This window comes from Diospyros lotus, chromosome 9 (genome assembly GCF_014633365.1).
Source record: "Diospyros lotus cultivar Yz01 chromosome 9, ASM1463336v1, whole genome shotgun sequence".
NCBI classification, from domain to species: Eukaryota; Viridiplantae; Streptophyta; class Magnoliopsida; order Ericales; family Ebenaceae; genus Diospyros; species Diospyros lotus.
In genome coordinates this window covers 827,073-936,096 of record NC_068346.1, presented here as the reverse complement: position 1 = coordinate 936,096, position 109,024 = coordinate 827,073, and the positions used below count along the sequence as shown (strand labels likewise).

The 109,024-nt window shown below is 36.5% G+C and overlaps 11 protein-coding genes across 12 annotated transcripts; 7 read left to right on the top strand and 4 right to left on the bottom strand.

Moving 5' to 3' along the window:
- Positions 1–7,714: 7,714 nt before the first annotated feature.
- LOC127809977 (cinnamyl alcohol dehydrogenase 1-like) lies at positions 7,715–9,692 on the bottom strand. Its single transcript, XM_052349188.1, is given in 7 exon segments — positions 7,715–8,154; positions 8,273–8,715; positions 8,864–8,931; positions 8,934–9,017; positions 9,019–9,100; positions 9,397–9,510; positions 9,576–9,692. Coding segments are annotated over 7 exon segments (1,104 nt in total). The 5' UTR covers positions 9,659–9,692; the 3' UTR covers positions 7,715–7,924.
- A 5,499-nt stretch (positions 9,693–15,191) lies between these two features.
- On the top strand, positions 15,192–17,486 carry LOC127809698 (microtubule-associated protein RP/EB family member 1C-like). The gene is made up of 6 exons (XM_052348711.1): positions 15,192–15,392; positions 15,493–15,648; positions 15,745–15,851; positions 16,369–16,579; positions 16,650–16,763; positions 16,869–17,486. The coding sequence occupies exons 1-6, from the start codon at positions 15,285–15,287 to the stop codon at positions 17,145–17,147; spliced, it is 975 nt and encodes a 324-aa protein (XP_052204671.1). The 5' UTR covers positions 15,192–15,284; the 3' UTR covers positions 17,148–17,486.
- Positions 17,487–25,387: 7,901 nt separating this feature from the next.
- On the top strand, positions 25,388–27,581 carry LOC127809696 (F-box protein At1g47056-like). The gene has a single exon (XM_052348708.1). The coding sequence runs from the start codon at positions 25,550–25,552 to the stop codon at positions 27,170–27,172; it is 1,623 nt and encodes a 540-aa protein (XP_052204668.1). The 5' UTR covers positions 25,388–25,549; the 3' UTR covers positions 27,173–27,581.
- Positions 27,582–29,038: 1,457 nt separating this feature from the next.
- Positions 29,039–34,705, bottom strand: LOC127809695 (beta-1,4-xylosyltransferase IRX14-like). The gene is made up of 3 exons (XM_052348707.1): positions 33,667–34,705; positions 32,996–33,550; positions 29,039–29,819 (listed from the first exon to the last, which is right to left on the bottom strand). The coding sequence occupies exons 1-3, from the start codon at positions 34,386–34,388 to the stop codon at positions 29,582–29,584; spliced, it is 1,515 nt and encodes a 504-aa protein (XP_052204667.1). The 5' UTR covers positions 34,389–34,705; the 3' UTR covers positions 29,039–29,581.
- Positions 34,706–38,578: 3,873 nt separating this feature from the next.
- LOC127809697 (uncharacterized protein At4g06744-like) lies at positions 38,579–40,436 on the top strand. The gene has a single exon (XM_052348710.1). It carries the CDS (start codon positions 38,689–38,691, stop codon positions 40,273–40,275), a length of 1,587 nt encoding a protein of 528 aa, XP_052204670.1. The 5' UTR covers positions 38,579–38,688; the 3' UTR covers positions 40,276–40,436.
- Positions 40,437–48,981: 8,545 nt separating this feature from the next.
- On the bottom strand, positions 48,982–65,773 carry LOC127809965 (probable 2-oxoglutarate-dependent dioxygenase At3g50210). 2 transcript variants are annotated; one of them, XM_052349170.1, is made up of 12 exons: positions 65,642–65,773; positions 65,354–65,469; positions 64,968–65,086; positions 64,802–64,865; positions 63,942–64,009; positions 50,699–50,757; positions 50,390–50,555; positions 50,252–50,271; positions 50,127–50,173; positions 49,512–49,592; positions 49,332–49,421; positions 48,982–49,238 (listed from the first exon to the last, which is right to left on the bottom strand). In XM_052349170.1, exons 1-12 carry the CDS (start codon positions 65,673–65,675, stop codon positions 49,095–49,097), a joined length of 1,008 nt encoding a protein of 335 aa, XP_052205130.1. In that variant the 5' UTR covers positions 65,676–65,773; the 3' UTR covers positions 48,982–49,094. The 2 variants fall into 2 exon arrangements, with proteins under 2 accessions (XP_052205130.1, XP_052205131.1); XM_052349171.1 differs by having other exon boundaries at positions 65,646–65,763.
- Positions 65,774–66,194: 421 nt separating this feature from the next.
- On the bottom strand, positions 66,195–67,563 carry LOC127810065 (protein IRX15-LIKE-like). Its single transcript, XM_052349294.1, has 2 exons — positions 67,028–67,563; positions 66,195–66,935 (listed from the first exon to the last, which is right to left on the bottom strand). Exons 1-2 carry the CDS (start codon positions 67,461–67,463, stop codon positions 66,412–66,414), a joined length of 960 nt encoding a protein of 319 aa, XP_052205254.1. The 5' UTR covers positions 67,464–67,563; the 3' UTR covers positions 66,195–66,411.
- Positions 67,564–71,131: 3,568 nt separating this feature from the next.
- Positions 71,132–77,746, top strand: LOC127809883 (probable inactive receptor kinase At5g67200). The gene is given in 3 exon segments (XM_052349038.1): positions 71,132–71,734; positions 71,736–72,612; positions 76,664–77,746. Coding segments are annotated over 3 exon segments (1,968 nt in total). The 5' UTR covers positions 71,132–71,203; the 3' UTR covers positions 77,224–77,746.
- A 139-nt stretch (positions 77,747–77,885) lies between these two features.
- LOC127809884 (SUMO-conjugating enzyme SCE1-like) lies at positions 77,886–82,472 on the top strand. Its single transcript, XM_052349039.1, has 5 exons — positions 77,886–78,051; positions 78,127–78,210; positions 81,259–81,411; positions 81,634–81,747; positions 82,121–82,472. Exons 1-5 carry the CDS (start codon positions 77,983–77,985, stop codon positions 82,181–82,183), a joined length of 483 nt encoding a protein of 160 aa, XP_052204999.1. The 5' UTR covers positions 77,886–77,982; the 3' UTR covers positions 82,184–82,472.
- Positions 82,473–88,573: 6,101 nt separating this feature from the next.
- LOC127809221 (ethylene-responsive transcription factor ERF008-like) lies at positions 88,574–89,690 on the top strand. Its single transcript, XM_052347984.1, has one exon. It carries the CDS (start codon positions 89,170–89,172, stop codon positions 89,611–89,613), a length of 444 nt encoding a protein of 147 aa, XP_052203944.1. The 5' UTR covers positions 88,574–89,169; the 3' UTR covers positions 89,614–89,690.
- A 15,247-nt stretch (positions 89,691–104,937) lies between these two features.
- Positions 104,938–108,138, top strand: LOC127810501 (floral homeotic protein APETALA 2-like). Its single transcript, XM_052350019.1, has 11 exons — positions 104,938–105,430; positions 105,536–106,128; positions 106,207–106,232; positions 106,392–106,422; positions 106,502–106,589; positions 106,712–106,857; positions 106,955–106,999; positions 107,078–107,166; positions 107,255–107,409; positions 107,510–107,656; positions 107,799–108,138. Exons 2-11 carry the CDS (start codon positions 105,611–105,613, stop codon positions 108,030–108,032), a joined length of 1,479 nt encoding a protein of 492 aa, XP_052205979.1. The 5' UTR covers positions 104,938–105,430; positions 105,536–105,610; the 3' UTR covers positions 108,033–108,138.
- The last annotated feature ends 886 nt before the right edge of the window (positions 108,139–109,024 follow it).

The following is a 109,024-nucleotide window of genomic DNA, read 5'->3' as shown; positions in this document are numbered from 1 at the left end:
TCATCTTCGTCTTTGTCATCGTTTGGCATTCCAGCTTTGTCACGTTAGTAATTTTTTCATATAAAAAAATTATTGTGTAGTCCAACTTTGTCACGTTAGTTGGTCAACGGCTGACTATTTTAGAAAAGGAAAACAGACGTCATGTAGAAACTTACGCAGCAAGTGAGATTTTGTATTTTCTTTTCAATTTTTATTTTTATATATAAATACATACAATTCCAATAATCCGACTATATCTCTCAAACTAATAAAATCGATATATGTCAATCTTCACGTCAAATGATGGTTTGAGATATGAGTATGTTTTGTACTCTAAGATATTATTTAAAAAAATAATTGAATGTCTTCGCCATAAAATGTTGACATTCGCATTAAATACTTAATAATATCTAGAGAGGTGTAAATGTGATGATCTTTGTCCTTATATAAGCAATTGCAACTATATGGCGCTTACCTCCGACAAGTTTTTTTTTTGTTGCAAGGCTCACCTCTTTTTGTTTTAATTGTTGAGCTCGTGGAGTTTGTACTTGAGATTATTTGTTTGTTTGTGAAGGTTGAAATATGTCATATCTTCTATTGTAATGCCTTATCATAGTTTTTTTTCTTATCTTATATGATTGCTCGGGGTATATCCTAATATTGGCTGCTGTATCCTCTTTCTTTTCGTTCAATAAAAATTTTATTAAAAAAAAAGGGACATATTTCAGTCTAAACCTATGTTCTAACAACCTTGGGTTTCTCTGTATATAAAGTATAATTAAGTAATATTTGATTAATCACTTAAGACCGTTCAAAAGATATGAAACTATTTCAAAGCTTTGGTCCAATTCAAATTCAACCTCTTAAGGGTCGTTGGTCCCCCAACTCCCAAGTCTTCACATCGCAACCTTTTTTCCCATGGCGATGGCTGCCCATAGGTCTGGAATCAACGCAACACATATATTATTCAAATTGGTTTTGCTATTTGATTGCGAAATTGTTACATTTTATTGGATGTTGGGCAATAATTTTATGTAAAATTATTTACTTTTGTGTAACATATATCGGTTTCCAGTGTTACGTAAAATAAATAAACACTAGTGTTAGGTAACATATCGGTTTCGAGTATGTAATAAATTCGTGTTTGAATCGGGTTTTTGGATTAAAATTCAAATCCTATATCTCTAAATTGCAGCTTACCATTCAACAATTAAGACTCCCAAAGTCCCTCTCCTCAGTCTTGTCTCCGCCCAGAACCTCCCCAGTTGCTTCCTAATCCTAACCATCTATCCATGACTCAAATAAACCCACGTGTCTTTTGAACACCGTCGACGTGACTATCTATATATATATACGTGCTCCTTCCAACAACGTTGTATCCCCAGCCATCATCACTAGAGTTTTAGTTACGAAACCTTAACCATCTCTCCTGCTCCGGCCGTAACATATTCAATGGCTGCCAACGCCAATTCGTCTTTCTTCCGCTTCTGTTTCATCGCCTTGCTGCTCGTCGTCTCCGTTTCCCGTCCGACCCAAGCCGGCCGCCCTTTGAACGTGCTGGAGATTGCCATCGATGGGTTGGCTCTCGGTGCGATTAAGGACTCGGGGCCTAGCCCCGGCACCGGACATTCATTTGCCGCCGGCAGCCAAACACTCGGCGGAGTCAAGGATTCCGGTCCCAGCCCCGGCGAGGGCCACAAATACGTCACCGGCACGCAGCATTAACTCCGCCACCTCAACTCAATTCTTTGCTCATCGGCTACCAATATTATATGTTTGATCTCATACATATATACGTATCTATATATGTATTTAAGGTTGCGTCCATTGGTTCCTTTTTTTTTTTATATATGTTGGTTCTTTCATTCTTATTGGGCATAATAATTCATGTACTGTTAAGCAAATCCTTGAAAGCTGTTCTCTTTGTAGGCTTGTCATTTACTCATGTTGTAATTAATATATGCTTAATTTCATAATATTTATGAAATTATGTTTATTCATAAATTTATTCTTTAAGATTCTTTTCAACAAGAGTCCATCACGACTTGTTACCTATCTCACTAGTTAAAGTCTAATATGTACACCGTTAAATAAATCATGACACGTATTTTGTTAGATTCTCTATTAATTGGTGAAAAATCTCTTAACTAAAAGATATTAAAAGTTTAAAGATCTTGATTGAAGATGTCGTAAAAAAATCTCATCAAGTCATTATACACTTGACTTATAAAAAATAAGGTGTCCATAAATAAATATATCTATCATTTAGAAACTTAATATTATTTATTTTATTTAATCTCTAATGCTAACTTCATACCATACGAGAAGACGTACAGAATCTGACCTTTACAAGAGCATTCATACTTGAATGTATTTGGTGATGTTTCTAGGCATCATCACTTCTCTTTCGGTACCTCAAAAAAAATAATATATCATATTCATTACATTGTGAGTCAATAATTAATAAAGATTTAAAAGAAATTAAAGTCGCACTAATTTTAGTACCCGTGCAGCTTACTTTGAAAATTATACGAAATGAAATACAAGCTGTCATTATAAAAATATTAATTAATTAATTAAATTGTTTAAATATTAAAGATAAAATATAACAAATATATTTTATTTAAAAATAATATATATTTATTATTACTTAACTATTATTTTTAGAACAATAATTAAATAATCATATGACAAAGTCAAGATATACTATTTTGGCAACTATGAAATGATCATGTCTTATCAAAATCCTAAGATAACTAACAAACCTCTCTAGAGAAAAATGGATGTTTTTTTTTGTCAATTCCATGATACTTATAGACAGTCCACTGACAAATGTCGCGAGTTAATAAACCAAATAGAGGCTTTGATTAGGAAGAGAAAATTGAGAAAATTTGTTGACATCGAGGCTTAGACAGATTAACCCAAGGACAAGGGGATAATCAAATCCAAAAAGAATGTCCCGACAAGCAAGGGCTAAGGAGCACAATTCACTATTCAAATGACTAGGCCCTCCAAGAGCCAACCATTCTCCAATTAAGGTCCATGAAAGAATTCATGAAAAACACTTGCATAATATAGATGCTCCATAGAAGTAAAATAGACAAGAGATTGAATGCAAACCATTTAAAATTATATTAGGCTGTATTTCATTGCATTATTTAAAATTTAATTTTAGGTAATGATTGTCTAGAAAACAAAAATCACCCCACCCCCTTAGAAAATGAATTCTATGGAAAGAAATTTTAAATAGTTGTACTATACACATTTTTTTATAGAAAAATTAAAAATGTTTAATTGCTTCCATAGAAAATATGTGTACTAATTATATATTTTCTATGATAAATATGTGCAATCTTATAGTAAATGATGTCTACTTTAAGAACTTTTACCCTGTTACAATTTTTTATTTGTGCATTTTTTTTTTCAGGACAGTGGATGCTTGAAAAGGACAAAAATCTTAGTAAACAAGCAAACTTGCATTCAGAAACAAAAAACTAAGAATTATTAGTGTTGTGTACCATAATGTTAGATTTGGATGACATCTAGCGATTTTTTTTTAATGCATTAATTGTATTTTTGTATAAATCTATAAAATATAAAGTTTTCTTCATTCATATTTTCTTCAATTATTTATATGAATGAGTTCCTAAATCTTTTGTGTAAGAATCTTATTCTCAAGATATTGAGACTATTTGACATGATTCTCTGGTAACATAAATTTTTAAATGATACCTAGTCTTTAGATTCTTTGAAATGGGACTCCGATTAATTGAACATGGACTAGCACTGGGGTTACGACCTCGTTCAGTATGGGGATACTGATGGGAAGATGGTGTGTTATGTGCTATATGACATGATATGTTATTAATAGACCTGTGGGTGGTCATTGAGAAACGATCGGCCAAATGTGACGCTGATGACTGACCACATGGTATGATGGATAGTGGTCAAGTCATCAGGTTGCGATTGTGTGTTGATTCTTAAACTTGAACCAACGCGTTGTTTTGTGTATTGGTGTTCGAGATTTGATAATGAGTCGAGCCATTTAATTGGGAGGTGAGAACGTTCATCTATGTGGTTTCGTATTGCTAGTATATGGAGACATATGTTGGGAATAAGATCCGTTGCTCTCGTCAATATTTGATGGGATAAACATCTTATGTGATATACTATTAATGTGACGGAATAATCCCTGACTAGGACGCAAATTGAAAGCCAAAAAAGTGTTTTATGAGGTATCATTTGGTCACATTAATTAATGAGGTCTAACACATAGTTACTGAGTTTGTGAGTTTTTCACTCCAGGATTCTTGCTTAGTCTGGACGTTAGGTGATGGAAGGATTATAGCATACGATAATTGTCAACTATAATAAGTTCATTTGAAGTGAGACTTCATTGCCACCTATATTGTCCTGAACCACTACTATGCTCTATTTAGGAACTCTCAAAATGTCGTCGGGATTTGAAAAAGTTTTATTGATAGGTCAAAGAGTTGACCGATATTGAAAAAGTTTTCGATATTATTTGATTGCTAACAGGTAGTGAATCTAAAAAATTACACATAATATAATGTTGCGTTTGATATCGACATCATGTGCCCAAAATGTCCCTAAAAATGATTGGTCAAAAATTGACCATGGGCTCTCTTGTCAATAGTGCATAGTGTAGAGTAATAATGCATAGTGCATAGTAAATTGAATTATTATTTTGCAACTATTAGGGGGGCGGATTTAAGAAGGGAATTAGAATTGGAACATTGAGGAGATGGAAAAAAATTATAAGGGAAGCAAATTTCTTTGTTTCCCACGTAACTTTTCTTTTTTTTTTCTTTATCTGAAAAATATTCTATTTCCACATAAATATTTTACATGTGAAGGTCAAGTGTAAAATTTTGAGACACGAGCATACATGATACGCAGATCCTTTATGTCTAGCACGAAAAGAGGTGACCAGAATGATACCTTACTGCATACTAGATGTAGACAAACTAGGATCACCACAAATTGAATTATTGATTTGCAACTATTAAGGAGGATGGCGAATTTAAGAAAGGAATTGGAATTTGAACATTGGGGAAAGAGAGAAAAATTATAAGAAAAGCAGATTTCTCTATTTTCCACGTAGTTTTTCTTCTTCTTCTTCTTCTTCTTCTTCTTCTTTCTTTTTCTTTCTTCTTCATCTAAAAAATATTTTGTTGCCACATAAATATTTTAAGTGTGTAGGTCACGCATAAAATTTTGAGACATAGGTATCGGTGATACGCAGATGCATGGGAAGAGGTGACCGGAATGGTACCTTACTGCATACTAGGTGTAGACAGACTAGAACTACCATAAATTGAATTATTGTTTTGCAACCATTAGGAAGGGAGGCAGATTTAAGAAAGGAATTGGAATTGGTACATTGGGGAGGAGGAGAAAAATTATAAGGGAAGCAAATTTCTATGCTTCTCACGTAGCTTTTCTTCTTTTTCTTCTTTCGTTTTCTTTCTTCTTTATTTGAAAAATATTTTGTTGCCACATAAATATTTTAAGTGCGAAGGTCACGCGTAAAATTTTGAAACACGGACTTCGATGATACACATATCCTTTGTATCTAGCACAGGAAGATATAATCGGAACGTTACCTTACTGCATACTAGATGTAGACAGACTAGGACCACAATGTGAGGTGGATATGGTCTCAGTACAAAAATAATTTTTGTACCACAATCTTACATCAAACAATAGGTATGCATTTATTTATATATTTAATTATTGAATATGCGTGTTGATTAAATACTCAAACTATGTATAGTGTGTATATTATATTTCACTGCGTGTATTTGATACACGATAATTTTTTTTTTTCTTATCTATATCGTCATATTAGTGATTCTCTTCAAGAACAACCGAGGGTTCACTAAGAAGAATAATAAATAATGGATGGACAAACCTAGAATTAGAAGCTCAAAATGCATGCGAACGACATACAATCGAAGTACAAAAGGCATTACAATGATCTAGGGTCCATCATTCACGAAGACCTAGAATTAAAAATGCAAGAAAGGTATAAGAATATGATAAAGAGAAAACCTAGAATTTGAAGAGCAAAGTGTCTGAGAATGGTATAAAAATCGAAACATAAAAGCACAAAAATAATCTAAGATAACCCATAATCAAAAACGATAAATGTGTTGGAATGATTTAGGATTAACTTTGAATTAGAAGTGTAAAAAGCGTGAAAATAATCTAGGATATATCTAGAATTATAAACGCAAAAAGCGTGAGAATGAACTATGATAGACTTAATCATAAACGCAAAATGTGTGAGAATGAATTAAAATTAGAAATGCAAAAAACGTAAGAATGATTTGGGGTTTATCATCGAAGAAGACAAAGGCCATTAAGAGATGCAATGAGCTAAAAGACTCATTGTGATGCACACAATCTCAAGATAAAGACTATTAAGACATGTAATGAGTTAAAACACTCATTGTTATGCACACAATTTGAAGACAAAGGTTGTTAAGACATGCAATGAACTAGAAGACTCATGGGAATGCATGAAATAACAAGGATTGAAGGGTCAAGCTTGAAAAACCTTGAAGTGAGTGACTTAAGATCGCTTCAATCTTAGTTTGAAGAATAAGTCCAATCTCCATCTGAAAAACAAGTACGAAGATTTGCCAAAATATACTTGGGTTAGGACAATTAATTATTAAACCAACAAGTTATAAAAAACAAAGACCCACTATGGATACACATTATCCAACAAACAGATGATAAGAAAAACTAGTCTTCCCTCCAAGAACCTAGCAGTAAAGAATGGAGAGTAATTGATATGTAGATGGACCCAACCTTAGTTAAATAAACTCAGTAGGAAACCTAAAGCCTAATTAAGGAAAACCCACAATGAGACTTTAAGGGAAAAAGACTCAGGGCAAAAGAATCCACCCAATGAATATATATCAACCCAATCACAAAACCCACAAAAGGACAAAGCTAAAAATTGAAGATAAAGCACAAGGGATAAAATATAGAAGAAAGCTACAAAAGGTCTCCAAGAGACCCCCTTGTCAAACTCTTGACAAAAGGAAGGTTTAGATGACCTAGCAAGGTCTCTTAGAAACTCCCTCGCGATACATTTTTAGAATAGAAAAAACACTAATATATAGATCAATAATTTTGAAATCCTATCCAAAAACTTTGTAACAAATAAAGATAAACTAAATTATAATTGATTTTGAAATATCATAAATTCTTTAAACTCCTCCATAAATACATGAACCCTTAATTCTCAAAGTTAAATCATTGAAATTTAAAAAAAAAAAGCTCTATCATATCTTCTAACTATGAGAATTCAACTTCAATATCAAAGTATTTGAATATAACATCAAAACATTTGTGTAAGAAATGCGTTTCACCCACTAATCACTTTTTTCTATACAAAATTTCAACAACTTGAACATAAATTCTTTAACATAAATTTTATTATTATATTGGGAGGAGAACAATATCAAACTATCTTTGAGAAAATGATATCACACTAGAAATGAGTTGTGATATAAACTATATAAATTTTATTATTATGAATTTGGCCGAGAGAAAGAGGAGTGACGGCTAAATTATATAAATTAATCAAAGATATAAATTTAGAAATGAGTTGTGATATAAAAATTAGGGACCATTTTAGTGATCACCCTGTCATTTGTCGGCATAGTATAATAAAACTTAAACCCAAAAAGAAAATCAACTATATATAATAACTCAATCAAACATAGCATTTTTTTTAACTTTTATTTTCATTATTATATAAAAGCAAAGCACATTTTGACATCAAGATAAAACGGCCCCTAATACGGGTACCAAACTGTAGTCGTTTTATTGAAACTTATCCCTGCCAAGAGCTGAAAGAAATGAACAATTGCGAGCCGCCGAGCCCAATGCCATGCCAGTGTCTTCTTCAATGAAGAGATCGAGATGATGAATTCAATGGAGGTTGCTGCCAGCCACATGCATCCACCACAAACCTGAACTTAACATCATTCCTTTCCATTCTTTCAAATGCCTTGTTCACATAATCCAGTTTCACAACCTCCACCTTTGATTCCAAACCCTTCTCGGCCCAAAAGTCTAGCAGTTCCTGCATCTCTTCCATGCTCCCAATGAAGCTTCCAGTTATCGTCTTCTTCCCTGCAAATTTAACCCGAATTCTATATCGTAACTGCAAGTATAAGAATGCATACAAAAATGACTGTCTCTCTTTCAACTCTCACTAATTAAACAGGGTCTCGTGTACAGTGTACTGTACCGAGAATTAGGCCGTTCGCCTCGAATTGCAGGGGCTTGGGGGCAGCTCCTACAACGATCAGCTTGGCATCAACTTTGAGCTGTGGAAGGTAGGCTTGCAAAGTGTGGGGAGCTGGAACAGTGTCCAGAATATAGTCGAGGGTACCCATGGCTCGTCGCATTTCATCTGCATCGGAACTCACCAAAAAGGCATCAGCTCCCAGATGCTCCAAAGTCTCCTCTCTTTTACTCTCCGAAGAGCTTATCACAGTCACATGATGCCCCATTGCCTTGGCTATAATCACACCCAGATGCCCAACCCCTCCCAGCCCCAATATCCCCGCCTTTATCAGCCCTTTGCCGGAACCCATGAACTGTCTCAAGGGACTGTAAGCCGTCACGCCGGCGCACAAGAGCGGCGCCACCTGCTCCGGCGCCAGCTTTCCTGGTATCTTGACTACAAACCTGCATCAAGAATACCATTAATTTTCCTGTGTATATATTATGCGCTTGATAAGCTTCCCTGGTAAATGTCCAAAAGATAATAATTGTGGGTTTTTATGGATAAACAGAAACGGGCATAAGCGAGGGTTCGGGATGCAAATTTGCTTACTTTTGATGAACGACCATGGCAGAGGAGAACCCTCCCCGAGTTGGCATTCCATCCTTGTTGGTGTCATGTCATTATATGTGAAGATTCTGCTTTGGCAATACTGCTCCATACCAGACTGGCATAATGAACATTCTCCACAAGATCCAATTATAAATGCAGCCAACTCCGACTATGTCCCCCACTTTGAACTTGGTCCCTTCTGAGCCTTGCTCCCCCACTTCTCCCACCACTTCATGCCTTCAAAATCCATCAAAAACCCACCCCATTAATCAGAACCCCAGAAAATGGAATCCATTACATTAAAAGGGTATGTACCTTGAGTGACAATTCGTGTTAATGGTCGTGTCGACACATGTACGAATGTGACAGAAAACAAGTCAACCAAACATGACACCACACAAACACGCACACATCATCGAATCATTAATCATATTCATATAATCGAAAACCTAACACGACACCGATTTAAACCAAATTCAAATTGTTCCAATTATCGTGTACCTATTTAACACGTACTAACTAAATGGGCGTACACTAGGACCAAAGGGTAGCGGGTGCTGAGAATCTCATTCCTCATGTGATGAAGATCCGTGTGGTCCATTCCACAGTATAATACCTTTATCAGCACATCCTCCTTTCCTGTTTTCCTGTAAATGGAGTATTCATTCAAGCGTGAATCAGAAAATTAACACTTTGAGAGAGAGAGAGAGACCTCATGAGGTGGAAAGAGTAAGGAGAGAGAATCCCAGATGCATCTCTCGCTGCCCAACCAGTGACTAATTTCCTTCCTTCCATCAATTATTTTGACAACCTTCAATCTCACTGCAAACTTGACAAATTTGGAACTAATTTAGAGACCATATATACTACGGTTTTCGGGCCTTATATATATAGGAATCATGAACACACTGTATATGCCTTTATAATATAATCTTTTTTTATGTATAAATTATATATGTTCAATCAAACATTGCCATCTCATTGTGATGGGACTTGTTACAGACAAATCAAATGAACGTAAATGCTAGAGGTGTCAAAAGGGCCGGGCGGCCCGCGGGCCGCCCGGCCCAGCCCGTGACGGGCCGGGCTTTGGCCCGGCCCGTTACTGTTCATACGGGCCGGGCCTGGCCCGGCCCCCATTGGGGGGCCGGGCTGGGCCAAAGAAATTGGGCCCACGGCCCGGCCCGGCCCGGCCCGTTTAAGGGCCCGGCCCGGCCCGGCCCGTGGCCCGTTGGGCCCTTATGGGCCGGGCCCATGAGGCCCTTATGGGCCAGTAAGGCCCTTACTCATTTTTTTTTTAATTTTGTTATTATTTAGTAATTATTGATATTGGATATTAAAAAATTTAATTTCGCAATATATATAAATAATAACCATCAATTAATTTATTTAAAATTTTTAAGTTAAATTTTTTATATATTTAAATTATAAATAAACATTCTCCTTTTTATATGTACATTATTTTTCATATCAATTCACAAAAAAAATTATAAGGAATATAAATTAATGAAATAATATTTAAAACTTAAGAATTAAGATAGAAAATATTTTAAAAAGAAACAAATTAATTTTTATATATGTATATATTATGTGTATTATTTTTAAAAAAATTATTTAAAAAAAAAAGAAAAAAAAGGGCCGGGCCCATCGGGCCCGGCCCGTTAGGCCCGTGGGCTAAGGGCCCGGCCCGGCCCTCTAGCCCACGGGCTGGCCCGGCCCGGCCCGGCCCAGCCCCTTTGTAGGGGGGCCGTGGGCCGGGCCGGGCCCTATCAATGATAAAAGGGCTCGGGCCCGGCCCGGCCCTTTTAGTAAAAGGGCCGGCCCGGCCCGTTTAAAAAGCCCGTGGGCCGACTCGGGCCGGACCGGGCCGGGCCGGGCCGGCCCTTTTGACACCTATAGTAAATGCCCACTGCGCAATCAGCATCTTAATTTCATCTCCAACCCCCTTTCTTATCTCACTCCTTATTATAACATAAATAATAAATAATTCTCAATCTATTTTAATTTTAATTCCAAAATTATACTTGCTCTAACACACTCTCTATTCTTCTCTCTATTTCACTCCCTATCCCACTTATTTATTGATAAATTTTAATTCTATTTATTTTACCTCATTTATAATTTTTATTACTATAATCAAATACATACAAAATAAATAATTAAATATACAAAATAATCAAATACACATAAAATGAATAATCAAATATACAAAATAATAAAATACATGTACACACAAAATATATAATCAACTACACAAAATAATTAAATATTAGCATACCAAAAAATATATAATTAAATACATAAAATATTAATAAACAGCATACAAAAAATAATATTCACCCAATGCTTCAACACATACAAAATATATACATCCACAAGCGGCAAAGCTATTTGAAGAAGGGAGTCACCGCTGTTGGAGGAGGGAGTTGTTGCCGTCACTGCTCCTCGCCGCAATAGCTGCTCGCTGGATTTGGTGTTTACAAGTTGGAGAAACTCAAAGAAGATGACGTTCTACTTGTCATTGACACTAGATCCGGCTGTCGTTCTTCTCGTCGTCGTCGCTGTCACCGCTGGTAGCCACCGTTGCTGCTCGTCGTCGGCTACTTCTTCAAATTCCAAATCTGGTACAGAGAGCTGTTGGGACAAGAACGAGCAAATTTTAGCTTATCATCTCTAGGGAGCCATTTGAACCTTAGCCAAATTTTGGCAAGTGACAAAACAGATAGAGAGCTGGGATGGAGATGAAATTCAACACTTTTCTCCTCATATTTTGACTTGGCGAGAATTTTGGGCATGCGTTGTAGATGATCTTAAGTAATAGAAGTGATTTGTTACCGAGCATACAAGGGGTGAGGGCAACGCCCTCCTGTTGAATTTATTTGCGTCGATCAAATATTATATTATTTGACATGAACAACATAACATTTCACTCTTAAGTAATACTCAAAAATAATTAAAGGACACACGATAATTTTTATACAAACACTCTAATATTTAAGTTAGATATTAAACTTCAATGAATACTTAAATGCAAAAATGAGATCAATATTAAAAGCATACTCTTTTTGAAATGATAATTCATTTATTTATAAAGGAACATGGAGTTTTATAATAAGTACCCATGTGGTATTTTGAGATTTATTAAAATTAAAATTCTTATGCATAATATTTGTTATGATATTTTAAAATTCACTAAAATTAAGATTTTTATAAATAATATCTATTATTTTTACAAAACTCTCAAAAAAATATTCGACCATCAAAATTTATTGCAGTCTCTCGATTTTTTTGATCTCTAGAGACCTTGGAAATGATAATGATTTATCATTTTTAATTTAAAAAATTATTTTACGTTTTTAAATTTTTTTTAGTTTTAGTCAACTTTTACCTGGCACATCATTATTTATAATTTATTTTTGTAATTTAAGTCAGCGTCGAAGAAGGCTCGGGGACACATAGGCTGGCGGCATTTGCAGTGGTCATTGCGTGCGTAAATTAAATTAATCTGGATTTTTGTGGGATCTGTTGCCGTGGTCATAGCGGGCCTTCCTTCCTTGACAAGAAAAATTAATTAATTTTAAAGAATTATTTGTGGTTCAAAGCTTCGGCGTGCATGCACAGGAGTGCAAGACACGGACTTTAGTTTAAAGTTGGTCCAACCAAACCCATATTTGAATAAGTGAAGTCGTATCATTTTCTTTAATGTGATTCTATTCCATGGCTATCCCCAATTCATTTTTTTCAAAGAAAAACAAAAGTTTTCTACTTTAATGTTGATTTATGATTGATGGTTGATGTTGATTATCACCAAATTTTTCTATTTGATGATGAGTGCATTTGGCAATTATTCTTGATCTTAAATTTATCTAAAATTTATTCAATTTATAAAGCTATGACTCGATCTCTTAATATAATATTTGACAATTAAGACACATTTAGTATCATAAATAGAATAACATATGATACGTAATAAATGAGAACTCTATTTCTTGAAATTTGTCGACATGTAATTTTGTCGATCGTGATTCGTTAAGTTGAAATGAATCTGTAAAAATCAGATACAAGAAGAAAGAATAAAATAGGAAGAACACAAAGAAATTTTACGTAGTTCAATTAGAACGATATCTACTCTACGACTGTACCTTGATTATTTTTTTAAAGTGACAATATTTGATCATTCTCCTCTCCTTTTGATGATGTTTCCGTCCCCTATTCATAACGAGAGGCCTTTACAATTTGCATAAAATATAAAAATATAAAGATGACATAATGTGAGATAAATAATCCTTATCATCTGCATAAAATCGTAAGTGGGATCCTCCTCATTACGAGGGATATGGCTCGCCTTAGATAAAGTGAGCGAATCCCATGCATCCAGTTGTCTAGCAGCTTTGCTATTTATGCAAACTGAGGGATTTTGGACCAGCGAGCTTAATGATTAAGCCAATGAACTATGTGTATCATTGAAAACTCGTTAGATATATTGCGGGAGCTCGTTATAAGTTTTGTTGGGAACTCGCTTGATTCGTGATATGAGCTCAAGCTTCAGCAGTATGTGAGCTCACTCTAGCAAGCTCGCTCGATTTCTTCGAGCTTTAGGCAATTGGATCGGTCTATTAAACCGCCCATAAAAGATGGTGCAAGAAATATGTATAACAAAATTCATATATTTATATAAATATGCCGTGAGACAAAAGAAATGTCCTGGTTGATTAAATCCTGACCCATAGGCCAGTCTAGAAGTAAAGATTTGGATATAGATAAAAAAAAAATCTCTGATTAAAACTTTAGAAATTTATAAGATGAATAAGATTATTAAATGAATAAACTAATTTTTATTTAGATATGTCTTAATCGCTAGTGATTTAGGTAATTTGGAATTTATGATTTTAAAAATATATTTGAAGGTATTTGTAATTTTTGTTCCACTTTTAGTATGTAAGACATACCTCTTTCAATAAATCATAAACCCTTGTTGAGTTCATATAGTTTTATTTTAAATTTCACCTGAGCTCGTGCGATTTTGACAATTTTCTTTCGAATCGTCATAAGTTACTTTAATTTTTTATAATTTAAATCCAACATTAAAGACTAACTAAATTGTAAAAAAATGAAAAAAAGGATATCATATAAAATAAAAATGAGAAAATGATATTTTAAAAAAAAATTCAGAAATGAAAATACAGGGGAAGCATGTAAATAAAAAAATATAAGGGTATTTTTTAAATATAATTTTTACATTATATATTATAATATAAACAATTCTCTTATATTTTTATATTATATAATATAAGAATTTTTTTTTTATTTCTGTCGACGTTCATAATTGATCAACCGTGATTCGTCGACCCACACTGATATATTAATCACAAATACGAAAGAAAGAAACAAATACCATCAATAACAAACAATACGTGATGAAATTTTTACGTGATTCGACTAGAATGATACCTAGTTCACGACTGCTCTTTGGTCATTTCAGTAAGGTAACAGTATGTATTTTTCCCCTCTCATACAATGATTTTTGACCCCTTATTTATAGCGTGAGGTGTTTACAATTTGTTCTCGATGACTCCCAATCATAGAAGGGTAATTATTATAGGGACAATATGTCCTTATCATCCCCACAAAATCGGGGGAAAATGTTTCGCACCATCAAGGATTCGGTTTGCTACAAATAAGACAGGTGGACAATATCTTCAGTTATCCTACTTTGTTGGTTTGTTTTGCAAGCTGATCGAGTCAGTCAGCGAGCTAGAGGCATTGCTGAAAACTCGCTTACTCTTGCGGTCGGAGCTCGTGCTTTAGCAATTATGCGATCTCGCTGAGATGTCTTCGATTGTAGGTCTATTGGGTTTCGAGAGATTGAGCCAAATCACTAAATTATTTCTAGCCCAAAACAGTCTAAATAATAGTCTAAAACGGTCTAGAAAATGCTTGTAACAATTTTTAACCTCTTTATAAATGAAAATGCGTTTTCAAATCAGAAACGCGTTTTTAATATTATAAAATGACTCTAAAACATTTTCAAGATTATAAAAATACTCAAAAATATTTTTTTAATATTTCTCAATATTTTAATATAAAAAATATTTCGAAAACGTTAAAATGACATCCCAAAACATTTTCATATATCATAGACGACCAACCCCTCAAAAAAGTCTAATATCAAAAACAATCTATTTATTTTTTTAATTTAAGGGAGGAAGGCCCATTAAAAATAAGTAAATTATTAATAATCTTTTTAAATTATGAATTTTAAAATAAGTAAATTGAGTATTTATTCTTAAAAGAATGGGCTTTTTGGTCTGAGGCCCAAATCCAAATTTTGAATTGAAAAAGGAGGAAACCATCCCGCTCTCTCATTTCAAATCCAACCAGGCAGGTACCGTCTCTCCCTGTAAGAAGCGAAGAGAGAGAGATGGCGGCGAACATCGGAACGATGGACTCGGCATATTTTGTTGGAAGATCGGAGATCTTGGCGTGGATCAACTCCGCTCTCCAACTCAATCTCTCCAAAGTCGAAGAGGTTTCTCCCGATTCGTTGTTTTTCTCATTTGCTCAAATCTGTTTTCATCTACCCTCTGTTCGATTTTTGTGTGCCAACGGTTTGGATCTGTCGATTGCAGGCGTGTTCTGGAGCCGTTCACTGCCAGCTGATGGACGCCCTCCACCCGGGAATGGTGCCGATGCACAAGGTCAATTTCGATGCCAAGAACGAGTACGAGATGATACAGAACTACAAGGTTCTTCAGGACGTCTTTAACAAACTCAAGATCAACAAGGTCTTGTTGATTTCGTTCAGGCTCTGCTTGGTTTTACTGTTCAATTTTGATTATTTGTGAGTCATTAATTGATTTGGGGATTTTGTGTGGGGACAGCACATTGAGGTGAGCAAGCTAGTGAAAGGGAGGCCCCTGGATAATCTGGAGTTGATGCAATGGATGAAGCGGTACTTTGATTCAGTTAATGGAGGCAATCTACATGGGTACATTTTCATACTTCTGTTTTCTGCTTCTTTTGACTGGGTAATTGAAGTAGGTGTTTCATCATAGAAATTTCTGATTTTTATGCTTGGTTTCCGTGCCTAAAAACTCTGAATTCAGTTCCTATGTCCTTGTGCGATGTTTGATTTACACGCAACTGAATGATCAAAATGGCGGTCAGGTTGTGCGGTTGTTTGATTGTTATTTTCGTATTTGAATAACCAATTATCGTTTTGAGCATTGATTGTTCTATTCAATTGTTGTCATGTCTGAACTCACCTGTTAAATTGAGTTTATGCATTGTCCTTGTTAGTTTCCAAACCTCCCAACTTTGACACTGGATAATCTAAAATTGGTATGGAGCATCTGATGCTTGCAAGAACATATATGTTCTTCTCATTAATTGCCTTATTTTGTGATGCCAATGGTGAAAAGCTATTGATCTCTATTGCTAGATGAAAGTACTAAAAAGCAGCCGTGTGCATGTTGATAAATGGCTTGATTTTCTGTATATGCTAGTTACAAGCCTTTGGAAAGGAGAGAGACTTCAAAAGGGGGAAAAGAAGTGAGCAAGAAGTCTGCACCATCACAGACCTCTAACAAGTCTTCCACAGCTGCTGCCAAGGCACAGGCCTCCCATAATCCTCGGAAGAATGATGTCAACTCTGTTCATCAGTCTGCTAAGAGCTCTAGACCTTCTTCCAGTGGAGGGCCAGCTTATGATGAACAGGTATCTGGAGTTAGTACCAACTGGGAACTTCTCTAAACAATTTTAGAATCTAATGCTTCTGTTGACGCAGATCACAGAGTTGAAGTTATCAGTGGACAGTCTAGAGAAAGAAAGGGACTTCTACTTTGCAAAGTTGAGGGATATTGAGATCTTGTGCCAGTGTCCAGAGATTGAAAATTTGCCTGTAACTATCTTAAGTCATCTGATCCGGGAAACTAGTTACTGAATCAGTAGTAAAACCAACCATACTTAATGTTGCACTGATTAAGTACTTCTGCATTTTACACAGGTAGTTGACGCAATAAAAAGAATTTTGTATGCAACAGATGATAGTGCAGCTTTGGTGGCTGAAGCTCAAGCCTTGATATCCCAGCACCAGAAGGAGACTCAACTATTGAGTCCCATTTATGAAGTGCCTGAAGCTGGGCTAAACACAGATACCCAGAAGAGGAAAAATATCATCAATTCTGAGGTTGATGATGCTGCTACAATTGTGTTGTCTCCAAGGCAAAGGATTTCTGATGCTTCTGATGTCCATTGCAGTGGATCACCACTTGTGACTTACTGAGCCTCTCTCACCATCCTGCCATTTTGTTGCTCTTTTTAGTTGGTTTGTCAAAAGTCATCTAGTTCAAGGGTTCTGGATTTCACAGTTCACAATCTACAGTATTTCATAGTCTCTTCCCTCCTTGTGTTGTCTGTATTCATAAAAATAATCTCTCCCCTTTGCTTCAAGTTTTTACTTGGACTTATTCTCTGAATTGGACCAAATGTTTACTGGTCTTCGACCTTGATTCTTATTTTTGCCTGCCATTATTCATGTTGAATGACGCTGAAATCCAAAATTTTTTCTGATGTAACTGTTGCCACCAGTCTTGTTCTTGGAGTGTGACACATGTACATATACATACTGAACTTGTGTACAGAAAACCAGTTGAGAATTAACATTAATGGTAAGTGGTAACCACAAATAGTAATTAGCCATATTGTTTGGTGATTTAGACCTACAAAGCCGGTGGGCTAAGCTTTTCTCTGGCTGATAATTATAGTTGAAGAAGAAATCTTCAACTGAGAATTGGAAGCCCAACCTTTTCCACAACTCTTAACGAGCCAGTAGCCTGTTTGACACTTGGCAGTGCTTCGAAATAGAGACTATAAATGCAAGCCCGCTGCTATAAATCTTCCAAGTTTCAAGTTCAAATCCCATAACGTTGCCAATCATGGCCACCATGCAGAAATCAGCTTCAGATGTACGTATGTTGTTACGTTTGACAGTATATGTGTATGGATGTGTCTTGTATGATCTTGTTTGGCCAAATACATATTTTAGCCTTACATTTGTCTCTTTTTTCCATTTAAATATTTAAATTTTTTATTATTTCAATTACACTTTTAAATTATGTCATTTCGAGTTAATTGCACACCTCATCACAATTAAATACCCAAATCACCTCTCATGTGCGTGCAAACTGACAACCATGTCTACCACAATTTTTTCTTTTAGTGGTGGGCAACGAGGCATGTGTAGGCTGTTGGGAGGCGATAGGCAAAGGCAACAAATGTAGGTAGTTATCGGTTGGAAAAAACGAAAGGCGAAGAGGTGAGTCAGCTTCGTCTATTGGCCATGGTAGATTAGGGAAGACAAAAAACGAAGAGATGAGTCAACTTCATTTATTGGCCATCGTCAATCAGGGAAGGCAAAAGGCAAAGAGGCAACTTTGTCGACGACTTCACCTCCTCGCCTTCCTCTTTTCTCGATTGACTATGGCCTACACCTTGTTGGATTTGCTTGTCACCTCTCAATGGTCTGCACTTGTCTTGTCTCATACCATTAAAAAAAAAGGTTATAGTGGAGATGGTGGTCAGTATGCATGCACATGAAGGGTAATTTTGGTATTTTAGAGAGCATGCATTGCACAAGTTAGATCAATTGTGTGAAAATATATAATTAACTCAAAATTATATATTTAAAGAATATAATTGAAATAATCAAAAGTTTCGCAGTCTAAACAAAAATAACATGTAAGCAGAGCAACTAAATTATGCAGCGAGTCGATGAGAGTTATAAGCTTTAGCGATGTCCTTTCTAGGAGTCAGAGACAGCGAATCCACAGGATCAAAGGGAGAAGGCGGTGATCACGGTAGATTACCGGGCGTCGGCCGGTCAGGGCCAAGAGAAGAGGACGGTGCACGTGGTTCACCAGGTGCATTCACCGCCGGCTGACATTGCCTCCGGCGCCACCCTGGCTGATGCTGCCACCGCCGTGGCTTCCGTCCTGCAGTCTGCCAAGGAGGTCCTCTCCGCCGAACCGCCGAAGCGATCCTGAACAACAACTGATCTCTTACTTTTTCCTTTTTCTCCGCTTCTGTGTGTTCGAAAACAAGGTTTCTATCTGAAATTCTATTTTGTTCGAGATTTGTGGGTGTTATGGCATTTAATTTCTCCGTCGCCATTGGATCAGCAGAAGTTAAACAACAAAATCTCCTTTTAATTATTCATAAGCGGAATTAGCCTTTTTCCCGGGAAACAAACAGAATCCCACCAGTGGAAGTCAAGAAACAACATTTCTACACCTGAGAATTCTCGCAGCAACATCACCCAATGATTCCCAATTCAACAAAACCTTAAATCATGCGTGGATACGATTCCACACAGCAGAATCCAACACTTTCTACGATCGACTTGGCACTTGCACATAAATTTTCGTGTGGTTGTAAGTGTTCGAATTTGCTATTAAATGGTCAATTGTTTCAAAAAGAAAAGGCCGTCAATAAGAGGATAAGAATCTAATTCTCTGATGATATCCATTATAATTTCCTCAAAGCTAAGCGATTATTGGATAAGAATTGGCTTTATACCTTCTCTTGTTTGAATTGAATTTATGGCCTCAGCTTTTATTTTCTTCTGGAGGATATTTCAGTTTCCAATCTTCTCCTTAAATTGGAAATAATTGAAATTTGTTTATTGGGTAGCTCGGCAAGAAAGTCTGTAGGGTCAGGCAAGAGTACAGGCCCTGTCTAAGAGAATGGCTAGATGGAAGCAATCCGGAAGAAGGTTGTCTGAGTGAAGTTTACAGGTATGAATTGGTCGGGGGATGGCTCAATCCACTGTCCGACAAAAGACGCCCCAAGAAAGTAATCTTGGAGGAAGTGGCACCGAGAGAAGAAGTTCTCCAAGTGAAAGCTTGATTCTCTGTCCGAAAAGCTATAAGGTGTCTAGAGGAGTTGCTCGGAGATGCAGAAGAAGTCTCCTGTGATGGTCTTCGCTGTCCGAGAGAGTTATAGGACCCGAAAGAGCTGTCATCTGCAGGACAGGAAATAGTTAGAAGGCATGAGGGAATTTCTCCTCGGGTCCTCCAAGCTTTAAGTCAAATATTGTGTGATGAAGCAGGAAACGCACATGAGTGTTTGTCATTTTTTTTCTTTTCGTATATAAACTCAATGGGTTTTTCCTTATTTGAAATATCGTTGGAATATTTATTTATTTCTCTTCACATTTACATGCATATGTTTGTGTTTTCCCTTACAGGGACAGTGTCACAAGATTAGCCTCGGATTCTAGCCGATAACCTTGTGATGACTCTAAGTTTGTCTACTTAGATCAGCCAACAACTTCCGAGATTAATACACCAAACAAATGGAAGCACACACAAAGAATACAAAAAAATCCTGACCTTTTATTCAATGTGAGAATATAAAGAAAAATAGTTTGGGCTAAACTCTCTAAAAGCTATCAAAATTGTCCACAAAATCACATATATATATATAGGCTACAGAAAATACAAGTGGTTATGCCTCATAACCATCGTTACTGAATCATAGGATCACATGCATCACGTGCAGTAATCGTCTGTGGGTCACATGGCTCGCTTGACTGACACCTGTCGTTACTGCCTCAACCCCCTGCACGCGCATGGTCCTCATGGGTGCGCTTGTGCGGACGTGCTCCACATATTGCTTGAGTGCGCGATTCGTGCCCACTCAGTGCTGCAATCGTTCACGCCTGTTGGTCTTGCCTCTCACCAACGCACGCAGATTACCCTTATGTCCCGCACATCTCAGCCAGCTTAGCCCATCAGCGTGCCCGCATCTCTCGGCCTGCGTGGTTGCCCCGTGGCATCTGCCCCACACAATTGGGTCCAGCTCCATCCATGCGCACTAGCCATGCCGATCGTCGTACCAAATGCAGGCGCCTCGGGCATCGAGGCTCATTCTCCCCCACATTGCTGTATTTTCTCGCATGCTTGTTACCACCTTGGCACGGTAGCCCTGTGTCATCCAAGACTTGAGCCTGTCATCCGCCCATAACTCGCCATAACACGCTACTCTCGTGCCACATTACTTCACCGGAGGCGGGCAACTTCAGGTGAGCTTGTCGAAGACATTACAGATAGTCTAAGTTGCTGCTGGATTTCTGGAATCCCTCTATGGGCTGCTGTGCCTGGAGTCCAATGGGCTTAGCCCAAGTTTCTTATTTTAGGCATTCTTGTTCCGTAGCTTGTAATTCTAATTTAGTTATAGCTTGAATTACTCTGACATAAATAAACTTGTGATCTTTAGTGGCATCTTTAAATGCTAAACTAATATTATTAATTTTTAAATATTAACATAAAATTTTAATTGAAATAAATTACAAAAAAATGAGACTTTTTAAAATCAGGAGAAATCTTGATTATTTGGTAATACCGTCGAATACCGACTGCCAAGTAATTTTTTTTATTTTTATTTATATATAGTTTAATTATTTTAAATTTATTTTTTTATAATTTTAAATGTTATAATTTTATATATAACTTAAATATTATAATTTTATTTTTTTTATTATTTTTTAAAAATATGACCTGTCTTAAATGTGATAATTGATTACTAGGAGGAATATGTAAAGTCATGTATGGATAATCAATTTTAAAATTTTAATTATTATTATTTATATAATTAATTATTTATTTAAATTATCTTTATTTTATATATAGTTTCATTATTTTAAATTTATTTTTTATAATTTTAAATGTTATAATTTTAAATGTTATAATTTTATATAAAACTTAAATGTTATAATTTTATTTTTTAACTCTATTTTTGTTTGTTGTTTTTTAAAAATGTGACATGTCTTAAATGTGGTAATTGATTGTCAGGAGAAATATGTAAAGTCATGTGTGTATAATTAATTTTAAAAATTTGATTATTATTATTTATATAATTAATTAATTATTTAAATTATCTTTATTTTATATAGTTTAATTAATTTAGATTTATTTTATTATAATTTTAAATGTTATAATTTTATATATAACTTAAATGTTAAAATTTTATTTTTTAACTTTATTTTTTTTGTTGCTTTCTTAAAAATTTGATCCGTCTTAAATATGGTAATTGATTGTTAGGAGAAATATGTAAAGTCGTGTATGAATAATCAAATTTAAAATTTTAATTATTATCATTTATATAATTAATTAATTATTTAAATTATTCTTATTTTATATATAGTTTAATTAATTTAAATATTATAATTTTATTTTGTAACTTCTTTTTTTTTGTTACTTTCTTAAAAATTTGACCTGTCTTAAATGTGGTTATTGATTGCGAGGAGAAATATGTAAAGTCATGGATAATCAATTTTGAAAATTTGATTATTATCATTTATATAATTAATTGATTATTTAAATTATCTTTATTTTATATATAGTTTAATTAATTTAAATTAATTTTTTTATAATTTTAAATATTATAATTTTATATATAACTTAAATGTTATAATTTTATTTTTTAACTTTTTTTTTCTTTTTGTTCCTTAAAAATTTGACCAGTCTTAAACGTAATAATTAATTGTTAGAAGAAATATGTAAAGTCATGTATGGATAATCAATTTTGAAAATTTGATTATTATTATTTATATAATTAATTGATTATTTAAATTATCTTTATTTTACATACAATTTAATTAATTTAAATTTATTTTTTATAATTTTAAATGTCATAATTTTATTTTTCAACTTAATTGATTATTGTCATTTATTTAATTCTCATTTTTCCCCATAGTCTACTCCGAAGATATGCTATATGTTGGACTTATAGAAATTAAATGTAAATTAAATATGTGTTTTAAAAATTATGTTAAGTGAGTAAGATTCGAATTGTATGGCAAAGCGTGGAAAAAAAGAGAAACTTAATGGTGGCATCTAATTTGATAAATTAAGAAAAATAGGAGAATTTGAAGAAAGATAAATTAATAAAAGAAAGCAAATATCTCTCTATTCTTCTTCTCCATTCCTGTTCAACCCTTCCATTTACTCTCTTCTCCTTTCTCGATTCTTCTTCTCAAATTTTTTCTTATTCTTTACTTTTATTTAGTAAAATTTAACCGTATTTGTTTATTCAGTTTGGTCTTCTGGTGTAACATAGCACCACTATTCTGTCAAATGAGTGATATGAATGCAATTAAGAAAAATTAGGCATTGAGGGTTTGTATGGTAAGCACATAAGAGACAAATACACATGAAAATTCAAAAAAAAAAAAAATCTATCCTTGAATGCATATTTCAGAATAAAGAGGTTGGTTATTGTTTATTTCTTTTTTTTTCCTGTTATTGTGTAATTTTTTTATTTTTTACACATTATTTATTGTATTACATGTTAATTTAAGTTTATTTTTTACATGATTTCAAGATAGAGTTATGTGTTTTTAATTGTTCGTTTACCCTTAAATGCATATAAGGAAATCTTTTAAAATATGTAATCTTTTTATTGTATTTTCACGATTGTAACACGATTATTTTATTTATTTTTTATTTCTTTATTGTGATTTTCATTTATTGTAACTACTAAATTATATAACTTTCACTTTAACAATTATTTTTTTTTTTTACGATATCCATGCATCGCATGGGTGAACCACTAGTTATATCTTTATATTATAACTTTATGAGGAATATTTGAGAGAAGATTTATAAAAAAAAATTAAACTAAAGATATTCATGTTATAATCACACTCGCACATATATATATATATATTCTCAACTAAATAAATTAAGGTAAAAAATGATTGAAATTAACGAGCTATCTAATGGTATCTAATTTTGATTAGGTAAGATTGTTTGGATCAATTTTATAATTAGGTCTATTTTAAGTAAAAAATTATTAATTTATCATAATTGTGCTCGTTGTTGTTGAGAGACCAATAAATTTATAATTACGGGGTAGAGTCGTCTTTAAATCTTCGGGAGAGATGTATGTTGCACTAGTCCTCTAATATCTAAATCAATCTTAGCTAAAAATTAAAAAAATATTCTAAGAAATTGTACCTAGTTTTTAAGAACGAGGGCTCACCTCTATTTATATAGAGGATGAAGTTGACTAAAGGGAGAGTAACTGCATCTTCTAGAATCATTTGTTTCAAGTTTCAAAGGTATTAGTTTTAAAAGTTAATTGGCATACTTTGATCAGACTCCATTTGAAAAGGATCTTATGCTCTTTTGTGGTCATTTTTTTTTTATCTTTTGGGCTTCTTTCGACTCATTTATTCTTGAACATAATCTTTTTACAAGTAAGTCGTGATTCAAGATACATCAATGTTGAATATCAATTTATGAAAACCAAAATTTTAAAATTATAGTATATTTCAAATAGTGAAGGGTGAATTAATAAATTTGGAATTTCAAAATAAATAAAGAATTCAAGCACACATTTATTCATGGGTAATTCAAGCACAAATTTGATATTTTATGGATCGTTTACTCTAAATTTTATACAAATTTCCTTTATGTATTGAAATATTTGAGCAACCAAAAATGTAATAAAATCTAAATTCGTAGATTAAATCTAATCATATGCTAATGGTTTAATGATAGGTATAATAACCACAAATAAAATTGTCCTTAGGATATAGGTTAAGCGGTCGGATGAGCAATATGTCAATGTCAATCCGATGAGTTACGAGTTTAATTATCGTTCTGACACACAAGGGTCAAAAACTCAACCTGCGATTTATTTCTTCTAACGTAATCGATGGCATAAGTAATAAGGGTTGCGCACCAATATGATATTTTTTTGTGAGTTAATGTATTGTGACAATATAAAAAGATTATAATTGTTATATGTTTTGCTTGAATTAATGTGGAATTGATCTATTATTAAATTATTATGAATTTTTTTAACTTATAAATATAAATTTGTTAAAATAAATACCAATAAAATCTTGTGAATGAACATACAATTTCCATTAGAGCCATCCTATTCCTACACGGCCGGAGGATACGTAGGTGCCATTAATTACGTAGGATACTATTATTTGTGAATAAAGAAATAAGTGTTAAATAAACTATCCTAAAATAATAGATAGATATATGAACATGAAAAATGATAAAAATAAACATATAATTGTATATATGGACGAATAAAGAACTCTCTACTCATATCCTCCTTCCTGCTAAGAACTTAAGGATTCGAAGTTCTAGTTATAGTATATGTATATGTTTTTATTTAATTTATTATTGAATTATATTTATAATATAAGTATTTTAAATATTATATTAAGGTAATTCATATAATTGTTGATATTTGTATTTAAAAAAAAAAATGGATCAAGCGTATTTGAACAATGGTTGAAGTTGAAACGTGTTTGAACGTTGATTTTGAACTTTGTCTTCGACGTTTACCGTTGAGGACGACCGCCGCCGCCGCCGCTGCTGTGGTTGATGGCCAGTCGGCCGTAGCAACTACGACCGGCCCAATGTCAGCCCAACCCGTTTGACCCGGCCCACCGACCGAACTCTATTATATATGTAATTAGAGCCCACTAGAGCACCTTTATATTTTTTAAAATTGCACATTCGCAGAGGAAAGCATTGATTGGGTGAGCCCAGTATCTGGTTGAAAGATCGCCGCTGACCTCCACCACCACTGATTCCGGCCACGCTTCCTGTCTCCCCCGCCCAGCGCGTAGAACAGACTCCGGCTGTTCCTTTCGCGTTGATGGGCCAGTCTGCGTCGACCCACGGGCTGAGCCACCGCCCCCACGGTCAGACGCAGACCAACCCCCTCCGCCGCCGGCCTTCCAACCTCCGGCCAGAGATGGCGCCTCTGATGCCGACGGTCGAAGAAAGCGTCGAGCTTGATTACATCTCCGAGCTCCCCGACGAGTGCCTGTCCTGCATTTTCCAGCTCCTCAGCTCCGGCGACAGGACGACCTGCTCGCTGGTTTGCCGGCGGTGGCTGCGCGTGGAGGGTGAGAGCCGCCGACGCCTCGCTCTCAATGCGCGGGCGGAGCTGCTGCCTCAAATCCCGTCGCTCTTCTCTCGCTTCGACGCCGTCGCGAAGCTCGCGCTGCGCTGCGACCGCCGATCCGTGAGCCTGGACGACGACGCCCTAATCCTGATCTCGCTCCGGTGCCGGAACCTCACGCGGCTGAAGCTCCGCGGATGCCGCCAGGTCACCGACGTCGGAATGGCCGGCTTCGCCAAGAATTGCAAAGGTTTGAAGAAATTCTCGTGTGGTTCCTGCATTTTCGGAGTCAAAGGCATGAACGCCTTGCTCGACCACTGCTCGGCTCTGGAGGAGCTCTCCGTGAAGCGCCTCCGTGGCATCAACGACGGCGTCGAGCCGATCGGGCCCGGCGTGGCTGCCTCGTCGCTCAAATCAATTTGCCTCAAGGAGCTTTATAATGGCCAGTGCTTCGGACCTTTAATAGTCGGTGCGAAAAACCTAAAAGCCCTAAAATTGTTGCGTTGTTTAGGCGATTGGGACAGGCTTTTGGAAATGGTGGCAAATCGGAATAATTCTTTGGTTGAAATCCATTTGGAGAGGCTCCAAGTGAGCGACGTTGGTCTTATGGCCATATCCAATTGTTCCAACATTGAGATTTTGCATCTTGTCAGGACCCCAGAATGCACCAATTGTGGGGTTGTGTCGGTTGCAGAACGCTGCAAATTACTGAGGAAGCTCCACATTGATGGATGGAGGACAAATCGGATTGGTAATGAAGGCCTTATTGCCATTGCCAAGCATTGCAGCAACCTTCAAGAACTGGTTCTGATTGGGGTCAATCCCACTTCCATTAGCCTCGAAGCCCTTGCTACCAATTGTCAAAAACTGGAAAGATTAGCCCTTTGTGGTAGTGAGACAATTGGGGATGCAGAGATTTTGTGTATTGCTTCGAAATGTGTGGCATTGAAGAAGCTTTGCATTAAGGGGTGCCCGGTGACTGATCAGGGTATTGAAGCTTTCGCTTGGGGTTGTCCTAATTTGGTGAAAATAAAGGTGAAAAAGTGCCAGGAAGTGACTAGTGATCTTGTGGATTGGTTGAGGGCCAGGAGGGGATCGGTGGTGTTTAGTTTGGATGTCTGTGAGGTTGAAGCTGATGGGTTGGATGCAACTGCGAGTGACGGTGGAGCACAAGATGATGGCCTGGAGTTCCCAGCAATTGTGAGTCAGGGCACTACTGCCCCTGCCCCTGCCGCTGCCGCTGCCGCTGCTGCAGATGCTCCATCCACTAGCAATGGCCGGCGGTCTTTGTTCAAGTCAAGGTTTGGTCTCTTTGGAGGTAGGGGTCTTGTGGCTTGCACTTTCAGAAGGTGTGGCTTGCAATTTAGTTTATAATGCTCTGCACAATTAGATATCTTGTGCCCACAAAATTTCCTGCTGTCGTGTCACTGATCACACAGCATAACTCTATTTGGTGTTTGATTTCCTTAGTTTTGATTTTGTGATGTCTTTGTTTCTGATAACAGCAATTGTACCAAAGAATACTTTTTCCAATTGTGATCTTTCACCTCTAGCTTGTATAACTGGTGTTTCGTGTGTTCTATTGGTGTTGATTTTATTTGTGTTTCTCAAACCAATTCAGGAGAATCCTCCGGTGTCATCTAGATATGAAAGTGTTACCTTTTGACTGGGATTATCCATTATGCCAAACTGTTTATGGCCATGTTTTCATGCGAATATGCTGAACTTTTTCGATGAGTTACCATCAATTTCCAATTGTCAGTAATTGAACTTTTTGGCTCTATGATTCCCTTTGTTGTTTTGGCTTCTTCATGAATCCTTACTTATAGAAATAGAGTAATAGTAAGAATGAAAGTGTAGATTTTATTGTAAAGTTAGACACTATTCTTATCTTTCTGTACTACAAGTGAGAGGAGGGAATCTTTCATTTCCTTTAGTTTGTGATTGTTGAGGCTCATCCTTGCCATTCTGGTTAGTTGCGTCCTTGAAATATTTGGGCCTCCGAGTACTGAGTACACTGAGAACTTGGCTCGGCCTTAGCTTGTAGTCAAGTGTTTAACTCTTTTCAAGCAGTTAGTGTGAGTAGAGTGAGAACTCAGCATGGTCTTAGCTCGTAGTTAATCCTTTTCAAGTAATGCACTCGGAGCAACTTCACAAGCATCAATGGGCACACATCCGAAACTGCACTCTGACCAAACTTCTCAAATATTTGGTGCTTCCTCTTGCACCAGATTTTGATATCCTTATCCTCATTGGAGACTTGTGAAGGATAATGGATCCAATGCCTAATAGACAAATAACTAGAACTACTGAATTGTAAGGATATCGAAACAACTCTCCTATTTCAGTAGTGTTGGATCGAGTTAAGCTTGCATATAAAAATGACCCTCCTCTAGTCTTGCTTAGAGAACCTGAAAAATCCCTCAACATGCTCCTTTGCAACAGCTTTTTCTCCTTTGTCTGATTTGCCATGCCTTTTCCTGTGATCTTTTGCTTTTGTTAACTTGTAAACCTACAAAATTTCTCGTCCAAACTGCATTTCTTCCAATCTGGATCTGTCTGTCTCTTGAACTTAAAAGGAGTTCTTCTGTCTCATTCCTGTGAGGTTACAAATTACAATGTCTAATAACTGCAATCTTTTGTTGTTAAATGTTTGCCAGAACAAAAAACTGATCTCTCTTAGGTGTTTGTTATTTGTCATTCTCATGAGCCATGTTAACTTTAGTTCACCCAGAAAGCTATCACGCACCATGCTGCATCTCACCTGGAGATGTATAAACCTGTTTTCGGATAATGCCAATGTGTGAATGATAGATGATTCTTTAGGACGTTCTAGCCTTTTCACTTTACGAGAGTCAGGAGATGGTTGTTCTCGTCTTCAACCTTCGTCGCAATCAAATTCAGATCAGTAGTTTGCTGGGCAAACTCTTGGATATATTATTTGTTTTTATGAACCTAGTAGTCACCTTCAATTAACTTTCCATTTTTCTTTTTTTGTTTTTTCTACAAGACTCGTAATGTTACAAGTGATATCACCATCGAATGGGTTTAAAAACTAATATTTGAGTTAGATTGAGATAGGGATTTTTGGTCTGCCAAGCATGATAGGGATTAAAGAAGAATAATTTATTAAAAAAATCTTTAATATATTATTTGGTCTCACGAAACCCATGAGACAGGCAATGTCAACTAATACTTTTACACGAGAGTTGTTGACTAGACTGATTCTGCTTTTGTTTGTTATTCATAACAAAGAAATGTTTAGATGCCCATCCACATGAGAAAAAGAGGAATTTTCTTTTAAAGGACACTAGAATATTGTCCTGGAAAATATGATATTGTTTGAGATGATAAGCTCGTCCATTTTCTTTTCCTTTGCTTCAAGATGGTGAAAGATGATTCTCCTTTGGTATGGCAACTGACTGCCAAATTCCGCCTTCAAATTCTTCCAAACCATAACAACAGAAGCTTTCTTCAAATGGGAAATGCAATGCAACATCACAATCTGTGATCTATATTCTGAAAATTATGTATGCTGAATACAATACAAGCAAGAAAAACAGCAACTCAGCAAGGGTCAGGGTCAGCTGAGATACTGCTTTCATGAAACTAAAAGGGAAAAATAAGTTTGAAATGCAAATCTCATCATCACAATATGTACTCATTTGTTTTATCTGCAAATTGGTCGGTGCTGAAGGTGAAAGGCCGGCCCCAACTCAACTCCCCCAAGTGTCATGACTGTATGTATATGTTTTGAAGCATCCCTAGGCTAAGACGAAGGTTTTATTTTTCACCAGGGCGCCTTGCCGAGGCCTGTGTGTCTGCTAATCTTGCTTCGCGCTTTTGCTTACTTCTGGAACTACGTCTGGATCTGTGGGATCGAGTTTTTGCAGTACCCTTCTCCCGGTTTTCCTCAATTACTGCAGTTGGTTTGTCATTAGATGGAAGTTCAGGCGGGGTATCTGGCCATGGCGTGCGTCTTGCTGGGACTGTGACCTCCAATGGAGGTTCAATGGTCCATCTGCATGAAACAGAACCTAATATTCAAAAGAAATGTAGAGACAAAGCAAGAAGCAATTGCTAATAAGAGGTTCATGCTGCATTGGTCATTATGGACAATAGCAAACGCCTCATATGAAAATAAGAGCAAAATGTTGAGAAGAAATTTCTGGCTTGTAGATCTCCATAGGGTGCTTGCAGTAAGATAAGAAAAGGTAACACAGTCACAAGCCAAGTCATAGAGATTTAAGCAATAGAAGCATTGGAAGACCATTTCTTTTCTTTTTCTTTTTTGGCAAGCCATTTGAAGACAATTTCATTATCCAATATTCTTAACTTATTGTGATATCGAAGCAAAAGAAGCAGACCGAGCACCGTTATATATATATATATATATATATATAAGTTCAACTGATCCATATTGGGAATTCGCAGTGGTTGGGGAATAAAAGCCCAGTCTATTGCATACAAGGGGGAACTACTGGAAAAGATTCTGGAGCTATAAGGGCCATTTGCTCTGATATGGCAAAGTCTTCTCTCTTCAGTTATATATTTTCAATTTTACTTTTTACTTTTTTATGTTCAATTTTTGTCTTCATTTAAAACAAAAAAGAACTTTAGCATATTGTTCGGTAACTTTAGTCTGTTTTAATTTTTTTATTTCCTGTTTCTGTTTCAAAATAATGAAAATGAAATAGAAAACATAAACGAACACACTACCAAACGGGCCAATTACTCACGAACATTGCATCACTGCCCATGGATGAGAAAAGGTGAATCCTGGAAATGGGATAACAAAAATAAATTATACTAATAGACCAATTTGAGTTTGTAAATCTGAACAAGGCTTTCTGCAAAAGTGGCAAGCAATCAGAAACAAACGCCGACAAATTTTCATGGTTTCAGAAACATACAAGTAACATGCATAAAGCCACAAGTATCTACTTACCATCATCAGCTACTGCTACTAATGGAATTCAAGAGGAAGAAAAAGAAGTCTAACCCACCCCTTTACAAATTTTCTAATCAGGCAGCACCCCTACTTTCTCTTTATCAATATTTTATATCCATGCATGACAAATGGGAAGGAGCAAGTGCATTTCATAAAAAAATGACTGCCAGGCACCAACATGGGGACTCCATCGACCCCTCAAGTTGGGAGCTTCAAGAAGAATGAAATTTGATTGGGAATGTTAAAATGTTCTAATACAAGTCATGGGATTCAAAATAGGTCCTTAAAATCGAGGATGCAACCTATCATGAGGCAGCCATTCACATGACAGAATAGGGATACTTCAGTAAAGCATAGGATGTGTTTGTGTTGTAAAAGACTCAAATGGATTTGGGTGTTGTTGCATCCAACGATTCCAACCTATGAGATGACTATTGATTAAGATCGATGTAAATTTAAGAAAGTATTCCTCAGGTCTTCTTACGTAAAACAGAAGTTTTAAATTTGAAAGAGCACCCGAACTGTTTGAAGTTTAACCACAAGGAAAGACAAATATAAGAAACTCAGTGAAACCTTTATAGAGAGGTCTTCTTGAGTTAGCTGATAATGAATCTCATATCTACGTTAATGGGCAATAAGTGCTTATGTTTACTCACTATTAATTTCCTTTGTCAGAATGATTTTCAGAATCAGCTTATTAGTTGACTACTAACGGTCAAATATCAAAGCTTTCAGACCTTATCCCACACTGATATTGGGAAATTAGAATATGTTGCTCCTTGGTTATGTCCGTCCAAAAGTATAACCCATTCTTACGGTGCATTTGTGTTTTACTTAATAACCTATGCCGGTTTAGTATATCCATCAAAACATAACAAGTTACATGACCTTTCTCCTGCAATTTAGGCATGGCCAATAGGAAGCACAATTTTTTCCAAGAGGGGTTGGATTGGGCCTTATGTTCCATCTCCATGCAGGGTAAGTGATTCGAGTAGGGTAGCCACTAAATAAGGGAGCAGAGATGACCACGTATATTTGCCTTTACTTCACATTCATAACCTTTCCTATCCCAAAAGTTGTGGATGAGGTGGGATATGAACCCTTCAACAGTATGGTTCACAGCCACATGCTCCACTCCTCTTAAGTTACAGCCCCACCCATCTCCATTGGATCTGTCCCTGGGTGCACCTCAAGAAAAGAATCCTATCCCCATCCGTTTCAGATTCAGAAGATACGAAGCACTTGCAGCTAAAATGTTGCAGCTGCCTTAATTACCTAAATAAATAAATAGAAACCTGCTAGTCCCAAAATCCAACTGTTGGTTTTCAACTCCTCCTTATCCTTGCAACCATCTGGTTTTCAGTTTCTCACAGCCAAAATTGATAATTATAATATACACCAACATGTACAATGCTGCCAACATTGCTAACTGCAAAGCAAAGGTTGCAAGAATTGTATCTTTAATTGTTAAAGGAGTGGATGGGAGTACTTGCAATCCATGTAGTAACGTGTGGATGTGGAGCACGTGTGTTTGTATTCACTGGATAACACATGACCATCAAGAGTTGTCTTTACTAATCCACTAATGACAACATAAACTTCATGACTTGAGCAAATGCTTTTATCACATTATGACTTGTATACATGCTATAAAGGTATTATTGCAATGATTACATGTTCCACTTACTTCTATTTCACAAAAGGTCTTACGAGGCAACGGACCCTATATTTCCAGTAAGCCAATTATAGACAAAGAAGGGTCCTAACTTTATGGAAAATACAAAATCTCATCTCCTCTCACCAATCTATACTTATTACAGATCCTAGTACCAAAGAATGTTAAAAGTGAAAGTAGACGGGTAAAAATGCTAATCAGAAAAAAAAAAAAAGATTGGTATCTAATACTACCATACTGGTCCAGGGCCAAACACAAGCCACTATAACCCTAAAAAATTCAAATGATCAGGGGATAGTATAAAGACTAGCTAGCACTGTGTACAATGGACTATCTAAGGGCTATTACATCAAAATTGTACTGCAAATATTCAAGCACTGCCTTGTGATGATCTTAACTAAATAATTTAAACCCTGTCCATACATAAACTAATGGAGACTCCACATGAGTTCCATCATGAACAAAATTATCATCATTATGACCACTCTATATGTCAGAACCAGCTATATTGGTATGACTAGCATAACTATGGAAGCAATACCATTAATCAGAACTGTAGAAAATGACTAACCGGGCAGGGAACTTGCTATCTGCACGAGCTTCAACACGGAGCCACCACAGCAAAACCTTGCGGCCACAGCTGCCCAGAGGCTCCACCACTGAAGGGTTCTTCAGCAGAGATAATGGACTGTCGATATCTTCCCCGTCTCCTGCCACTGTATCTAGATCCTTAACCCACTCTGGCTTATGGTCCGCTTCCTTCCACAGCAACCTGGAATTCAGCACAAATCCAGACCATTCCAGCTTCCTTGGCAACACAGTTGCCTTGTCCCCAATATAATTTGCGCTCTTCCCTAGATGCGGCAAGGAATTAAAAGTATGCCAGCCCGCCAACTTGTCAGATGAATTACATACAGGACCTTGAATGGGCACAAGCGAGCTCCCTATATCTTCCTTATGAATTCCCGATGCCTCTTCATCAGAATTACCCGAATGAGCAAGAATGCCAACCGAAAGAGCCCCAATCCATTCCACCTTTTGGATCTCATCAAAAAGCTCCAGACTATGCATATTACTATCATCCGCAAACATGACTAGTCCATCTAGTTTCTCTTCTCTCACAACTCTGGTCCAACGCAGAACTACTTAATTAAACTCAATCCTGATTATAATACTGAAACAAATGCAATAAACTTAAAGAAATGGAGAACAAATTGGAGAAGAATAGATCGGCTAATTCACCTCAAAGCTCGAAGTCGCATCCGAGTCTCCATCCGATGGCGATCGTCCCACGAAATCGGAATCTTCTCATTCAATCCAATGTGGATAGTCCGAAGCCCCGACTTGACAAGCAACGAAGCAGTCTCGTTGGTGGTTCCCCCGGCTTCAACAACAATCCAGATGAGATCGTAAGGGACATTCATCAGCGAATGCATCAATCCAGTCAGATGTAGAGTCTGGAAAGTCCGGACATAAGTCGGAGTTACAGCAATCAAAGTCTTAGGGTTTTTTACGCCATACTGAAGCCTCTGCTCCATCTGAACCCTCTCAATTATCCGGTGAGCCTTCATGACCTCCTCCGGATCCGGATGCGGCCACGGCCGGATCAGGATCCCGTGCCGCCCAACCACCACTCGGCTACTCGAAGTGACTGTCCGATTCGGCGGCGAACTAATGGATGAAGACGTCAGTGAATCCGCGATCGCCGCGGTGGTGCGGAACGCCGAAGTTGAGTACAGGTTGATGTTGGTATTGGCGGTGGAGAAAAGCAAGAAGCAGACAAGGCGAGAGAATCTGAACCCCAGGACAAGGCTGATGAGGCAGCAGAGGCAATGTACAACCAGCCAGAACACCGCCGCTGGCGACTTCGCTCCGCCATCAGCGGAGCCGTCCAGCGGCGGGGATCCCCTGAAGCTGTTGCTTCGTCGGCCGATGTAGCTCTGGTGCAGCAACGAGAGCTTCATTTCTCTCTCCTCAGTTCTTCTTTCCACAGAGAGTAGAGAGAGAGAGACGATCTCGAGAGCCAGGCTTTTGAAGGCTCGGGGTTTGGTCCGTAGTTTGGTGACGGTGGATTCAGCTGGTGGTTCTCTCTGCGTTTGTTTAAGCCAAAAGATTCCTTCGGTTTTACGAATCAAACCAATTTCTACGCTCGTTCGCCATCGTCGTCTTCCAATCCCCCGTCTGTATATACAGCAGAGGGACAGAGAGAGAGAGAGAGAGAGAGAGAGAGTAGAGCCGCCGGCCGAATCTCGGATCCGGATATTTACCCGGGCAGGCAGATCCATTGAGGCTCCAATTCAATTCGGACATGAGAGAAGCTTCACGGAAAACGTGGGGCCATGCCCCATGGAAGGAAGTTATTTTCACGTCGCATTTGGATTTAGACTCCATTTTGACAGTGGTTATAATTGCACATCGTCCAATTTTTACAAATAATAATAATTACTTAATGATCGTAACAGTACTTGCCGTTATATGTATATATAATAATATTCACCAAACGAGGCCTTAAATAAAGAGACCTATCATCTTTTTTCTTTTCTTTTTATATTATTATTATTATTATTATTATTATAGTATTCAATTCAATTCATATATTGTAAAATGCACGTTTTTTTTTTTTTTTTTTCTATTTTTACATTTAGGTCCTACTACTAGGGACAGAAGAGACAGTCGTCAAAATTGTGATGGACCACCTAACAGTACCTAATAATGAAGTTAAAGGGTTACCGAATGGAGATCCAGAGTTGTAATCAAGGATCAATAATGATAATTTTCTCTCCCTTTCAAGCTCTTTTTCTTGCCAGCCAAACGGTGCCCATTTTCAAGCCCCAGTGTTCTTCTTTTTTCCATTTAGTAATAATAATGTGATTAAATCCTTCTTCTTTTCTTTCTAAGAACAATTATCGTTAGATATAGTCGCGCTTAATCTTATTGTAATACTATTTATTTATTTATTATTCACATCTTAACGTTTTGTTTTCAACTAACATGTGATCTATTCTAAAACAATGTGGATGTGGGATGTAAAAAAAAAAAAAAAAAAAGAGAGAGAGAGAGAGAAGATAAAGAGAGAAAATAATAATTGTATAATTTTTATACGAACAAGATTAGTAAATATTAGAAAGTGTAAAATTGATTTGAATCAAGATAAAAAAAAAAAAACTTTTAATTTGAAGACAAAGACTGAACTGATTAATTAACGGACCAAACCGATATAGTCTAAGCCCAAATCGGTCAAATAAATTAATTTTGTGTTCATTTAATATGAATTTAACATATATATATATACACACATTATATATACATAAACTCAAATAAAATCACCAATAATTTGATATTCAATTTTTTATTTATTAAAATAATTCAATTTCATATATATATATGTATATGGGTATAAGGCATAAATATACCCTCCAAACTCTTTTTTTATATAGCCATTTGGCTTTCTCAAATTAAGAGTAAACCTTTCATGCTTCCCAACTTTTAATTTTACTACAATCACACATCTCATCTCTCACAAAATTGCTCATGAGATATCTCAAATTGAGAGTAGACCTTTCATACTCCCCAACTTTTAATTTTACTACAATCATACATCTCATCGCTCACAAAATTGCTCATGAGATATATGTCAACTGTCAATGAGTCACTGGCAAAGGGAAAAGGGATGAAACAAACGTCGTCGACGAGGGAAAGGGGGAGGAAACAAAGGCTGATAGACCCACCCATTAGCCGACTAACCCCTCGTCTCTTTCACTAGTGACCTTGATTTCCTCTCATTTCTTTTGTCGCCAATCTTTGTTTCCTCCCCCCATCCCTCGCCAACGACCCACCTCCTTTGTTGATAACCTATTGAAAATGCGTGTGTATCTCACACACAATTTTATGAGAGATGAGATGTGTAATTATAGCAAAATTAAAAGTTGAAAGATATGATATGTCTACTTTCAATTTAGGTGGGGTGGGATTGGCGGAGATGACTAGAAGAAAGAGTTGGAGGATATATTTACTGCTTATGCCTATATATATATAGTTCTCAGTTTGGATTGATACTAAATCAAAAATACAAAATTAGATTGTGTTCTCTTTGTTGTTTTCAGCCTATTTTTAGTTTTCAGTTTTCTAAAACAATGAATATGCGTTTACTTTTGTTATTTTTGAAAACAAGAAAAAAAATTGTAAAAGAAACCCAAAATAACAAAAAGTTAGGCTGTGTTCTCTTTACTTTTCAATTTTCAGTTTTGAGTTTTGAATTCATTTTCAATTTTTCGTTTTGGTAGTCTGTTTTTAGAAAATTGAAAACGCGTTCTTTTTCTCATTTTAAAAAACTATTTCTCAAAACAGAAAATTAGAAAATGTGTTCTCTTTGAAATTTTGAAAATATTTTTTAATGATATTTTATTCAATAAATTTGATTATTCAGTAAATTAGAAATATTTAATGTTAATATATTATTAAAAAAATATATACATTTTAAAGTTAATGAATTTTGTAATATTTTTTCCCATTACAATAATAAAATATGAATAAATAAATAAATGTGTTTTGAGTTTAGAGTTTATTTTGGATGAAAACACTCAAAATAACTTTTTGTTGTTTTGAATTTTCTTTACAATTTTTTTTTATTTTTAAAAATATATTTTTAAAAACAATAAAGAGAACGTGTTTTCATTATTTTAGAAAATTAAAAATTAAAAATTACTTGAAAACAGTAAAGAGAACGCAATCTTATTTTTTGTTATTTTCAGTCAAAACAATCTCTAAGTCCAAAACATTAAAACACAATCTATTTTTTATGTTTTGGCTCTGTAAAAGAAAAAGAAAAAAATATATTTTTAAATTTTAAAAAAATTATATATTTATTTAAAATTTTAAAAAATATAATATATCTATATTATAATTTAAAAGATAGGATAATATATATTATATTATTAAGTATATTACATATATTATGTATAATAATATTTAATATAAATTATCACTAATTTATTAATCAAATTTATTGTTTTAATTTAATAGTAAAACTTTATTAAAAAGAGTTAATTTTATCATTTAATGATTAAATTTATTAAACAAAATATCATAAAATAAATTTTTTCAAAATTTTAAAGTAAACGCTTTTTTTAATTTTTTATTTTAAAAATAATTTTTTAAAATGACAAAAAGATTACATATTCAGTTCTATCAAAATAAAAAATTGAAAATGAATTTAAAACTTAAAATTGAAAAATTAAAAATACAAAAAAAACACAACCTGTATTTTTCAAATTTAAAATCAAACTAGTGTTTTGGAGCAGTGTAGTCTTATTTTTCCATTTGAACCAGAATTTACACACCCCAGTGAGCGGAAACGAACAGACAGTTGGTTAATTGGCACTGGCAGTGGCATCAATCATTGCATGATATTTTTTATTTATTTTTGTTTGCTTGCAAAGTCGGCCAATTCGTTCGGACCCTATCTTCTCTCTTTTTTTTCTCTGCTTCAAAATGCGTGTTTCTTTCGGCAGACAACTCTGTCTTACCTTTTGAACTTCATCTTCCGCTGCTGGGAAGTGGGACAAGCCGAGAAAAATGGTTCCAGCCTCATCGTTTAGCAACCTCGGCACATGGTATGGTAGTAGAATGGTACTAGGTGTCACTGGTGTGACTCTCCACTGTTGAAGGCCTCCATAACATTAGGAATGAGCCCCATATTGTGTCATGTCGTAGAAACTGAGAGATGACCATTTCTTTAATAGGGTTTGTTTTGAGCTATTTGTTCAGGAACAACTTATCTCAAAGCTGAATCCAAAGTGGAGAGAATTTGGGTGGTCATCAAGCTCTTCTAAGCTTTGCCAATGCCCCCACATCCATGTGCAGGCAGACCCATCAGCCATGCCGCCTGATTTTACTCGGCATAAGAAGCCAAATTGCTGGTGTTGCCTACGAGCTCTCAGTACAGTACTGGACTCTGATCCGATATTCTGTAATTCAAATTGTCAAAATAACTTTATTACTTTACAAATGTAAGACTAAATACGAAAGCGACTCTTTGGGGCAGCCCCCTGTTAACACAATAATTTAGTAGAAATTAGGGAAGAAGAGAAGTGGTGGGGTGCCCTCTAATAATACAAAAAGTAAGTCTTGGTCCTCGCGCAGTACTCTGGGGCACTTGTAGCTTGTCATGGAGTAACCTTCCTTTCTATAAATCTTTGCCTGCCCCTGCAATGTTTAGGAACATAAGTGGATTTTGAGAGAGAGAGAGAGAGAGAGAGAGAGTGGATGATAGGAATGGGGAAGCTCTCTTCGTTTGCATTGGCACCACTAGTCCTTTATTTTTTCATCTTCTCTTCATCCTTCTTCCAGCAAGCAAATGGGAACGCTTCAAACAGCAGAGAAACATTTGAAATCATCATAGGCGGTGGCGGCTCCCCCTCTGCCTCCCCTCCTGAACAGCCAGAATGCCCCCCTCCAGAGTCACCCCCACCGCCAGAATGCCCCCCTCCAGAGTCACCTCCGCCACCTCCACCTCCACCTCCACCTCCACCACCACCTCCTCCTCATCCGCCGCCGCCGCCGCCGCCGCCGCCGCCACCGCCACCGCCACCTCCATCACCGTCGCCGTCGCCGCCGCCGCCACCTCCTCCTCCGCCGCCGCCACCACCACCTCCTCCTCCGCCGCCGCCACCACCACCTCCTCCTCCGCCGCCGCCACCACCACCACCTCCTCCCTCTCCCTCCTCTCTCCCAATTGAACTCAAAAGGGCCATCCGAACTATCCAGAGATTCAAGAAAACAGTAACGGACGATCCCATGGGCATCACGAAAACGTGGAGAGGCAACAGAATTTGCCGGGACAGCTCAGTTTACAAGGGCTTCACCTGTGCGAAAATCCCCGGAGACAAGAAGTTAAGGGTGGCCGCTGTCCAGTTCAACGGCGCCCACTTAAATGGCAAACCACTGAACCTCGCTGGCTTCATTGACGATCTCAAAGACCTGACCATCTACCATGCGAACTCCAACAACTTCACTGGAGACATACGCCCCAAAATTGCTCAGCAACCCTATTTATTCGAGCTAGACTTGAGCAACAACAAGCTGAAAGGGGCATTCCCAGCCTCTGTTCTTCTTGCCACCAACCTCACCTTCCTGGACCTCCGGTTCAATTATCTCATCGGCTCAGTGCCGCCTCAGGTCTTCAGCATGGACCTCGATGTCCTTTTCCTCAACAACAACCAATTCAGCGGCCAAATACCTGGAAACCTAGGCAGCACCCCAGTGCTTTACCTCAACTTGGCAAACAACAGATTTACTGGTCCAATCCCCAGAAGCATAGGCCAAGCTGCAAAGTCGCTGACTGAGGTGGTGCTCTTGAACAATGGGTTGTCGGGTTGTCTTCCATATGAAATTGGATTGCTGAAGGAAGCAACTCTCTTTGATGCCAGCAAGAACAAGCTGTCAGGTCCCATCCCACATTCTTTCGGATGCCTGAAGAAGATGCAAGTGCTGAACTTGGGCTCAAACCAGCTCTATGGGTCAGTACCGGAAGGATTGTGCAAGCTGAAGAATCTGTATAACCTTACCCTGAACAACAACTTCTTCACACAGGTTGGGCCAGAATGCCGCAAGTTGATCCGGAGGAAAGTGCTTAATGTAAGCATGAATTGCATTTTGGACCTTCCGTCCCAGAAAACCCCGGCTCAGTGTGCCCACTTCTTCTCGAAGCACAGGTCCTGCCCAGATCCAAAGTCAATGAGTTATGTACCTTGTCATATTGATCATTCTGCTGGGCAGGAAACATCTGAAGAAGATCCACCTCCTGTGCCTTCTCCATCTCCTGCTTATGCTGCTCTGCAACCACATCCCTGATGCACCTGCAAGCAAGACAAATCCTATTTATCCTTTTCCTGCAAGCAAGACTATCCTAATTCTCTATTTCCTCTTCTTTTCTATGTATCACAACATGCTGCTCCGCGTGTTTTATAGTCATGTATCAATGCAGTAATAATGTATTAGAACTATTAATTTCATCTCCGGGGGCTTCCATTCCAAACTGATTAACAAGTGAAAATAACTAAGCAGAGCAAGGAAATAAAGCAACTCGTGAGCCCATTCAATGGTTAATGTGATTGTTCAGCATCCATAATGGGCTAATGTAGTTCATCTGTAAATTTCTAAGGATAAATTTGTGCTACAATAAGAATAAGAACTCTGACCATAGTTCTGCCTTAAATTTCAGAAGATTTGAGCAATAACGAAGAATAAGAAATCCAACCACAAGACATAGTCATTCTAAGGACCTGGGCAGGAGGGTTAGCAGCAACCACTGCCACGTGGTAGTGGAGGGCAGCTTGGCAACCGCTCGGGCGTCCTTTCACTCGATCATGCCAATTGTCTTGTCCTTGTGCGTAATCTGGACCGTCGATGCCACATTTTACCTGGTGCAATCCAAGTCTTTCAATTGCATCGTGCGACCCCTATTTATTTACTGTACATCGGGATGTGTAATTAATCAGAGATTGAGAGAGAGAGTGAATAGACACTTAGTGGCTCGAGGGTTCTTTCTCATTTTGTTGTTTTCGGACTCTCTAGCTCCTTCTTAGTCTTCTCTCTGGTTCAATAGGGTAAGCCTCTGATCTTCCTCTTATATATGGTTTTGAGGCGTTTTTGTTAGAAGAACTAGTCTGTGTACATAGAGTAGTTGTGAGGCTTGTATGCTATGAGTATTGTAAACCCTATTTTTAACTCCGATAGTGCAGTGAGCTCTCCTTTGGTGGAGCTCAACGTGGACGAAACCCTTTCGGGTGAACCACGGTAAATCTTTCGTGTTATTTTGATTTCCATCATTTTATATTTGTGTTTGTCTGCTATGTATTTTTTGTCTTTTAGATTTCGGCTCTGTTGAATAGTCTAAAGGTTTTTTCCAATGATTCAAAGTGTGCGTATGTGTACGGTTTGCTCTTTGTTTGCGCAACAAGTGGTATCAGAGCCATTTTTTTTATATGCACTGTGAGTCTTTGTTCCACTCAGAGTCGGTTTATGGTTGTTCGTCCCTTGGTTAGTCCTATTTTTTAAGCCTCTAGGGTTTTCTGAAGAGTCACGATCAATGGGTTTTTTTCTGTGTGCCTCTGTTAATGTCTAGGGATTCATTAGGATACCTTCGTGCAAGGCAAAGATGATAACAACCTGATTTGAAATCGATACATTTGATGAAAATGGGGATTTCAAAAGTTGGAAAAAGAAGATGAGAGTGTTACTCTCTCATCACAAAGTGCTCATTGCACTTGAACCAGATGACAGAAAATGGTCCACTGAGCAATCAGCTAGGACTGATGAGATAAAGGAGGAGGCATTCAACCTGATATTTCTCCATTTGGGGGATACTGTTATCAGAAAGGTAGACGGTATGACTAACCCCCTTGATTTATGGAATAGGTTTGAATCTTTGTATGTTGTTGTTTCTGCTCCTAACTTAGTTTATTTGAAAGGTATGTTATTCAATTTTAAAATGAATGCATCGAAATCTATGGATGATAATATAGATGAATTTACTAAACTTACATTGATGTTAAGAGAAACTGATCAAGTCTTAGGAGATACTAGTGAGGTAATGATACTATTAAACTCATTACCTGATGATTACAATGTAGTTAAACATATTTTACAGTATATTGGTATTATGCCTACATTAGAACTTATAATTTTTGGTATCAAGGCTAGGGAATTAGAATTTCACACTTCTAAAAAACCTGGTAACAATTTATTTGTAAAGGGAAAATCTGAAAAGGGTCAAAGTAGTTTTAACAACAATTAGAATGGGGGTACAGGACATAAGGGAAAACAAAATGGAAAGAAGTGAAAACAAAAACAATCTAAATGAAAATGCTACCACTGTGGGAAAAAATGGCCATATCAAAAAATACTGCTATAATTTTATTAAATAATAGAAATAGGGTGGGAATGTGACAGTAGCTGCCAGTAACTCAAACTCTTTAACTGAAGTTTTAAATGTCTCTGGTACATCAATTGTAAATGAATGGATTATGGATTTAGGATGCTCTTTTTACATGTGTCCAAAGATAGATTGGTTTCAAAACTTTAGCACTAAAGAAACTAGTACTGTTTTTATGGGAAATAATCATTCATGCAAGATCAAAGGAATATGTGACATCTCTCTGAAATTACATGAAAATAAGATTAGAATGTTGACTGATGTGAGATATGTACCTGGATTAAAACGAAATTTGATTTCTCTTGGCACCTTAGATGAATTAGGGTTTTCCTATAAAACTAAAAATGGTTCTTTGCATGTGTTTAAGAATGATGACCTTATTCTCTCTAGTACAAAGAAACATGGTTTATATGTGTTGAATGGTTATTGTCATATCCCATCTGCATGCATAGTTAAATCTGATAGAACAGATCTGTAGCACTTGAGACTTGGCCATATGAGCCAGAAAAGGCTTCAGGCACTGTCTAACCAAGGGTACATTGGTCTAGTGTCTGTAGATGCCTTAGGCTTCTGTGAGCCATGTACCCTAGGCAAGCAACACAGATTGAGTTTCTCAAAGGGAACTCACCTGGCGAAGGCATACCTAGAGTATTTGCATGCAGACCTTTGGGGTCCTTCCCAAGTTCCCTCACACAGCGGTAACATGTATTTTTTGTCCATAATTGATGATTTTTCTAGAAGGGTATGGATATTTTTAATGAAATCTAAGGATCAAACTCTAGAAAAATTTAGATCATGGAAAACTTTAGTTGAAAATCAAACTGATAGAAAGATCAAAATTCTAAAAACTGATAATGGATTGGAGTTCTGTAATAGGGATTTTGATTAATTATGTAAAACCCATGGTATTCTTAGGCATAGGACAGTAAGAAACACTCATCAGCAAAATGGAGTTGCTGAGAGGATGAACATAACCCTATTAGAAAATGTTAGATACCTTTTGTTTACTGTTAGAATGCCTAAAACATTTTGGGGAGAAGCCATATCCATAGCAGTCCACCTAGTAAATAAAAGCCCTTCTACTGCAATCAATCTTAAGTGTCCTGAAGAGAAATGGATTGGGAGAAAACTTAACTTAGACTATGTAAGAGTGTTTGGTTATGAGGTTTATGCCCATCAATCAGAAGGAAAATTAGATCCCAGGGCTATTAAATATGTTTTTGTTGAATATCAAGAGGGAACCAAGGGTTATAGGCTATGGGATAGAACTTCAAGTGGAGTTAAAATCATTATTAGCAGAGATGTAAAATTTAATGAGCTAATCTTCCCATGCAAAATTGACAATAATGAAGATAACTCAAGACCTAGCAACCCTAATGACTTTATATTAGGTGGCAGTACGCAAATTGAGATGGAGCAACAGGATCCTCCTGCTACTTCAACCTCACATTACCCCCACACCTTTGATGAACCCTTAACCCAAGAATAGACCTCTGATTAGGATAGTGATCATGAGGCCCAACCTGATGACCCTGAGGTTGAGGAGTATGACCTTCCTCAACAAGACCTTAGTAACTATCAACTCACCTGAGACCGAGTAAGGAGATCTATCAGGCCTCTTATTAGATATGCATATTCAGACCTGGTATTTTGTGTCTTAGTTGCTAGAATAGAGATGAAAAGCAGTGAGCCTACTTGCTATGAGGAGGCTGTCAGCTCCCATGACAGCACTAAGTGGAAACAGGCAATGTGTAATACCCGAGAAATCCTTAAGATTATAAACAGTATTTGATGAAGGATATAAGTGGAATTTTTGAAAGAGTGAGGTTTTAGGGTACACTATCGCAGGTTTAAACAACTGAATCAGCCGAATGGAGTACCCCGGACCCTACATAGCCAAGGAAAATGGAATAATATTGACGAGTAATATGAGTTATGATTTTAGGTGATGAAATAAATTGGATCAGGAACAGTTTTCGGTACAACTGTCAACCGGGCTGAGAAAATCGAATCGACGTAGGGAACATTTGAAAAGTCAACGGAGTGTTTTGAAGACTTAGATTTTGTATATGAAACAACTCTTGAGCAATTTCGGGTTGAAACTAATGGATTTAAGGTCAAAACGAGCAACCGAACCAAAATATAATTTTCCAATTTTGCCCGAGTGAGGTCAAAAAGGTAAATTTTTAGGAATTTCAAGGGTGAAATAAGAAATACTAAACTTGTGGGCCTTAATGGTAGTATTGGAAAGATCAGGGGTGCATTGGAAAGGCCAAAGTGAGATTGGAAGAAACTAAGAGGGGTTGAAGTGCAATTAAGCAAAAATTACAGTGTGAACACGGTGAGAAGACGGCCGCTGCAAGACCACCGCACGTGGAGGTCGATTCCGGGGATGGGACGACCGAGAATGGCTTGGGGGAGGTCGTATACGGCGGTAGGAGGCTTGGGGACCAAGCCATGGCCGTTGATTGGCCGAGATTTGGCCAGTTTTTGGGTATAAATAGAAGCCGAAAACTTCAAGATTTTGGCATCAAATTCGTCGAGTTTGAGGACGAATCGAAGGTAAGGGATAGGGGGATTTTGCTCCTTGGTGTGTGAGCTTCGTTTCTGGAGCATTTGGGAGCGTTTGGCATCGGTTTGGAGGTTGTTTGAGCAGTGGTCGAAGACGCGAGGCGGAAGCCTAGGGCCGACCTACAACTCGACTTCCGGTGGCCTTTCCGGTGTCCTTTCAGCCTGAAAGCGATACCCCTAGGATCGAATTTTCAAGGGCTTCAAAGGGGTGGGTTCAAATCTTCCATCGGAGTCGGCGGCGGCGGCCGAAAAATTAGGGAAGAAGGTGGCGCGTGGCTGCACGCGCCACAGTCCACACGTAGGCACGCGCTGAGCGTGTGACAAGGGCATTTTTGGTATTTCTTCTTCCAGTATTTTTTTATATTTATTTTAGGAATTTTTATGTTGAAATATTTGGGAAAATGTTTGAGGAGATAATTATTTTGAAATTATCGAGGTGAAAATTGAGAGAAAAATAGAGAAAATTATGAAAATTTGAGGAAAAATAGATTTTGATGCTCTTTAATTAAATATGGTGCTTAGGGAGTGTCATGGCTCGAGGTTGAGTATAAGCACAAGCGTTTGTGATTTGACACGCAAATCGAGGCATGCACGAGGATCGGGGCAACCCGAATATGTTCAGGTGAGTGGTTAATCCTAGTCTTACCTTGTATTGAAAATGTGTTGGGTGTGTGTAGTGGGTTCAGGTGAGCAATTTTACCCTCCCGAGCTTAGGATACACATGATTGAACCAGTTTGAGTGAGCAATTGTACCCTTCAAAACTTGGGATTCTATGCATCGGTGTTTTACTTATGTACATGTGGCTTCATTTACATATTGAACATGTAAATTTCATCAACTATTTTTACTTGCCAAAGAGTCGGGTGTATGGCGTGTGATTTTCATATTATCGGGGTATTAATTTTCATGTCGGTGTTATGTCCATGAGGGACGGGATGAGGTCTTCTTGAGAATGGGACAAGGTTAATTCAGGTGAACGAGTGACACGGTAGGGCACTTGAGGATTAAGTATGTCGTGGTAAGGTCAACCCCAACGGTATGTGGAATAGATTTTTCACGGGAGATTGAGTATGTTAGGGAGATTTCTTAAGTTAGACGTGTTGCATGTCGTTGTTGTCTGTCTATGCCATGCTCGTGTGTTTTTCATGCATTCAGTAAAATGTTTCATGCCATCACTTAGATATTTTATCATCTAATCTAGGTTATGCCCCTGAAACATTCAACGTTCCAGTCAGGGACTATTGTGAGGGCAAGGATGTGGCCAGTTGAGGGCTAATGATGTTTAGTATGATAGTCGTTGTATCTTTTTGGAAGCTTTAGTATGTATTTTGGTTTATGTATGAACAGTTGTAAGATAATGTTGTTATCATTTGGTAGCCTGTATTACGTATTTCATTGTAGAAATACTATGTAAGAACCACGACATGTTGATGTTAATGTATCCGCTGCGTTGTGCTATGTCTCCTTTAATTTTAAGATTATTGATCTTGTTAGTTAAACGGGCAAGACTGGGTTCTTTCGAGATCTTATCTGCATGTGAAGATTGTTCTTGAAATCATTGCAGTTGCCAGTCATCATATGTGTCGGGCATGTTAAAGCATGTGATGATTGTTCTTGAAACACCGCGCGTGATGAACTTGAAAAAAAAAAAAAGATTCACGAGAATTCTTTTATAGTGACGCACTCGTGTAAGGCGGGGTGTTACACAATGGATTATGAAATGACCTCTTTAATGGTCAATGAGACTTGGAAACTAGTTCCAAGACTTTATAAGCAGAAACTAATTAAATGTAAATGGTTGTTCAAACTTAAAGAATGAATGTCACCATCTGATCCTCTAAGATTTAAAGTAAGACTTGTAGCTAAAGATTTTTCTCAAAGAGAAGGAATAAACTACATTGAAATTTTTTCACCTGTAATAAAATTCAAAACTATACAAATGATGCTTGCTGTTGTAGTGCAATTTGGCTTAGAACTTGAACAAATGGATGTCAAAACTGTATTTTTACATGGATACATTGATTAAATAATTTACATGGAACAACCTGCTAGATACATTGACATTAATTATCCTGATCATGTCTGTTTGCTCAAAAAATCATTGTATGGATTAAAACAATCTCCTTGACAATTGTACAAAAAAATTGATAATTTTACTGCTAAGGTTGGTTTTAATCGAAGTAAATATGATAATTGTTTTTACTATATTCTATCTGATATCTCTGTTTATCTCCTACTATATGCTGATGATATCTTGATAATTAGCAAGTTAAAGTCAAAAATTTGTGAATTAAAATCTCTGTTAAACACTAATTTTGATATGAAAGACTTAGGACCTGCTAAGAAAATCTAAGGATGGTAGTAGAAAGAGATAGAAGTAAAAATAAACTGAAAATACACCAGCATGATCATTTGCTCAAAACTTATAAAAAATTTGGCATGGCTGAGTGTAAAGTTGTTAATGTTCCATTAGCTAGACATTTTACCTTATCTAAAACACAATATCCATCAACTGAATCAGAAACTCTTAAAATAGAAAACATACCATATGCAAACATAATAGGAACCATAATGTACTCCACGATAAGCATTAGGCCAGACCTAACATATTCTATATCCCTACTTAGTAGGTTTATGTCTAACCCTGAAAAAATTCATTAGGAAGCTTTAAAATATGTGTTAAGATACATTAATGATTCCCTAAATGTTGGTTTAAACTTTGAGAGAAGAAGTAATACTCTTGACCTATTGAGATATGTAGACTCAAATTTTGCAAGGGATAGAGACTCCCGTAAGTCCACCACAGCATATTTCTTCACCTTGGGTGGCAATTGCTTTAGCTGGAAGTCACAACTACAGCCTTTAATTGCTCTGTCTTCCACTGAAGCAGAGTATGTGGTTGTTACTGATGCTTTCAAGGAAGCTATCTGGCTTCAAGGTCTCTTGCGGGAAATTAATCTTCTACAAGGTAAGGTCAATGTATTTTCTGATAGCCAGAGTGCTATTCATTTATGTAAGAATTCTGTTTATCATGAAAGAACTAAACATGTTAATGTAAAGTATCATTTTGTAAGAAATCTAGTAAGTGATGGAACTGTTGTAATCCTCAAAGTGTCTACAGAGGATAATCCAGCTGATATTGGGACAAAGGTAGTGACTGCAGCTAAGTTCAAGCACTGCTTGGGCTTATTGCATGTCGAAGTTGGTTAATCCAAACCAACCAGAGCAATGACGGTGAGGATAGAAGTTTGTTGCACTTATTGGGGTATGACCTCTTATATCGTTGATGCTTCAAGGTGGAGATTGTTGGCTGTGAAGCTCTCAACGACACCATCTAGCATTTTAAGGACCCGGGCAAGAGGGTCAGCAGCAACCACTGCCACGTGGCAGTAGAGAGCAGCTTGGCAACTGCCCGGGCGTCTTTTCACTCAATCGTGCCAATTGTCTTGTCCTTGTGCGCAATCTGGATTGTCGATGCCGTCTTTTATCTGGTGCAATCCAAGCCTTTCAATTGCATCGTGCGGCCCCTATTTATTTACTGTGCATCGGGATGTGTAGTTAATCAGAGATTGAGAGAGAAGGTGAGTAGATGCTTAGTGGCTCAAGGGTTCTTTCTCATTTTGTTGTTTTCAGACTCTCTAGCTCCTTCTCGATCTTCTCTCTAGTTCAATAGGGTAAGCCTCTGATCTTCCTCTTGTATATGATTTTGAGGCATTTTTGTTAGAAGAACCAATCTGTGTACATAGAGTGGTTGTGAGGCTTATATGATGTGAGTATTGTGAACTCTATTTTTAACTCCGATAGTGCAGTAAACTTTCCTTTTACGGAGCTCAACATACATAACCTTTTCAGGTGAATCACAATAAATCTCTCGTGTTATTTTGCTTTTCATCATTTTATATTTGTGTTTGCCTGCTATGTATTTTTTGTCTTTTCGATTTCGACTCTGTTGAATGGTCTAAAGGTTTTTTCAATGATTCAAAGTGTGCGTATGTGTATAGTTTGCTCTATGTTTGCGCAACACATTCTGATTACAATAAAATACAAGGAGTTTAAGCAACTTAATGTACATCTTAGCAACAGACAATATTCAATACCGGTTTAGATACAGTCTACACGACATTGAAATTATTAGTTTATCAAAATAGAATGAAGTTTAAAAGTTCAAGAATCTGATTCATCTTTTACAAAATTGGTTTGTACTTTGCTAACTAAATGCTCTCCATAAATAGCTCTTTCAAATTTCTTGGTTCCGCCAGTTCTCTTTACACAAGCATCCAAAGGCTCTGCAGCCGCTTCAAAGTTGGTCTGTTCATGAAAACGGAATGCAAAAGGGCCAATTAAGAAGATGGGAAAAAATAAAAACAAATCCAAGAAAAGGTGTTGAAGGAAGCAAGAGACCTCATAAAAGTAGGCCACACAGACACGATAATTTGGGGAGAAGTTGATGACTCGATGCAGAGTAGACTCATAGAGTCCATTTGATAGAATCTGCAATTTCTCCAGGTTTTGAAATGTATGCTCTTCATGGAAAGGCTATTAGATATTGGGGAATTATGTGAAGATCCATACGAACCATACCTTTAGCATGTCACCAATATTGCAAACAAATGTGCCAGGGATGGGAGGAGCCAATATCCATTCACCACATAGGTTTCTCACCTTTGACAATTACGAGGATCACAAATTAAGAAAAGCAAAGCAGCAAAAGGAAAAAAAAATCAGCAGCCGACAGTGCTGGATAAAGGTAACCTCCACTCTTCTAACTTTAAAAAGAAAATACTGCTTTCCACTTAATTGGAAAAAAAAAAAAAAACTGCCATAAAATATGATGATAGCCCTTATGAAAGGAGATAAGGGGATAATAAACCACTGCAAATCTTCTTCTTAATTCAAGTGCATAAACTGATTGAAAACTAGATGCATAAAGTATAAATAAATAAAAAGAATGGGCACTTCAAAATGGGTTTGGCTCCAGATTTGGTAAGATCAAAACATATGAAAACATAATAGAATAAAATCCTAGATATAGTATTACATCACTTTCAATGAAGACAAATCCCCAGAGGTTTTGTAAATAATTTGGTTAGCATATAAATCATAAGGTTGAGTGAGTTTTCTTTTTCTTTATTCACAAATTCAGAATTCAGAGGGTTAACAGAATAAAGTGAAAACCAAAACAGGAGAAGACCATACCTGAAGTGCAGTTATATCATCATCTTGATTTACTAATGTCAACAAACCTGCCACAGAAGAGCATAAGAAAATTATGACCAATTAACAAGATTATCTCGGTGTTCTCAGTGGTGACTACAAATTACCATAGTCAGTGTGAGCTCCACTGGATTTATTCCGGCAGAATGGTTGACAAAACCACAAGAAAATGAAGGCATTGTTAGATCTAAAATGGTAAAACACAGTAGAAAGTGATTAGCATCAACATAAGCAATACTAGTTACCATCCTATGTCATTTTCTGGCTTGTCCTGGCCATTTGCATGAGATGCACCAGGGTAACCAATAATTCGCAACACCCAAAATGGGTCCCCAGCTATTTCACCTTCAAATCCATCTGCTGGTGCACCAAGTGCTAGAGCAATTCCCCGCATAATTTTTCTTGAAAGATCTGTCAAAAGTTGAAAGTTTAGATTTGGTAAGAAATAAAAGGAAGAGAAATAGACAAAAGCAACATTTTTGTTTTATTTGTTTATTTGATAAGAAAAGCAACATATTAAAATTAGCATATTCAAATCTCAATTAGGAAAGCACCTGTACAAAGGCTGATATACTCATCCATCAATTGTTTCATACTTGGAGGATTAATTGGCCTGGAAGAAGAAACAATTGGTGAAGAAAACTATAAACTCAAAAAAAAAAAATCCATTAACCATCCAGTCCCTAACAACCTAAAGAAGAAGTATCAGTATCAAATCTGCATGCGGAATGTGAAAAGTTCAGCTGTAACAAGCAGACGCTCGAGAAGAGTTTGATTTTTCACCCAAAAAATTAAGATGATGGTAATAAAATTCCAATCTGATTCAAAATCACTGTCACAAATTTGACACCATCCATAGGGAGAATAAATCAAATGCAAACTTAAAACCATTCACTTCACAGTCTCATTAATTGATCATTTCAAACTAATTCATAAGGAGGAGGAGGATTGTCTCAAGTTCGGCTATGGCCTTATGAGCTTCACGTCTGTCATGAAGTCATACACTTAAGGAGCAACTCTATTAGGAGGCCCAACTGTCGCTTACTTGGCAGCAAACAGGATCTTCCATACCAGGTGGTAAGTGTCTTTTATACACTTAGTTAGGCCTACAAACTTAGCATTTATTCATTAATGGGAAGGATTTTTACTTAATTTGGTTTAATATTTGGTGATGTAGGTGTAAATCTCATGTTAAAGATACTTGGAGCAAAAATGATGATTTTAGTGCATGATTGGAGCTGAACCAGGCATTTAAGGCATGGTTGGATACCTTTGGGGGTCAATGTTGATGAATTCATAAAGCGTCAAGAGCAAAATGTAGAAGTTGAAGAGTCGAAAGTCCGAGTGACAATAGCTTGCAGCCTACCGCGGTATGCATTCTATTGTAGGACAGCTGTGGGAGAAGGCCACTAGAGCTCACAGTCCTATCGCGGTATGCATTCCACGGTAGGACCACGGTTGGATATCTTTGTTGGAGGTCACTATCCTATCGCGATATGCATACCGCGATAGGGCATGAAGCTTTTCCGAAAAGGGCATTTTGGGCCCATTTTCTTCCAAATTGATTGGGGATGGACGTCTTTCTAGTGCACGACTTTGAAGACCTCAAAAACATTATATAAAGACTGATTCTTCACAACTCAAGGAGGACGGACACGAAGAGGGAGACGCAATCAAGCTGAAGGAGAAAGAAGAAGACGTTTTGAAGACATTCAACAGCTGGGTTGTATTTCTCTTTTCTTTCTCATATCCCAGATCATGAATTCCTACTTTGTTATTCTTCTATCTATTGAAATCATGTCTGGCTAGGCTTTTTGCAACTAGGGTGAATGATGAAACTAATGGTGATGAAGCACCAAACGGTGTCGTTATACTTAGCAGATTGGATGGCCGCGTGTGGCAATCGCAGGCTGCCGTGTGGCACCTGCTGGATGGTAACATGCGGCAACCATCTGCAGCTCCTTGAAGGCGCCTGATTGTCCTTTGCCCGATTGTATTCTCTGCCCGATAGCCTTTCTGTTGGAATAATCGATCGTGTTGCACGATCTAATCTCAGCCATTCATCCACGCTTTATGAGATGCAATCCCAGCCATCCATCGATGCTTTTAATCTCACTCCTCGGAATGTGAACGGTCAGACGTAAAAAGGAAAGAAAAAGAAAGAAAGAAAGATCGGGGTGAGAAGTCTTCGTCTTCGGGCAAGGGTTTCTGGTTTGCTTCTCTTTTCTCATTCTCTGTAAATGCTTTGTATAGTGTTATTGAGTTCTCTAGTTCGATAGGAAATGCCTTTAATCTGTATTTGTGATTATTGAGCAATTTTGTTAGCGAACCATTATTGTACAGAGAGTATTTTGTGAGGGTTTGAGGGTGTAATCTCCGATTCTTCATTTTAGTGCAGTGAACTCTTCTCACCAGAGCTCAATATGGATGTAACCTCTTTTTGAGGTGAACCATGGTAAAATCTTTGCCTCCTTACATTTTAGTTTATGTTTTTTCGTTCCTGTTTGTTTATGGATGTTTATGTATGCTTTCTGTCTTGGTTATCGTGAGTCTGTGATTGAGCGTTTTCTGTGAATACCCTAAGGTTTGTGTTGTTTATTTGCAACAGTGGTATCAGAGCCATGTTAAGATCGGCTCTTAAGAGTTTTGTAAGTTCAATCGGCTCTTCTTTCAAATCTGGGGTTGTCGTCAGTTTGTGGGTGGTCTAGGGTTCTCTGAGAGTCCTTGTCAATGGGTGTTTGCTGTGTTGGTCTCCGTCAGTGTCTAGAGTCCCTTAGGTTACCTTCGTCCAAGGCGAAGATGGCGCCTACCCGATTTGAAATCGATATATTTGATGGCAAAGGAGATTTTGGAAGGTGGAAAAAGAAGATGAGAGTGTTTATCTCTCATCATAAAGTGCTTATAGCACTTGAGACGGATGATCGGAAATGGTCCGCAGATCAACTTGCGAGAACCGAGGAGATCAGAGAAGAAGCCTTTAATTTGATCGTCCTCCATTTGGGTGACAGTGTAATTCCAAAGGTAGATGGTATGTCCAATCCTCTAGACCTCTAGAATAAATTAGATTCATTATTTTCTGTTATGATTGCACCTAATTTAGTTTACTTGAAAGGCATGCTATTTAACTTTAAAATGAATACATCTAAGTCAATGGATGAGAACATAGACAAATTTATTAGGCTTGCATTATTACTTAGAAGTACTGATCAAGCATTAGGTGAAACTAGTGAAGTTATGATTCTGTTAAATTCATTACCTGATGACTATGATGTTGTTAAGCATGCATTGAGATATATTGGCATTGTACCTAGTCTGGATCTTGTAATTTCGGGCATTAAGGCTAGGGAACTGGAGTTAAGTACATCCAAGAAATCAAGAAATAATGTCTGTAAATAGTAAGAATGAGAAAAAACACTTTACAAGTAACACTGATCAATCTGGTGGGTCAGGGCAAAAAGGTAAAAAGAAAGACAAAAAAGGTAAGCAAAAATGGAAATGTTATCACTATGGGAAAGAAGGGCATATTAAAAAGTACTGGTATGATTTTATCAGAAAACAAAAACAAGGGGGGAATATTACTTCAAATGCTAATAACTCAAATTGCTTAGTTGAAGTACTTATTGTTTCTGATTTCTCTGTTAATAATAAATGGATCATAGACTCGGGTTGTTCTTTTCATATGTGTCCTAACATTGATTGGTTTCAAAATTTAAACAACAAAAAAACTGGAACTATGTACATGGGTAACAACCATTCCTGTAGTGTTAAAAGCATAGGTAACATATCACTTAAATTGCATGAGAACAAAACTAGAAGTCTAGAACCCTAACCGATGTAAGATATGTTCATGGCCTAAAAAGAAACCTGATATCCCTTGGCACTTTAGATGAGCTAGGATTTTCTTATAAAACAGAAAATGGATCCATGCATGTGTTTAAAGGAGATGAATTAACCCTAACTGGTGCTAAGAAAAATGAATTATATGTTTTGAATGGCTGTTATTCTCCCTCTATTAATATACATTTTGCATGCATTGCTAAAACTGATAAGACAGAATTATGGCATCTGAGACTTGGCCATATGAGCTTGAAAGGTCTTTACGGTATTGTCTAACCAAGGTTACCTTGGATCAGTGCCTATTAGGTCTCTCGATTTTTGTGAGCCATGTGTTCTAGGCAAGCAACACAGATTGAGTTTTCATAAAGAAACTCACCTGGCAAAGGTATGCCTAGAATATATTCATGCAGACTTGTGGGGGCCTTCTCAAGTCCCTACCCACGGTGGTAACAAGTACTTTCTATCTATAGTAGATGACTTTACTAGGAAGGTTTGAGTTTTTCTATTAAAATCTAAAGATCAAACTCTAGAGAAGTTTAAAACCTGGAAGACCATGGTAGAAAATCAAATAGATAGAAAGATTAAAATCTTAAGAACAGACAATGGTTTGAAATTCTATAACAAGGAATTTGATGAATTTTACAATACCCGGGGAATACTTAGGCATAGAACTATTAAGTATACACCCCAGCAAAATGGGGTAACTGAAAGAATGAATCGAACCCTACTTGAAAAAGTTAGGTGCCTCCTATTCACCTCTAACATGCCTAAGTCCTTTTGGGGAGGCTCTTTCAATTGCTGCCTATTTAATAAACAAAAGTCCTTCAACTGCCCTAAACTTTAAATGCCCTGAGGAAAAATGGGCCGGTAGGAAATTAAATCTAAACTACCTTAGAGTTTTTGGTTGTGAAGCTTATGCTCACAAATCAAAAGGTAAATTAGAACCCAAGTCCACAAAATGTGTGTTTGTTGGTTACCAAGAAGGAACCAAAGGCTTTAGACTATGGGAAAGACAATTTGGTGGTGTAAAAATCATTATCAGTAGAAATGTCATATTTAATGAAGCCATTTTCCCTTGTAAAATTCAAAACTCAGAAGAAACCAACATTCTAAGAAGGCCAGATGATTATGTTATCTTAGGAGTGTCTCAAATCAAGGTGGAGCAAGCTGCAGGAAATAACAACCTACCAGCTGCTCCAATAGAACCTGACCTAGAAGGTGTTCCCGTGCCTAATGAAAATCAAACCTCTGATCATGATAATGATCAAGAGGAACAAGAAGATGACCTTAAGATTGAGGTAGAGCACCATGACTCACCTCAAGATCTCAGTGACTATCAGCTAGCCCGTGCTAGGAGCAGGAAGGTTACTAGACCTCCTGCAAGGTATGCCTATTCCGACCTAGTGTATTGTGCCCTAGTTGTAGGGTTAGAATTAAGGAGTGGTGAGCCTTCCACTTATGAGGAGGCTATCAACTCCAAGGAATGCACAAAATGGCTGCAAGCCATGGATGAGAAAATGACCTCTCTTAAAGTTAATGGTACTTGAGAATTGGTCTCTCGACCATAGAAACAAAAACTGATCCAGTGTAAATGGTTGTACAAATTAAAAGAAGACATGTCTCCTACTAACCCAATTAGGTATAAAGCAAGATTAGTAGCTAAGGAGTTCACTCAGAGGGAGGGCATAGACTACACTGAAATTTTCTCCCCTGTAGTTAAATTTAAAACTATCCACATGATGTTGTTCAATTTGATCTTGAACTAGAACAGTTAGATGTCAAAACAGCATTCTTGCATGGAGACTTAGAGAAGAAAATTTATATGGTTCAATCTACTGGATATATTGACTCAGATAAGACTGAACATGTTTGTTTCTGAAAAAATCTTTGTATGGCTTAAAACAATCTCCAAGACAATGGTATAAAAAAATTGACAATTTTGTCCTAGGGATTAGGTTTATTAGGAGTCAATATGATAATTGTTTCTATTTCATTCTCTCTAATGTCCCTGTTTACCTATTGTTATATGTGGATGATATTTTGTTGTAGAAGATAAAGAAGAATTCAAAAGAGAACTGCCATGAAGACTCCTAAATTATAGGAGATAAGATTTATAAAGATAAGATTATCTAGTTCTAATTATTCTCCTAAATTTTTTTAGAGATAGATTATTTGTATTTTAGATAATATAAATATCTTGTAAAGTAGATTAGATTAGACTCCTACATCATGTAGATGTCTTGTGTATATATTGATATCATATCTAAGGGAAATAACAACGATTTATTCTCTCTACGATTAATTTTCTGCATGGTATCAAAGCAGAATTCTCTTCTCTTTTTTCCCTGTTAGTCTTAGCCAATTTCTGCTGATTCACTAGGGTGTTTCTGTTCGATTTGTTCCCTTTCATAGCCACCGGACTTGATCAACTTGTGTTATGGCCGGACTGAGCAGCCAACCCTCTGAGATTGTCCCTTTCCAAACCACCAATTCTGTGAACATAGACAACAACAGTCCATTCACAATCACCAGTCATGAACTGAATGGCCAGAATTTCATTCAATGGTCACAATCCGTTATGATATTCATATGTGGAAAAGGGAAGGATGATTACCTCACTGGAGCAGTCAGCAAACCGAAGAAGGATGCAGCACAGTACCGGATCTAGAAGGCTGAAAACAACATGGTGATGTCTTGGCTGATTAACTCGATGAACAATGAGATAGGTGAGAATTTCTTGCTATACAATACAGCCCAAGAAATTTGGGAGGCTGTTAAGGAAAGCCTACTCCCACGTTGAGAATACTTCTGAGTTGTTTGAGATAGAAAGTGTTCTCAATGACTTACGACAAGGTGAGTCCCAAGTCACTCAATATTTCAATTCTTTGAATAAATTTTGGCTTCAATTGGATAAATGTGATACTATCCAATGGAAGTGCACTGAAGATTCAGCCAAATACAAAGAAATAGTGGAGAAGTATAAAAGTTCTTGATTGGTTTAAATAAAAAACTAGATGGTGTGAGGGGTAGGATTCTTGGCACAGAACCTTTACCAAGCCTCAGGGAGGAGGGAGGCGTTTGTTGAGGTTCGCAGAGAATAAAGTAGGCTGAAACTAATGTTAAAGCTCTCAAATTCAGGCCTGGAACATTCTGCCCTATTTACCCGAGAAGGCAGCCTATCAAATCCCAAGCAAAAGAAGGGCCGTCCTTGGTGTGATCATTGCCACAAACCTGGTCACACAGGATACATGCTGGGATATCCATGGCTAGCCCCTGGATTGGAAACCAGCAGATGAAAGGAAGAGTAAGGGTAATTTTACAGCAACCGAAGAGACAACTTCGACCTCAAACTGAAGCTTATTTAGCAAAGAGCAGATGGAGTGGCTGCAGCATAATTTTGGGAAAACCCAGCTGCAGGGTTCTACGGTGACAGCAGGTTCTGTAGCCCACAAAGGTAACCCTCTACATGCTTTTATTACTAATAGTAAGCTATCTATCCTATGGATTGTTAACTCAGGAGCTTCCGATCACATGACTAGTGATGGTGGACTGTTAACAAATATTCAGCCATGTGACAGAGTGGAAGGTAGGGATTGCTGATGGATCATTAGCAAAAGTAGCAGGAATTGGATCAGCTGTTCTGTCCACTGGTTTGACACTAAAAGATGTCCTATTTGTGCCTAATCTAGACTGCAACTTTTTATCTGTTAGTAAGTTCACTATCGATATGGAGTGTGTTGCAAAATTCTCAAAAGATGTATGTGAATTTCAGGAAGATGATTGGCAGTGCTAAGGCATGTTCAGGACTCTACATTCTTCAAGGGAATGACTCCAGAAAAACTGAAGTAAAATCCAGCTATTGTCATTCCACTTCACCTCTTTGTTTCTCTAGTTTTCATTCCAATAATAGTATAATTATGTTGTGGCACTATAGATTAGGACATCCAAACTTTGCTTATCTTCAGAAATTGTTTCCTTCTTTGTTCAACAATTCAGATTTACACATGTTTCAATGTGAAATTTGACAATATTCCAAGCATGTTCGGACTCATTATCCTAGTCTCAAGTATACCCCATCCTATCCGTTTTCTTTGATTCATAGTGATGGGTGGGGGCCTTCTAGAGTCAAAAATGTTACCGGGGCTCGTTAGTTTATTTCTTTCATTGATGACCATATCCGTCTTACTTGGGTCTTTCTCATGAAAGCGAAATCTTAAGCTGGCCACATTTTTCAAACCTTACATACCATGGTGAAAAGACAATTCAATGCTAACATTCAAGTTCTTAGAACAGATAATGCTAAAGAATATTTCAATTCAATTCTAGGCACTTATCTATCCCAACAAGGCATCATTCATCAAAGTTTTTGTGTTGATACACCCCAACAAAACGAGATTGCAGAACGCAAGAATAGACACCTATTGGAAGTGGCCCGATCCTTATTATTTTCTGCTTATACTCCTAAACTTTTTGGGTGAAACTATTCTTACGACTACCTATCTTATCAATAGAATGCCCTCACGCATCCTCAATTTTCAAACTCCTAGTCAGCTTCTTCTTGCCTCTTTTCCTCACACCCGGGTGCTTTCTCACCTTCCTCTCAAGATTTTTGGCTGCACCTCATTTGTTCACATTCACTCTCAATTTCGGAGTAAACTTGACCCAAAATCCATCAAGTGTATATTCCCTGGCTATTCTCCACACCAACGAGATTACAAATGTTATTCTCCCAGCCTTAAGCGGTTTTTCACATCCATGGATGTAACCTTTTTTGAAACAAAACCTTATTATCCCAAAACCAATATTCAGGAGGAGAATACTCCAAATCCACAAGAATATTAGTTTTGGGATTCTTTTTGGGATCCTCAGCCTAACCACCAGCAACCAGAACCTGGAATTTCTCTATCTAACCAACAACAACAGCCTGAAAATCAGCCAATGCCACTTGTAAACCCTATAAATCCGTCTCCCTCTCCTCATGAACTTCAAGTTTATTCTAGAAAAAGGTCTAAACAGAAAGAATGTGGGGAACCAACATGTCCTGAGGCTAACAAAAATTCTTATCCGGATCCGGAACTGTTGGAAAAGGGGAAAACTATTCAGCCTTGGATGAGGATTTACATTGGCCTATAGCATTGAGAAAGGGAGTACAATCATGCACTCAACACCCCATTCACAACTACATTTCCTACAAAAGTCTCTCACTTGATTTCAGTATTTTTATATCAAATATCAGTAAGGTGTAGGTTCTTAGAACAATTCAGGAGGCCTTTCAACTTCCTAAGTGGAAGGAGGCAATTCTTGAGGAAATGAAGGCTTTGAAGAGAAATGGGACTTGGGTAATTACTGAATTACCTCTTGGAAAACATCTTGTAGGCTGCAAGTGAGTATTTACAATTAAATACCGAGAAAATGGAGAAATTGACAGGCATAAAGGTCGTCTAGTGGCAAAAGGGTTCACTCAATCTTATGGTATAGATTACCAAGAGACTTTTGCTCTAGTAGCAAAATTGAATACAATTAGAGTCTTACTATCCCTAGCTGTAAACCTAGATTGGCCACTCTACCAATTAGATGTGAAGAATGCTTTTTTAAATGGAGACCTCGAAGAAGAGGTATATATGGAAATCCTTCATGGATTTGAAACTAATCTCACAAGGAACAAGGTATGCAAACTAAAGAAATCATTGTATGGGCTCAAACAGTCTCCTAGAGCCTGGTTCGAAAAATTTACAAAGGCAGTCAAGAAATATGGATATGTTCAATGTCAAGTAACCACACCTTATTCATCAAAAACTCCTTGGGAGGTAAAATATCCATACTTATTGTATATGTTGATGATATAATTGTTACAGGAGACAATATTTCTGAAATCAAGAAGCTTAAGGAAGTGTTGGCAAAAGAATTTGAAATCAAAGATCTTGGAAGCCTAAGGTATTTCTTAGGTATGGAAGTTGCAAGGTCCAAAGAAGGAATATCAGTTTCTCAACGAAAGTATATCCTAGATCTCCTCACTGAAACAAGAATGTTGGGATGCGAACCAGCTGATACCCTAATGGAAACCACTTTAAAGCTGGATGTGGGCAAAGAAAGTACTCCAGTGGACAAAGGAAGATATCAAAGATTAGTGGGACAGCTTATATACTTGTCTCATACAAGACCAGATATAGGCTTTCCCGTGAGTGTGGTAAGTCAATTCATGAATGATCCTAGAAAAGGACATTTGGAAGCTATATATCGGATTCTGAGATATTTTAAGATGACACCAGGCAAAGGGCTAATGTTCAGGAAAACTACTAACCGAGGGGTGAAGATTTACAGTGATGCTGATTGGGTAGGATCAATTTGTGATAGAAGGTCAACCTCCAGATATTGCTCATTTGTTTGGGGACATGGTTGTTAAACTCCCGATTTTACAGGTATAATTTTACGATTTTTTGCACCAAAAACCCTTACGATTTTACGATTTTGAAGTTGAATCGCACTCGATTTTACGATTTTAACCACCTTGTTTGGGGAAATTTAGTTACTTGGCGCAGTAAGAAGCAATTTATGGTATCTAGGAGAAGCGCAGAGGCTAAATTTAGGGCTATGGCCCATGGGTTCTGTGAGGGTATATGGCTAAAACGATTGCTACAAGAGTTACATGTATCTATGGCACAACCAATACAAGTATTATGTGACAACCAATTGGCTATCAATATTGCCAAAAACCCAGTCCACCATGACCGAACAAAACATGTCGAAATTGATAGGCACTTTATTAAAGAGAAGTTAGAAGGAGTTTTTCAACTGAACTATACTTCCACAAATAGCCAAGTTGCAAATATTCTAACTAAGCCACTACCAAGAAGAGTGTTTGATGAGCTAAGTACCAAGCTTGGCCTGAATAATATATTCAACCCAACTTGAGGGGGAGTGTAGAAGATAAAGAAGAATTCAAAAGATGACTGCCATGAAAACTCCTAAATTATAGGAGATAAGATTTATAAAGATAAGATTATCTAGTTCTAATTATTCTCCTAAATTTTAAAGATAGATTATTTGTATTTTAGATAACATAAATATCTTGTAAAGTATATTAGATTAGACTCCTACATCATGTAGATGTCTTGTGTATATATTGATATCATATCTAAGGAAAATAACAACGATTTATTCTCTCTAGGATTAATTTTCTGCACCTGTTAATTAGCAAGTCTAAGTCTAAGATCAATGAATTAAAAGTTCATCAAAATGACTATTTAATGAAAGCTGTTAAAAAATTTAGCATGCATAATTGCAAGCCAGTGAGTGTTCCATTAGCTGGACATTTTGTCCTAAGCAAATCTCAAAGCCCATCATCTAACTCAGAAGTTATTAAAATGAAAAATGTTCCATATGCTAATGCAATTGGAACCATTATGTATACCATGATTAGTACCAGGCTTGATCTAGCTTATGTTATTTCCTCCCTCAGTAGATTCATGTCAAATACTGGTAAACCTCATTGAGATGCACTCAAATATTTATTAAGATATATAAATGGTTCTGTAAATGTTAGGTTGAGCTACAAGAAAAGATATAATATTCTTGATCTTGTTGGGTATGTAGATTCTAACCTTGCAGGTGAAAGAGACACTCGGAAGTCCACTACTGCTCTGTTTTTCACCTTGGGTGGAAACTGCATCAGTTGGAAATCACAGTTGCAGTCTCTGGTTGCACTGTCTTCCACTGAGGCTAAGTATGTAGCAGTGACCAATGCTTTCAAAGAGGTTGTGTGCCTTCAAGGACTTCTTCAGGAGATCCACCTGCTGCAGAGCAAGGTGGTGGTGTATTCAGACAGCCAAAGTGCAATTCATTTGTCCAAGAATCCGGTCTACCATGAACGCACAAAACACGTGGATGTCAGGTATCATTATGTTAGAGATTTGGTGGCTAATGGCAATGTAATTATACTGAAGGTGCCTACAGAAAACAACCCAGCAGATATGGGCACAAAGGTGTTAACTGCAACAAAGTTCAAGTATTGCTTGGACCTGTTGCATGTGGGTATTGGTTGATCAATTCAACCAGAACTATGAAGGTGAGAATTGTAGCATGCTGCACTTTGTGAGAATTTGGGTTCATGTGTAGTTTGTTGCTTCAAGGTGGAGATTGATGGTGATGAAGCACCAAACGGTGTCGTTAAACTTAGCAGATTAAATGGTCGCGTGTGGCAACCGCAAGCTACCATGTGGCACCTACTGGATGGTAACACGCGGCAACCATCTGCAGCTCCTTGAAGGTGCCTGATTGTCTTTCGCCCGATTGTATTCTCTACCCGATAGCCTTTCTGTTGGAATAATCGATCGTGTTGCATGATCTAATCTCAACCATTCATCCATGCTTTAAGAGATGCAATCCCAGCCATCCATCGACGCTTTTAATCTCGCTCCTCGGGATGTGAACGGTCAGACCTAAAAAGGAAAGAAAAAGAGGGAAAGAAAGATCGGGGTGAGAAGTCTTCGTCTTTAGGCTAGGGTTTCTGGTTTGCTTCTCTTTTCTCATTCTCTGTAAATGCTCTATATAGTGTTATTGAGTTCTCTGGTTCGATAGGATACGCCTTTAATCTGTATTTGTGATTATTGCGCAATTTTGTTAGTGAACCATTGTTGTACAGATAGTATTTTGTGAGGGTTTGAGGGTGCAATCTCTGATTCTTCATTTTAGTGTAGTAAGCTCTTCTCACCAGAGCTCAACGTGGATGTAGCCTCTTTTTGAGGTGAACCATGGTAAAATCTTTGCCTCCTTACGTTTTAGTTTCTATTTTTAGTTCCTGTTTGTTTATGGATGTTTATGTATGCTTTCTATCTTGGCTATCATGAGTCTGTGATTGAGCGTTTTCTGTGAATGTCCTAAGGTTCGTGTTGTTTATTTGCAATAGAAACCTCGTTTCTTATTGGTTTAATTTGAAGTTACTTATTTTTGTTGTATTCTTGTCTTCCGGGTTGATTATTTATTATACTCTGATTCCATTTTGATGTTTGATCACCATTAAAGCGTATTTGTGATTTATATTGTTTTCAAGATATTCAATATGAATTAGCACATGGTAATAAACGACATAAAGTCCTATAATAGGTAGAAATACTATTATGCCTTGTGAAATCATATTGGGATGATCATTAAGAGTGAATGCATGCTTATGTATTCCTAGGTTGATTAGAGATAATTAATCTCATATATATGCATAGAATCAAATGACCATTGAGAGAAGCTTTTGATTGACATAGGATCATTGATTTTCAACTTAGGGCAAGATGTAGCAAACTCGAGTAATGAAAGATTAAGTTATAAAAAGAATGATGGTGGATTCATGAACCCTAGGGCCTTAAAGTGTTGAGTTTCAAAATCAAAAGAATTGTTTTTGTGCGTCCTTAGTTCGTAATTTAGTTCTAGTTATTATAAAACCGACTGTTAATAGCATTATAATTGTGTGTGACTTGTTGAAGTTAAGCGTGGTTAAAGTAGGAAACAATAATCAATCCTCGTGGGTTCAACACTCTACTCATCATTGTATTACTTGTTACGATCTGTCCACTCGTGGGATAAAATGGGCAAACACCAGGACAGCACAAGAAAACTGATCGGGAAAGGGGAGTATCAATTCAAAGTTTCTCTTTTTGGTAACACCATGTCATACTTCCACCACAATACTTTCGTCCAACCCCCCACCTTGCAAAAGACATACAACCCAAAAAAAAAATAACTAAAACGGGTCATGCAACTTTCATCAGTTGCATCCTCCCGCTGACCAGCCTATTGATATCCACAAACCCCTGATGTTATTAATTGAAGTTAGAAAATCAGAGTTCAGCGCATATTTATTATGAAACCTATACTAACAAAATTAGGCCAAAATATAATAATTTAGAGAGGGGGAGAGAACTCTCACTCAGCAACAATTTGCTTGGAAATTAAACATCTATCATAATATACCATTGGTTCTGTCCTTCTAGAGGTTTTCCAAGAGCTCCATACATCCCTGCATTCACTTCTCTGTAGCACTGCATCCAGGAAAAGAAAAAAGGAAGCTAAAGGATATATAATGAGAGAAAATTAAATACTGCACCACTATTGTATCAAATAGAGCACACAATCTTTCTCCTTATGCAGAACACCTATTGGATCATGCCACTCAATCTCTCTATATGCCCTCTCAAACAGAATCGGTGCTTATTAAATATTGAAGGAAACTGACTAGAGCACAAGTTAAAGGACCGTCCAAAATTGCAACATACAGAAATGATCACAAGATTACCATTCAGAACACATGAAAACAAAGTGCACTCATGAAGTTTAAAATGAAAATGACTGGAGTGCAATTCATTGATTCACCTGGCATTGCATAATTCACCAATACTCACAAAATTACTGTCCTGGACATAAGTGAAAATAGTTGGCCAATTTTACATCTATAATTCAGCATATATATCCAGAAGACTTGAATGAACTGCAATAACTTTCCAATTAATATATCTATGCATAACTGTAGCCACAAAATCAGAAGGTTCACAGCAAAGATGGCTTTACATGCATCAACAAGATATTACTATGAAATCATAACCACAATACCAGACATGCTTAACTTTTCCATGGCCTACTTCAATGCTATGACATTCTTAACAGGCTAACTAGCATTGTACTGTAGCCAATTCTACTGAAATTATAACCCTGTATCTATTGCCTTGCACAATTATGTTCTTCTAGTCATTTCAACTTCGTCATGAGCTGTGATTAACTCGTGTTATCAACCATATATACATCCCCATAACTTCTGAAAGAGTTAAGAAGCATACATCAATAGCTTCATGCATGTCAGGAACACCTTTAGTTATATTTTCCCCAACCCGCTGATATCCCCTGCGTGCAAAACATCATCGCACTGTCAAATTACAGAGAATAGAATCCATTACGTAACTTGAAATGGCATACTAATGCAACAATTTATCCAAGGAGGCAGACCTGTATCCAGCTTCAGGAGAAATTTTGATGTTTAGTTTTTCCTCATAAGGTAGACTGAAGAATCTGTGTGTTACATCTCTAACCTCTTTGATAATGGAATCTGGGACACCATGACCTTTCTGGTCAATCACAATACAAAAACCAAAATTCAACAATATATATAAACACAACCAGAAAAACGGGTTCCTATCTTGATAACTTCCAGTTGTAGCAATGCCAGTGAGCATTATTTTGATCACATTTGACATAAAAATTATGGGAAAATATCATTTTCCTCTAGCAATGTTTATATTGAAGAAAAGGCACAAAAAAGAAGCAGGATATTCAATAAGTGATGCACTCGAGATCTCGAATACACATAAACAAGTAATTCAAAGAAGAATTACCACATAAAAGAACCCAGCTTCTCTGCAAGCCCTATCTAACTGCCTGACAACTTCCAGCACGCCTCCGTCTTCGATCATGTTTGGATCATTCCACTTGGCTAAAAGAGGGCCTACATCTGCATCATAAGTAAAAAAACTGAGAACAAATCGAAAAACACTGAATCTCCGTGCAAGTTAGTTTTGAGCAAATTCACTATCAACACGTAAACTCCGATTATCGGAATGGATAATGCCATGTGATAGATTGATTAGGTGCTTTTGAAGTTCGATTGGTGTTCAAAGAGTTACCTACTATGGGGATAGACTTGAATTCGGTGGCCATGGCGTCCGAGGGCTCTCTCTCTCTCTCTCTCTCTCTCTCCCTCTCTTCTACGCCGAATCGCGGATGCTGAAGTATACAAGAGATTCGAGAAGGGTATCTCTATTTACTATTTAGGTCTTTAAGTTTCTAAAATTATAAATGTGTTATATTTTATATAAAATTATGCTATAGTACCCCTGCATTGCCGTCGTCGTCATTCAAAGTGTTTTCTTTTAACTTATTTACTCATAAAAAAAATTAAAGGTTTTCTAAAGTTAAACTTTCTTTCACTTTTCTCAAAAAAAAATAAATTCCTCAAAAATTATTCTTTCAACCTTTTCTTCACCACAACAGAAAATAATAATTTTTATTTTAAAAATATAAAAAAATAAACAATTAACACAAACAATTTACCATATATATTCGAGAATTGTGGTTGAGTATTGAGCAAAATATATAATTATTGCACTTTGTGGCTAAAAATAAAATCATAAGAAAAAAAGAAAATTATGCATGAAGCTTAGAACACAAGATGGATGATGATAAATAATGAGTTGATGATATTAATGTTTGTAATTCTAATGATTACAAAAAAAAAACTCTGACCAGACACGGCGCATGTAAAGAGCAATATCAAAACGATCCATCTTACTACACAAATCTGACGCAGCCCTTGCGGCTTCCATAATCCATGAGTACTTCATTATTCTCTCTTTCATCACTTTTATTGAATGTTCGTTAATGGCGATTATGACGATCAGGAAGACGATGGGGCCGACGAAGACGAACTGTGACTACTGCGGCAGAACTGGAGGCTACTCTCCTCCATTCTCTCCAGAACGAAATGCCCGAGCATGTTCTTCGCCTTCACCATGTTCTCTTTGCACAGAAACTCGTCGCTCGGAACTCGATTCTCCTCCCACTCGAAGTCGTGAACAAATACATGGGTTTTTCCGTTGCCGCCTTTCTTGCTCCTGGCCAGCACGCCGGCGGTGAAGATTGAGGCCGTCCGGCCTGGCGCGTCAGGCCAGTACCCTCTAGGCCCGTCCACCAGGATGACATCCCAATCCATTTCGTAGAGCTGGTTCGGAAGATCGTTCAGGCCGAGCTTGCAGTCGGAAAACAAGAGGTTTTGCACCGGCCGGCACTCATTTCTCGCTTGCTTTCTCGCGTAGTCTAAGAGCTCCTTCGTTTCGCTCACTTTGGTGGTGTACTGGACGTCGTAGGCTTCGATCTCCGGGTTCTTCTCCTCCACATAGGCGGCGTAGTAACGGTTTTCATCTGGTTTGCACCAAACCGGAAACGGAAAACAAACGCGACATGAGATGAGATGTGAAAGCGTTATCGTTTAAGCAGGTTTTCGTGGTTCTTACCGATGAAAACGGTGCGGCCGCGCGGGTTGAGGGCCTTCCAAAGGAGGGTTTCGTGGGTGAGGCCGAAGACGAGGAAGTTGCAGGGGGTGGCGCAGTGGCGGAGGACGTCGGCGATGGGCTTGACGTCCGCGTAGGACATGCGGTGGGTGGTGTTAGCGCTGGATGCGTAGTGGAGGAGGGCCTTGACGACGGATTTCGGCAGCGGGGGGGAGGGGGGGACAGCAGAGGAGGAGGAACCTGCGGCGACAGAGTAGGCAGCCGTGGTGACGGTGGTGGCGATGGAGTCGCGGCCGGTGTAGATGAGGGTGAGGAGGAAGGCTAGGGTGAAGAGAGAGATGAAGGCCAGAATCCATGGGCGGCTGCAGGAGCTTCCTTGCTTCTGGATGTAGGGATGAAGCAAGATGAGCCTTGTGTTGCCATTAACGTAGTTCTTCATTTCCGATCAGTTCACAGAGAGAGACAGAGACTTGGAGATGGGGACGAAGAAGATCTCCGGGAGAGAATGAAAGAATGGGAGTGATTTTAAAGACGACGCATGGCTGCTCTGACCAAAATATACTGCAGCAATAATCCATTATAACACAAACCATATACAAATAATTAATTAATTAATTTATAATAATTAATATTACCTCACCTCATATTTTTGAATTAATTAATTAATAATAATTAACATTATTCATTTTTTAAATCTAATTAAATTATAAAACTCTACATATATAAAAAATATTTAAATTATAAAATTATTATATAATTATATAAATTTTAAATTCGAAACTCACGATCAAATTATAATCTAATTATATTAAGTTAAATTAATTTTTATAAGACCCAAACCAACCACGGTTGAATCCCTGAGTGGAAATGCAAGACTACGTTTGGATGGGGCCTCATTGTGCGCAGAATACGAGGGTAAGGGCTGGTGTGGTGACTGGTTGTGGTGTGGTTGATAAGTCTGCAGCGACACAATAACTAATTGCAAGCCAAACGTCGCTTTTCCTTCTTCTTTTCGTCTTTTCATTTCTAAGTCAATTCCAACCCTACCGCTTCTGAGCTAATGACATCAATTTTTTAGTGGCTTATTTATTTAAAAAAATAAGACATTTAGTTATTTATTTTTAAAATCATTTTATTAAAAAATAATTAACACTAATAGGAATAATCTCTTTTTGAAAAATAAGTAAAATGATATTTCCATATTTTTTAGGCAAAATAAATGCATTAATATAGTTTTTCTTTATAGTTATAAGTTATCTTCATAGCTATTTTAATGAGCTCTTTTTTTAACAAAAATATAAAATGATGTTATGCAAAAATCTCTAAGAATTAATTAGGATAACAAACTCTATTTATCTCTCTCTTCTCTTATACTATAGAACCCATATTGATGGCGATATTATTTTTTTTGTTTCTCACACATTTTTCATTAATGCACCTAAATATTTTAGTTCGCATCTTATTCTTCTCACTTGTGTGAATTTGACTATATTAAAGTTTAATTTGTAATTGGTTCAATTATATTGGGTTCGATTCCAACCCCAATCAAATCAAAGTCTCCTTACTTCTTATTTGTTGGCATGCAATTAATAAAGGTTTATTGTGATATTTGTTGGCATGCAATTAATAAAGGTTTATTGTGATTTGTGTTCGAGTTTCATTGCTTTTTTTTAAAAATAAAAAATAAAAATAAGAGTATTTAAACCCAACTCAAACATGATGAACTTAGTGAAATCAAAGCATTTGGATTCATCTTAAGTATTCGTGTGTCCCTAGATTCATTTAGATTCATCCAATGAACCATTTGATGCATTTAGATATATCAGTTAAACATAAAATATTTTGATTTATTTAATAAACTCTTTCTCTCTCTCTCCAAGATTTGATGACTTCGTCATAATTAGTTAAATCAAAGTTGTCTATTACTTTGATGAAATATTTGAAGACAAGAGTAAGTAGATTGATCATACCTCATAATGTGACCACATTAGCAATCAATTAATGGGGGGTCTATATTAACAAACTATTGTATCAAACTAAGATGTGATGGTGAAGTGATCATTTTCTATTCGTTTATGCCTCCTTTTGTCTAATAGGGAACCAACTTAAGGGTAGCCGATGTCAATGAGTGGGGGTATGCTTAAAGAACCCAATTATCTTAGGCAAGCTTTTGGATTGGTTGGCTTCCAATTTATTTTTTCGTTTTTCAATTTGATTTGAATTTGAGTTAACCAATGAAAGACCTCAATAATGAGCTCTGGATCCTTAGGTTCATACCCTAAAATCAAATTTAAAGTTTGTATAAAAGCTTATCAAATTTACTCTTTTAAAAAAAAAAATGATAATTCAATCTAAATCAAAATCAAGATTCTTAAAAATCTCGATCAATGATCTAACCAATTACTCTCACAGTATTGACAGGAGTTTGATTCCCTAGATGCACATTTCGTAGTTCCCCCTTCATATTCTTATATTTACAGGGGAAAAAAAAATGATCTAACCAATTTGGTCAGTTAAATTCTAAATATTTTTTTCTTATTTTTTAATATAATTTTTTTTAAAAAATATGCATGTATATTTATATATATTATCAAAACAAAATTTTTCATAAAAAATCTAAACAAGAATCAAACATTTACACTTTTATAAGGTATTATATGTGTATAATATTATTATTTATTATTAAATATGAACATACCTATTTATAATTACACTAAACTCTAAATTTGGATTTTATATTGAAAAATTAAAATTGTACCAAAGTGCCGTCTATAAAATTAATTATATATTTTGTTATATTTTAATAAAATATTATTAATATGTTATTATTTTTTTAAAAGAATGTTTAATAAAATTTTATTTAGGGTGCGTTTAATTGTAAGGGTGGAATTTGAGTGAAAATAAAATGAATTATAGGAAAAATGAATATTTGAAAATTGAAAGTTTAAACTGTTTGATTAGTATAATTTTTTACATAAAAAATGATGTTATTTTTCATCTTTTGGTGTTTGATTGGTAATATTTTTTATAGAATTTAATTTTTTTTTACATTTTGTGTTTAATAAACATTATTTTTTATGAAAAATATGTTCAAAAATATTGAATTCTATACAAAAAAAATTAAAATAATAACGTACTTTAAGTTAACTAAATCATTTCCTCAAAGAAATGAAACTACAAAATTATTTTTTTTTTGTTTTCCAAAATTATTAATTTGTATGTGATTTTTCATTTTTTATTTCTATATGTTTGTATTTATCAATTTTATTCTCTAACACAAAAATCAAGTACAGACCCTCTCTCGCTCAAGTGTCCGTTGCCAGACATTGTCCACCCCTTATCTTTCTCTCTTTCTTGCTTCGCTCGCTGTGGGCTATCTACTTGTCACTCACTCTGGTCTTTTTGCCTCCGTTGGATGACTTCGCTGACTCGTTTGCCTCATTCGCCCTCCTCACTCAGTTGCTCTTGCCTCTATCTGACTTTGTCGCTCATCAACGTCACCTCACCCTTAGGCTCACTCTCGTTGCCTCGCCAGTGGCCCCCCCGCCCTCGGTTGTCGCTTGTCGTCGACTCTCCCCTTAATCTCTTGCTTGCTACTTTTTTGGTCTTTCTATGGGTTGACAACTTCAATTGCTAAGAAAATTGTAGTTCCTCCTCCTCCCCTCCCCCAAAGAATTTCATTTTTGTGATTTGAAGGAAAAACTAATTACATGACTATAAATGAAAAAATGAGTTGTTTGGAAAAAATTAACTGTCAAACACTGTTTAAGTGAAAAATTGGGTGAAAAAGAAGACATTTTATCTGTAAAAGAGTGGCTCTCAAAGGGGCCTTAAATACTTATTTGTACACTCATGTGAGGGAGGGACACTTTTCCAACACCGGGCGCCCAAGCATCCACTTTCACGTGATCCTCTTGACACAGCCAGCTGCTGCGCAACACAAGCCGAAGGCCGATTAGCAACTGGCAAGCTCCCGGTTTCAAACGCAACTCAAAGTTAAACTGAACCTCCCCGCCCCCCAAAAAAAGGAAAATAATATTAATAAGTAAACGTTTAAATTATGTGTTTAAATAATATTTCTTTTAAGAAAATCCCCCGACACGCGAACAAAAAGTCACATTCCTTTCGCCCTTTCTTTCCATTCCACCCTCTCTCTCTCTCTTCCTCCCTCGTCCGCCGATGCATACGTCGTCGTTTTATGTTTCATGGACACTCTCCCTTCTCTTTCTAACGGGCTCCCACGCCGCGGCCGCCGTGTCGCTGCTGCATGCTCCGGCGACCACGCCGCTTGCCTCCGATGCCGTGGCTATTTTGGCATTCAAGTCGAAAGCAGACTTGGATGCTAAGCTGCCGTACACGCTCAATGAGCGGTATTGCCAGTGGCCGGGAGTGAAGTGCAGCCAAGGCCGGGTGGTGCGGTTCGTCGTCCAGGGGATCGGCCTCCGAGGAGTCTTCGCACCGGACTCACTGAGTCGGATCGACCAGCTCCGAGTTCTTAGTCTCAGGAACAACTCGCTAGCCGGTCCAGTTCCTGACCTCGTCGGGCTTTTCAACTTGAAGAGTCTGTTCCTCGACCACAACTTTTTCTCCGGTAGCTTCCCGAGCTCGCTTCTCTCTCTTCACCGTCTTCTCTTTCTCGATCTCTCTCACAACAACCTCACCGGTTCAATCCCGCCGGAAGTGACTGGCCTGGACCTGCTCAACTACCTCCAGGCTCGATGAGAACCGCTTCAATGGCACGGTTCCGGCGTTGAATCAGTCTTCGCTCAGAATCTTCAATGTGTCAAGTAATAATCTCACCGGTGCAATTCCGGTCACTCCAACTCTCTCCCGATTCGGCATCTCATCGTTCGCCGGAAACCCTAGCCTGTGCGGCGAGATTATAGACAAAGCATGCCGCTCGGACGCTCCATTTTTCCGTTCTCCCTCCGCCGCAGCAGCGTCCCCGCCGACGCCGCTCTTCCAGAGCGCACAGTCAGAAGGAGTTGTCTTATCTCCGCCATCGACGGCAACGAAGCACAAGCGAGTTGGCGTAGTTCTAGGCAGTGTTATCGGAGCTCTAATCCTAATTGCTGCCATTCTTTGTATTTTTGCTTTATTGAAGAGACACAGAGAATATAAAAGACACTCACAATCAGCAATATTCAACTCCAAAGCCGAGGATACAAGTGGAACAGACACTATAATTACAACGCAAATTGTGAATACTGAACAGGAGCCAAAACTGGAGACTATCCAAGTTCGGCAAAGAGGTCAAAAAAGCGGGAAGTTGATTTTCTGTCCTGGAGAAACTGAAATGTACAGTCTGGAGCAGCTAATGACGGCTTCGGCGGAGTTGCTTGGGCGGGGCACGATTGGAACTACCTACAAGGCAGTGATGGAGAATCGGCTAGTAGTGACAGTCAAGAGGCTCGACGCTGGCAAGACGGCCGTGACAAGCGGCGAGGTGTTCGAGCAGCACATGGAAATGGTGGGACGATTGAGACACCCCAATTTGGTTCCAGTCAGAGCTTATTTTCAGGCGAAAGAAGAGAGACTCATCATCTATGATTACCAACCAAATGGTAGTCTCTTCAATCTCATTCACGGTAAGCCTTTACAGCTCTGTTCACTATTGTTGCCTTTTGCATCTTTTATCATCAGTATGACTGATTCAAAAATACTCAATCACAATGTTGATTATTTTTTTGGGATGATACACCTTTTGTTTTTACTTTCTAGTTCTATTATTGTAAAGCTTAAACAAGGATGGTGCCACCACTGGATAACTGAAAATTTGTTTGGGTGGACTACATTGATTTTGAGTGGGAGAATGTGGAAAATGAGAACATGAGAAGATTGAAGCATGGGAAGTGAAGTCCTCTTCTTTTTTTTTTTCCTGTCCTTCCACACATACACTAACCTTTTTTGGTGCTGAGGTATTGTCTTGTCTAGTCAATGGCTCAGGGTGGGGATATATTACAGTCTGGGAAAGTGTGGTAATCAATCTGAAAGGATGAGACTGCATGTCTTGAAAGGTTTTTGAGGTTCATTTGGTTAGTCTATGGCATCATCTTCTCTCTCTTGATGGATGTCTTGGTGAATTCCTACAGATGGTATTAGTTGTGACATCCATTTTAGAATAAACAACAACAAAGGGTCCCACCATGTGGGGTTTGTCTAGAATTCTTGTTGTTTGATCTGATGAGTTTTACGCTAGTTATTGGATACCTAATGCAACCTTCCCCCTTTGTCTAAGCTGAAGACCGTTTGTAGATCGAAATCCATATTTGAATATATGAGAAATAAAGTTAAAGTTAAACTAAAATGCCTAAACATTCCAGAAACTTAGAAGTAAACTACAACCCCAAAGTAAACAAGAAAAGAGGAAAATAAAGAGTACATACCGCTCAAGCTACAGCAGCTGCACCAGAAGGTTAGAAAGTGCTAGTACACGAAGTTTAATGATCCAAAAGAGAATCTAAACGAACTGCTAACTAGGCCTATGCATGTACAGGAGTTAAGACACCATGAAAATAGTCTAGTAAAGAAAAAAGAGAGTTAGAAGCTGAATTGAGAAACTCTCTCAACTATTTTAGCAGGCCAGCATCCCAGTAGAGAGGTTGTTTTAGGTTATAAAATTCTCTTTGATGCAAATAGAATGGGAAATGGAATATAGATTTCAAAAGGAAAATGTATAGGTTCGAGTGCTTACTGCTATAGTGAGAGTTTCAGATCCGTAAAGGAGTTTAGCAAAAGTGATACACTGCTGGATTGCGTAGGCAGTTGAACAGGGGGAAAACTCAGGGGGTAGGAGTTGGCAATTTTGATGAAATGGGATTGGGAATTGAAAATATATAGATGGAAGACACACGATATGTATTTGGATAGACATGCATATGCCCTTGGGTGTATACTGTAAGTTTGTAACATTGAGAGCTACAGATGAGTAATTTGAGATGGCTAAGAGGAGAATTCAGGTTTAATGGTTTAGGGCATAGTTTTTGAGGACTTACATGTGATTACTGTATGATGAATGAATTAGAGGTTAAAAACTGTGGTTAAGTGGAACTAGTAGCTTCAGCTGCAGCAGCAACTCAGCTGGGAGCTGGGCAGAAGCAGAGCAGAGGACTGGTAGCTGAGTGGAGCTGGAACAGCACTCAGACCAGCTAGAATTAGAAGCTAAGGTGGCAAATAGGGAGAGAGCCACTGAAGGAAATAGAGTTTAGCTATGTGTGAGCTGGTTTCTAGAAGGGGAAATGCTGCTATCAGGACGGCTGGACATTTTGGGTGCAGAAGATTATCCTATTTAAGGCGTCCAGATATTTAGATGGAAAACACCAATATGAATGCTCTGACAAAAAAAAATCAATACATTGCATACAAAAAAACAGATCCAAGTAGGTTGCAGAAAAACAGAGAAAGAATAAGGAAACGATGACATTGAAAAGTGTTGACAGATTCACAGGATTATGGAGGAATTGGATTACAATTTTGTGGTCTAATCTTCCTAATCTAGCACAGATTCTATCTTCAGTATTTAGAAAGAAATTGGACAGATTTAGATATTTCCTAATCTTGTTTTCTATATCTTTGAATTTTGTATAGTGTAACAGCCTATCCTTCCTTATTGTTTATCTTTCCTATGTTATATTCTTCTTCCCTATTAATAGGGGATGTAATATTCAGTTCATGTAATTGAGAGAATTATTTTCTTTGTTCCTCCCACATCCTTTAATCTATTTTTTACAAAAAGAGATATCAGAATAAGGAAACAATGACATTGAAAAGAGATATCTGGGTTATAACCCGCTGGATTGCATTTCATGCATGAACAAGACATGAGATTGTCAAGTATACGTGAATGCATCCTTACATGTGCTCTGGTATAGCATGAAATGGAACAGTTTTCGCCATATGCATCCTTACAGTGGTTACAGGGTCATGCCGTTGGTGATAGGCTGGCTAGAAGCTCTCTTATGGAGGCTCAATGGCAATTTTTACATGGCCTTGTGTGTGCATTGGCTAAACTGGGGTTTGGCTCGTCATATGTATGCTTGTTAGTCAGAAATGGACAATGATCAAGTCTAATTTAGAAGAGAAGAGGATCAGTGAGCTTGTTTTGTTTTTTAATTTTTAGATGGTCAAACAGTGAATTAGAGTGATTTGATACTTGATTTGTGATTCCCAGCTTATGTGTCTAAGAATTTATGGATTTAAATTGAAAATTGTATGACTGATTGCTTTTTTGGTCAACTGTACCTCTTCCAGTTTTGCTGGAGCTGAGGCAACGTCTTTGCTTGATTTAGTTGAGTTTACATCAATGTTAATGCTCAGTTGGTGATTCTGAGATCATGTGTAGGTGAATTTTGGATTGGAATTTACTTTTGGCATTCAAAAAGTGCCTTTAGATTGACTACGAATGGAAATCCAGTAGTGCTTCAAGTTATGTTTATCAGTTTATGTGTTTAAATGGTTATTTCTGGATCAATATGCTTCATTGATTGTTTTGAAGTGCATATGTTGTTGTGATGGATCTTCTTGTGATTTAAGTTTTGTGAATGTTGTGTCTAAATTTTGTCTACCAGGAATGAACTTTTTAAATTTTGAGATGATATTAGTATATCTTTGACAAAATGTCTAACAAAATATGAGAGGGGGTACCTGCAGATCTTGGATAGTTCCTTTGGCCTTGAAAGTAGCCGTTGATGAAAACATTTTTAATTGAATCATGCTAGATGTACCCCTTGCTTCCATGCGCCTCACGCGCATCTATGCGCTTCATGAGGGACATTTTTGTCATTGATATACCTTTGTGTAGCCCAAGGTATACACCAAGGTGTACCAATAGCATTATTTTTTTTAATTAGGGCCTTAGAATGCTTGAAATATGCTCAAATGGGGTGACTGGGAGCTTGAGGCATTGAGGCCATTGGCTTCATACTTGGGTGAAAGCCCAGTAGCTAAGGCATTGAGTGGCATGTGTAGCCAGCCCTTGGTTTGTTGACATTCTCGAAAAAGTTGAGGGTTGATTAAAACTTGTCATTAGACATGAAAATGAATACAAGAGAAACTTTGGCCCCTGAGATTGCTCTAGAACCTAAGGAACTAAAACTTAAAAATGACTGATGCATATGGACTATTCTAAAACATCTGAAGGCTAACAAAAAAGGGAATGAACCAAGGTCCTGCACTTGCTGAGCTTGTGGTTGTAGTGGCTACAAGATTTTGAAGACTTGGAAAAAATCCACAAAAATGGTAAACAAGCCTTAAATGTGATTTTAGGGCTGTTGTTGAAGTTTCAAAAATGGTAAACAAGCCCTAAATCACCTACATGCTGTGGTTAGGGCAGCTTCTATAATGTGAAGATACCTCTTTCCCTCCGGTATTTCTTTCTATATGCCTTTTCAATAATGCCTAACCTCATCCATTAGCAGTGTTTTCATTTTTTTTTTTCTATGTTCCAACACATTCATTTCTTTCTCGAATGTGTAATTTTATAACAAATTGCAGGCTGATTTTCCATCTGGTTATAATTCAATAGTGAAAAAGTGGTAGCCGGATTTTTCCATATTTCACGAGTTTATAATATTTTTCTTTCATTGTTCATTTCTTCTTCCTTCTTTGGGCTCTGCATCTAACATAAGATTACAAATACAGGTTCAAGATCAACAAGGGCCAAGCCTCTGCATTGGACTTCATGCTTGAAGATAGCAGAAGATGTGGCTCAGGGCCTTGCCTACATGCATCAAGCGTCAAGGCTCATCCATGGCAACTTGAAATCGTCCAACGTCCTCCTCGGCCCTGACTTCGAAGCCTGCCTCACAGACTATTGCCTCGCCACCCTTGCAGACACTTCTTCCAGTGGCGATCCTGATTCTGAAGGCTACAAAGCCCCTGAAATCCGCAAGTCTGGCCGGCGAGCCAGCCCCCGCTCAGACATCTACGCATTTGGCATTCTCTTATTAGAGCTTCTAACGGGTAAACCTCCATCACAGCATCCATTCCTGGCACCACCTGAGATGCCAGATTGGGTAAGAGCAATGAGGGAGGATGATTTCGAGGAGGATAACTGGCTTCGACTGCTAGTTGAGGTAGCTAGCATGTGTAGCTTGACATCGCCGGAGCAGCGGCCATTCATGCGACAAGTGTTGGAGATGATACAGGAGATAAAGGAGAGAATTACAGTAGAAGAGGACACAAGAAACCGATATAAGTAGTACCTCATAGGTTTTGGGGGCATGTATGGAGTATACATCCCGGAGATTCTCATGGAGATGGAACTTCCATACCCTTCATGCTGAGAGAGGGGGAAACGAAGGAAAGAGCTTGAATTTTTGCTTCTATTGCTGGTGGTGGGTGGTGGGGGGCTTGTGGATTTAAGGCGTATACTTGTATGGATTTATTTATATGGATGAGCTCTGGAACTTCCCTTCTCTTCAATGAGGTTGGAGTTCAAGTTCTTTGCTTGCCATTGTATGATGGTGGATGGTGGAGAGCTTATGTTCTGGGAAGGTTTTTCAGATAAGATTTTATTTATATTTTTTAAAAATTAAAACACCGATTGTGCATTCACCATTCAAATATATGACAAAATAAAGCCTGCAAGCAACCAAAACCAACCACTCCACTCACGAAATACGTGGTCAGTTAACTTCGTTATTATTTTTTAAAAATATTATTTAGACATTTGTTTATGAATTTATGTAATATTTATATATTAATATATATTAAATTTTATATTATACCGAGAGGGCTTAGGAGCTGACTTGCTTGCTGCTGGGACGATGAATTCCAAACGCAATCTGGACCGTAAGATTACCCAAAGGCTAAACAGTGACTGCCCAACCCAACCCAACAACCCAAAGCATTAAAAAGGGCTGTTTAAGGAAAGGGCCGACTGAAAAAAAAAGAATAAGAAGACGACGACGTGGTCTTCGCCTCTTTGGAGAAAGGTTTGCGGAGAGAGAATTGCAGAGATGTCGGGAGGTATAGCTCGTGGCCGTCTCGCCGAGGAACGCAAAGCCTGGCGTAAAAATCACCCCCATGTTCGACGCCTCTCTCTCTCTCTCTGTTGTTTGGTAAATTATTCTTGTGTCATAGTAAACGTTTTTTATTTCTAGGGTTTCGTGGCTAAGCCGGAGACTCTGCCTGATGGTTCAGTGAATTTGATGGTGTGGCACTGCACCATCCCTGGTAAGGCCGCGGTAAGTAATATTTTCTAATCTAACTAGCCACCTTACTCCGCTCTTCCCTTCGAATTCTTTTAGCTTTGTAATTTTTGTTGGTTTGCCAAAGCACTATTTTTTTTTTCTCATGGCAATTCCTTGATACTTGTTTTCGCTGCTAACGGATGTGTGTCTATAATTGTTAGTTATTTAAAAAGAAAAATAAAAGAGGACTGCACCCTTAAGTTTGGGACAACTTATTGTGATATACCAAAAAATTTGATTAGGTTGTAGGATGGATAAACACTGAAACTATGGTCTCAATTTTAACCGATTATGGACCATGTTGTAAGTAATTCTGAGATTCATTGATCAATCCATCATTCAATAACAATTGGAGAGAGTAGGTTGGCGTATCCTTCTGCATTGCCCAGTTCCAGGGGAGGTTTATGTTTGCAATTGTGGATTTACAGTGTGTTATGCCACTCTTTGTATCTAGTTCTTGTGCTGTTGGCATAGGAGTTGCCCAGATACCGTTCAGAGTTCAAAGGTCTAAATCAATTACTACTCCTTTTTGTTTACAGTGACCTATTTGGATAGGTAGAAACAAGAATGCCTTTGGAGACCTGGAAAGTTCGGTATTGCATCTGAGCAGCATTGTTTCTATTTTGTATTCCTTGTTGAGGATCAACCCCCCATTTTGTTTGTCCTCTGTTGGGCAATTCTCTGGTATCTTGATTTTGTAGCATGAAGTTGTGGCTCTGCTTAATCTTTTGCATAGAATTCACCCGTTTTGTTTTTTTTTGGCCAATGGGATTTATTTCTTCTATATGATGTTTGATTGTATAAAAATGGAGACAATTCACTTAGCAATTTTTATGTCAAAATAGGTGCTGCTCCCTGGCCAAGCTGCCAAACTAGTTGCATGGTTGGGGTGGTTGACATCAGTGGCCTAAGTATACTAAGCATTACAATATTCAATGATTTAAGGAAAAAAGCTAATGATGTTACCTCAATCAATATCCTTGTCAATCAATTAATTCCCATATGCTCGCTTTTTTCTACAATACACCATTTCCATGCGGGAATACAATTATCAAATATCATAACCACCTTTAGATGATTGTATTTGTTAAAAAAATAGATCTGGCATGTCAGTTAGAAAAGAGCGGCATGGAAGCTTTTCGGAACAAGAAGCCACCAAAAGTCTGAAGCTCCTCGAGAGAGCAAGTTGGGAGTTTTGGTAGTTGGTAAAGTTGTCGTGATCTGAGAGTTTCTATTCATTGAGCCAATGAAGCATTGAAAGGACCCTTTTTGTGCTGATGCCCTATAGGTATACCATTGCACAGGCAATAAAGTTGCTTGAGAACATTACACTAGTTGACACACCAATACTAATTATATGTAGACATACAAATGATACTTTCTCTTTTTTATTTTTACATCACAAAATGGTAAAATTATGTATTGTATTTTCCATTTGAGGAGAAAATGTGAAAACAAATGTTTACAAAACTTTATTGTGTGAGAGACCACTACATTTCTTGGTTTCAGTGTTTGTTTGACTTATCAAAAATAATAGAATGATGCCATCAGTGCACAAGGGTCCCAGCTTTGCAAGGGTCGGGATAGGATCTTTTTTATATGCAACCTTGCCTTTACTTTTGTGAGGTTACTATTTTCACAAATGATTTTTTAGTGCATGTGTGTGTGCTTGCAGATTTATAAAAACTAATGAGTTTTTATTTTTCCAATTAAACAAATTTTGTTAAATATATCAATTTTAATTTGTAGATCACTATCATGCTCATCTTATACTAATGACCAATAGGAAAAAGAAAAGAAAAGAACTATTGTGCTCACTTTATAAATTTAGTGAGTCCAATAATTTTAAAAGGGACAAAAAGCCATCTTTCTATAAGTCTTTGGAACTTATAAGTTGTGATTAGTCATACCGTAAGATGGGTGAAATTTACTTAAGGGGGAATGGTTTGATCAGTATATGGCTATATGCTTATCAAGGTAATTATTGTAAACTACAAAAGCGTGGTGCAGACTTTTTAAGATGTTAAGTGATACCTTATTTTTAACATGAATGAAGCCAGTAGATGAATCGCCAATTTTTGCTCAAGAAGAATTAGAATTGATATTTCATACATTTGTACAATCTGCTGTTAACTTCACTCTTTTCCCATGGCTACCCTAGGGGAAGTTATTGTGTTGATAGGGCATGGTGACTGTATTGTAGAAAAGAATGTGGCAATTGGTGCATTTGCTCAAATAAAGTGACCATTTCTCTTTGCTGTTTGTTCTTTTACTAATGATTTAATCAGATTAGAGGGCTGCACAGATAGATAAGGTGTGTTATCTACCTGGGTGAAAGAACATATTTTGTCTGATTGTTGCCAGCAAGATATTGAAGCTTGTATTGTTAGATTAACAGTCTAAAACAAGCTTGTTCATAGTGCAAACTTATTTTTTCATGTATGTCATATTCTCAACAACTATAAGGGAAGATTTTTGAAGATACAAATATTCATTCAATTGTACTAGGGACTAAATATGGTCCTTATTTTCTTTGTTTTGCACTTGTTTCCACCACTTGCAAAATTAAGTTCATGTATATGATCATGCATGGCGAGTTTGAACTTTTGAAAGAGTAGGGTACTCTCTGCACAGGGAAAAAAAAAGGGGAAAGAAGGAAAGACAGAGGAAAGGCTAGGATTGTCTCTGCATTAGGAACAAGCCAGAAAAAGTCATGGAGAAATTTATTATTACATTATATCTACTTCCATGTTATGTGTAACTTATCATGCATAACTTCTGTTACGGTTATTTTATCCATCAATTCACTCTCTACTTTGTGGTTCAGGTTGTATTGAAGAGAACTTTGTACAGCAAGTTTATTCATCGTTCCATGCCTTCTCTATTTCATTTCTATGCCTTATTACCTGAGATTTTACAGGCTTATGCCAGGAAAAAGAGTTTCCATTGACTACACATTAAAATCAATCTTGTTGTGTATTATTTGCATGTTTTCCATTATTTGGGAGGCATGGGACCCTTAATGCCTCTTAATTGTTGCAGACTGACTGGGAGGGTGGTTACTATCCGCTCACAATCCACTTTAGTGAAGACTACCCTAGCAAACCACCAAAATGTAAATTTCCCCAGGGTTTCTTCCACCCGAATGTCTACCCATCTGGAACTGTTTGCCTGTCAATCCTCAATGAAGATAGTGTGAGTGTACTTTCTGCCATCTCCTCTGGTTAATATTTTTCTTTCACCCCTCCTCTTGTAGGTACTGTTCTATTTTCTCAAAGGGGCTCTTCTCTATTCGCTTGATCATAGTTTGATCCTCAACAGACGTGGGCTAGATGTGTGCAATTGTGTTTAAAGTATGACAGTATGACTTCCATTCTTACCCCCATTTATTTGGTGTTTCTTCTTTGGTCATGATAGGGATGGAGACCAGCAATTACAGTGAAACAAATTCTTATTGGCATCCAGGACTTGCTGAACCAACCCAACCCTGCTGATCCTGCTCAGACTGAAGGATATCACCTATTTATTCAGGTAATTGTTCTTTTGTTTGCTTTATCCTGTCATAACATGTTGCCCGTTGAGTTACAGCAGTGCCGTGTCATTCTGTGCTGAATGAAAAATGGTTTTTAATGGGTAGATTTTGAAGTCTGTACTGCTTCTTGGTGTTACGCAATTTGTGCAGTGATTTTATGGAACTTTATGACCAATTTATTGTGAACCAAATCTTCGGTGATTGCATTTAAACCAATTATGATTTATGGGCTTGACAATTCAAGCATTGATTTTACTTGGTTGGTTGGTGTCGGTAGCCTTTATGCTGGAGTAGATACTTTTCATGATGAATGGGCTAGGATGGGGGTTGATAGTAACTTGCTTTTTCTAACTCAGGTAAGATTCTGTGCAGGATCCTGTGGAGTACAAGAGACGGGTCCGGCAGCAGGCCAAGTTATACCCACCTCTCGTCTAAACACTAATTCTGCTTTTATTGGAGTTGGTTCATACTTGGTAACGCTTTGGTTACCGCAATGCAAACTTAATGACTGAACCCGCATGTTTTTCTGTTGGTTTGGATAGACTTCTATTGATGCATGACAACTCAACCAATTAATGATGCTAATTGGTGTGTTTTAGGAATGAACTTAATCTACATTTATACTTGTCTCCATTTAAAGTGATTGTAATAAGTGAAGCTCTTACATTGAATAATTATGATATCTCATTTGATTGTTAAAATAAAATGCTGTGTAGAATATGTATATCTATGTTTGTATATACAGGTTCTATCAAGATGTTTATATAGCATATCTATTTAATTCGTTAATAACCCCCGTCTCTGATGTTTTAGTTATAGCGTTGTCATTTTCTCATGTTATATTGCTGTTTTGTTCAAATGCATTGTTTTGTTTTTAGGGTTGAGGATTTGTCTTGATACTGTTATTAACTTGTCCATTGTCTCTTCGTTTGAACAATAAAACTTGCTTGTGCAATCCATCTGTTTCTTCTTATTTAATGATTTGGTGGGTATGTTTTTCACTCAATCTAATTGTAGTACTTGTGATATTTCGGTGCCTGATTGAATCATTTCTACCATCTCGTCATCTTCAGTGACTTTGCATAATAAGTGATTGACCACCCAAATCATTAACTTAGGCTTCGTTTGTTTTGGAAAAATAGTTTTCAATGAAAATAATTTTCTAGAAAAAAATTTCCTAAAATGTGTTTTATGTTGTTTGGTTGTAACATGAGAATTTGGGCGGCGTTTGCTGTGTCCAAATAGACAGAGAGCCGAAGAGAGAGAACGCTGGAGAGAGAGCTGGCGACCAAACCAAACGGCAACACAAATGGACAGCGACAGCCAATACAAAGGGGGGCTGATTGAGGCTCTTAGGTCAAGGGAAGTTGAGAGAGGCGCTTTAGGGCAAGGAAAAATGACTTCCCTTCTATCAGATGGGAAATTGTTTTTCCCAACTTGTGTGTTATTTCAAGTTAGGTTTTTCGTTGATTGGAATTAATTTTCTGTTGATTTTTGTGTTTTTTTACTCCCAAACATTGAAAAATAGGGAAAGTGTTTTCCAGAAAGCACCTTCCTCCAGGCAAATAGAACCTTAATTAATGACTGTAAAGTCAAGAGTGAATTTATACACAGGGTTTTTTTTTTTTTTTCCCTTAATTTACATGGGGCGTGTCATTTGTAAATTAGGGCGCATACTTTGCTAGTTTATCTTTTGCATATTTGAAAGGTAATGATTGTAAGTTTCCGTTAATAGCTAAGAAAAAGAAAAAAGAAAAAAGAAAATGAAATTGGGGCACCTTCTCTTGACAGTACAATGGGTGAAAGATGAGTTGTACTAATTTACTCGCCCACGAGAGAGATCATCAAAAAGATTTAAGTAGATCGTTGGTTGGTTCTGTTTGAACATTATTTCTCCCTTCACCCTTTGAGATCTTAGCAATAATAGCTATGGAAATCACAGTAACGAGTGGAAACGTTCTTAGACAAACTCAAACCATGAGACTTTTCGCTTGGGAGTTCAACAATCGAATTATCACTCCGGTGGTAAATTTCATGAGCTTGTTCATTTTAGCTAAGGTAGGGTTAAAATCAATGTGATGAATCCTCAAATTACAGAGCTTGCACGGATGCATTGATTGGTGCCACTGTCGCATTCTTGGATCCTTTTCTCCTCCTGGTAGGTGGGGGGCAATTGAACTATTGTTTGCTGCATGAAACCTGCAAATGAACTGGGACTTTGCTGGCCATGGACCACCAGAACTAGAAGAACAGCCAGCCCTGCCAGGTACATGATTAAAGTTAAAAGGATTGTTTGGTTTGGTTTGGTTTGGTTGGGTTTGGTTTGGTTTGATTTGATTTGATTTTAATTTCTGCTGCTTTTAGAACCCAAATAAAGAATTTTGAAAGTATTGGGGCTTTGCGTCATATTATTTGTGTTTATTTATTGGATAAATTATCCCGACCGACCTGCCAATGATTTAGTCCAATATATAGGGTTTAGAGTTCAAGACTTTTACCTTTTGAAAGTTGTATTATGTTTACCTTTGAGAGATGCTATTTGTACTAAAATTTAATTGCAGATTTCATTTGTATACTTAGCTTCAATGTATTATATCTATATATATTTTATTGTCATAAAGAGTAGTATTATAGTGTTGATCCAATAAGTATACAGTGTATGAATATTCAATAAGAATTCTATCATTACTTGAACGTGGGGGTTGGGGGTGGGCTTTGGCTTGCTTAGTTTTGGTCACCTAACTAATATTGACTTTTCTTTAAACCGGCAATACGTAGCAGTTAGTAAATAATTTGTACCGGACGGCCATTTGGATTTGTCCGTCTCTGTCTTTGTCAAGTGGTTTGGTTCAATTTAAAATCTCCTTCCGTACTAATATATTGCAATAATATTACAAACTTTGCTTCATCTTCTCATTCATTTATGGCTTATCCTTACTTTTCTTCCTTTCTAATCTTCCTATTTTTGTCTCATATCAACATTGCTTCCCCTCGCTTCCGTGATTGACTCTCTCTTTCTCTCTCTCTCACAGTATTTCTTCTTCCTCTACCTCTGTCTCTCTGTCTCGTATTTTTTCTTCTTCTACCTCTCTAGGCATATATCAAATCTAAGGACTAAATCGATCCAAATTGTCTCAAAACAAAAGCTTAATCGGTAAGTCTTGGAGATATTCCTTGGTACTTAGACTATACCCGTAGTGATAATTTGTTTTTTATTTTGAAGACTATTTCAATATTCATCTTTTGTTTAAATTAGATTCTTTCATTCTACTTATTTTGAAGATTATTTTGATCATTTTTATTTTATTTTGGCCATCTAATCTCAGTTAAATTATAAGCCAATGAGGTGTTGACTTCCAAAGGATTTTTTCGTGATTTGGTTATTTCTTTTATATAAATAATAATTTAAATGCATCTCATTGGACATGTCGAATCGAATTTAAATCCAAACAAGACTAAGAACAACTCAAATCAAAGCAAGCTAATTAAGTTAAATCATTTCAATACAAGTAAATTTAAGTAATTTTAAATTATGGATATTAAATATTATCACATAAAATATTAAAATTACGTATATAAATGACATTTTCAATTTTAGTAAATAGTATTACAATCCCGCCAACCTCTTTAGCCAGCCATTCAGAGGGTGAGAACCCACCCCTTGACCTCTATAGATTATGATGACAAGTCAAAATGGCCTGGCTATTGATAACCCCTTTCGTCACGTCACGTGTAGCTAAGAACCTGCACCTCTTAGTTTATATTTATTAAGTAAAAATAATTAAAATTTTAAATTAATTCATTTATATTTCACTTAAAGCCCATTTGTCCTTTGATTAAGACATGGAAAGACCAAAAGCTATTTTATTTTAGTTTATACTTAATAATTTGGTAAGCTACACAAATTTTACATATCAAACACCATTTTTTAATTTTTATTTTCAAAGCCAACCACTTATATTTAGGATTCGTTTGACGTGACCAGAAGAAACTTAAACTTAAACATATTGAATATTTTTTATAAAAAGTCTTCAAAACGTTTAGTATGATAATATCAGAAGACATTTATTAAAAAAAAAAAAAAATTGACTTTCTGAAATGTGGAAAACTTCTTGGATGCTTCAAAAAATAAATTGAGCTTTTCATTAGGGTTCTGTGGATGAAAAATAAATGAGGCTGCATCCTAAACTAGAAAGGAGGTGGGAATAGCAAAAGCAACCCAACATTATTAATTTACAGTACGACCAAATTAGGGTTAATTTCTAGAAAGCAATTTGGGTACGAAAATGGAGACAGAGAGAGAGATACACGCACATATACATATATATATATGGGCATATCATTAATGTCATGGCCAAGGGATCATTATTAGTTATATGGATGGAGCTGCCCCCTTTTTGATGTCTCCTATTTTTGTTTGATTCACTTTTTGGTTTGCACCTAACGCCCACCCAAGATTTTTGACATCAATTAACTTTGGTAGATATGGCTCATTCATTATTCCTGCCTAGCACTATACATGGAGGAAATACCAATGTTGTGTAATTGTTCTTTAACTAAAAATAAAATAAAATATAGAGCATACCCAATTCATCATCCTATCAAGGGACCCAAAATTACATTTACTAGTCTCATAATTTTGTTGATATATAGTGCTCACTGTATACATGCATGGTATAACAATATTGACAAGATTAGGAATAAATCCAGATTTTTTTTTTTAAGTAACTGTATGTTAACAGAAAAATTACTAAGGTGTGGTTGATATATAGTATGGAAATTTCATGAAAAATGTTCCATTAAAGGAATTGGATTCCGTCTTTATTGTTTGACACACTATATTTTATATGAAATTGAATTTTATGGTACAAATATTAAAGTATAATTTGGTCTTTTTTTCATGAAAATATCTATTTAGGGGAGTGATTTAGAAAATATTTTATTTTTCAACTAAATGCTATCAAACAATTTATGTTAAGGCATACTTTGTAAAGTAAATAAACCAAAGGAAAAACAACAAAAACAAATTAATACAAAACTAACCTTTGCATTCCTTTTCTTCCTTCCTTTCTTTAATTGGGATTTAAATTTAACAGGAACATATCCAAAACTATCTGTTATATTAGATACAGAATTCTTCTCCTTTCAAAAAAACTTCTTTTACCCTTATTCTTAATATCTATCTTTGCCTTATCAACACACATCTTTCTTCGATAGAAGGATTCAATTCTCCGGCCCCAAGGCATGGTGCAAGTGGTAAAGCTCTCAAGTTTTCTTGAAAGTGGTAGGCAATCAACTTTTGATAGAAACAAAAATGCCTCATTTGGTGGGAACTAACCGCGTGTTCGCTTAAGAATATATAAATATGCAATCGTATCCAATTTATCCGGATGCTGATCTAGGAGGAAGGTCAGTCTTCTCTAAGACTAGGCGGGCGAAATCAGAACACCTGAATCATAAAAAAAAAAAAAAATCAATTATTCATATAAAAAATATCAATATCCTCCTCCATAGAAACAACCAAATCTATTCTCCATTATACCCAGAAACTTAAAAGACTTGCAAAGTAAGGCTTCCAAATCGTTACTCCAATTCAACTACATTTATGTGCATGATAAAAAGAGAAGCTTGTTTCATAATTGTACATGCTATTCTTACCCATTAGGTTTTTTCATAATTAACATTTAATTTAGGTGAATAATATTATTAATTTTTAAATTTTATATTTTATAACAAACTAGTCACTATACTTTAACTTTAATTACTACATTCACTATACTTTATTTTTTATTACATCTCATTCGATCTTTTGATCTTCTACCAAATTTTCTTAACAAACGTAATAATATATTATACGGTAATATAAATCTCAAAATCACTTAATCGTGGAATTTATATTAATGGATATCATATTTGTTTTTATTATCAAAATTTGATGAAAAGTAAAAAATGAGACTTAATTGTAACAAATACAAAATTGTTTATTCTTTAATTTTTTTTGGAATTGTGGGTTTGGGTGTACAAAATGAATTGGGTCAATTCAGAAGTTCGTCCATTTGTTCAAAACAATGAAATGAATAGAAAAGACAAGAGGATAGATAGATGGTAGAAGATGCACCAATAATTATATTTTGGGGTCCAATAATTGTCATTATTTTATTAAGCCCCCTGTAATTGCCCCTATATATATATATATATATCTAGAGAGAGAGAGAGAGAGAGAGAGAGAGATGCATGGTCTACAGCGCTGCCAGCCGTGTATCTTAATTAATTTCTTTACTCGCCGCCCATTAATTTAATGATGAAATACCAATTGTACCCTTGCTTTATGGGAGGACAAATGCAGATTGGCGGGGGGGGCATCTGTTGTTGCTTATTGCAATCGACCGCAAAGTCAAGTCTTAACGGTATCTATCCATCCACCGACCACCGACCTACCCTCCACCACCTTTATTATAAAATTTTAATTAATTACCCAGAAAAAGTAAGATCTTTTTTAAATTACGAAAATGACACGTATATAATCACAATTTACACGATTTTAATGTACAAAATACATGGGTGTGTGTGTGTGTGATAATTGGGTCAAAGTTGTGATTGCACATCAACCTTAATTGGAGAGAATTGTGATCTATGAATAAAGATTTTATTATATATCATTTTGTGTAATTTATATATATATATATATATAAAACAAATGTAAACTATGGTCTATTCATCATATCATATCAATCGAAATAGTGTATTTATGGTATTTTTATGTCTACGACACCACTTTGTGGATGCCCCATTAGCATCTTTTAAAAATGTCATATTATGTGTGTGTGTCTATATATAAACTCTCTCTCTCTCTCTCTCTCTCTCTCTATCTTTCTCTCTCCCCACCATTGAGCAAACGACAACTACCTTTGGAGTATTGAATTCCATTCTTTTTTCATCGTTTCACAAATATCTTTTCCATCTTGTTTTCTTCGCAGCCAAACAACCGAAACCCGGCCGCAGGAGGAGGGAAAAAGCATCTGAGAGAGAGGCTGCAAGCTAGCTAGCAATATATTGCCGCCATTAACTACAATAAATAACGCAACCAGAGGCAAAAAATATAGCAAGTACAGCAACTTGCAGAGAGAAATAAGAGAGAGAAAGTGTCGGTGCCCCCTTCTAATTCCTTGCTTTCTCCTCCCCTCTCTCTCTCTCTCTATCTCTCTGGTTGACACACAGCCACAACCCAAACATTTTATGGGTCTCGTCCTCTCTCTCTCTCTGTCTCTGAAAGTTTCCCGAACTGTTTTACCCCTTATGAAGCTCTGTCATACGTTTGAATTTGCAGAACTTTCGTCGTCTTAGTTGTACTAAACTCGGTTATCTCTTCGTTTAACAAGTTGGGTTCAGTCCCAAAATAAGAGAGAGAGAGAGAGTGAGAGATGGAGGGAGGGAAGAGGAAGAGCGAGAGGCCGTACAAGGGAATAAGGATGAGGAAGTGGGGAAAATGGGTGGCGGAGATAAGAGAGCCGAACAAGCGGTCCAGGATATGGCTCGGCTCCTACTCGACCCCAGTGGCGGCGGCGAGGGCCTACGACACCGCGGTGTTCTATCTGCGGGGTCCCTCGGCGAGGTTGAACTTCCCGGAGTATCTGGCGGGAGAAGCCGGCCCTGGCCGCGGCCACCTGCACGAGCTTTCGGCGGCTTCCATACGTAAGAAAGCGATAGAGGTTGGGTCTAGGGTTGATGCGCTGGAGACCAATTCCATGCCCGTGCATGGCCATGCACCCGCATCAGGATTCAAACCCTGTTGGATCCATGAGGTGCCCGACTTGAACGAGAAACCCGTACCCGAGGACCCCGATGCCGATGATCATGACCGGTGAGCTATAGCTAGTCTATATATATGCACATATGTAAGGACTATCTATGTATATCTATATATTTGATTTGATAGCTTTAATTGGCCGGAGTAATCCCTTTGTTTTTCCTTAATTTCTTTCGTGGGTGGGTCTCTTTCTCTAATTTAATCTTTGGGTCAACAAGTAATTTGACGTCTACTCTCTCTCTCTCTCTCTCTCTCTCTCTCTGTATGTAACATTTTTAGAAGAATTTTCTGTAAATACTTGTTATTTTTGTCCTAAGTTGTGAATATGAAATAGCTAGCTAGGTTTCATTGAATGAATCGACCCTTCGCTTAATTTGCTTGGGACTCCTGCAGCTGGTACCAAAAATTACAATATATATATAGAAGAATGCTAGCTCTACTCTCCTCATTTGATAATAATTAAGAATTATAACATATATAATGTTTCTTAATGAATTTTACAACACAATTAGATGATAATTAGACGCATCCTTCTTGCAACCATATATCATATTGTTGCTTAGGTAGGAAGCATATAATGTTAAATTTATTATTTCTTATTCTATATACTGTACTATAGGCCCAAGGCCCGGATCATCTTTTTTTTTTTTTCTTTTTTATAATGTGGAAATCAAGAGATTTCACATAAACCACAGCCCACCCGCTTGAACTAACAGGTCAGATGGCTAAATTCCGGTTGGGTCAAAACCCATGCCTTATTCTCTCTAATAGATGCATATAATACGCTGCTCACACGGATTCAGATTCGAATCCACAATCTTGTAATACCCAAACTCTTGAATGTGTGCGAAAGACCTTCTACGATATCTCGAATGTTTCAAGAATCATAATTTATGAACTCTAAAGTGTGACCACTTCTACGTTTTGATCACAAAATTAGTTCGGTAGAAGCAAAAATATATTAATAAAATGTTTTAAAAAAAGGGAAAACTTATTTATAATATTTCTATATTAATCTCATAATTAGCATCTATAAATTTGTATCAAATTTTACTTAATAAACATAAATCTCCAATCTCCAATCTTGAAGCTTGAATTAAATGAATAAGATGAGAGGAAAACAAGTAAACATAGACAACTATAATGAAGAATAAATAACTATTAATAGATGAAATCATTTTCTTTAACCCAAGAGAATTAAAAACTTAAACTCCTCATTATTTATATGTGACAATGCCATGCCCCATAACTAATCATGTAACTTGGGGGGGTTAGTATTGCATTATAATAGTATATTTATTATAAAAAAAATTTATCAGTTGATGATAACTATAGTACAAATCACAGTAAATGTGCTATAATAGTATATATATATATATATATTTGTAATATTTTATCTAAAAATATGGTACGTTTATTAAAGTTAAGGGACAATAATTTGTATTACCTAAAATAAAAAATTAACTAGATTTAGTGCAAATGACACTTCACCACACATAGAAGCCAAAGTTTAAATTTTAACATTAATCAATACTTAATCGTTTAGGAAAAAAATAAATAAGTAAAATTAATACCTGAATCTTAAAGGACCGATCCAAATTTGCAAGCCCAAATTGCATTCCACATATAGGAGTGAGCAATTAGTTTGAACTGAATTTTGTACACCCTTATTAGAATATATTGATGTACAAAAATATAAAAATGGTGTCGACATTTTTAAAATATTTTTTATTTCAAAAAATATCCAGAAACACCAAAAATGTTTTGGGGTCATTTTGTATATTAAAAAAGTATTGAAAATATGTTTCTAATTTAAAATGCATTTCTATTTCGCAACCACATTGGAGATGAATTTCATCTCTGCTATCTTGACGATCATGTTAGAAACATAAGTAATTTGTATTTATATTTGTTTGAATGGATAATGAAATTTTTGTTTATCTTTAATTGAATAATTATTTTTTTATAATTTTCTATATTAAAAAAATTATTTATGAAACAAATTATTTAGGATTGGTAGCAATTTCATTTTCAATTTTTTACTTTCGCTCTCCAAATTTTATAAACAAAATTTTAATTCCAAACAACAAATAACTCCCAGTAATCGATGCATATTAGGCCATGTAATTCTTGTATTCAAACACACTTTTATTATCTTTTAAAGTTATTTTTTTCTATAAGTAATAATTCATTGAAAGAAAAAACTCAAAACATCTACGACCTCTTCTAAAACATATCCCGAGCATCACAATAAAAAATTGAATAAAAGACGAAATATCTAAATATAAACCACCAATTTAAATGATAAAATCCTCCAAAATACTGAAGGTCTATAGTCTTTTATTTTTTGGGTTTAGCTTAGATGGGCTACTAATTGCATTGGTGTTTCAACACGTGTTTTTTTTTTTTTTTTTTAATTTCAAGCACGTGTTTTTGTTTAGAAATATATGAATAAATATATAAATCACTTGCCATTCATCAACTCGACCAGATGTGTTGCTTATGTTTCCCCATTTTGGGTCATAAAACGAAGTGAAACTGGATTGGGCTTTTCGATAGGCCCAGCCCAGTGTTGATATTTTCATCTGGATTCGGCCCAGTGTTGATACACACTTTCATCTGTTTAAGAAAAATGAAGTGATATAATAGCACATGTTTCATTATGTATTCTCTCGTTAAGTTTTCTTTTTCTTTTATACGTATATAAAAAAATCAACTATTGTATGCACAATTTGGATGGTCCATTTTAATTCGATTAATATGAATGTTTTTTTAATAAAAATAAAAATTTTACAATAATATTTTTGTCATTCAAACACTAATGAATTTATCGAGTAAAAACATTGTCATCAAACAAACTGAGTCCACAAGAAAGAGAACAATCAAAATATGCAAGAAAGTTCTCGCATAAACACTATGATATCTAAATTAGTCATTGAAAATGATAAAAACTTGAAGTCTGTATTAATATTATTATTATAAACGTATCTTGAATAGAACGAGAGTCTATATATTTATAGAAAAGCATGTATTTTTCATAAATTTCTTAAAATTAAATTTTTTATGGATAATATCTATCTCGATATTCTGGAATTCACTCGAATTAGGATTCTATGAACAAAATTTTTCTTGATATTTTGAGAATTTATTAAAATTAGAATTTGAGGGATTTTCAGATATCAAAATTATTCAATTTGTATGTTGTGAGGGACATTTTTCCCCACCCTTAGATTAGGAGAAAAGTACATCCTTTTAATAAAAAAAAATTAAGTTTTTAAAATTATTTTAATAAATTTTTGCTTATGGCACAATAAATATAAAATAAAAATATAATAACGACTTAACAGAGAACCATTTAATGAGGACTGGACTATATATTGACAAAATCTAGGCATCATATGCTGTGTCTTCGATGGTTGGAATTAGTGGGGGGGGAAGGGGACGTACGTACGTTCACATTCACATTTGGGTGTGGGTGTGGGTGTGGGTGTGGGTGTGAAAGATATAAGTAGCGTGAATACATTGACATTGTTTGCTGTTTTGAGTCTATGAGCCATCACATTCCAAAAATGGAAACTTTTTTGGAGCCAAGGACTCATCATTTGGACACCTCTGTTTTGTTATAATGGGGGACAGTACACATAAGCCCAGAAATTTCAGCCCACCTTTACATTAATTCATTCATTTTCACACCCACATGCAAACCAAAGTTTAAACTTTTAGAAATCATGCTCAAATCATCAAACACACAAATAAATATAAAAATAAAATTATATAAATAAATTTAAATTAAAAAAATAATAAAATATCACTATAATGATATTGTTACTACAATAGTGATATTGTTGCTATGATTGCAGGGTATTAAATGTCTATTTATAAATCTATCACTTATTTATAGATATATATATATATAAAAGAATTAAACTATATAAATCTATATCTTGATTAGAGATAGAGTTGCGAAGATAAATTTTTAGTTGTAGATGTATTTCAATTATAATTAAATTTAAATATCACATCACAATTATCGTATTTTTCAAGTGAATTATTGAGAGGTCATGCTCTCCATGATGTGTGGTCCTTGCAAGTAGTTGATGCGATACTTTGTTCAATATGCCATGTAGTGGGGTTTATGCCAAGATATTATCATAATTTTTGTTTTTTTTATTAGATAAAAAAGTAAGATAAACTCGAAGAATCTTCGTGTGACAAATTGAGCTAAATTTTAATATAAGATTTGAAAAAAGATTTATAAATCTCATAATTTTACTAACTCAACCTACCTATCGTATAGAGACCATGTACAAAATTCTTCACATTGTATTAAATTTATTTTATATATACTTATTATTATTGCTAGAACACAATAATAAATTTATTAACTAAAAATGTCATTGTCAAATCACTTGAACTCTAGAAAAAAAAAAAAAAAAAAAAAGAGAATGATCAAAAGTGGTAGGAAGTTATTGTACAAACACTTTAACGTTTAAGTTACATACTGAAGATTGAAAGACCGTATTAAAATCAATATCAGAAATGTACATTTTTTGAAATGATGACTCATCTATTTATAGAGAAATATAAAATTTTCACAAATATCCTAGTGTTAGATTTTTTTTAAATAATATTTATTCTAATATTTCGAAATCTTCCAATGTTAGGGATAATGTCTATTCTTTTTGTAGAATTTTTTGAGAGATTTTCGAATGTCAGAGTTATTTTATTTGTGCTTTATTCGGGATCTTCTCCCCCAATTAAGAAAAAATTTATATTTTTAACATGAATAATTATTTTAAATTTTTTTAATATTTTAATAAGTTTTTACCTATTACACATCACTTATAATAGGTACGTAACAAGCCTCTCCACATTTTAAACACCACCAAATGTGACCCCATTTATTAATGTCTCTTTCTGCCACGACTAAAACTAATCAACTGGGCAACACTTGCACATGGTGGACATTGCAATCAACAAATTATTCTAACTTCCAAGTGATAAGAGGACATCTTCTTATTAACCTCTTGATTAGTCTTTATACGATATCATCCTCACCAATGAAATAGACTTAAAAGGAAGAGTACCTTACGGGTGCGTGGATAATTTTTTAAATAAGATAAACATTTTCCGTACATTCCTTTTATCCTACCAAGTGAAATCAAAGACAAAAGTGCTTTTATTTTTTTTATTTTTTTTCCCCTATCATGGTGGTATCTTAATTAGTGGCTCGGGAATTTTTATTTTTATTTTATTTTTTTTGGGTGTGTTTTTCGAGTTTGTGGTTTGAACTATAAATCTATCTTGCTTGTGGGATGTACTAGATTGATGACACTAAAATAAAGAGTAGATATGAGACTCAATCTTGTGGACTACAATGAGGCTAAGGGTATGGACTCGTCTTCCTAGCAAATTATGGCTCAAATCCAACATTTTATAGTGAAAAAAAGACCTCATAGTCACATACAAAAAGAGAATTGCAACGCTAACCGCCCCACCTTACTCTTTTATGGTTAAAATGATGAGTTCCAACCCACAACCTTACACTTTGAAGGCGACCATTTTAACATAAAAAATAAACCTCGTCGGTGTTTGTTGTTAACTTTAATTTGTTTTGAAGGTGACGGAATTAAAGGGAGTGGAAGGACAATGGGCCATGCGGGCTATGATATGGCATGCATGGCATCACACGCGCACACAGTGGACATACATGTAAAAGATTCCCCCTTGTGCAAACAGGCAAAATCCTCGTATGAATCCAAGTATGAGAAAGCCTCAAATGATGAAATCATGAGGCGCCCCGGGCGGGGGGAGGATGCTGCTGATGAAGGCCCTTAATTTGATCCGTCTGTTGTTTGTGTACGAATATGTATGTAGATGCAGCAGCAGCAGCTGGCATGGCCATCTGAACAACAAGAGCATCTAACGATATCAGCCTATCCCATACTTTTGTCATGTAATTTTATATTTTTTTTTATCATTATTTAAATTTTTTATTATTTTAATTATATCATTATATTTATATTTTTAAATCAATTTAATTTCTATATTTCAATTTTTTTGGTTGACAACTCAAACTTTTTATTATTTCAATTACATATTTGAACATATATTTTCGAGTCAATTTAACCCTTATACTTTAATGTGAACATAGTGTTATGTGTATTTTGTCATCTCATTTTTTTTTATATAAATTAAAGTACATGAATTAAATTGATTCGAAAATAAAAGGTCCGGTATGTAATCAAAACAACGAAAAACTCGAATTGATACATGAAGAAGAAGTCAAACTATGATTTAAAAATATAAGTGCAGAGATATAATTGAAATAACTAAGAATTTAGTAGGTAATTACACGAAAAAAAATATAAAAGTATGTGGGCGAAAATATGTATTTGACCCTAACAACAATACTTTTATTATTTCAACACTTAGTTGTTATGATATTTTTGGTGAGGTACTCGTGTGGTATTCATATATTATATATTTGTATTGATATATAAATTTTATAAAAAATATTTTGGCTGATTATAAAAGTAGCTTTCTCTTGCATACACCACACAGCTTGCAGCTTGCAGATTGGTTATTGCTGGTCCCCCATGAACAAGAAAGAAGCAATAATTGATGATATTGTGGATAGCTAGGCATTAAAATAGATGATGGATACAGTTAGACAGCCATCCCTTTGTCTTGTTTCCCACCTCCCATATATCTGATATCTCCTTTCTCAGAAAGCCTGCTTCTGTCTTCTTTTTCCTTGTCCCATTTAGCCCCCACTCTTTTATTTTTTACATATATATATATAATATATTACTAAAGTGTAAACTTGTTGATTCTTTGTTTAAATTTTCTTAAGAAAATTTTTTATTTAGATGATATATTTGTAAATATATAATGAGTCTGTTGGTTTATTGAAGACTATTCCTACTTTTATATAGGTAAAATGAGTTAAAATACTCAAAATTATTCCCAAGATTCTCGAGACTTGATTTTTGAAATTTATTTTCAGTACTTGGTTATTTTAGCTTGGTAGAGAATTTATCAAACCATATGGAGATAGGAAATAGCACTAGGATTGAATTCTTTGGAGATTAAGTGAACTAAAATATTTATAATTATCTTTAATACTCCCATGCTCAGTTATCTGGATTGGCGAAGAGTTTTTCAGATTAAACAAAAATAAATATGTGATTTGGATTCTCTAAAATGAGGATTCAAGAATTAGATGTTGATGCTTATTTTTCAAAACTAAATTACGTGAAGAGACATGTGTCATCTTATTATTATTTATTTATTGAGACAAGTAATTAGATAAAGACTAGTGAATCTTAATTTAAAGTATATTAGTGATTTTCTTTTGTTTGGTATTTTCCCTTCAAATGATTAATTGGCACCAGTACTAAAGTTTTTATTGTTTTTATGATTAATTATTATATATATGTGTCTAAGCTTTGGGAGGTTGGCTTGTGACATGGAAATTGTTACTTAATTGGCAAGAGATGCTGAATTTAGAGATCCCTATGGCTGTTTGGATCCTATCTATCTTAATAAGCATTTTCATGAGCTTCTAACAAATCCATGCAGTTTTATTTTATAAAAAATTCTATTTTGGTTGTGCTGTTCAATAGATTTCTCCACATGTTGAGCAATCCAAACAAAACTTTACCTTACAGGGCTAAAAATGTCTTTTCACGTTCACTTACTTCTAAAAAAAACCTATTAAAACAATTTTGTCATAATTTATTATGATTAGCCTCTTTTATTTTACCCTTTTGATCAAAAGAAGCAAATTTTGTGAATAAATAAGGTTTTCTTCTTATTTATTTAACTTTACTTTAAAAAATTATATTTTATTTGTACTTTATTTGATTATACTTTAATAATTAATTAATTTATTGGTCAACAATTTAGGGGGTGATCAAATTATGGTCCAAAAACCCGATCGCATCTCTCGATCCTAACATTAACCATAATCGATTTTAAAATTAGTTTAGTCTAAAATTAAAAATCAATTATAATTATTAAAAATAATAATGATTAAAATAAAAATAACCCATAATACATAAAGAAAATAAAAAATAGTATGAATCGAACGGATTCGGACTCCAATCAATTAAAAATCTTTACAAATTTTGTTCCCATCCAATTCGATCTAAGAGAGATTAAATACAATATTCCCCACCAGATGACTGACTACCTCTAGTCAAGGAAAACATAAGATCTTTGAGAGGATATGGAAGTACAAGCCACGTGCAAGTATCTTAGAGATTGGCACATTAATTAGATGCATATATTTCATACAAAATCGCTTCTAAATACACGTGAATGAATTGTCGTGGTAATGTCTTGCATTACGTAACATATCGATACAAATGTAACGTTTCAATTTGAGGACAATGTTGTTGAAGCTAGAAGCTAGCAAATGTCTCCCCTCTTGTCATTATCACTATTAATCAGGTTAATTGGTTATCAATTATTGATGGATCCAAGAATTTAACTTAAATAAATGCACATAAATGTATGTTAGTGATGTAGATAATTAATTAAGATGCATGGTAACAAAATAATCGTAGTTTAACCTTCAAGCATGAAAAATTAATTAAGGGCAATGCTTATCACGTCCATGTAGAAACTATCCCAACAAATGACTCTTTATTTTTTTAAGGGTATCTTAAGCGGTGATATACCTTTTGTGTTAAGTACGGGTACGAATTTTCTCATATCTTTTAATGAGAAATGTTAAATGTGAGAGGACGGATGCCCCCGCGTCAAGTAAATTTGATGTGAGCAATAAAACATAGTACATCTCTTAATGTAGATATTTTTTTGTACTTTGTTATAAATTAAAAAAAAAACTCGCCATTTATAATACACAATTATATTACGAATATGCTACCTCTTATCTAAAAAGAAAGTATCCAAGTACGGTATGGGAAGATTTATCTCTTTGTTATTGTATGAGTTCTCGATATTATTAGTGTGACTTTGTTTCTTAGATTGGTAATATTGATTTAAATATCAAAATGACACTAAGGGTGTACTTGATTGAGGGATGGAAAGTGGGACAAAATTCTAATTTCATGGAATTTTAATTTTCACTCATCCTCTAAGAATTTCAATTTCTTGATTACACCTTTAAACTTAATTTTTTCGAATCAATTTAATCCATACACTTTGACTTTTTCTGTGTAACACATCTCTAAACTTTTTTTATTTCGATTATATTTTTATATTTGTATTTTTAAATCAATTTAATCTTTGTACTTTTATGTGTAAAAAATAATTAAATAAAATAACAAATTAAATACACTTTATGCTCTGTTCACATCAAAATATATGAATTAAATTAATTTAAAAATATAAAATTAAGAATATAATCGAAATAATAAAAAATTTAGATTATTACATAAAAGAATGTCAAAGTACAGCATGTTAAATTAATTTAAAAATATAAATTTAACAGTGTAATCAAAGTAGCAACAAAATTGAAATAATCACATAAAAAATATATAAAAGTAGGGGGATAAAAATATTAGCATTAAGGAAAGACAGAAATATTAGGTTGGACTTAGATCGAACATCAAGAGTCAAACAAGATAAATTAATCCTCTATGAAGTGTAGGATTTCCAATCTGAATCAAATAAAAAATCATTAATTGGACCGGACATCAACCCATTCTGGCCTTTGCCCTGCGCGCGCGCGCGCACACACACTCACCCAGTTTGGTTTAAGGATTTCCAGTCCAATTCAAACATCATTATTCAGATCGAAAGGCCCTCCAAGAATTTGATGGGATAATTTATTTATTTCTGTTTATTAAAGGTGGAAGCACACTTAGCTGTTTAAATAATGTATTAAGTACTGACTAACCCATTATTAATAAGCGAGGTGAATCCACATTTATTATCGATGATATCTTGCATTTCATCAACATTCGTTAATTAATCCATATTCAATCCGTAAAACCAAGTTCCAGAACAACTGAACAAGAGACAGTAAACTATTCCTGGTTCTGTGCTTTAGTTGTAGTCCATATTTCGAGTTTCGAAGAAAAAGAAATTATATGGTTGTCTGTAAGCGAAGGAGGAGCTGGCTGGTTCATTTATGTAAGCCGGGCCACCCCTCTCTGTGTGAATTGATTGGTGAAATGAAGAGGAAAATCTTACGAAGATTTGATTTGATTGGCTTAGTATCAGAAAATATACGATGTGTTTCATTGTCATGAGATTCCCAGTCCCCTGGGCAGAAGGGAGGGTCAATGGCCCCTTTCCACAGTAATTTCTAGCCCTTTTACCAGTTACCACCAACTTCTTGAATATAATATTAAAATCCCAGATTAAACTGATTCAAACCATGTAAAATGATATTTAAAATTCAACTTAATTAATATGATCATTAATGAGTTTAATTAATTACCAAATCAAAAATAAAATACTTGATTGTACGTATTACCCTTCTCCATTTGGCTGCTTTTCTGGGTGGGCATGCACCAGCCAGCTGACAACTTCCTGTAGTCCCTTGATTATTTTCCCAGCCCACTAAGTTTTCCCGGAAACATCAGCCAAACATTATGCAAGTTCCTATTCATTTCTGAAGTACCCCAGGAAAAGAAAAAGAAAAAGCTGGTTTAATTTCTTGTAGACTGGCCAAATTAACCGTAATTAATTTGAGTACGTTAATTAGGATGATCAGCTTAATTGGTATTCATTGACTTGGTTCACTCCCGGTACTCTTTAATTCCACGTAGCCTTCCTAAAACTGCACATCTATACATAATATATTGAATGCATGAATATAGGCATTGCCAAACCTCATATGTATGTGACACTGGGCGATACCTTAGACTGAAAGGGAAATCCCAAGGCACAATTAGGTAGCTGTCTGTCTATGGTCATTGTTCAACAACAGTACTACAACTTGTTTGGTAAAAAGCAATTTGTTAATGAAAAGATTGAGGAAACCCTTGTGTACTATCCTAGTCCACTTATTTATTATATATTTTATTATTATTTGAGTTTTAGCATGTTTTGTGGGTGCCCTGCCCGGCCGGGACACACCCAACTCAGCAACTTGTCACAACTTTAATGTTTCGAGCACTGCAATTTGCTATATATTATTATTTGTTAGGATTAGGTTATATATCTCATGTTACAATCCCATATTGCTTGCTTAATCAGAAGGGAAGGTTTTTGGAAGATGAAAGTTGATTGATTTATTGCATGTGCTTTGATCTCATTCATCCACGGTTGCCTTTCATAATGCATTGCTCCCACAGCCACGCCCCCGCCAACACTTTGGCTGGGAAGAAGCAGAAAGTGGGGACATATGCATGCATGATGCATGCACATATATATATATATAATATATATATAGCCATGAATAACTTGTGGTGGCTTTCAGTTGAAACAATGTTTCAGAAGCAATTAAAATCCTGCAAGTACATGCATTGAAAGTACAACTGTTTGGAGCAGGAATTAGGTGGAGAGAGAGGCGAAGGAGATGCCCATATTAAAGCTTGTGGGCCTATACTGGCTAGCCAGGGCTACCTGTCCCCTCTCTTAATTTGCCACGCGCGCTCACAGAGAAATACACTCAACGATACGATCATCGCTCTTCATCTATTGTCATATAATAATTCCAAATGCCATTTCTTTCTCATCAAAGTTTCGTGGCTAATGTCCGTACAAATTAACTCTCATGTTTATCCATGGGAGATGTTATATTTTCTCTCTTAAATTTTACATAAAAACTTATCCTGAATTTTAGATTTAATATGTGACTTATATGTGAAGTGTGTTGAAAAAAATAAAAACAACATAAGAATTTACTAAACCAATCATTCCTTATGCTTTCCTTAAAGGCCTTTAACCTTTATCTTCACTCTTATCTTCAATCTACCCAAATGGAATAATCAAGTTTCTATATGTAGGCCGTTGTTGTCTTGACCTTTCATCTCTATTCTAATCGATCACTCACGAGTTGCAACTGACTCACCTTTTTCTTTCCTTGATCGATAACCCACAACTAGCCCACCATTTTTCTTCCTTTTGTTTTGACCAACAACCCACAACCAACCTTTATTTACTCGCACGCATGTGTATATGTATGTGTGTGTTAATCCATATATATACATATTCTGGTCTTTTAATTAGATATTTGATCATTGTTCACATGTTTAATGATATGTTTATTTAACACTTAATGTTAACTAGATAACTAAGTAATTAATATATATATATTATAAACATTAAATATTTAACCTGTCAAATTTAAAATTTAGGGAGCTAATAGGCTTTTGACATAAAATTGATGAAGAAAAAAATATGGGTTTGATGCTTTTTAACACTAGTAAGTTATAGGTAAATAAGGGTAGATCCAAAAATCTATGTAATGAGAGGTTAAATTTTTTTTTGACTAAATTATTAGTAAAATTTATTATTTTTTATATTAAAAAATAATATTTATATTAAAAAATATTTTTTAATATTAAAAAAATATTTTTAATTATGAGCAGAAAATGTGTGAAAAATATTTTTAATTATGAACAAAAAAAATAGCTCACGCATGCATCCGTCCCTCAGTAAATGTTATGTAATCTGTGTTCAGCGCAGACAAGTTGAGAGGAGGTGTGGACCCATGAAAGGGCCCACGTACCCACCGTCCGCCAACAGCATGGTAAGTTGTAATTTTAGAGAGAACAAGGGACATTAGAGAGAGAGAGGTGGTGGGCCTGGGAGTGGGCTGAGATAAGATTATAGTAGGGGATAGGCCCACGAGGAGAGGGTACTGTTTCCAGTTGGGGAAAACCAGCTCCCCAACATGAGCCTCGTCCCACTTCCATTATTGGAAGGCTTTGTTTATACACCATATGGAAGGATCAAACAAACCCAGCCAGCCAGCCAGCCAGCCATTGATGGGATTGGGATTAGATAGAATGGACCCTTTATTTTATTTTCTTTTTACTTTCCCCCAAAGGTATTTTCGGCATTTCATTCCCTGGCTTGTGACTGACCTGTCCCCCCCAATCTCCTCTTTGACCTCTCCCCACTACCCCCCAAGATTGTGAACATATTTATCTTTTTTCCAATACCATATATACATATAGTGGGCTAAATATGGGGTCTAGGATTAAGAGTTGTTGGAACATTCTTATTCGTTTTTACAGGGTAATTAATTATATCAAAGCTTTTATTATTTTTAATACTATGTGAACAAGTTATTTAAATTTTCAAGCTATGGCACGTCAAGTGTCACATATTGGGCATTCCATAAAAATAATGATGGAATATCCAATTTAAATCGAACAAAATCATACCGCAATTTGGTAAATTATTCAAATTGTTGAAGGTGATGTCAAGGATGATGATATCCTAAAGTCCCTGGAATCTATCTCTCAAATCTGTCCACCAATGGCAGATGGCAATCTAAATCTATCCCACGCGCTTCCCTTTTTGTACCACATCCCACGCGCAGCTTACTGCACCCCCCCCCCCCCCTCCCCCCCCCCCCAAAAAAAATCAATTTTACAGAATTAAATGAAGGATCTTTTGTTAACGTTTAATGCATCCTCACCAAATCAATTATGGCTTGGATGCGATGCTTTTGGACCCCAACAAGAAAAATTAGGTTCCAATTCATTAAATCTAGTTGAAGTTTATAACTTGAGATATTTATTTTTTTATTAATTTTATTATTGATCACAAACTTCTTTAATATTATTTTTTTATAGAAATTTAATATATATATATATGTGTCTAAAAAAAATATAACTATAACCTTTTGGGATAACACAAATGATTCATTGCACGCGCTCGAGAGTTTGAGTCACTGAAGATTGAGGGTTTGAGTCTGTCTCTATGTTGCTATCAATAATCTATTTATATCTATAGTTCTAGAGTTTAGGTTTTGATTCATAACTTACTTGTCTATAGTATACCTAGCCTAAGGTGTGAGGGTTATAAATTTTCGATCAAATCAAAAATTGTGACTAGATCGAGAATCCCTTGTATTTCTTATGTTTAAAACTCTAAGTATCTAGTCTCTAATTACCCTATAAAAGGCAAGGATTTTAATCTAGGTATAATATTTAACTTGAGTTTATTTCTCAATTATTATCTTTATCAAGTTATACTTATCTCTCTTTTACTAACTTAAATATCAAAGATCAAATTAAAATTTGTTAATTATTTGAGGGTCAAATATGCGTCTTACTCAGCAACTTTTGAAAATAACTCTCGAGATAATTTGTTTCTCTTATTATATAATTTTGGAGATACCGACTCAATTCCATAATGTAAATTTTAAAAAAAAAATGTGAGATAATTAGCCCATCACCATTATTATATTTATAAAATGTCAACAAATTGAAGTATGGCCGAATAGTTAAATACAATGAGATATAACTTTTAGTTTACTTTTACACAAAAAAAAACACTTTTTTTTTTTTTTAAATCTTCAGAAGGATCGTCCAACATCCATCCCGTTGACAGTAATCACGATAACACATGAAAGATAACAAAATTTTAAGATGTATTTTGTGGGGTTTTTTTTTTTTTTTTTCACTTTGAGCTTAGAACTGATGCGATGAAGTAACAAAATGAATTGGGTCAACCATCTCGATCGAAACACAAAATGAATCGAACGTGAATTTCGTAGTCATTTCCCGGCATTTGAATTGAATGTTGGAAGCTTGGTTGCCTAGAAAACTCAATCGGCCAATTGGCAACGTGGGTCGTGGGTTGCTGCCATGGCAATCAAGTTGTGAGGAAAACGCGCCATGAAAAAGAGAGAAAGGGCTAGAAAGAGCGAGAAAATTAATAAATACGAGGTACATAAGGTCCAAGAAAAGGAATTGGGTCGCCAGAATAACGAAAGAGGCAAGTGGGTGGGGGTGAAGTTTATTGGAGAAGGAAAGAAAGAAAGAAAAAAAAGAGAAAAGAAAGAAGAAAGAGAAAGAGAAAGGCAAGTGGAGGTGGCCCTCTCCGGTACTATTGGATTGGACATTTCTGGAAAGTCTTGCCTTTTATTGCCATTATTCCCTTTTTCCTTTTCTGAGTATCCAAACACCACCACCACTCCGCCGTGGAACCTACTCTCCTCTCCGATCCCAGTTATTATTATATGCCCGAAACGCCCCTCGCCGTTGCCCGGAATTACCGCCACTCCCAATTGGTAAAAACCAGGAAAGGAAAGGTGGAGGTGACTTGTGATGTGGGTGTCCGAATGATGCATGAATGAAATGATAATTAGAATGCCCCAATAATGGTAAATGAGTAATTAGACACCCTTTTAAGCCCCCCGCCCTGTCCCCTACTTTTTTAGTGGCCAAAATAATAACGTCCACAGAGAGATAGAGATAGAGATAGAGAGAGAGAGAGAGAGAGGGATTGGAAGAGTGGTGTTTTTTTTCGATTTGGTTAACGTGCGAGAGTTGTTTAAGAAAGAGACGGTTCTTCCTTAGGTTCCCCATTTCTAATTCCTCTCTTCCTACCTTGCAAGAGATTAAAGCATCTGTTTTTGAGATAAAAGCGTATTTATTATCTTCCAGTGTTATCAAAGCTATATGCTGTGTTTATGCTCTGAAATAAGATATTTTATTTGAAAAAAAAAAATGAGATCTTTAGAGAGCACATAATATAAAAACCCAAAAAATCAAAGGGAGAAGAGAAAGAGTTTCAGTGGAAAGCCATTTATGAATGTATCATCGAAGGAAGGAGATGGGTATTTGAGGGGAGAGAGAGAGAGAGAGAGGGGGGGGCCTCGTCTATGCTCCATTAGGGCAGAAAGAGATTACACAAGATGCTGTGGAGGGTGAAAACCTTCTTTCTTTCTTTCTTGCTATCTCTATTACCTCCTTTTTTCCAACAAAAACAAGGTATAGCTTTGATAGCCTCATAGCCTCCTCTTTCCTTCGTCCTAGGTTTTGGCATATTGGTTCCAGAAAATATACTCACTTCTGTCTCAATAATTCTTCGCCTAGACTCGTACCCACTGTGAACAAACTCAAACTGAATACTAGCTGCTTTCTCGATTCGTTTGGGGGGAGAGAGAAATAATGTGGGATCTAAACGACTCGCCCGATGATCAGAAAAGGGACGATGATTTGTCCGAGGGTTGCTCCTCGCCAGTCGACGGCGACGACGACAAGGGAAAGCAAGTCGGATCCGTCTCGAATTCCAGCTCCTCGGCGGTGGCCTTCGAGGAGGGCTCCGAGGAAGACGACGGCGAAAGAGGAGTGAAGAAGCGGCGGAGCAAGATATTCGGCTTCTCGGTGACGCACTTCTCGCCGGAGAGCGATCCGCCGGTCACCCGACAGTTCTTCCCGGTGGAGGACTCCGAAATGGGGACCACGACTGGGATCAGTGGCGGTGGCGCCGCTAATTTCCCCAGGGCTCACTGGGTCGGGGTTAAATTCTGCCAGCTGGAGCCTCTCAACGGCGGCGCCGGCGCCGGAAAATCTATCGAGCTCGCGCAGCCTCTGAAGAAGAGCCGCCGCGGCCCGAGGTCCAGAAGCTCGCAGTATCGAGGCGTTACCTTTTACCGGCGGACCGGCCGGTGGGAATCACATATCTGGTTTGCACCTACCCCTTGAACATGTACCACTCGTAATTATTATTCACCCTCTCACGCGATCCATTATTTTTCATTCAGGGATTGTGGGAAACAAGTTTATCTGGGTACGTTTAATATTTCCTCCTTTCTTTCTGACATTTTGTCAAAAATGGTTTCTTTGGATGTGATTGTGACGAAAGAGAAAGTTTTCTTTTTTCTCGTTTGATCCTGATTTTGGTGAGATGCCTTCTGGCTTCTGCTCTTCGATGCCTCTCTATCTACAGGTGGATTTGACACTGCCCATGCTGCAGCACGGTAAACCCCACAGTCTAGGAAAACACTAAATTAAAAACCCACCAAATTAGAGCCTAATTTGATGTATACAAATATTCAGTGCTTATGATAGGGCAGCCATCAAGTTTCGTGGAGTAGAAGCAGACATAAATTTCAGCCTCCAAGATTATGAAGATGATTTGAAACAGGTATATACATATATATGTGTGTATGTATGTGTATAGGAGCAGCCGCATATCTAGTCCTAGATTTGGTTTGTTGGGGGGAAGATTCCGTGTAATACTGATGTTGTTTGGAACAAAATGAACAGATGAGTAACTTAACCAAGGAGGAGTTTGTGCATGTACTGAGGCGACAAAGTACTGGGTTCCCAAGAGGAAGCTCCAAATATAGAGGTGTAACCTTGCACAAATGTGGAAGATGGGAAGCCAGAATGGGGCAGTTCTTGGGCAAAAAGTAACCCATTTTATCGCTTTTTCTTCTTCCTTTCGTGTGTTGGTTTTCTTGTATTTCTTGTCCTCAAGCTCATGTTGCTTCTGAAATTAATGCACAGGTATGTGTATTTGGGCCTCTTTGATACTGAAATTGAAGCTGCCAGGTGAGTGTTTTCAATGGTGCCAAATCCAAGTTAATTAGTAAATGGGGCTTGAAATGGCTCAAAATGTTTAATTTTTAGGGCTTATGATAAAGCTGCAATCAAGTGCAATGGCAAGGAGGCTGTCACCAACTTTGATCCTAGCCTATACGAAGACGAGCTTTCTGCCGGTAATTCATTCTTCTATAACGAACCCCTCTGTTTGAATTATTGTTTTGGATCTCGTGTTTCTTCTAACAGGTTGAACGTTTGTAACAGAATGTTCTGGCAATGCCCCGGACCGGAATTTGGATCTGAGCTTGGGGAATTCGGCAGCTTCATCTTCCAAACAAAGCAGCCGGGAAATGTTGGGCGATGGCCACACTGCTGTGCCACTTGAACTCAATTGGCGTGGCCGGGGATTTAGGCCCGAGGTGCATTCAAACTGCTGGGAATTCGACCAATTTGATCATCCATGTTCTTGAATTACACGTTTTAGATTGAACTTCCCCCTATTTGTGCATTTCATTTCAGCTTAACAGAAATGGCAGTGAGGCCAATGCAAGAGATGGGTACAATGAGACTGAGACCTTGCAGCTTCTGAGCGAAACTCACATTCAATCGCCCAGTGAAATTCACAGACATGGCGTGTTGCAACTCGGCTCATCGAACAACGTCCAAGTCTCTCTCTGAAATTACAACAATTTCTTATACTAGTAGTCTGTTGATCTCCAGATTAGATCACTCAAAATATAATAAAAGAATAACTGTGATTCACAAGACTGGATCTCGAAAGCTCGGCTAATGGTAATGCTGGTTGCAGATTCATAATCAGGCGAGCCCAAGCAGCAGCAGCAATAGAAGTGGAATTGGAGGCAAAGGAGGAGAGCTTTCTCTCTCAATTAGAGGCGACCAGTGGCAACAACAGCTCATCAATTCTTCCCAATTGTATGCAACTGCTGCTGCAGCATCATCAGGATTCCCACAGCAGATGACAAGACCCCAACAAAATTGGCTCCATCAAAATGGCTTCACCTCTCTGATGAGACCTTCCTAACTTTTTTTTCGTTTTTGGGGGTTCAATATATTTGTTTTCTGTCTTTTCACATTCCATCTTATTATATATATATATATATGATCAATACATCAAGGCCTTGATTCTATATGTGTAGCCATTTAAACCATCGGATCGCTGAGCTTGCCCCCCTCAAATCTACCATGGAACCAAGCCCATGATTAGGGTTCTAAACACAGAAAATACTGGTAGATGGCCAAACTAACAAAAGAAATGAAATCTTGCACCCTCTTCTGGGTTCCGACTGAACTACTGATCCCATATATTGTGATATGTATATGAATGTCTTGATCTTGTCATCTTGTCTTTGTCGCCCTCTCTTCTTTATTACTGTACCAATCCTAGTATGCTCACGGTTAATGTGGCCATCAATAATTGGTACATTTTATCTTATCCTTGTTTCCTAGTAAAGGGGCTGGGCGTTGGACATGTTTGTGAAGAAGAAGAATGTCCAGTTCCTGGGCCCCCGCCCATTAGGTTAGTCTCGCAGCACTAAGTTCACGCGAAGACAATTTTATTTTTTAGTAGCCTCCAAGACAATATTGCTAATTCATAACCTTTAATCCATGATAATCTCAACGAATTTGTTGACGGGATTTGAACTAGAAATCTCCCTTTTGTGAGCTGCCATCTTGGAGGTAGTTTGTTTCCTAGTTGTTGGTGGTGGTTTTGCCATTAATTTGTATTCATTCATTTGGGAAATTTGTGCATTGTCTTGGCCTCTTGACGAAGTTACCGCTAGCTGATCCTATAGTTGCCTGATCGAGTAATAAATATCTCAACTTGGTGCAGAAACTTGCTTAAATAGTAGCAAAATTTGAATGTGAATGCGGGGAGCTGGAAGAAGATGATGATGATAAGCTTAGAAGTGGTACAGAAATTGGACTGTTCTCGGAAATATCACCCGATGGTGATGAGTTGTCGCCATCGCTGTGTCCTTTGAATCAGTTCTCTTGGCTTAAAGCAGTCAGGCA

Bases quoted from the DNA above. Each gene is read 5' to 3' on its own strand.
- LOC127809698 (XM_052348711.1), top strand. From the start codon at position 15,285: ATGGCGGCGAACATCGGAACGATGGACTCGGCATATTTTGTTGGAAGA. The intron at 15,393-15,492 runs GTTTCTCCCGAT...TGTCGATTGCAG, and splicing joins ATCTCTCCAAAGTCGAAGAG to GCGTGTTCTGGAGCCGTTCA. The intron at 15,649-15,744 runs GTCTTGTTGATT...GTGTGGGGACAG, and splicing joins ACAAACTCAAGATCAACAAG to CACATTGAGGTGAGCAAGCT.
- LOC127809696 (XM_052348708.1), top strand. From the start codon at position 25,550: ATGGGCCAGTCTGCGTCGACCCACGGGCTGAGCCACCGCCCCCACGGT.
- LOC127809695 (XM_052348707.1), bottom strand. From the start codon at position 34,388: ATGAAGCTCTCGTTGCTGCACCAGAGCTACATCGGCCGACGAAGCAAC. The intron at 33,551-33,666 runs GTGAATTAGCCG...GCGTTGGACCAG, and splicing joins ATGCGACTTCGAGCTTTGAG to AGTTGTGAGAGAAGAGAAAC. The intron at 29,820-32,995 runs GTTAGTCATTTT...TGTTTCATGCAG, and splicing joins GATAGCAAGTTCCCTGCCCG to ATGGACCATTGAACCTCCAT.
- LOC127809697 (XM_052348710.1), top strand. From the start codon at position 38,689: ATGATAGGAATGGGGAAGCTCTCTTCGTTTGCATTGGCACCACTAGTC.
- LOC127809965 (XM_052349170.1), bottom strand. From the start codon at position 65,675: ATGGCCACCGAATTCAAGTCTATCCCCATAGTAG. The intron at 49,422-49,511 runs GTATGGTTCGTA...GAGAAATTGCAG, and splicing joins ATATTGGTGACATGCTAAAG to ATTCTATCAAATGGACTCTA. The intron at 49,239-49,331 runs GTCTCTTGCTTC...TTTCATGAACAG, and splicing joins GTGTGGCCTACTTTTATGAG to ACCAACTTTGAAGCGGCTGC.
- LOC127810065 (XM_052349294.1), bottom strand. From the start codon at position 67,463: ATGAAGAACTACGTTAATGGCAACACAAGGCTCATCTTGCTTCATCCC. The intron at 66,936-67,027 runs GTAAGAACCACG...GGTGCAAACCAG, and splicing joins CGGCCGCACCGTTTTCATCG to ATGAAAACCGTTACTACGCC.
- LOC127809884 (XM_052349039.1), top strand. From the start codon at position 77,983: ATGTCGGGAGGTATAGCTCGTGGCCGTCTCGCCGAGGAACGCAAAGCC. The intron at 78,052-78,126 runs GTTCGACGCCTC...TTTTATTTCTAG, and splicing joins GGCGTAAAAATCACCCCCAT to GGTTTCGTGGCTAAGCCGGA. The intron at 81,748-82,120 runs GTAATTGTTCTT...GATTCTGTGCAG, and splicing joins GATATCACCTATTTATTCAG to GATCCTGTGGAGTACAAGAG.
- LOC127809221 (XM_052347984.1), top strand. From the start codon at position 89,170: ATGGAGGGAGGGAAGAGGAAGAGCGAGAGGCCGTACAAGGGAATAAGG.
- LOC127810501 (XM_052350019.1), top strand. From the start codon at position 105,611: ATGTGGGATCTAAACGACTCGCCCGATGATCAGAAAAGGGACGATGAT. The intron at 106,590-106,711 runs GTATATACATAT...CAAAATGAACAG, and splicing joins ATGAAGATGATTTGAAACAG to ATGAGTAACTTAACCAAGGA. The intron at 106,858-106,954 runs GTAACCCATTTT...ATTAATGCACAG, and splicing joins GGGCAGTTCTTGGGCAAAAA to GTATGTGTATTTGGGCCTCT.